Source organism: Aythya ferina, assembly GCF_964211825.1.
Source record: "Aythya ferina genome assembly, chromosome: 3".
NCBI classification, from domain to species: Eukaryota; Metazoa; Chordata; class Aves; order Anseriformes; family Anatidae; genus Aythya; species Aythya ferina.
This window is the reverse complement of record NC_140298.1, coordinates 60,126,830-60,271,008: the sequence shown is the minus strand read 5'-3', so window position 1 is coordinate 60,271,008 and position 144,179 is coordinate 60,126,830. Positions and strand designations below refer to the sequence as shown.

Here is a 144,179-nt window from a genome sequence, read left to right as displayed (position 1 = left end):
AGAAAACATTGAAATTGCTCCTTTCCTAAATTTTTACTTTACCGGGCATGCTAACACCTCAGTAGGAAGACGCTTCAGTGGAATAAATGGAATGCCTGTTTCTTTTTTTAAAAAAAAAAAAAAATTAATTAATTAATTAAAATAAATAAATGGCATTTACAAGAGAATGAAAAGTATTAAAGCAAGAATGAACTTTTGACTAATTTTCTTGTATTAAATAAATTAAAAAAATATATATATTCATTCCATATGTTGTCAGAACATAGAACACGCGCATTCTAGAAATAGAACTGAAAAACCAAAACATCTGACTCTTTATCTTGGCAAAATGAAGAATAAGTGTTGAAGGAACCTAATGATCTTTTGGGAGTGAGAAATATTTCTCTCACTGAAAATGGATGGAATTACTCCAGATTTACACTGATGTAAATCCAAGCTGAATGTGACCAAAGTGTTAGTCAGCAAGTAAATAACTGAGTCTGTTTACAACTATTATTTATCATAGACTTAAATTTAGTGAATAAGCCACTGTTTTTCCCTTTTACATTCTTGAGGCTAACTTTTAATGAGTTACAAGGCACCTCATGCTGAAACAACATGCAGCGCAGAAAAAGCGGGATGTCTTCAGATTTCCCATCTTTCTTGATTCCCGTGTCCCTCTCTTTCCTTGTCCTTCACATGGTCTGAGCCCTACCAGATTGTCCAAGCATCTACAAGGAGATAGAAGAAAAGTCAGACAAGGGCTATGTCTGTCCTCAGAAAGTGAGCTCTGCTTAAGATCCTTAAGCAAACACAGCTGATGCATTTGCAGCTTGTCTGCTTTTGCATTTCAGCATTCGATGCAGAAACCCAGCCAATGGAGATTGAGCACACTCCTTATATTGTAGTGTGTAATAAAAAGGTAAAAAGCAAGATGTATGTCCACAGGCCTAATGCCTCCAAACCCAAGGCACAGAAACAAAGTAACACCCCCCAAAAAAAGTCTTTGTGTGTGTGTGTGTGTGTGTGTGTGTGAGTGAGTCTATCATAGTATCTTTCAATCAGTTACTTAGAAGTTATTTGAGTTAAGTAGCTGCCTCTATATACTGGTAAATAGTAGGAGGAGGGACACAGACCAGTTTCATTGGATTATGATATTTTACTCAAAATTTCTGTTGTATGGAACTCAAGGACAAAGAAATTTTCTGCTTTCTACATATTGCTAAAAAGGAAGGAAATGTGAGGTTTCAACCCACTTTCTTCTGGAGAACACAAGAACAGTATGAGGGCTGTCTTTTCCTGGCCTCAGCCCCTGAGAACGGCCCATTTAATCTGCTAACATCAGCACAGTTGAGGAGGACACTACCTGCTGGCAACCAGCTCTGAGGAGGGCTTACAGGAAGGAGGGGGACAAGTATGAAGATGCTCTTGCCTGTTAACTCTTCATGCTGGAAGACAAGAAACTGAGTTCCTGCTTGTCCACTGTCAGGAACCATTACATGAGAAAAGGAGGCTCAGGGGCAACCTTATCGCTCTCTACAGGTACCTCAAAGGAGGCTGTAGCGAGGTGGGGGTTGGTCTGTTCTCCCACGTGCCTGGTGACAGGACGAGGGGGAATGGGCTTAAGTTGTGCCAGGGGAGTTTTAGGTTGGATCTTAGGAAGAACTTCTTTACCAAAAGGGTTGTTAGACATTGGAACAGGCTGCCCAGGGAAGTGGTGGAGTCACCATCCCTGGAAGTCTTCAAAAGACATTTAGATGTAGAGCTTAGGGATATGGTTTAGTGGGGACTGTTAGCGTTAGGTCAGAGGTTGGACTCGATGATCTTGAGGTCTCTTCCAACCTAGAAATTCTGTGATTCTGTGATTAATCACACACGTAGATGGTTGCTGGGTCCTTTCCTCCCCTAGCAAAATCCTTTCATTTCACACCAGACCAGTGTGGAGGAAAGCCTTTGCACAGGTGCCAAGTCTCTCCTTGTTCTCAGATATGCTGCCTGATGCGGCCAGCTGGCTTTCAGATGGTACATCAAAAACCTTTCAGAGATGCCTGCCAGATCTCTGGGCAAATTGGTACAAACCAACTCATGTCCCTGCTGCCACTCCAGGGAGTGAGGACCTTGGAAGGAACTGTCTTCTCCTGCATGCTTTGGATGCTCCTTGGAGGAAATGGCTTGGTTTGTACCAACACTGAGCCCCACAGCAAGCTACCAGTGATGCATCAGTCCTGGAGTCGAACAGGGTAGGTATAAAACTGATGGAGCCATCACTCCAGCTTTGCACTATACCAGCTGCTTAAACCCGTGCCCTGTTACTGCTTTACAACCCCTGGCAGAAGGGTTAGGCAGAGCTGTTTTTACTGGCAATGATGAGATATGGTTGTAAGGGAACATTACTGATGCACAAGGAAGAATAAAGATGGGCAGTTGCACTAAAAATACAGTGGTCACCACACAACTGCTAATAACCTCGGTAAATACGATCATGTTTCCCTCATAGAGCTGGCCCACAAGCTCTTGTCTCTTCCCCCTAGTGCCAGCGGTACACATCATGGGGATCAGCGTGCCCCCTCTGAGCAGCCAGGAATATTTGCTTTAAAAACATTAGTTTTCTACTGGAGTAAATGGTTTGTCAAGGTACTTGTTCCCATATCAAACTCACATCAGTTGGATGTCTTGGGCTGTCTTTGACCTGTGGCTCTGACTGCAGTGTCCCTCCAGCCCTCCAGGAAAGGCACAAGCAGAGGTAAACAGATGCCCTCCTTCTCCGCCTTGGGCTCCTCTGTGTGGCTGATGTTCCCACATCATTTCTAGTATTGAGTTCCCACATCTTTTTTTTAGTGCTGAGTTTTGGACCAAGGCCCCTAGTCTTCCTGCAGCTGTAACAACAGCAGCAATTTAGTGGTAACTTCTGTCAGAAGGATTATGAAATTCATTGACAAATGTTCCTGTGTAGTGTGTCAGATTTGAAGCATAACTGAATGGGAAAAGAGTCCTATTCCAAAAAGAGCTTTTAAAAAATGTGCAGTATGTTGCACAACTATTTACTTTTTTGTTGTTGTTGCTCAAGGAATCAGTCTTGGTTATATTCACATTTCTTTTGTTGTTGGTTTCCTGGTCTGGGTCTGGTGGTGGCTGATGGATCTATTTTTATGATATTGCCAAGGGAGTCCAGAGGTGTGAGGTAGGAGTTCTGGCACTGCAGTCTAATAAAAGGGGGGAAAAATGCATTCAGAAAAAATTAATGTAGAAGGACTATTAAGGGTTTGAGAGATGCAATGGGGGTACTTTCTTTTTTTTTAACCCCTAACTCCCATTTATCATGGCCTTTGGGATGGCAAGCAGCCCTGGCCATGTGATTATACTGTTTCATTATTAAGACTGTGGTGTTTTGCTGTATTTGTGACTAGTAACACATATTTAAAAAAAAAAAAAAAAAAAAAAAAAAAAGTCACTCTTTAATACATGGAATCTGTCTGTGCTTGCCACTAAAGTGGAGAGAAGGGATATAGGATATTTCTTCATGCATAGGAAATACAGAAGCTTTCACAGTGTGCTGTCAAAGTAGAAGGACCTACAGAAACTATCAAGTTCCACAGCACATTCAAGAAACTATTTATTTTTGCCTATCCATTTTAAGGTTCAGAAAATTTTAAAGTGCTCAGATTTGGCTTAACTCTGATCCCACTGACTTCAAAAAGAACAGAAATAATCCACCGCTGAGTTCTTCTGGAAGCCTCATGCTTAATTCTCATGCAGGAAGGAAAAATGCAGCCTAGGAGAGCAATGAGTTGTATAAAGGAGTTGAAATGGAGGATCTCAATGCTCCTAGTTTTTCATTTAGAAAGGACTCAGATGCAACAGGCCTTATAGCAGCAGAACCTGGTATTATGTATGTATGTATTATAGATGCCAGCTAATTCTCTTCCAAGGTAAACTGGGAATAGCTAAGATTTCTTATTTGGGAAGGAGAGATCAAGGACTCAGGAGCAGGTCGTATTTCACAGAATGGAATTACACACTTCTGGGAGCAGGCTACCTTTTTCTTACTGCAGGCAGCCAAACAACAAAGCTAAAATATATATATATATAAAAATATATATATATATAAAAGAAATAGGAGTGACCAACCTATGACTCCTGAAGCACGCGTAGCTCACAAGCAGCTGAAAGACAGACTGGAAGACTTAGCCAAGATGGATTGGAAGACTTAAACCCTGCAGTTATATGTTCTCCAATGCTTATAGGAGAGGTCTGCTATAGCAGGACACTTCAACTGCTCTTCAACTGCAAGGTAGACAAAGAAAATTGTGGAAGTGCTTGGAAGAAGCATTATACACATTAGATATTTCAACCTTATTTTGACCATAACTTACTCCTTCCCATCTCTGGTTCCTTACCTCTTAAACAAGTGTGGTCCAGATGAATAAAGTTTGGAATAGACATTTGGACAAATAGGAAATGGCAGAGTCAAGCAGACTGTCTCAGTTCTTGATACACTGGAATATATTTTGCATCTATAATTATCTTAGTATGGTGTTACCTAACCATGCATTTGTTGTCAATAAACAACAAAGTGAACAACATAGGAATTTATAAAGAACTGAAACCTATCTCCTTCAGAAAGGCATTCTTTTAGTAGTGTGTTATCTTGTCAATGTGAACTGTCACTGAAATCAATAGGGCTTTTGTTGGAAGGAAGAGATGCTCATAGACCCTGAATGGAAGCCAATCCAATACATCAACACAGAGAACAGAATTTCATCTGGTCCTCAGTATACCTGCTATATCTGGGGGCATTTCTTGGGATGTCCCCTGGATTAGCTGCTTTAGCTGCTTCTAATTTTATTGCTTCCACACAAGAGGTGCATCAGAAATGGTAAAAGATTCCTAGTCACTTATTCGTGAGACCTTTGGACCAAACTCCTGCTACTGTACGCTTCTTGCTTTACTTGTAAAGACCCCAAAAGAGAAATCAGGAGCACTTTGTCACCACCCCCAGGAGGAGTATTCCCACCCCATCCCAGTCAGCTGCTGCTGACTCCAGCACCTACCCCCATGTACAATGGGTGCTTTTTATGAATGTTGTCCAAGTCATCTTTTGATAGCTACAGCATTGCTTTGTCTACTGTAAATGCTTAAGTAAATATATTAACCTCAGATCTGTAACTTCACAAAGCCTCATTATGGTTTGTATGCTTCACTGAAACCTTACCCTGTAGTACTAAACATCTGTGATTCAGGGTGTCAAAGTGTTAATCGGCTGGCATGATCAAGATTAAACAAGTAGATTATTTTGATATTCTTCAGTAATATATTAAAAGTGAAACATGATCTGTTGGCCCTTGAGGTTCAGCCTCAGCACATGCAATTATACAAGGAGTTCCCTGTAAAAGTGATCTGGAGAGCTGAAAAAAGAGAGTCCTTCCCAGATGTGGTCTTAGCAGTGGTCCATAATACATGACATCAATGAGTTAAACTAAAGAAACTAGTGAAGGCCAACATCTCGGTTTTAAGTTTCAGATGAGGTTTTTGCTTATGCCCACCTCAGGAAATGAATATTGCATTCATAAATTGTTTTTCTTATCCAGGAGATGAACCTTAACATTTTCATTCAGCCCCAGAGTATTAGATTTCTTTAACACTTTGCCACATTAGAATATGTTTTCCATCTGAATGTGATGATGCAATATCTGAAGAAAAAGTTGGCTGAGTGGCATTCCATAACAAGCAATAAAAGTTTATGATGCACACAGTATGATAATTGGCACAATATGAATTGAATGCTTCCTTATGGATAATATTTGATAAGATATAGCATGTGTAGCTATCATAACATTTCAATCAACCCACGATTGCTACTTTAAACTGTATTTATTTTATTGTCTCCATAATGGATTTTACAGTGCCAAAAATTGGTCTGACTTCACTAGAAAGATGAAAAATCAGTGTGTTGTTTTCCCTGGTGCATTTATTTCCCACTGAAATCCTTCTCTCTTATTTTCTTTCTTCTCCTTTTTTTCAACCCACCTCCTTTCCATGAGCTGTTGACATACGATTTGTTGAAAGTTGAAGCTAGTGGACACCGATGTTTTATTTTTTCCCCCCACCATGGCATTATTTTTTGCATAGGGGCTTTTACAAGGTTAATTAAATCATAATGGGGAAATCATTCACGGACAATGTCCTTTCCCAGTTTCCAGATTTTATAAACCTCACACCTGTTTTTCTTAGGTTTTTGTGCTGCATCAGCTTATAAATCCTCCTGTATTTCCCAGTGTAGTTTCTTATGAAATAAAACTTTTTTCCCTCCATTTGCTCAACTGTTTTCAATACTTGCAGTCAAGCTTGAAGTTGTCAATCAAGGAACAGCTTATCAGTCTGAGCTTTTCCTTTTCAAGCTTATAGTCAGTGACTTTTGAAACCTGTCAACACCCAGTTGATTTTAGCCTTAACAATAAAGTCACACTCTATCTCCCACCTAGTAGCTTTAGATTAAATTCTGATGTCATATACGTCATATTTACATAGTTAAAACTCATAACAAAGCAACCCACAGGCAATAGGATGTAATAACCATGCAACAGAGCCATTTCCTGTCCCCTTTTTTCTCTCACACTATGTTTCGTGTAGTTTATTGGATGTGAATGTTTTGAAAATGAAAATCGTCTGGGAGAAAACTGCTAGCCAGGCGTGAGGTTTAGAAGAATTCAACTAAAAGAATATATAGAGTTGTAAATGCTTGGCCACCTCTGGTATTGTAAAATAGAAACTCTTTCAATATTTCTTTCATTTCCACAAGAAGAATAGATGGGAGGCCACAATTATGTGCTCCAACAGTCGATTTTTAATATCTTTAATTCTGCTCATATTAAAGGAAAACAATTAACTTGGAGTCAGAAAGCCTTAAACACCAAAAGTTTTACAGTTTTCATTTTAAAGCACAAAGGACCTACTTCAAATACAATGCAACGGGAACTTTAACCACGGGCTATGTTTAAAAGACAAATCCACCATGGTACTTTAAACAATCAATTAAGGCAAGTTTAACAATTTTTTTTTCAGCCTCACAAAATAGCCCCGTTAAACGAAGGAAAATAAAACCCGCTGTGTGCTTCTCTCTCCCACACACTCACACACGCACACACACACAGAGTACCCTTTAACCATAGTCATATCAAGAGATTCTTTTATCTAAAAACAGCTGTGAAAAGAGTAAGCCTTAACCAGTGACCTTTATGTAAAGCAGTGCAGTACCTTCTGCAAACTGGTTTTGCAAACTGAGGACGACCAAAATCCTCTCATTGATTTAGCTATTACTAAGATTCTTAGTGAAAAGTAAAAAAAATAAAAATAAAAAAAAAAAAAGCCTCAAATTATTTATTAAGGTGTTGTGTTTTTTTTTTGTTTTGTTTTGTTTTGTTTTCACTAGTATTGATTTAGTTTAAAATTTGAACCTAATGCCCAATCAAGAGAATATGAAGAGTGAGGGGAAAAGTCATCAGTGTCTGCTGGAAGGCCAAAGTGCACCTTTCTGATCGGCAGACCCTGTAACATTTCCCTTCTACCCTCACCATTCCTGTCTCCAGGATGTTCCAGCATGGAAATAAATGGTCCTTTAATGCTGAAGGGGCACTCCAGGGGATCCTCCAATTGCTAAAAGCTTATGAGTAGGCTGGGTTTAAACGCACATGTCTGTCTGCATTGAGCAGGGCTTGCATCACGGGTTGAGTGCAATGGGCTTGCCCAGATGTATGGCCAGCATCCAGTTCCTGCAAACCTCGCTGCTTCTGTTTTCCTTGCTGCCGTGGCTGCTACTATTGTTCCAGCAGCTTTCTTTTCTATGACGGCTGGGCCAGCAAAGGTTAAATCAAACTAGCCTTGGGGCCAGATGGCTCTCAATGGACTTGGGAGAACAGTTTTATTTGTACTGTGTTCTCCATTTCTTTGCTCAGTAAATAATGGTCCATTTCAAAATGAACCATGTGTCAGAGCACTAGCTTTCTAGTTTGTCCTGAGAGTGCCTTATTCCTCAACAACCAGCAGTATAAATTCCTCATGAGGAATTCCTCGTTACACACCAGGACCATGGAAAAAGGACCTGTGGGTGACCCTGGTTAAATGTCAGATGGGAGCCACCAGTGCTGCATGGGGAGCTGCAGGAAAGGTGAATGATGGGGGTATAAACAGGAGTGATGTTCATGAGATATCCTATGACTTGTTTGGAGGGCCTCTGCTGAAGTACTGAGTCTGGTCTTGGATGCTGCACTGAAGAGAACTGCTGTGAAGGGAGGGACTCTCAGGGTCATACAGAAAGACAATGAGAACAAAACAGAGATTGAAGAAACAAGGAAAGAAAAGAAATCTTGTACAGTTTAGTCTAGAGAAAAAGATGGAGATATGAAGTGGTAATAGACTTTGAAATCTTTGAATGATGTGTGCAGAAGGGGAAGGACCTCTTCTCATTCTTTTCACCTCCCTGTAGACGTGACAAGCAGTAATATGCTTGAATTGGAGCAGGGAAGAATAAAGTCAGAAATTAGGAAAACACTCCAGCCATAAAGATAACTAAACACCATCAGGTGTTTTGAAGTAGGCTTTTCAATTTCTAGTGCTGGCAGCCTTTGTAAGAAGAAACACATCTGTCAGAAACAGTTTCGGCACAACAGATCCTGTCCTGAGACAAGGGTAATGACCTCCTCACACCCCTGCTGTCTCTAAGCCTGTGCTTGGCCTTTGGCCCCCTTCCTGACTGCCTCCACACTGTCACCTGTCCCTCCACCTAAGCCATCCAGCTCAACCCCACAGACTCTCCTCAGGTGAATTTAATTGTCAGGAGCCCATAGCACTCATTGGAAGCAGCTCCCTCTATTCCCCCAGCACCTGGCAGTGTTTCTTGGCAAGGGCCTACAACTTCAGCAGGGGCACGGAATGGATGACACAGAGAAGCAAAGCCACCGAAGGTCAAGTTACCAGCGAGGGGCTCAGCAGTCTTCTTGGGCCTCCTCCGCCCACAGCTTTGTGAATCCGGTGGACCACGCTGCCTCTGTCAGTCAACCAGCCTTTAGTACCAGGTTTTGGCTATCTCTGCAAAAGGAAAAAATATATGGGTATAGTTAACATGTGTAACTCTAATGCATAACACATGTAGCCATGTATGTAGCCAGAAGGTGTTCATTGTGCTTGCTGGAGTGATGATTGCCTCAGCTTGCACCACATTTTTTTGTGCCACTGCTGCATTTCCCCCATCAATTGCCTGCTTGGCCACAAAGCATGAGTGCTTTTCTCTTCCAGCATACTGAAACAACCAATCTCATGCCAGCCTCAAACCCACTGTGGACCTCCCTGTACCATAGGAGACTTCAGGACGTCACGCAGCCAGTCTGACATTCACAGCTGCTGAGCTCTTGCTGAGCTCTTGCACCGTGTGCTGAAGACAGCAAGAACAGATGTTCATCAACTTTGGAAATCCAGCCAAGAGCCTTTGCTGGGATTGGGGTGATGGCAGAAGGGCCCTATTCTGTGTATGTGATATAAAACCCAAGCTGTGGGCTCCCTGCTCCTCAAATGGACATGTCATGTATGGTGTAAAATTGCACTCTTAGTCTTCTGTCTACTTCATTCCATGGCAAGGAGTTTATACAAAGCCCTCAGAGAGCCTGCATAGTAAAAGTCTTGTTTGAGTGGACATAGACCACTTAAGCCTGCAGCAGGCAAATTTTTAAGGGAGATGTGGCAGACTTGTTTTTTCTTTCCTAAATTAGAGACTGTGTACCACCAGAAGTGACATGAGGAGCTGTGCATTAGAGAAGCAGGGTGCTGCTGAGTAGCATGTCTCTGGACTCCTCCTCTGGAGCAGTGAAGGCAGGAGCCAGGAGCTGGTGCTCCCCATGGACACCCCTTTTATGATATTGTGATTCCTATCTTCATGCCTTGCTGCTTGTCAGTCACAGCATGCTGGGTGCCAGCCTGGAGGTTACTGGCTCAGAGCTAACAGTGTCCCAGATCTGCAAGGGCTGATGTCCAGCAGCTGGGATGCTGGCCACATCTCTGTAGCCCAGGCTCTCGGCTCTCACTGGCCTTTCATACTGTCTTCTCTGCTTACTAGCAAATCTTTGTCACAACATTCCAGAGAAAGTATATGCTCCTTCTTCACTTCCCTTACTTTTTTTTTTTTTTTTTTTTTTTTTTTAATTTAATCAGAACATTTCCTGGTCTCGTTTACCAAGGTTTTAATTTGTCTAGGATAGTGGTGCTTTCTTTTAACATCACTCACCTGGGCAGTGTCTGAGACAACGTGTCTCTGAACCACTACTATTCTCTAAATAATAATAGTTATGGTGATGATAAGAATAATAAATTAAGGCTTTCTAGCTCAGAGAAACATGAATTGGGAGCCACATGCTTGCAGGAAATGGTGGGAGAAGGAAGATAGAGGTGACTTGCTCGGTAAATATATTCATACCTTTTCTACTCTGGGTGTTTCATGATACATTAGGCTTTCTGATTCTTTGGTGAATGAAGCATGGTGCGTATAATATAGAAAGATGACATTGCACATGAGAGGTTTATGATGATTACAAAGGCAGAAGCCAAGGTGCAGCGTGAGTTTTCTTCAACTAGTCTTCTACCAGACAGTCTAACAAGGAGGAAATATTGGGGCAATAACAGGAGTCAGAGAAGTAACTGGATTTGTTGGAGGAATGAAGCAGGCTGACACTCAGGATAAACACTTTCAGCTTGCCCAGCTTGCCACTGTTAGCTGCGCAAGTGATAAAATAATCAGAACAACAGAATGGCCTCAGATACTGTGAACTGTTACACAAGTCAACTCTGTGTGTCACATTAATGAATATTTATGAAAATTAATATGAAACAATGGAAAAGTTCAGTCATTAAAATATGACCTGCCAACTGCTTCTACCATTGTTTTTGCTGCACCCCATGAAACAAAGAACATTTGGAGTCCAGGCCTCTGCTTCATTTTCAGCTTGTCCCAGGCTTGTGATTTGTAGTTGCAATTTTGTCAAGATGCGAGAAAACAGTGGCCGGTCCCACCACTAGCAACTTCCAGCGGCCTCTACAAGGATTTCACTACACGGCAACTGCCACATTGAAATGAACTGTCTCTTCTCAAACTCTGCATTGCATTTTCTTTGTGGAACTAAAGGCATTCTTCTGTCCCTGGTTATGCAGGGCAAATCCTGTTTTTTCCACTGGGAGCTGGGCCACAAGGCTGGGGCAGGCGCCCGTGTGATGAAATGGCAGAGCAGATGGTTGCAAGCCATTTCTGAATCACAGCTCAGGCACCACCTCTTTGCTGAAGCCCATCTGATCCAAGGACCTCACTCATCGGTGTATCATCATAGATCTAGAATTAACACCCAGGGATATCTGAGATTAATGTGGTTTTTCTTTACACTTTGGCTAGAAGATGTCTATGGTCACAGTGAGGTAATGACTGTCAGACACTGATTTTCCAGTGACCTGTGAGGATGCTTGCTCTTGATCTCAATTCAGCCCTCCTGCTGGTATGTTTTCTTACCCTTTTTTAACTTACAGTCTTGGACTGAATCCCATACATTGAGCCTTTAATACTCTCAAACTACACGTAACAAATACAAGACCCTTTTTTCTAAATTACTTTCTATTCTTCTACATGCTTTATTCCACTTTTTGTCCACTTCCTTTCTTCCTTTCACAAATTATCTTCCCTCCCCCCCCAAACTGGTGGGTCTCAGCTCTCTATACGTCTTTCACCTCCGCCTTGGGCTTTCCACACTCACTGTTGTCTGCCACCCTTGCCTTTGGCTCCAAGGCTCCTCTTGCCTTCACCTCATCCCAGCCAGTGCTCACATGTTTGTGAGCCATGGGAGGAAATCTTTGAGCAGAGCTGACTGCTCCACACTGTCTATTTTGTTCTCTCACATCCTCACCCTTCTCCTTTTCAGAGCAAAGGATTGAAAAACAAAGTAAGAAATCATTTTCTTGACTGAGGGTTTATACACTGATCCTCTTTAGTTCTGGCACCTTCGATTCTCCTTTAATCTTATCTGGAGCTCCTCTGTATGCCATTTCAGAATCATATAAAATATGCAGCATATAATGTATCTTTCCTTGCTTCCTGCTTTCACCAGCTTCCTTACTGTCAGAATCTGAAGTGGCAGAGATCTCTTTTCATGTCTGAATCTTGGTTTTCCCGGTTCCATTTTTGGCTTCACAATTTGTGAGTGTGCTGTCTCCTCTTTGTCTCGGCACTGTATCTTACAGATGCTGCCCACACCTCTGAGGATACTACCTAAAGTACAAATAAGAAGCAAACATCTGAGATAAAGGAATACCTGGGCAACCATGGTCAAGTAAGAAAATTAATTATTTGAGAAAAACTATACCACACACTTATAACAACATTGGAAAAAAGAAAAAAAAAAAAAAAAAAAAAAAAAAGCTTTGCATTTTTCATCTCTTTTTTTCCAAAGACAGCTGCAAAAGACAGCTGCAAAGAGAGGGGAGATTTTTGTTTGTTTCCTTGGCTCAAACTGTAGATTCATGTGGTAGCTTAAAAAAAAAAAAAAAAAAGATCATTTTGACTTTAAATACATTCAGTTGTCCCCTACTGTTTACTGTCCCCTACTGTTTACTGTCCAGTAACACAAGCACAGCTCTGAACACAGGTGGAGTTTGAACTTAAACCATCCTGTGCCCAACAGCCCCAACAACTTCTCTCCCCCATCCTGAGGTCCCATTGGCATACCCAGCACAGACAACGGATGGGCTTTAAACAAAACCAGGAGGGTTGGAGCCAGCCCTGGATATTTGAAGTACCTGCTCATATTGCCTTGTCCGAGCTCATTGTCTTTCGTAATTGCCATCATATGTTACTACGTGCAATGTGACTGAAAGATAGCTTTATTTCCGCTTTGCTGTTTGCCTATTCTGCACCACAGCATATACACCAGGAGTCTCTCACAGTTGTACAAAAGTTGGGATCAAAGTGTCCATAAACAAGCACAATCAGTAGCCTGGACTCATTTTCACTACGTAGAGACTATTTTAGTTATGTGTTCTTGTGATGGAAAGTAGCTAAAATCTGCTCTATTTCTAGTGATATTAAACACAGTTTTTTCCGTGCTGTAATTGCACTTCTTTCTTTAACTGTAACTTGGTTAAAGCAAAAGCATACTGTAGAACATTTTAAAAGCCATTTATTTCCTTTTTTTTTTTTTTTTTTTCTCAAAGATAGAAAGAATATTAATTTAATATGGCAGGAAAATAACATTTTTTAATTCTTAAAAAGTTTAACATGAAATCCAATCTATGTACATAATTTGTCTCAGATTGTTTCACAATTTGCTGCCAATACCACTTCACCATTTTCACGTTTGTTCATTTTGTTTTTAACAATCCCTAATCCCAAAATTGCCATGAGGAAAATTTCACAGTTCTATGTACTCAAGGAAATTTGACAATGTTAATTCACCAAAGACATTTCTGTTCAGAGGCCAAAATGGAGCAATTGTGAATGGATGCCAGGACTAAGTTATAAAATGAAAGACTGTTTTGAACTTCAAGGCACCATTGTAAATTGACATTTTTTCAGTCTTTGAGTCATGTGATCACCATGTTTTCCTATTTCATTAACAAATTAAGAATATTCATCGAACTAGAAATCTTTCCATTGATAGGGAAGATTGCCTACAGGCTGAGTAAATATGTATCCAGAAACACAATAGTATCAAGAACATCCTGTGCATTAACAGAGATTAAAAGTATCCTACAAAGTTTCATAATTTTACATAGCACCATGGAAGATTTACGTAGCATAACTCACAGAAGAACAGTTCATTTAGCTAGGAGATTTAGAATTTCATGGGCCATCAAAATGTTCACAGTGTCTGTGACCACATATATGGTTAATTATCACTAGAGCACTCTGTTACATAGAGATCTTCTCAGGTTAAACAATTCTGGTGGACCAGATCTGAGGGACTGGAGAAACACATCCATGCAAATCTCCATCTGCCTCTCCTGGTCACCACCTTCTAGATTTCAGCAGAACTGTGTTTTCTTTCTGCATCAAACCATCAAAGGAAGCCAAACATAGAAAGGGAATCCATTAGAAACCTCAAACTTTGGTCCAACCTGCTAAATATTTATTGAATTTGGAAAAAATGTGAGACAAATTTAGACTGACCTTGGGATGATTTATTGTGATTGGCAAAACATGGTTGTTTCGTATGATTATGACTGTCAAACCAGACAAAGCTAAGTGGTTTCATTTGAATGAAACCAAAGCTTAAATCAAAGTTGGAGAGGCATTACTGGAACAAAAGTTGTTGGGGTTTTTCTCTCTCTTTTTTTTTTTTTTCCTCAGGAACAAAAGTTGTTTTGGTTTGGTTCTTTTTTCATCTTGAGCCAAACTCCATAAAATATTTTATCTGTGCCTTCAGTCTGCCTGCATATATACAAATAGAAAATCATGTTCTTCCTGATCTTTATCTACCTATGTTAGCCAGAATGTAAGAAGTCTTCATAGTTTTATAAACTGGGTTTCTCCGCAACAAATAGATTCTTCCAGAATAAAGAACACTTTTTGCCTAAAATATGCAGAGACTGAACCAGAAGGAAAGAGAAACTCTCATGATTTCATTGGAAAGGTTAGAACAAATTACTATTCCAAATGTTAAATTACAGGCAATAGGCAAGTGAAAGCAACAATAAAATATCAACATTAAAAAAAATGCAAGTCTAGTTTTGCTATTCTGGCATTCCTGCACATTGCAAAATTTATGGCACTTCCTAATATCATCATAATCATTGTTATTACTTGGAATCATCAAGTGGAGTGGTATTTTTTCCAGCCACAAGAATTTTGGAGCATGTAAGTTGTAAACAGTTTCCTCATCGTTTCATTGATATTTTTAAGTAGACTTATTTTTTATCTATTGAAATAATCTATTTGAAAACATAGTAATATAATATAATCTTATGTTGAAGCTAATGCAGATACATAGCCTACTTCTTTAAAAAAAAAAAAAAAAAAAGAAAAAGAAAGAAAACATTAAATAGCAAGTTGAGAGAACTAGAAGAACTTGGGCAGGTAGTATTCCTTTTTTTTCTCATATGGTTATAAAAAACCATTTCCTTTCAGGTTTGAATTATACAATTCACCAAAACAAGCAAAATTTTTGCTTTGAATTGCAGATGTCTTCCTTGACAGAAGAATGCATTTAATTGAATTTGCAATGCAGTCGATACAGAAATAAACATAGTAACAGTTGTACTGCAATTTGTCTAAAAACAGAATTAAAATAAATGCAATAGTTTCATTCCTGGAGGCTAACGGAGAACATTTTGGTATCATTGTGGTCATGTAAAGGAGAATATGATGTAGCTATGAGTTCAGTTACACTGATACTCTGGCAACTGAAAGTAGAATCAGGGCACTTACTTTTGGGTGTCATTCAAGGAACTCTAGAGAAGGCATTCAAACTTCAACAAAATGCAAAATGAGGGCACAGAATACATTAGCACAGGATATGAGTTAAGATAGGAAAGTAAGGTTCAAAACTAAATCTTTTTTTAAATTATTATTATTTTTTTATTTTACACAGATAAGATACTGAAAAGTGCAAAGGGTAACTCTTAGGAAAGATGTGGTAAGAAACATGTACCTGGGAGCTTCATGTTGGGATGGTTTATCCTTTGAATGCTCAGTAAACAGAGCTCAGACCCTTGTAGGGCCATGCAAAAGCCAAAAAAAAGAAAAACTGCAGCATTTTCAGTGCTGCAGAAGTGAGCCACACTTCACAGCCTGGTCTTTTGGAGTGTTGCCCCCAATTCAGTGCTTGCATAAAATTCACCAGTAAGGTAAAGTGAAATTGTTTATGTTCTTCCACAAGCGCATCTAAAATAATACCCATTCCCACTGTGGCAGGAGGAAGAATCTAGCTTTCATTAAGCTGCTGAAGTATAGCAATTTCTTTCATTAAAAACAATTCTTTGCTTTAGCATGCAACACAAAACACCCACAGACCACAGGAAATCTCTGGACTAATTCTCCTGCCCTTTCACCTCTCACACATTCGAGCTTTCTGCTTTCTTCCTCCTGTCCATCTGCTTTAATCATTAGCAAAAGCCTTGTGCAACAGCTCTCACAAGTGAAGTCAGCTGTCATCGGAGCATATTTAAACTCTGACTGTTAGTTTCCACTAAATCAGCCCTATGCCCACAGGCCTCATTAAACACAGGGAAGAGCAGTGGTCCCAGAGAGCTCGAGGGGGAGCCAACCTTTCCCACATGAAATTGTGGTCAGAACAGTCCTCAGAGCAGGTTTATCCTTTCCTGAGTTTTCAGGTAGCTTTGAAATGGATAGGCACAGAAAGCTGTCACCGTGTGACCTGAGCACTGGGGGTGGATCTGAGAATGGCGGTTCTGCACCGTAGGCATCTGAGTGCCAAAATACACTAACACCGGAAGGGAAAAATAAGTGTAGCTCTTGACAGTGGTCTATATGGTGAATGCGGAGAGGACTGCAGTGCAGGACCTGGAGAGGGTTTGATTTTGCTTAGGAAATGAGCTCCCCTTTCAAAACATACTTGCCTTCCCACAGAGCGATGGCTGGAGGAGGAGAATGAAGGCAATGTTGGGGAAGTTCTTGATGGCCAGCCAGGAGAGACTCATGGTCAAAGAGGCCTTGCAAAGTCACAGTCCCCTGAAAGCATCAAGGGGATTCACAACAGAGCAAACAAAGTGGAGATCCAGTCTTGCATTGCAAAAAGCTTTACACTTGGATTACCTCTGCTGGAGAACAGCATATGAAATTCAGAGATGCAACTGAAAATAACAAGTTAAGCCAAAAAACAATTGGTAGTGGGTTACTCAGCTGTGCGCTTAAGTGTCTTTCATCGTTGTTGCCTTCATTGTTCATATACTATCTGCTTTGTATGTATGCTATCCACCAGAGTATTAAATCAATCATTAGGTAGGCCTAGAGACCAACACATCAATGGAATAAGTCAAGTGAAAAAATGAGGCTTTGGTCCTGCGTATTCATTTAAAATATACGGATAAGTACACATATTTGGATGAGATCCCCAACTGCTGTGAATTTGTGTGCTAGAATTACAGAAAATACAGACTACCAGGACAATCATACATACACATAGCAGCTCCCATTCATGAGGAAAATATTTAGGTTAAGTGTCCTCAGCTTGGAAAAACAGAAGCATAATTGGCACTACAGAACAATCAACTGTATTGTAAGTAACATGGCAAAGAAGAATAGGAAATCATTATTTATTGTTTGGGGGTGGATGCACTGTCTTTAGACCTGTGCCTGGCATTGTCCACCCCATGAAATACAAAGAAGCTTAAAATACCTGTGTGGAAGAACATTTTCACACAGCACGCAGCTAGGTTTTGCAAGCCAAAGAGAATCAGACAGATTTAAGGAAGGTAGGTCTATTTCAGGATATTAATCATGGCAGATGTCAGTCATCACTAAACCACCAATTTCTAGAGGCTGGGAAGATGAACAAAGCTCTACACACCTTGCTCTAGTACTCTGTCGCTACATGTCTGCTATCAACCACTGTTAGCAACAAGACACAGGGTGTGAGTAATCTCCAGCTTTCAAAAATCACAACATGTTTATATTCTCCAGAGTGTAACAACTCATAGGATGTCTTGCCGGGTATTTGGTTCAAATGATAAAGTCGCAGACTGAAACACTACAAAGCAAACAAATCAATAAGCAGGGAAGACTCATGTTTGCATCACAGCATTGCCAAATTATCACCTGGTATCTTGAACAGTGCTTTTAATCTCCATCGTACTTTACTCATTAGCTGGTGGAAGGGTGGCAAGCCTGCAGACCCTGATCTTCAGAAAATAAGGTATGTTTCCTGTAGGGTAGCAACAGATTTGGGTTACCCTGAGTGTACAGTCTATGGATGGGTGTATTTAATGAAGTAATTTTAAATGTTTCAACAAAGCTGAATCACTCGTATTAATACAAGCACAATTAAAGTTGTATCAGCACCTCTGCTTTGAAATTGCATCTCAGCAGGTCACTTTCAAAAGTGTGTTTTGGACACAAGTTTCAGCAAGTGAAAAACTTTGCCAAGGATGGTCCTGGTGAGGTATTTGCAGAGGCTGCAGCTACACTCAGAGCACCTGCTGCTGGGCTCCAGGCTCCTGTTCGCCCCCTCCCTCCAGGGGAGCCTGGAGCCCTGGGTGGTTGGAGAACAAGGGAGTGCCTTGGGCCAGCCCCCAAGCCAAGGCACCCTTCCACATGTCTGCTGAAATGAATCTGGCTGTTTTCCGCCTTCTTACACCTCTCTAAATGGCCACATTTTAAAATACACGCACACACAGCACACACGAGAACATTTCACATTTGTTTTTTTCAATGTAATGGTTTTGCTTGCTTTGTTATGGTTTCTTGCACCAGATGTAGGAATGCTGAGACATATGGAAAACAAAATCAGCTAGCAAGAATGCGCTACCAGTTGCTATTGCAGGTTCCTCGCAGATAGGTGAACAATATTAAAGGTAACATCAACCAACTGCCAGAATGGCTTAGAAAGCCACTGATGTTTCCACCTTGCTTATCAACGCTCTCAGCCCAAAACAGTGTAATGCTGGGCCATGCTTGCTCCATTCTTCAAAGGATGAAATTCCAGAAAAATCCTATGATGATAGTAATTAAATATCCCATTATGAATGCTGCAAGATGACAGCAATTAAAAAAAAGAAATTTAAGCTTCCCCACAACCTAGTTTGGGCCTGTTCATTGAACAATTATATTAAAATGAGGGCTCCTGGGAGCACTCCAGCCTTAGTGATGTTACACAGGACAAACATCACAGGAGAAAGATTTAAAATGTCTCCATACTAAGTGAAATATTGGACACTGGACAGGCAGGCTGGTGAGGATCTGCTTACTCCTGGTTTACAACCCAGCACAGTTTCCTCCACTCTCCCCCAGCTTTGCCATGTCATCTCTTCCCTGCCTGTCTGGGAGTTTCAGTGGGGACAACATGGACACACTTGAACTAGCTTAAATCTCACCAGCCTGCAGAGCCACAGCTAGAGACCCACATGGGCAAGGTAATGCTTGGAGACAACCATATACAGTGCAGAAAACGCACACAGCAAGGCGTGCTGCCTGCCTGCACCTGTAGCCAGCCTCTGCTGGGTCTCACTGGCCTCCTCCCAGTACCTCAACCACCTTGTTTAAAACCTGTGTGTGTCTCCACCACACCATCCCTACTGCACTGCAAGCAATCCTGGGTGCAGAGACAATCCCTTGCCTGGGTGGTTGTGCACAGCAAAACCTGCTTTGCAAAAGCAACTCTTCAAACCGGCTTTGGGATTGCTTGCAGAAGTATACAGCATACTTTGTTTGAGTGCTCAATGGCCTGTTTGTGTGTTTACCAACCAGAGGGGGGGTAGTAGCATGCAATTTTGCCAAGGCAAAAAAAGGTGTTCCAAGAAGAGCAGCAGCAGCTGTAAGCAAGCTCTGGGAATTAAATAATGGCATCTTATAAAACTTCACAAATTGAGCCAATAAGTACGCAATAAGTCAGTTTTGAAATTACTGTCTTATATCAAGTTTCTCTAATAAAAGTCAAATTTGTGCTTAGAAAAGCTTAAAGTCCATATGTAAGAAAACTTTATAACTCTAATGGGAGCCATGATAGAGCAGCATGTTAGTAAATACATGTGTAAGCAGCACAGTACAAAGAGAAAAGTAGCAATATGTTAATTATCTCCCTTCTGTATTATTTTTGGTTGTCACTGTGGATGCAGTTGCAGTGAAATACATGCATATTCCTGACAGCTGTTCTGCTCCACGAGGAATAAAACGGCAGGAAGACTGGCAATGGGAAAGAGAGAAAACAGAGGCTTTTCTTCTATAAAAACAAATTATTTGTCCATTCAAAGATAGAAATAACCTTTTTATGTTCTCAGTTACTGATTCAGAGGCAACTTTTCTAAAAGAGATATATGGGCTGGAAAAGAAAGCTGTCTGATGCTGGAGAGCTGTCTGTAGGGAAAGGCTCCTTATTAAGGTTCTCACTTACCTTGGAAGCATTGCAAACAACCATGCCAGCATTGACAGAGAGGTAGTCTCTCACATCCAGAAATCCTGTATGGCCTCTGGCAGTCACATGAAGCAAGTGTGAAGCCAGCCTGGAATCTAGTTCTCCACCAGACAAAAGGTGAGCAAGGCTGCTACCACTCTGCAGGTGTGAGAGTTGGACACTGTGCAGAAGACACATCCCATCGCTGGAGAGCTTTCATGGGTGAGTGCCCATGCATAGCACCATCAAATAATGACAAATCAGCCAACAGCTAACGGCCTGATTTGTTGCATACGCCAACAGAGCTAACTTTCCATTACCAAGGACAAAAACGGGCAAACTCTTTTTGCTTTCATTTGCCCTTAGCTGCAGTACAGGGCAGCACCATTCTGTCCTGTCCAGATGAGGTAACCACTGCTCAGTCCTTTGAGTTATTAGTAATAAAAGCTCAGCTGAAATGAGCCAGGCAAGATCTTCAAGGACATTGGTCATCAAATTTGAGTATTTTTTGTAAAGAAAAAAAAAAAAAAAAAAAAAAAGGTCTAGTAGAGCACCATAAATGAAGGTCACTACAGGCCTTTTTCCACTCTAAGAGCATACTTTTAAATACTTCTAAATGCTTAAATAGGACAAGTGAAAAGACAAAAAAGCAGGCAGCATGACAAAGTGGTTTTACACGTTGAGTAATCCAGTAGATTATGTGATAAAAAGAACACATTGTACATGCAGTCATCCCTGCATCCTCCAAACTTCACCTTGTCACCCAGAAGACATTAACCATAATGAGTTGAATAGAAATCCAGAGATTTCCAAAGGTATCAAAAACTACTTTAGTTAATCCACAAAGGTGTGATTAGGTATCTTACCAGTTGCTACAATCATTTATTTTTTTTTCTAACAAGAAAACAGAAGAGACACCTAAAGCTTTGAGTCTGCAGTGGAAATGAGTAAATATGATGGGTTTTTCCTTTGGGGACCATGGTTAATAAGCATGCATGAAGAACAAGCATGACTTAATAGCAATTACTTCTGAGGCAACGTATTGGATGTGATGGGAGCCAATCAGTGATGGGAGCCAATCTCAGCTCTGTCACAAGGGCAGTCAAATCTTCTAAGGCAGAGGAGAAAACTCAACTAGAGATGTTGCATAAAAAGGATTAAAAAGTATCTAACTCCACAGGGGCATTCAAGACCTCAGGTCTCTATGTCCTCAAAGTCCAGCATTAGTAACCTATATGCTTGTCTCTTCACCATTTCTTTTAGCTTAACTTATATGGCTCCAGTTTAGTCCATTGGGTTTTGTGGTTTGTATTCTTAGGCATTCAATATATGCACTGCCCTGTACAAGCACCAACCCTAATGTCTTTATTAGATAATGTTTAAAACTTGGGCATTACAATGCATACCTCTTTTTATGGAGCTACACTTGGGCTTAATGTAGCAAACCAGGTCACCTGTTTTGGGGGGAGGTGAGTTATTTTTATTTTTTTATCATTTTGAGTTATTAGACAAAGTCACATCAAACAGTTTCTTTTGTCTTTGAGAAGAAAAAAAAAGGTAGCTGCTGTAACCTTTCCTTATCACCAAGTCTCCCTCAGACCTACTGTTCCTTAGATTGATTCATGCTGCGCTGTTAGAAATAGACAAATTATATCCTCTTCCTGTGATATGGTGACTAAAACTGTATAAACAAGTGTTTCAGATAGTAATGTGTAAACAACAAGCCAGGTCATCCCTGTGTGCAAGTATGACAGGAACACAAACTTTCCTGGGCCACAGTTAGGGTGTGAGGAAATATGTAATGGCTCTGGACTTAGAGGCCAGAAAATGTGCTTTACCTATTGTACTCCACATAATTTTGATCATCATAAGAGTATGCAAGTACTTAAGTCTATTTTCTTAGTATGGTGTCTTCTATATATGGCTTGTTGCCTGAATAAGTCATGCATGTTGCAGAGGTTTTCTTTGTTTGGATTTTTCCTTTTGTGCTTTGCTTTTTGGGTTAACAGAGTTTTGTGTGTTGCAGAGGATGGGTCATGGATGCATGTCATGCCCGTCTGAGAGTTGTAGATGGTCATAGATGATCCCTGCCTTCACGGTGAAGCCAGGCAGCTATTAGTAGTCTTTACCTCACACATCTCTTAGCCAGTGTCTTAGAAAGCCTGAGCCCTGGTCATGGCTTGTTTTGAAAACAAGACTCAAGACCTTAAACTTGATTCATAATTCAGGGGAAATCCAGTTTTCCATCTTTAAGATCAAAGGGCTGCCTAGAGTTCCCAAGTCCATACTTCAGGCAGCCCAATTCCACTCAAATCCTTGTACTTAGAGTGTCCTGTGACTGGCTTGAGGCCTTCAGACATGCCTAGGGAATACAAAACACTTAACAAAGGGGTTTGGAGGGAAATGAGGATGACTGAGCCTGGGCCCATAAGTTTTCACTTCTAGAGGTTTTTTTTTTTTTCCCACATTTTATTCTGCAGCATGCCCAAGATTGGCAGGAATTGTCCCAGTTATGAGAAACTACATGACAACCTACTGCAAACAGCCTGAACTAATGTCCCTGACTTTCAATAGGGCTTTCAGCTCCAGCACTCTCAATCCAGTTTCCAGTCTTCAATTCTGAGAGGAGAATCCAGATATACTTTTTTCAGATGTTCTAAGAAGGGCTAAGGTAGCTAAACAGAAGACACAAATCCGGTATATGAAATAGCAGATCTCAGCTGCACAATCACAGCATTTTACCTCTGATATTGCAGAATATCATCTTTTTGCTTTGTTGTGCATATGCACGTATACTGCAAAAGGGGGAAAGTTCTGGAGCAAATAGTACAATGCAGTTTCATATAATTATTCTGACAAATCCATAATGCTGTAGTAGAATTTAAATAACATTCTGTTAGTATAAAAAAAAGTGTTTTTAAAAACATATGTGTTTTTCCATTAAAAGATTGCAATCTGTACCTAGCTTATGAAGCTCTTTTGCTTTTGAGATAAGACTGTGAATGTATAACCAAAAGGTTTAGCCATTGTTTTTTCCCAGAATGTCACAACATGCTCTGCTCTTAAATTGGAAAATATTGCTGTCTCCATATTTCGTGATATTCTGGGGAATACAAAGTGAGCTCTTTTATGGACTAGTACAGAGGGGCATTGGAACAGCATGTGCAGGAAGTCACAGTGCAACCACTGGGGATACAGAGAGATGCAAAAAAAATCACATTTCTACTTACAGTCCTATCTGGGAAGCAATTTCCCAATAATATAAGAAGATATATGGATAGTCTGACCTATTTTTTTTAGAGACTCACTGCAGCTGAGTATTTCCTGTACTGACCTGGATCCAATATCATAGAACCTAATAAATCAGTTAATATTTCAGGTAACTAAAATATTAAAAGATGCCTTAAAGATTTAAAATTTTTCCACACATCATACTCCAGTTTAACAAACAAAGGTAATGTAAAACATGTAAAAATTCTCCTCCTTTATTAATTTTTCTTTTTTTTTTTTTTTTCTTTTTCCTTGAAAGCTATCCAGCTAACGGAGGGGAAGCCATGACCTTAGAAGGCGCTTTTCTCTTTACCAGAGTGTTTGGAGACAATGTGTGTGGCACATTTAAGTGATACATAATCCCCAGTTCTTCCCCTCAGTCTCTGAGGAATACAGACAGAATCTCTTGTTGTGGGAAGAGCTATTCCCCAGAATGCAGACTTGATCTATTCAGTGCATCTAATGCTGTTCAGTTACTCAACAATTCTGTTCTGTTCTGATTTGTCCCCAAATATAGGATTTTCTTCTGTCATTTGACACAAGAATCCAAATCTTCATTTGTGTCACATAGGCCCCATGGCAATCACACAGTTCTTTGACAAACAGAGATTCTGTATCACTATGCCAGCAATCATTATACTCAGAATAGACCCAACTCCTTTCATTTTGCTGGGCTCTGCTGACAGTGATGTAACTGCACAGGCACAATCTGTTTAGCCCAGGAGAATCTTCCCATTAAAAAAAAAAAAAAAAAAAAAAAAAAAAAAAAAAAAAAAGGAAAAAAGAGAAAGGAAGAAAAAGGAAAATAAAAGAGAAAAAAGAAAGGAAGAGAAAGGAAGAGAAGAGAAAAGAGAAGAGAGGAGAGGAGAGGAGAGGAGAGGAGAGGAGAAGAGAAGAGAAGAGAAGAGAAGAGAAGAGAAGAGAAGAGAAGAGAAGAGAAGAGAAGAGAAGAGAAGAGAAGAGAAGAGAAGAGAAGAGAAGAGAAGAGAAGAGAAGAGAAGAGAAGAGAAGAGAAGAAAGAAAGAAAAGAAAAGAAAAGAAAAGAAAAGAAAAGAAAAGAAAAGAAAAGAAAAGAAAAGAAAAGAAAAGAAAAGAAAAGAAAAGAAAAGAAAAGAAAAGAAAAGAAAAGAAAAGAAAAGAGAAAAGAAGAGAAAAGAAGAGAAAAGAAGAGAAGAGAAAAGAAAAGAAAAGAAAAGAAAAGAAAAGAAAAGAAAAGAAAAGAAAAGAAAAGAAAAGAAAAGAAAAGAAAAGAAAAGAAAAGAAAAGAAAAGAAAAGATCTTAAAGTGTTTCTATTGTTTTCCTAAAACAAAAGAATTCTAGTTTCATAAAACCAAGGCTTTTATATTCATCAGAGAATCTGTTGATCTCTGCCAGCCAACACATTTCTTTGAAGCTTAAGGAGCTGAAACAGTTAATTCGCCATGATCTCTTAGAGAGACTCTAGTAGCAGTAAAGGGTTTGCTGAAGGCATTTTCCTGTACTCAGGGTTTTCGTTAATTTTATACACAACAACTAGGATGACACGCTATTATGGAAAAGGTCATAATTCATTCCAGTCCATTTGCAAGCCAGGAATTCTAGGATTTGTATAAGTCTTTTGTAAAATGGCCAATTTCATGTAGAGGCATGAAAACACTCAGAATTGCAACTGTCAGGAGACAAAATTCACTAACAGCCGAAAGGAATTGAACTCAAAAATACTTGGGTTACTGTCTTGTATACTAGATAAACGGTAAACTAAATTTTACCTAAAAAGAAATGGTTGTGACACTGAAATAATATTTTGCCATCAATCCATAGGTATCAATTCAACCTAAAATGCATAAAACTCAAGGTTTTGCATTTTTCACAAATTTCCCATGGTTTCCAAGCTATCCTGACTCTCCCAGGCCTATAGTGGAACACATGCACTGACGGTCCTTGGCATACCCATAGTTGACACCCTACACACTGATTTTAGTTGTTTTTCTTATTTGCATATATCCCATGGACAGTGTGTGATCTGGCTGCTTATTTCCTGAATTTGATGTAGTTTCATAGCTGTGCTATGTTATTTCATAATGTGCTTCAACTTACAGGCAGGACACACAGGATTCATTGAAAGTATCCAGCAAAATCCATCTAAGACTTGAGCTAAAATTTCAGATTGTCACTAGTAGACAAAGATAAATCTTTGTGTTTACATACTTAAATTTAACTACATAATGTCATTATGTTTATGTATATGGCTAATGCTAGAAGTTAAATATATAGTTAAGTTTGCTGCTGGATAAGGGACTTATTTCAGGAAGAACATTAAAGCTCTGTAGTATTCTGTTTTATTTTAGAATAAAGAATAAATGGGTTGATTTTTTTTCTTTATTTCCTTCTGTGATTCTTTTTTTAAAGTGTAATTGTGGACCTGAAAATATCAACATAGTTTATGAATACATTTGGCTTTTAAGAAATTGATTGTAGCTTGGAAAACGTTAAAAAAATAAATAAAAGACCGCAGAAACATTTTATAATAAATATTTTTTATTTTTCCTTGTTAAAATAGGACATTTCATCTTCAAATATCCTTTCTTTTTTTAAAAAAAAAAAAAAAAAAAAAAAAAAAAAAAACTGTTTTATGCTTGGGTTACTTGATTTTTGAACTGCAAGTAAATCATCCACCCCAGAAGAGCTTAACAGAAAGACAAAACAGTCACAAATTTCAGCCTGGGAGCAGTAGCAAGACAAAGCAGTTTCATGCGTATTTGGTGAAAGTGGCCCTTAAGCAGCTCCCCTGAGCATGGGAAAGCAGGAGCTCAGTCCCTTTCATCTCTCCTTACATTGGTCTGGCAATGGCTAAGGCATAGATTGAAATTAGGTAGCAGAAGCCAAGTGCCAGCAAGCCATCCTGTCCCAACACCTCTCCTGCAACCAAAGCACCTATTCCACACCATCGTTACAGGTTGACCAATAGTAAACCAGCCCAAAGCTCAGCCTGCCTTAGGGTGGACTGGGGCAGAAGCTGCCCACGTGCTGGTGGTGGCTCCATCCCATAGGGAGGCAGCCCCATCGGTCGGCCAGAGCACACGGCTGCTGGCAGGAACCATCTCAGCCATCCGATATTAATCCTCTGCTGCATGTGAGCCAGAGCCCGAAGAGTCCCCGGGGCAGAATTGCCATTTAATAGCAACCTTTCTCAGTACACTCTAAATTTGGCCAAGTCAAGCAGCTGCAGTCCTATGTTAGTCATTTGGCAGGCAGTTTGATCCTGCAATTTGTTGAGCACACATAGTAGTCCTTTAATGTAGTCCATTAAACAAGCCTCGGTGCATGCGAGTAGCCCTTGGATTCAGTGGGAATGCTTCAGCAACCAAGCGGTTTTAGTTTCAGGAGTCCCATCCTGTTGAGTACATGGGAATTTTGCCATTGAATTCCACGGGTGGGGGATTCTCCGGGATCAGAAGGACTCTGTAGCAAAGTGGGGGGAAAAAAAACACTTTTAGGCACCATGTGTGGTTAGCCTGGCATTGCTGTTCTGCTAAGGAAAAAGTTTCCGTGTGCAAAATCTGCATTTTCACTTTGCAATGTTGCAACTACAGTCTTTGCAAGTGTCTGTTTCTTGACAGATGCAGACAGATAGTAAAGGTACAAATGGCCCAGTGCTGTTTTGGCAGTGTAGTGATGAAGAAGCAGTTCTTCCCCATCGCTCTGTGACAAGCCTGTGGGGCACACCAGCTGCCATATGCCTTAACTGCCCTGACAATACTTCCAGAGCAAATCTAAAGCTGCTGTACACTAGGATCTACTGTGAAAGTGGCTCAATGGGGTAAAGTGGGAGTGACTTGAGCTAAATGTGTTGCATGCTTCCAAAGGCTTAAAATGCCTTTTTCTCCTAAGTCCATCCAACACACATCCTCCTGGTTAATCCCGGGAAGCCAGGGAACAAAAAGCCACTTCACACAATCTGGTTCATTTGGATAACAAAATATCCAGAGGAATTAGGTCTGGGGAAATGCTCTGACTTGCAGTTGTTTGAGGGCCAGACAAGTTAATAGTGTCACTGCTGAAGATAATCCAAGGAATTTCAGAAATAAACAGGAGCCGAAATGTTCCCTGTTTAATGGATATCTGATGTTACACCTTGTTATTTCTTTTGAGAAGTCTGCACTTATAAAGTCTGTCAACAGCAATGGATATGGTGGGCTTGAGGATCCTCATGACCACCAGACAACTCTGTTTTTACCAAACTACCACATATTCTTTGACTTGCAGCTACTTTTCCATCCACGCCGCCACATGTCAGTGCTGACCTACCCTAGCCTGGGTGCACGTGGCTATTGCCGCTCACACAGCACCGATAGCTGGCTGGAGGCTGTGCAGCCTAGCAGAAGGAAAGGTCACCACTGAAATAACTTTCAAGGGAGAAGTGCTGTCTGCAGCGGCAGATGCATGTTCTCACACACACTCCTGGGTCCCCCCCGAAGTCAGGGGGCTGCAGCAGGAGCAGACAGGCCTACCTGCAGGGAGCAGCAGAAAAAAGGTGCAGAAACACCCTGGATAGGAGAGAGGGTAGAGGGAAGAGGAAATAGAAGTGCAGCAGAATGAGCTTTGCTCATTTTAAGTTTTTGGAAGATGGTTCAGATGCCTTTTTTTTCCCCTCTGACCTGTAAACGCCTTTTGAAAAGACATATAAGCCATTTAGGATAAGCATATTTTAAGGATGTGGTTAAAATAGAAGAATATGAAGGCAGAGGAGACTGTATTTATCAAAGTTGTTTTAATACCAGAAAAAACATAACTATGCTTGTCAAGTAATTTCTTCCTGCTGAAGGCGGCAAAAATATTAATTGAACAACTTACTTGACAAAAAACTTTGGCTATTATTTAGTCAGCTGTACTTACAGACTAATTTATGTCTGTTTCCCCCCTCATTGTTATGAGAGCATCCCTTGAGAGCTAACAGTGTGAGATAGTAAAAAAAAATGCTTTTATTTTACATTATTTTATTACCTTCATCCAAATGCTTGATAATGGTACTAGGTTTTCTCTACACAACAAGAGGAGGACATGCTGAGTGAGAACTGTAATAGTAAAAAGTATTTAAGAAGCAAAAATCTTGTTTTCGTCAACTCCCAACCTCATGCACACCAGCATATAACTGAAGTTACGCAGAAAGAGGTATTTGTGATCTAGCCAGCACATGAACTGGCTTTAATGAGGTGATATAGTAACTAGTATTCAGCTTTCTAACACAAATCTTAAGGTCATTAAGGTGGGGTTACTTCCAAGCAGTCAAACTTGTCCCGTACCCACAGGACAGGCTCTAGGATCCACACTGCAGAGCATCGGTACAGCCCCCTCTTCATATGCGCACTCCAGGCACGCACTCCATTTTCACAATGCCCGGAAAAACAATCTCAGTGTGAAACGAAAAATGCAGCAAAACCAGCAGGTGTTTGGGGACACAGCAGCATTTCCTCCCTTTATTCTTTTGCTTTTTCCTTCTTTCATCCTCCCTCCCCTCCCAGTGCTCCCGCATTCATGGCTGCTCTTGGCTGTATCACCGTTCAATCACAGCCCTCCTCCCATCCCTGCACATCCCTGCACATCCCGGCAGTGCCAACAAAGATTCATGGGCTGGACGTGGCCTGCCCACCCAAAAGGAGAGCGAGCAACTGAAGTATTCCCTTCAGGGTTTGCAAACACCAGCTCTAAGAACCCAGGCTCTGTGCTGTAGCCCAAACACAACTTAGTGTAATCCCTTGCTGCCTTCTGTGCTTATACAGTACAGATCTTCTTGAGTTACAAGACACTTTGAAGATCTCACCTTCTCCCATTACTCGTCTTTTACATAAAATGTCCACAGATGTGAGTCTGCTGGTGTGTCAGAGGACTGCGGTTAATAATTTATAAACCAATACTTCCTATTGGGCATATTGTGTAACGCACTGGGGTACGGGAGCAGGCTGTCTTGCTGCAGGAGCACCCTCTGCTGACGGGCAGCAGCCCTGAGGTGGGGTGATGGCCACTCTGGAGGCCTGTGGGGGACCAGCCCCTGGCCACAGGGACACTGCGTCTCAGCTTCTTCAGGGTGGTGGCTGGGTCGTGACTATTAAACCCCTCGCTCTGCAGCAAACGGCTTCATGTCCCCAGCAAAGCACAAATGAACGGTACTCTGGTGGAAATATCCCTACGTGAGGTTCCTGGGAGCCCCATGCAATGCAAACCCAATTCGTGAAACATGGATCACAGGAAGCCCAGTGTTTCTGTGTGCATGCTCCAGCAATCACACTGAAAAGGCTCCTCTTGAGCCAAAGCCACAAGGAAATGGTCTAGACAGCTACACCTGAAAATAGGTCGTTGTGTGTGATGGCGTTTGCCCTGTACTTCTAATTCAGCCCAGGTCTGAGTGGAGCATGGGAGAGGATGTGGGCAGATAGATTTGCAGTGCAGAAGATAATTCCCTGCAGGTGGGACTGATGCTCTGGACCAGCAGTCCCAGCCTGGGAAGAAGGGTCCTCCCTAGGGGCGTGTACTGGATGGATCTTCTTCAACTCCCTTCCCGTCTGTGACAGCTCTGGAGCTTAAAATTCCAGTAACAATGGTGAGAACAGTCCTAGAGCATTGTCCTGCAGGGATGCGTGTACTGTGTCATCATAAATAAACAATTTGGCATAGCTAGCAATGGCTGCTCCATAAAGAACCATTGTGTAGCTCTAGAGCACTGACGGCAAGTGCTTGTCCTTCCTTCTCTTAGCACATCTGTCTTTATGACCGTTACATTTATTTATTTTTTCACTTTATTTTAAATCTTTTTACTGTTTATTAACACTTTTTAACTATTTAATTTATATATTTAAATACACAAAGCTCAACCACTAATTGATAGGCTAACAGTTCTTCACATAATCAGAGATCCTAGAGAGATTTTAAATCAATTATTAATTTCAGATTCCCAAAACACAGTAGGCAGTATAAAAGTTATAGAAAAGCTTTCCAGGGCACTGTGCAATTTCAGCTTGTTTTGAATTTTACTTGTGCCTTTGGCCATTTTTCTTACCGGAAAAGTGATTACAAAACCAAAACTTTCATGGCTCTCTAGGCATACCTTTACTGACCTGAGGAAGAGTTTGTGTGCCGAAAGCTTGTCTGCTTTTTCAGACTAGTGTAATAAAAGATATTGCCTTCCCTAACAAACCTTTCCTCGTTGACTGATCAAAATGTTGCAAATGTTATTTCCAGCAGTGCTTTATTATTCTGATCAGAAGGGCAGCTTTAAAAACCTGTGGTAGAGGGATGTCGTCATATAGCTGGAAACCAAAGTGACACTCTTTTTCTTGAACCTTTTGGCTGCTTATGTCCAGTCTATGGCCAGGGAGTCCATTTTTGCACCAGCTGGAAAGGCGGACAGCTCTGCTCTAGACACCCTTCATGCAGGATGGAAGCAGCTCCACATCCTTCCTCCTGCCCCAGCCAAAGACTCCAGCCATCCTCTCACCACATGTCAATGCTGCTCGCTCCTCACTGTCACCCAAGCCCATGTTGATGCTTGTGAGCCCCAGACCGCCCTTTCCTGCGTTCCTCATCAGGGGGGCTGCTGGTTGATGAATAGCAGGGGGCATCACTGGGCAGCCTGGACAAATGGCGGGATGCTGGAAGCTGCTATGCTGAGAGTCATGCATAGGAAGAGTCCATAGGAAGAGTCAGAGTCCTGCACATGCACAGCACACATCCTTGCCTGAGCTAACGACCACTCATCCTCACAGGCTGATGCACCTTCAGGAATGCCTCTGAAGACTGCCATTACCAACTGTCATTATACTCTTTCTCATCAGGCAACACAGAAATTGTCTTGCAAATCTGCTGTTAACAGGGCAGGAATAAAGGTTGAGTTGGCATAAGTTGATTGAGTTTTTGTTCACTCACCCAGGGGCAACAACCACCTCCGCAGAGGGCAGACATGAACCACCATGAGGACAGATGGCGAACCAAGACCAACTGCCATCAGAAATACCACACGTTATGCTGTCTTGGAGAAGCAATGTGTTGATCCCTGTTTCTGTGAATCAAGCCATTTCATATTTTTAAAGGAGGTCAAGAAATACAGATAGCCTCATTCTGCCAAAATGTACCTGTTAAGAGGCCTTGTGCTGTACTTAACTGGAACAATATCCTGATGGAACTGGCTTTTGGCTTGTACTGCCAATTCTTTTAGAGTTAGTGCATCAGTAATATGTGCACCATCTCTCTTCCACAGCCGTGTAAGCATCTCAGTTTCTTCTCAGTGATCTCCTTTTGTCTCTGTCTTCTGTCTTCTGTCATTCATAATGGAGTAAAGCTCCATTTTGACTCTGCAAAGTGCCAGCATAAAGCTAGTAGCTCTAATGTCACAGGATGAAATATGTTCCTATGAAAACACCAAGAGTTTGGGGTTCTAGTCAGACCTTCACTTGAATGTGACAACAGCAGAAAAAAATGACCATCAGTAGTGATCCTGGGCATCTTGAACGTTGCCCAGTTGCATGTGTCTGCACAAAACAACTTCCAGATCTTGTCTGCTTTCAACACAGCCATGGGCCAAGGCAATCCTTGAACAAAATCACTAGAAAATAAGTGTTTCTTCCTGGGAAATGCCATGTGCTTCTACCACGTATTGGGTTCAGTTTTGTCTTCTAGGTGCCTTCAACCTTAGGTGTTCATCTTCTGTATTTTTACCAAATTTTAGATCAGCAACAACTTCCTGTTCTTTGTGTGCTTGATGTTCATTGTCATTGTGGATAGTCAGTCATAACGTAGGGATAAAGTACAGTTTTAATCATCTATTCATTTCCTAGGGCTTGTTACAAAGTAGCATCTAAAAAGCTCCTCAGCTCAGTGGGTCAAGCATCCACAGAGAATAAGGTGTGTGCTGCCAGATAGAGCAATCCTTACAACAAGAGTAAGAGGATATGTTTTTTAAGGTCTTTTATTTAGGAAGAGGAGCAAAATGTTAAGAAGTGCCAAGATTTTTCTTTTGTGTATAAATCCACTCACTTTTATTTCTGGGGTCATGCACCACTGAGGTATGTGGTAAGGAAATAGCATCTTGAACTTGCCTTATATTGAAAAATGAAACAGATCTTCAATATTCCATTGAGAAGAGGGTGTGCATCGTTTCTTGAGAATAAGCCCTTTGTGTCTCTATTATTTTTACAATGCACTTTAATGACCTGAAAGCATGTGTGTGCCTTCTTAAATCATCACATACAAAACTACATTTTGACTGTAAAATATATTAATAATCTTATAGAGGAAGTTATGCCATGTGTGTGTGTGTTTTTTTTTTTTCTTTTTTTTTTCTCTGCTTTCAAAGATAGGATGAGTTTTGCCCATATTATAAGGACAAGCTCCAAAAAAATGAAAAAATAAGGTGGGAAGGGGAAAGGTTTTTTTTGAAAAAGAATAAATCCTAGCCCTAGACTTCAGTGTTAGAAAAGTCACCCTCACCAGATGGCTAATACAGACAAGGGAAAATAGCCAACTTGATTTCAAATGTGAGAGTGATTTTTAAAACGAATGATAGAAACTACTTCAGATTCATTATTTTAAGCAGGGAAACTCATGTGTTTAGCTTACAGGTCTGGTTTGAATAAAACTTTGTCTTTCTTGAATAGAAATCATATGTGATTCCAGGCAGTGGCCTGGACCATTTGCTAATACTAATTGTTGCTGGTTGAAAGTAGGGTAGAAGATTGTTAAAGTCTTCCCTGGCAGTAACTTGATCTGTGGAAATGTACTTTACAGGAACTGTGATGAGGTTTGCAGCTGGCAGACGCTTGTGATAGGATGGCCACATGACTTTACATCTTCCTTTTAATAACAGCATAAAAGCCTGTGTGACACAATTTTGGTAGGATGGCAGAGATTGTATGAACAGAAATAGGGTCATATATTTTTATAAACATTTCACATTTTGAATGATACTCGATGATGTGGCTATTTTGAAATAATATTATCACAATATGCTGAAGTAAATCTGGCAAGTTAGAAAACCACCAACGGAGGCCAGATGGGTTGTTGAAGTTCTCACATGAAGCATCAGTGGTAAATAAAAAAGTGTCAGGTTATAAGCATACCAGTTTATCCTCACCCAGCGTCAACAGAAACCTGGCCAATTGATAAATACTTCATTTGTTGATAACAAAGAGCTCTAACATTAGTTAAATATATAAAATGTGATTTTTCTGGATAATTTATATGTTAGCACCAGAATCCTGGTAAATTTCAGAGTGAAACCTTATCTTCTGTTTCTGAAACACCAAGGCTACCCTATTTTCTATGTTCAGCCATAAACCCCTGTACAGTGTAGCTGTTCGCATTCACATCCAAGTGGGCAGCATTTTCCTGGTGTGCAAGACACCCAGGGCATGACTCAGCTGCCTAAAAATAGGTCTCCATGCCCTTCAGAATGCCCTGATATGTCTGAGACATCCCTGAGGGGCTGGCAGATGTGGTGCAAGACCCACCATACCCCATAACCCAACCTATCTGGACATCCAAGCCCTCCAGAATAGCATTCAGCTGCCTGGGTAGACACCCCACAGCATAACTAAGAGTGGAAGGCACCAGAATTTGAGGTACCAAACAGACCTTTACAGTATAAACCTGCTAAAACACTTTGGGATCAGTCTCTCCAGACTCCTGTAGTTGTGGCTGTGGAACAGCTGTGGGTTTGATGCCACCTTTCTCCCAGGCTGCATGTCCATATCTTCTTCCCCATGTGGAGCTTTCCAGAAGTATGAGAAAAGCTCAAATCCAGTTGAAGGGATGAATGGCATTTGGATGGCATTAATAAAGATGACATGTCACTTGCAAGCTCATCCAGAAGAATTTCAGCGTGCAGTTCCAGTCCGAGCATCACACGTTTATTTTCATTGTGCATCCAATCAGTATCAATGTGTTTTCTGAAGATTTGTCATGCTCAGCTAGATGGAAAGTATTCTTTTCACTAATATTTGCATTGTTTCACATCTGTTTCATAATATTTCTCATGCTATTGTCAGTGGAATTGTTCTGCCATTTCCTTTCATGATGTGCTTGATGGCTGTTCTGGAAAATAGTTTTTTTACAGGTTCAAGAAGATGCCGTTGGGTATATTTTCCATTTGGCAAACTACAAAAGTAACATTTACAGTTATAAACACCTGTATAGACTAACATATGTTGTATAACTTTCTTTACAGAGAGGTATACAGCATAAATAACATGTAAACAGCTTTCTACAAGTTAAAATGAATGCAGGAGGAAAAAAAAAAAAAAAAAAAAAAACCTTTTTAAAAAACTTTTCAGTTCCATTCCTCCCCAGTCCCACACTTTATCCAATGACTCTCTTTTGAAAGTAGTGAATATTGTGTACTCATTTTACATTCTATTGAAAAATATAACAACTTCACAGCCACTGGCTCTTTTTATTTATGATTTTACTTCTCTACCCATTTGCAGAGTGGCAGCTGGCTGTGGAAGTGGTCTGTGTTGTGTCCTATTCTGTGTGGTCCTGTAAGAAATTTCAGTGTGATTTTCTCCAGGGAAACCTGAGCAATTTGGTTGGGTCACATTGGCAGCCAAGGCTGGCATTAAGTCCCTTCACCCCTTGCTGGTTCTCACCTGAGCATACTTTGGCATTTTTAGGCAGCACAATGTCCTTGCCTTAAACCCTTGGCTCAGCTGGAGAGCAGACATGTCATTCTTAGCATTCATATTCTCAACTCTAAAATGTGGACTTCAGTCATAATGTTGTCCAGTCTAGCTCCTGCTTTTCTCCGACTGTTTGGAGGTTTTTGGCAATCTCTTGTGACAATGAGGATAATCTTACAAGCATAACTCTAAAGCAAACTCTGCTAATTTCTTCACAGTTGGCAGTTTCAAATAAAAGTAGTAGGGTAGGTTGTACAAGAAAGTGAACCTTTGCATTGTGTTGTGTCTTGTTCTAAGCAATATGTTGCAGCTTCAGGGATGTCTTTCATAGACGAGCAAACAGCTTTACCCATATAAATATTGTATTTGTATTTGCAATGGTCATTTGTATATAAAGATTGCAGCTTCACTGACTATGGAGTTTCCAAAACAGTGTAAAACATCTGGGAGAAAGTCCAGCTCTTGCACTCACAAACCTGATACTTCAGGCTTAAATCTCCCTCTTGTCTTCATCTCTCTCAAGAGAAATGGAGATGGCTGTGGGACAGATCTTTGCTTCTTCGATTCAGAAAGCAATGCACTTCTCACCCACTTCCCTGGCACTCATATTCCCGATGGAATGTGTGCTTTTTTCTCCATGCTTCCTGTTATGCCCTTATGTTTTCTTCCAGTGGAGGACATGAGGGAAATGGACACAACAGGTGCAATAAAACTCACTTAGCTGCTTTGAGGGCATGCAGCCTTACACTGTAGTCCTCATCTGCCTCTGCTCCTGTGCACTTCTAGCAGGTGCAAAATGGTTCCAGTGATGTGGAGAAGCATATCAGAGGGCCAACAGTTCATAGCTGTTTGATAACATTCAAGGCCATAGAAGTTAAAATGCAGAAATGTATGAGAAACAACTGGCCTTCCCACTCCTGCTTGGACCTTGAGCAGGAGGAGCCAGAGAAACACCAAGCGACTCCAAAACCTTTAGGTGCACCCAGTGGAGACCATTTCCTCACACAGCCTGTGGGCCATACTCCAAGTGGCCCCTCACAAACTCTGAGCAGTGGGGGGGGGTGTCTGTGGGGAGCACTGTGGACAAGGCTGCAGCACGGACTCTGGACAGGCTCTTGGAAAGGGTTGCTGTAACTTAACAGGGTCTCCATGGCTGCCAAGATTATGTAGAAGACCACGGAGACCACCGAAAAAGGAGGAATGGGATAGATTAAAGCCACCTGAGACCCAAACTTTCTAAGCTATGCCTCTTAGAGTTTCTGCACGTGTCAGCCTTTCACAAACAGTTTGGTGAAAATGCTGATCAAATGCTGGCCTTTGCCAGGAGCATGCTTTCAAGAACTGTGTGGACAAAGCCTAAGAAAAGCCTTCACAAAAAGCCTACAAAATAGGAATTACTGGAATCCCTTCTCCAGCTGTAATTCACGTGTGTTTTAAATACTATTAACACAGACAAAAACAAATTCTCAGGTAGTTTCTGTAATAGCAAAAGTGGCTGCCGTTATAACAGGTTATGATTCAATGTTTCGTTTTCTTTCATGCATTATAACTTACATACAGCCATCTTTTAGCTGGCTCTGTCACCAAGCTCCCTGTTGAAGCCTCAGCCCCCGACACTCATAACTAAAGCAATGAGAACAAGTCCTTAAACTTATCCACTAAATGTGTTGTCTCTGAGAGCTTTTTCCAGAATTATGTCAACTCTCCACTTATCACTTATCTTCCTGGCTCCTGCAAATGCCCTATTCACAACACTCTGTACATGGCCTCAGACTTTCAGAGGCCATCATGAAACATATTAAAACCATTCTAATCTGCTGCTTCACACATAACCCCTCACTCGCAGCTCGTACTGATTCCAACCACCAGGCTCATAATCTTTGTAGCACATTAGCCAAAAGGAAAAAAAAAATCCATTTTCATTCTATCTTATCCATAACATGTGCAAATATTACCTCATCCATCCTTGAGCTGGCTCCAGAGATTAACCCAAAGCTGACATGATAGACGTCTAATTTAAAAAATAGTCCATTTCCTGGCAGTTGGTTTTATTGTCAGGTTTGTTTTAAACTTCAACTTTGGGTGTGACATTGCTACCAGAATTCCATATTTTTAAACACTATTTTGCCCTCAAAGGCTGTAGCCAAGGATGATGTCATATATTCTGGTAGCTTTACACATATCTGGAGTGGGAGCCTGAAGATTAAAAAGCAAGTTTTATTTGCTAAAATGACAGAGCAGGACACACAGGAAAAAAAAAAAAAATGTAAGAAACTGACACAACACCACATTTAACCTGCTGATTAGGTAAAGCATTACGTGAATCTTTTTAATTGAGGGAATGTTGCTTAGGCAGTTTACTAGGCAGGAAGTGGCCGCCGATGCCTAAAGCAAGCAGCCTCCATAAGGTTTGAAGCAGTGCCCTTTGAAGTGAATGGAAAGAGTTTTACTGAACTCAGCGGAGGTACTCTGCATTTGTACTAATGCAATTCCGAGCACAATTTGACCCACGGGGATGAAGGGCACCGGCTAAATGAAAAAATAGCATGAATCCTTTGTTTATTTTACAGAAAAGCTCGTATTGTATGCAATATTACTAAGAAATAAAATATCCTTTGCAGTGAAACAGTTTGTTCTTCCTAATCCAGTATTATTGTTACGCATGTGTTAAATCATAGGATACACATGGTTGTAAAAGCTGATTTATTAACTAACTAGAAATCAGAGGCATCCACCCAAGCGCCACCCAGCATCTGCTCAGACTAATGTCCCTCAAAAACGTCCCATATGTCAAAGGAGAGCATAGGCTCAGAAAAACACTAATCCCAGCTGGTCAAAAGGAGCAAAAGAAAAACAGGTTTTGCTTTATAGACTACAGTATTTTGTTTGTTTTCATTAAACACTCTTACTGATTTTAAACATCTGTATTTGTTAACTTGTTTAGTTCTTCCAAACTTAAGAGTACAAACAGTGCCATATGTGCTCACTGATGGCATTTCTGTTCCTCCTGCTAACATTTGCCCACAGGGCCAGGCTTATCTCTGACAACTCAGTAAACACAGCTCACTAGGAAACCTGAACCGCCTGAGGTAGGCCACTGCCTACAGGGCAGAGCAGGCAGCAGGGTCACGTGAAAATCTCTCTTCTACGGCTTCCAACACCCAGCACAGCAATGCCAGCCCAGCTGAGGCAAAGCTGGCATATGGGGGAACCACATGTGGCCAGCTATATTGTGCCCGGTCGTTCACTTTCTCATCTTTTGTGCATGCTAGTGGGAGTCAGAACACACAGGTGGGACTGCAAAGCCCAGCCACTTGCACATCCAGCTGTTAAATTATCTTAGGTGCTATTTTTAAATGCTGAACAGAAACAAGTAGCTTCCCATAGTTTTATGAAGCAAGCTTAACTCACTTTGAGTCACAACTGGTCAAAAATAAGATTAAGAAGTGGTTTGGCTTCAGCCTGTTAGTGCTTCCACAGAGACAAAGTGGAGAACACTCTGGGACTTTTTAATCTAGCAAGGGAAGGTCTAACAAGTTGGAGGCTCAAGCCAAACACATTTAAGTAATGAATTAGATGGGCTTTTAACAAAAGGATTAATCATTATTACTAATCGGAACCAGTTACTAGGGGAAGCAATGTCTTTGTGGCTGCTTTCCTAGAAGGCAGGTCATAGTCAAACCAGTTCCCAGTCCCAGTGCCACAATACTTCTGATTGACAGGGGATGAGACAACACAATGTGTTGTTCTTCACCCTGTGTGCTCGGGGAACCCACAGACCAGTGGGTACACCACTCCCACTCCACAGCAGTGCGGGAAGGTGATGGTGACGCTCGTTCCTTCATGACAGGATGCGAGGAGCTCCCACTCAGTTCTGTGAGGAGGAAGAGGAGTGCTTTTCCCGGCTGTTGAGTTACACGCTAGCACGAAACTTCAGCACTTCCCTGGTGTAAGTGTGGTGGAAAAATCTCTGGAGCACATTTGCAGAAGAGGATGGTAGAAATGCTTCACTTCTACAGTTACCAGATGAAAAAAAAATCTTAAGGTCTGTTAATTTCTGATAATTTGAGTGGCCATGCTCTAAAAAACTAGACCCATTTAAGGCACTTCTGATTGAGTGACCTAATTTTGAGTATTCTGACCACTTTTTACATCCATTAATGTAATTTCAAGCTGATCCCTCTTTCAGAGTGCTTTGACTTCAACTTTTTTTTTTGTTTGTTTCTCCTATGTTCCATTTGACATGTCTAATTCCAGGTTCTAGCATATGCCCCCTTGGTAGGCATATGACCGTGGCAACTGGTCTGTAATCATCCAACCTAATTTTTGGCACCCAGGTTTCCTACAGAACAGTTAATAAAAGTGGGCACCTCTTAAACCATGATTCTTTGCTTCTGTTTCTCAAGTAGTCTGCTCCGTCACACAGAGAAGGCAGATGCTGGCATACAATGCTGGCTGGTATTTAGAATTACAGAAGCATAAACCTCTTCTGTCCTCAAACCCACCCTCTCCAAGACCCATTCCCAGTCTTCTAACGCTTTCCACCCAAACCGTGCTCCACGCTACAGAGCTACAACTCAGAGCTCACCTCTCCAGGTTCTCTCTCCATGAACCAGTAAAGATGGCTACCAGTAAAGAGTTACTCCTCCAGACAAGGGTGCATCTGTACATGAGTTAATGTGACTGCATGGATGTACGGTCATGCTCATGCACTCACTTTTCAAATACACCAGCAGCTCTGCCTGCCTCTCTCCACCAGATAACATGGGAGATTCTGATACTATACAAAAGCTGGAGGAGTGCAGGCAGGGAGATGGTGTGGTAGGTGTATGTATTTCTTCACAGGAAAAGAGGAATGATTAATGGAACACACAAGTATGTTTAAATGGGAAACGAGGGGGCAGAAGCAAAGGAATGGCACAGTTTATTTGTTAAAGGCTACAGAAGGCGCAAGGCATGGACAAACTGGGTCTGTAGATGGTCTCATGTAGAAGAACTAGGGACAGCTTCTGCTGTTTATGTGCAAGTACAAATACACATTGGGGTAGGGGAGACTCATGTTGTGAATGGATGAAATTTTCTGATCGTCTCTGGGCACATCCTCTGTGAGCCTGACAGCAGCTGGGTGAGATAACCAACAGAAGATGAGGATGGGCAAGAACTACTATGCAGACTTGGTTCATTTAACACTTCCTGAAGGATAAATATATGAGAGTGTGCATTAGTGTCTTTCAAAAATCTAGTAAACAATTTGTCAGAGCCACTGCCTTTGCCACTGCTTCCAGAGACTTTCTGAAGAATGATAGGGGATCTCATTAACGTGTTTAAATACCTGAGGTGTGAGAGACAGAGGGATTTGGCCAACCTCTTTTCATTGGTTTGTGGGGCAGGACAGGAGTAATGGTCAAAAGATAGAGCACAGGAAGTTCCGCACCAACATGTGAAAGAATTTCTTCATGGTGAGGGTGACAGAGCATTGGAACAGGCTGCCCAGGGAGGTTGTGGAGTCTCCTCTGGAGATATTTAAGGCCCGTCTGGACACCTACCTGGGCAGCCTGCTCTAAGGAACCTGCTTTGGCAGGGAGGTTGGACCCGATGATCTTTTGAGGTCCCTTCCAACCCCTTCAATTCTGTGATTGTGTGATTCTGTGAAGCTTCTCTCAGTAAGTTGCTCATGGTACAGTTCTTGGCATTTCACTGACAAAAGTATGAAATTGTCACTTCTGTCTTTGTACACTTCCCCATAGGAGGAACTAGCAATATGAGCTCTTCAGAGAACACAAAAGTTTCTAAATGTGTGGCTTACACCTTTTGTTATACCTGCTTTCCCTGCAACATCACTTTCATTCCACTTAATTCTTTAATCTCTATCTTTTTTGGATTATTAACAATTGACCTCCAAGAGAGCTAACTCTTAGCACATCAGTAAGAATGTGTATGTTAATCTAATTAGACTCAAAGTCCCCTGGAAAGGCAAAGAAGCATCTGAGGGGATTATCAAAAGCTTCCAGGCAATGAAATATCTTAAGAAATCTGGCTTTACTCTTCTGGGTGTGTACTGTGGTTTGTATACATTGCTGAAATCAGCGGCAGGTGTCTTGGAATGCTACTGCAAAGAAAATACACAGTGGGGTCTAGTTCATATCACTTCACATCCCCTCCTGAATTTGCACCTCTTTCCATGTTCAAGCATTGGATGTTTTTTATAGCTTATTACATTTTGAACTCGACACTGCAAAGATCAAATAAGCAGCCAGTCATCAATTAACTTTCCAAAGAGAATACTTCAATATTCACAACACATATGCGTTGCAGGCATAAATGTTGGTGTGTGTGTGTGCGCATGCAGAAGAAACCAGGGGAATGGACTGCTCATTTAACACACAAGTTTCCAAACATGTGAATTATGCACTCTTCTTGTACCTCTTTTCCCCACAACATCTCTTTCACTCCAGGCACACGCAGATACATATACACACACATGCTCACCTTTGATATAAAATTGTGGCTGACTCTTGCTGTGAATGTGATTTTCTTCTGCTCAGTGGCTCTCATACAATCCTCTATAAGTGGTCCAAGGGGGCCACAAGGTAAGGAGAATTTTGGCCCACGATGTTTTAAACCTCATCACACATTAGGGCCAGGAGCAGCAATAGCTTCTCATTGTAAATTGTGCCTGTTATTGTAATTTATCAGGATCAAACAGTTGCTGGCAGCCCTTTCCATAAGATCCGGTTGCAGTGTCTATATCAGCATCAAGCAAAATTAAACATGGCTTGCGAACAGAGGTTTAGCGATAAATAAATCACTCAAGGAGCTTTAGAGAAACAAGTCTTCACACACACCAATGTTATGGTACTTGTCTTTATTTCTCTTCCAGCTTTCTTTTCTTTTCTTTCTTTTTTTTTTTTTTTTTTTTTTAATTTGATTCACAGTGTTCCTATGACATGTGTTTTGCCTTATTCAGCCATTTGGAATACAGGTGCATGACTGTGTTTTTGATGGAGTGTTGCTATTCTGGAGTGCTCCATCCAAAACACAATCCCACACATGTAATCCAAACTGCTGAAGATGAGTCAACCATCTTCCCGTTGCCATGATAATTAGACATATTTTCATTCAAAGTTGCATAGTCTTTATTATTAGTTGCAGATGCCAAGCTTCAACAGTATTGTTGAATCTTAAAAGCCTTTAGCACCGGGCTATTTCATCTCTCGGCGTGGAGGAAATGAACAAAAAGCCCAAGCTTATCTAAACTTAAATTAAATCAAATCAAATATTATTACACGGCAAGAAAGCAGTGACACCTAAATACTTTTATTATACATGTAAAAATTGTAGCTTAATACACTATTAAGTAAACATAGCAGCTGAACGGAGAGGGCTTGTCATAATTAAGGGATTCACGTAACAGCAGCTTCCAGTCTTACTAATCCATGCAGGCCACACATCTAAATTTCTTTACTTTGAAAACATTTCAGTTTCTTATCACATTAAGAAAATGACCACTTCCCAAAAGCCTGAAACAACAAAAAACTTCACTAGGTTTTAAATCCTTAAGCTAGGTATTACTTTCAAGACTAATGCTTGGAAAAGGCAGTTTTCACAGGTCTTAATATACACTGCCTGAACCTTGGGGCTGCTAGTGTTTATTTCTGGTACCTTAGGAGCTAATAGGTGATTAGTGGGATAGATATGGAGAGGAAGAGAAGACATGGGAAGGCAGGTGTCATGGGCCTTTGAGGCTAAGCTTTAAGGCCTATTTTAGATCGACAAGCTGATCTCTTGGTGGCATTTTTGGTACGAGGTGGGTGGCAGACAGACATCAGATGTTCAGCTGCTGAAAATCTCTAAGTAATGACAGGTCATATCCCTACCTAATGCCCTCTTTACAATAAATAAATAAATAAATAAATAAATAAAATACAATAAAAAATCTGCCTGGCTGCATTTAAGAGTTTCAGGGTACTGAGGCTTTCCTCTCAGTAGCAACTATTTGTCTGGATTCTGTTTTCTGTACACAGAAAATACACACAGAACATCAGTTTAGATTATCTTTATTTCCAGGTATGAAAAAAATAAACTGAAAAGGAGGGCAAATGCTGACTCCAGAGAGGTTTCTTGGCCTGTGGAGTGCCAGATCCCCCTGTAGAGCCCTTCCAGCACAGGGCGACAGGAGCAGTGGACTCTATGTTTGCTGTAGGCAAGGTGTCTACCTCCAAAGAAAACAACCCCAAGCAGTGCTGGGGATGCAATAGCAGCGGAGATGAACACGGGTCTCTTTGACTTCTCCATCCTTCGTATCCACGCTTGCAGCATCGCTACAAGCAGCGTGGGGCCAGGGTTGATGGCTTTGTGCACGAAGGGTTGACTAGTGAGACAGCTCCATTGAAATGACACACATGCTCACTCTGCACAGAGAACAGACTTGTAGCAGGCAACCCCTTTTCCTCCCCATAGATGCTGGTTAACACATTGCAGGGTTTCTGCCATGTGAATCTAATTTCAGGGAGGGGGTGGGTGTTACTCCTCCAGTGGCCAAAGGAAAAAGGGCCTCTTTCAGAAGCCCTCATTGGCCTTTACCATTTCTCAGGGGCAAAGAGCTCCCTACACATTCACTTTGGCTGCCCATGGACCAGGTGCTGGAGCAGAACTTTTTACTGGTAACGATTCCTTGCAAGGGTCTAACCTTGTCCCTTTAGCCTATAAGACCCAATACCAAATTCCCTGTGCAGGAATGGAAGACTAAGCTTCACAGCACAGCCTAAAGGAAAATAAAAAGGTGGAGCGGATTAATTTAGAATGCAATTATAATGAGAAAAAAGCTTGAGAAAGCAGGTAATTGGAATAAATTTTACACTCCATCTCTCCTCTCCAAAAGTACACTATAACTACTTCTAGCCTGCTGAAAACACCACAGAAACACCACTAAAAATCTCTTTGGTCCACAGGAATACTGTTTATAGCAGACACAAAGTCAGGAAAACTGTGGAATGCATTATTGGTTAAAAAGTTAAAACAAACTCCTGGCAAATAAATTAACTTTCATTCCAAATTTTCTTTCTAAAAATGTAGGGTAGTATACAGCAAAGCAAGTGATCAAATAACAAAGTCATGACCTTCCAAGACAGAAGAGAATCTTGTCCAGTAACTCGCTGCTTAATGAAGTTATTACCTCAGTAGCATAATTACAGCAAGCCTTTTGCCAAAAACCAAAGTCCTGTAGACCCACTAGATTCAATGGTAAATGCATCAAGCTGCAGTGCTTACAGTACAAAAAGCCACGCAAGCGTGCTGAAATCCTCAGCCCAGTGGTGTGAAAGGCACTGCATATCCCGAGCTCTGCTAACAGCGAAATTCAGCCTTTAAAATAAGATGTTTCCTTTGCAGTATTATGAGAATAGTAGGAAGAACAAACCCGATCCCAAGGGCAATGCAACCATGGCACCTGCTTTTTTTTGTGGCCAGGCACGGACCAGCTGCCACGCCATCAGTGCAGATTTGTCAGGGCAGAACCACCAGCATCAGATGAGCATTAATTATTGTGCACGTACACACCTGCTGCTATGCTCCACGTCTGTTGGGGAAAGACAGACCTGCAGTTATGGGAGACGTGCCAGAAGTTTTAGGAAGGTAAAGGACAGGCTGCAGCAAGCGTCCACAAATAACCATGCGCCTTGGTGCAGGCATTGCTGGTGCTGGCACACGTAGCTGCTGGTTTCAAGTAGGAAACGGTCCCGGCCTCTAATAGAGACAAATCTTACCATTGTGGTTGCACAAGGATTTCAAAAAAACTTTGAGTGATCTTCCTGAGAAGATGCAAAAAGCTTTCTTTCTGTCTGTTCATTTCAGCAGACTCTGGCCTGAAATAACCATCCTGCACTGAAAGCAAGAAAAATAAGTTCCTTGGCCAAGTGGGTGTTCCAGGTTCCCACCACTCTAACAACAGATCATTTCTAAATCGACCCCCAAAAACCTGAAGACCTCCCAGTGGCACTCAACATGACTGTTTGATCATTTTTCGGCCAGTAGGGTAAAATATAATGTTATTGCTAGCTGTGTGTTGGTGAGAAATCTACTCCTGTAATCGTAAGGCTGCCTTACTTTCAAAGGAAAATTAAATTGCAAACCTTTCTCTTAAGATTTTGTCCTATTTCCGTACTGACAGATGTAATTGCACTTGCCATGCTGAGACTTTTCGGACACTTATTTGCAGAGAAATGATGTTCCCCTAAATAAGCTCTTTAAGATAAACACATATGCATGTGCTGTTTATTATACTTTAAAAATACAAAAAAAAAAAAAAAAAAAAAAAAAAAAAAGATAAAGTTGAGCACAGACAAAACTTTTCAAACTGCATTTGGAGAGTGACCTAAGATGTGGGAAAGTTGTCTATTGCTTATGTTATTTTTTCACCCACTTTTGAGTGCTTTGAGGCTACATTTCCCCTGAGTTATGACAGATATTGCCACCCACCTTAGTTCTTCCTGCCTCTGCCCTAACAGAACCTCTTTGTTGTTTTATCTAATCAGATTCAGAGGCCCTGCTAGAGTTGGCTCTTTCAGACTGTTCAAAGCGGTTATATTTCTTATTTCCCAGGCTTCAGAAGAACTAAAATAACCAAGTGAAAACCTGAAATGCAAAGCTAATATTCTTGCCAGTGTGAAGAAGATATGTTGGCAGGATTAACAAGAGATTCTACAGGTCTGAATAATTTTAATAAATGAGCACACTTAATTTTTCCTTGCTGAGTTTTTGGAGCTTAATCTTTGCTAAGCCACTAAGAATTTTTTGTAAAAATATTTACCTTATTTTTTTTCTGAACCAAAGATATGTGGTGTGTCTTCACACAAAAAGAAAAATTTATTATAGCTTTCTGTATACAGAGCAGAATATTCAAGACAGATGAGGGTTTGCAGTTCAAATAACTTTGGGGTGAAAGTTTTGTTTCCCCAGCCCCGTGGAAAGTAAGTCTTCAATGTGCCAAGCACTGAGGACTCTCACTGGCAAAGAAGGATATGCAAAAGGCATAGGATGGGATTGTCAGGCTTGTTCAAATGCGCTAGGGTTGGTCAAATCTATCGTGTTTGTATCTGTCTTTACACAGTAATGTTCCTAGGATCTGTCAAAAGTGAAAGCTCTTAATAGGAGGGATCTTGCTCCATGGGCTGGATTACGTAGTGTAGCAACATTTCCCAAAAAGTTTAGAAAGGATCAGGAAATGTCAGAAAAAGCAGTGTTAGATGCTTAACTTCTAAGTTAAGAGAGTGAGAAGCAGCTGTAATTACTGACTGCAAACTTTCATCCTCTTGAAGGCACTTTTAACTGCTTCTATTTGCTGGCGGTAGCACAGTTTTCTCCATGATGGAGAAAGGTTTACTCCTGCAGCTAGTTATTACGGAAACTTTGTGCTCCCCCTGAGAAGCTGAGACATTGGCAGGACAGGGCGCAGCATTAAGGCTATTCAGCATTTACAAAAACGAGGCAAAGGGAGGATTCGTTTTCAAAAAAATCTGAGAAACAGTGCCGTAGACCATGTCTGCAAACTTGCAGAAACCTTGAAATGACCAGCAACGTGACAGCCTAGCTTCCAACTTGCAGCTCAGTTCGAGGGACGCACATACAAAGCAGAAATAAGGTTAGTGAATGGTTTAAGCTGCTGGAGCAATTTAAAACAATACACAGTTTATTTCTCAGCTTGTGGAGAAACTGCATGACGGAAAAGACCTGGGGGGTGAGATTCAAGCTAAGCTGAGTTCAGCCTAGCTACTGTAACACAGTCCACCGTAAATCTGGCCCTCGGGATTTGAGGACTATGGTTAATCAGCAATGGAGCAATGTCAGATCTGCAGTGACACAAAATAGAAAGCATTAAAATTATCTTTTAATATGAAATTTTATTTAGGTGAACTATTTTATAACTAATCCTAACTTAACAATGCTATTTATTGTTTTTTGTTTGTTTGTTTTTTGTTTTTCCTCACAAAAAATACAGTTCCACATAGGAGAACATAAGAATATAGAAGAACATAATTCTTCTGTTTTCTATGAAACTCTTGTTTTTAAGGACGGCTCCTTTTTTTATCTGATGCATATAGTGGAAAGGATTTTGATTGCATAGTCATGTAAGGAAGTATTATCACAGCGGGCATGAAAAGAGAATGTAGTTTAAAGAAACTTCTTAATTCACCACTGTTTGTTTGCTTTTCATTCAGTATGAAACTGTTAACCTTTAAAAAAACATAACCAAGAATATGGCTAAATATTTATTATCATAATCTCATATTTCACATATTTGCAAGTTCAGTACTGAAATACTATCTAATGCAATGCCTCAGCCAAAATGGATGTGGCAGACGTTTTGTTTCCTTTTTATTTGATGTCTTTTTCCTCATCGACATTTATGGATGATATTAATCTGAAATAAGACATGCAAAAACAAAAGTATGGATATTTTATCCCTTTTAATTTTACCATTAATAATTTGAAATCATTATACTAATATGCAAAGCCTTCCATTTTAGCAATCTGAAGTAAAAATGTCTAAGTGTACACATGCCACATTTAAAAGAGAAACCAGTGACTACAGTGGCAAAATCTGATTCCACACAAGTCAACATAAGCCTCCCACCAATGTCAGTAGAGCCAGAATTTTACCTTATAATTTGGGGCTCTATCCAGCAGGATCTATTTCAGAATTTGTGACCACACTTCAGCTTTATTAGCATCACCACGCTAATGGCCAAGTTCCTGAAATTCATGGCTATCCCTGCTCTCATTTTTTTTAAGCTTTGCTGTTAAGAGCTCTACAGAAAACTGTTCCAACTGGATGGCATTAGAAGGAAATGAAAATCTTTTAAGTGGCTATTGTGCATGTCACTTGAATGCACTGGATGACATTTCAACACTAGGCAATGCCTCCTCTCCACAACAGTCATCAAGAGTGGTTTGTTTTTTTTTTCCCCCCCATATGGGCACTGAGGTTTCCAACAGCATTGATCCCTCTGCACATTTTTCTATACTTTGTACAAGCCTCTTTGAACATACTTCTGCAAGCAAAAAGGCTTCAATGTGCAACAGTTTTTTAGCAGCTTGCAGGACGACTGAGCCCTTGATGTGATTATTTGATTATATATGAAGTAACTCTCATGATCGATGAATGATGTCGCGGCTATCACTTTGAAGTTAATAGCAAAATTTGCACTGGCTTAAATGTGAACAGGATCAAGGCGCGCAGCATCAGACTGACATATCTTAATTAATTTCCATATTTCTCTTTAAATGCTCATGCCTCACTCCATGCCTCTTCATGACATATGAGAGAAAAGAGCAAATGCTGGAAACTGATGTTTTCACCAGCATTAGGCTGTCATGCCTAACAAATCGTTCCAGTGTATTAGTTTATATGGGCATCCTGTCCTTGATCAGCTCCCACGTTTCCCATAGACAGCAGCAGAAGTTGCACACAAAGACAAAACAAATGACCCATACTTTGCAAATGGAAATACAATACTCCATCTGCAGACAAAAGGCCTGATTGAAAGAAGTGCTACAGCACCTTCAGCAGAGTAATTTCTACTGACTTCAATGGAAAAATGCACAGCCCATATTTCTTTGCTTCTTTGAATATAAACTGTAATTTATACTTGGATAAAACAATCTGGGACGTATAAAGGCCATATTGGAAGCACAGTCTTTATCTCTCAAACTAACAGGAAATGAGAGACAGTAATAGAATTTTAACTAGTTTCTCACTTACAATGAGTACCCAATGCCGGCTGAAGAAAACTTCCTTTCAAAATCTTTTCATTCCGAGTCTGCTCAGCAGAGGACCCAAATGCGAGTGTGTGTGTGTGAACAATGTTCATTTGTATTCTTAAGTGAGCTTGCTTTATTTTGCCATTTACTAAACGCTGGCGTAAAAAATTCCTGAAGCAACGTGACTCTCACAACAAACAGAACTGACAGACCCTGGCTGGAGAGCACATGCAGGCACAGACTGCAATTGTTCTGCGGTTATTTGAGAGACAGTGGTCAGGGGTGCGGGGGTCATTAATTCCTCTGCATATTTTAAACACTTCCAGAGATGTGCTAAAACGCATTAGAAGCGCGGCAGCCAACATCTAAGGCAGAAACACGGGAAAAACTTCACGAGGGGATGTTTGGGTAAGAGCAAGGAGAGATGCTTTGGGTTTGACCTTTTTGTTAGGGAAATAGATGTAATTTTTTACTCATTTTTTCTTGGTTTGGTGAGGCTGAAGGGGCACACCCCTCTGAAATTTTAGGGGATCAGCGAATGTGCAGACTTTGAAGGGCTCGTTTGCCCCGAGCCCTGGTGCGAGCAGGCACAACGCTGCTCCTCGCCAAGGACCCGCCAGGCGGAAAAACCCAATTCAGCTCTAATTTTGGGGAGAAAAAAGGAAAAAGAAAAAAAAAAAAAAAAAAAAAAAGGCAGAGGAGGGACAGCAGGCTGCCGGGACTGGGAACAGGAGGCGGCGGAGCGCAGGTGCGCGGGCAGCTCCTGCGCTATCCTGCCGTGACCCCTCATGGTGGAATCGGTCAGCGCCGCCCGCGCCTTCCTCCCCTCCCTCCCTCCTCCTCCTCCTCCTCCTCCTCCTCCTCCTCCTCCCTCTACCCCCGCACCCCGCCGCGCATCACGTGACCCGCGCCACACCCATAATGGCGGCCGGGCGCCGCCTCCCCTCCTCTCCCCGCCCTCACTCCTGGCGGGCGGTACGGTGGCCGGCACGGTTGCCAAGGCAACGGCGGCCAAGCGCGGGCGGCCTAGGCCTAGGCCTAGGCCTGGGCCTCGGCTGTGGTTGCCCTCCCGGGCCCTCCCCACGCCCTGGTGTCCCGGCACCTGCCCCAGCCCCAGCCCCAGCCAGGGGCTGCCCCGGCTTTTGCCTCAAAGTTTACGGTAAAGTTTATAATATTTAAAGTTGACGGTAAAGTTTATTCGCGAAGGGTTGCGGGCGTGTGCGTTCCGTTGTGCAAACCGCCTGCCTCGTTCTCCTTTTGAAAAATAAACCTGGGACGTCGCTAGCGTTCAGAGCTGCAATTTTATGGGTGACAGGAGTAGAGGTGTACGGGAAGAACCGATCTGCTTCTCTAGCAAAACAAATTAACCGTTCTCCACTCGTTTAAGTACGTGGCATTAACAGTTTAACAGTAAACTGTTATAGCATCCACTGTTTGCAGTGCCCTTTGATGTAAAAATATAAAAGGATAATGGATTATGTGTGTCGTGAGGGGTTACATTCTTAATCTCCTTACCATCTTTTCACAGATACTGTCCAAGTGCTTACATAAGGATATCTTATTTAAATCAAAGTCTGGGCAGCCTACTATAACTGGTTTGTGTTGATTTTGTTTTATATTATTTATTTTAATTTATTTAATTTATTTTATTTTATTTCTGTCAAAGCCAAAGTGTCGGGTGGTCTGCGGATGAATTAGGAGTGAAAGCAGGAAGGGGTTGTCACCACTCATCTGTCAGAATCCATTTAGTAGGTAGGTAACAGTCCTGTGTACTGAGAGGGCTCCATTTGAGAGAAGTTTTATTTAATGGTAAAAGCATTTCTGCGAGTGTTGAGCCCTTTCATGTTTATGCAGCGCTTCTCTGCCTGGAGGATGCTAAAGTAGTTTAATACTGCAATGTGTGTGCAGTTTTGACGGTAGCCATATGTGTTGAGCATTGTGATATGCAAAAGCTTTGTAGCATTTTGAGTGTGGGGCATATTTTATACCTGAGAAATCAACAAAGACTTTTGGGAATGAGAGGAGGGCAAGTGCTTTTGGTTTTGTGTTTTGGGGCAGATCAAACTGAATGTCATCCTCTAATTTTGAAGGGTTTTATGTATTTGTTATTTACTGAGTCCTAAACACAGCAGAGACTATGAAGCAAAAGTTACAATGCCAGATGTATCCGCTTTTAGGAATTAAAAGCCCTTAAAAGAGATGGGAAATATTAATGCTGTGGATTCTTGATTTATCATTGACAGAACTCTTAATTGTAGGTAGCAAAGAGAGATGTCCTTTAAAGAATAATTTAAAGGTGGTGAAGAGACTTGTCATTTCTTTATCCCTCACAATAAATGCTGTGTAAATGCTGTAGCTGTTGTTCTGGAAATTAGTATTCTTATTATATGGAAACTGAGTAATGCAAATCTGTTTGTGTTGATTGTCTCATTAAGTTAATAACGTAGATTTGGGTTAGGAGTGGAAAACTCTGACATCTATCTGGAGATTTTTTTGCTTATAGCCCTGTGAAAGCAGAAAATTTATAGGCTACCCCTAATTTTAGAATGCTTTTAATTAACTTTTTTCTTATTGTTTAGAAGGTAACATCCAGTTGCAGATAATGGCTCATCGATTTTCAAAAGAAGAACTAGATGAGCAGTTTGAAGAGTTTCTGAAAGAGGTATGTCTCAGAGCAAGGTCACATTCATTTTCTCCATTAAAACACAGAAGAAAAATTGAGTATGAAATAGAAGATGCAGCTGTGCTTCTGTCATATGATTCACATAGCTGTTTTATGAGTGGGTCCTTGCAATGTCATAGCTCCCTTGCTAAACTGAATTCATACTACTCTGCTGTACTGAAATCAAGAGAACAGTTTTGTGATTAAATATGATTATTTTGTCACTGCTAGGTTATTTCTTTAGAATAGAGCCAATGAGATCAAAACCCTCTGTATGTAGCTGCAAGGTACATTTGAAAGATGTCCTTATTTTTCCGTGTAACGCCTAATTTCATCAAACTATATTTAAACACTCATTTTAATTGTAACAAAATTAAATATGTTGTAGTGATTGGAAAAAAAATAATTTGAATCTTTTTTTTGCTCATCCTGCTTGATGTTTCTGCATGTAGGCAAAATCTTGCACATCTGTGGGTTATGACTTCAGCTAGCAATTATTGGACATGGTCAGAGTGTCATAATTTGGTGTACTTTTTCATTGGAATAAGCTTTGCAATTTCAGAGTTTGCTTTCTGGTATATCAGACACACTGTGGTAAGCCTAAGATAGAAATACCACACAAGTAAGGCCTTTACTGGATGCTACGACAGTATGTGTACAAGTGTAGCTAGCGATTGCAGAGAATTTTCTTGGGGTCTTTGCTGTAAGTAATGAATGCATAAAGTGTGTTTTTTGTACAATGTAATTACTTGTGAGAAGTTTTATAGAAGCTAGCACCTAAACTTTCACTTTCTACTGTGTAGTGGAAAACTGTAGTAATAGGAGGCTTCTTTTTCATGGAGATTTCAGCTTTTCCAAGTCCCTCTTTCTACGTTGAATATCATGCAGCTGCTTTTACAAACACAATATAGATGTTACTTAATTGAGCAATACAAAATTGAGAGAACAGAGAACTAATATGCTATCCGAATATTAAGATTCACAAAGATCTTGAAGGTAAATTTTGGCCTTTAATTTCATGATGTAACTGACTTTCTTGAATTCACTGGAGTTACTAATTGAAGTAAAAATAGCAAAGTAGGATTTGCATTTCTGTCAAAAATGCTTCTTCTATTGTTATGAAGGCAGTTGCTCTGGGGAGGATAAGAGATTTATTTTTTTTATTTATTTTGTGCATCTAACAAAAGCCTGTATATGACCATTTCTTGTATTTTATTCTTCATTTACATGTTCTTTTTACTCTTCAGTTATTGTCCATGTTGAGAACAGTTGAGTTAGAATAATTCAATACAGCTATTTTGTTTTGTTTTTTCTAAGTGGCATTTGGCATCGTTCAGAGAAAGCAACTTTTAACAGCTCATATCTTAAACTTTTTTTATCGTTTCAAACTAAAACTATTTTTAAGCAAGCTTAAACACTTTACACATATATACTGTCCATCCAGTCATTACAAGTATGTTTTATTTTATGTTTTGCTAGCTACAGACCCAAATAATGACATTATCTATGCTGTTACTTCATGTGCGTGCATCTTCCACTCTGTTCTTCCCTTTGCTATTGTTTTTTTCATAAAAAGTGGGCAGCCTTTTAGTGTTAGAAAGATGAGAAACTGATGTGCTCCATTGTTTGAAACACATGGCTGTGTAGGTGATGTTTGTGTTGAGAGTATTAAGCAGGAGGAAGGGGTTGGGAAAGTTTCTTAGTAGTTGGAGGAAGACTTGCTATTGTTTAAGCAAATGTTTTAGGAAAGAAAGGGAGCAGGATGTTTTCCCCTTTTAAGTAACTCTTGGTTGCACTTAGTGAAAGTACTTTTATTTGGGGAGGATTGTAGATTGTATGCGTGTCTGAGATGAAAACAAAAAGTTAAAAGGAACATTGTGGATACAATTGGATGATGCAGATCTAGTGAATTAAACTAAATGTGAATGTGAATTAAACTAAAGAAATCCTTTGACATACTCGGTGAACTTCAGAAACTGTCAATGAAGTGGATTTTCTCGGCTTCTGTCATTACATAGAAGGGAACAAACATATAGTAACAATTACTGCATGCGGAATTGGCCGTTTAAGAATTCCTCTGCCTGATGATACTTACTCCAATCTACTTATTTGTAGATATGTAGACTACGAAGGCTGAAGAGAATTATGGATTCAACAAGCTGTTGTCATCCATAATTCTTCTCTTGTTCCTGTGTTGTCTATGTACCAGTGATCCTTCCCCTCGACTTCCACCAGCTTCGGTGTACTTCCCCTACTGTCAGTTTGATTTTTTTTTAAGTATCACCTGTCATACTGGTACAGCTCGTGAGCTTTCTGAGTGTTGGCTGTGTAGTTCCCATGGGACATGCTATGCAAGTTCTTTCTTATACACAATGCTTCCATTATTTGCATTTTTTGGATGATATTTCAAGCAAAGCAATGTTAGAAAAAAGCTGTTATCTGCTTCTAGACTTCTAGGTTGTTTTTCGTTCTACATAATACTCATTTACAGCTGAGAAGGAAGACTGGAAAGGCTATGTCATCTTAATTAGCAAATCTGCGGAGTACCACAGAATAGTAATATTTCACACTAAACCACGTGAAATGTTTTGGAAAAGCATTTTTAATTTTTTATTAAAAGATCAAATATATTAAGGTATTATAATTTGGAGTAGTCTTATTTTCTTGAAAAAAGACTTTTTTCACAAAATAGTTAGGGCAGTTGTTCATGAAAGTGTTCTTGATCCAGTGCTGCATTTGCTTATCTACTTTCTTAAATTCCTTCTCTATAGGAGATGGTAAGCTGATTATGTGACATAGTGGTCCTAGGTCTTAAAAATGACTTTGCTTTTATTTAAATTGAGATTAAACAACTTTTTTTTTTTTTTTTTTTTTTTTGTGGTTATTGTCTCTGTAACTGAAAGGCTGAGAGGCTCTTTTGTAGGGGTTAGGAAGAATTTGGTACCACTTACTGGTACTGAAAATCCATTACCAGTCCAAAAAAATTTTTTTTTTCTTTTAGCAAACAAACAAGAAAAATCTAAGTTTCACTGTTGAGGCTGCTGACCTGTTGGAAAAACACTAGCATTTTTGTGTCAGTATTTCTTCTCCAGCTGCTGCAGCTTTACTGTCTGCAGTTGACAAGATGGCTGGACATAGAAAGTTTCCAGAACTTGAGAGCAACATCTGGGAGTTTCAGTTTCTTTAGTTACAATGCTCTAAGGAGTATGAGCATCACTGAAGCACTCTGTTTGCAGAGTAGACGATGCTGTTAGTCATAAAAGAAACAGCAAGTGACAACAAAGCCTGCATCGAGCACCTGTCAGTACTTGCAACCAAACCTTTGGGGACAATGGCACTAGTACTTGGTAGAGACTAGTGTAAGGAAGTTGTTATTTATAGGACATTTATTAAAAATGTAAGACACTTTTGCTCTATGTCGCTGAGCCAACATAAAGTAATTGTAGTACATCCTGTTGTCTAACAGTTCCATAACTTGCAAAAATTGTTTTTATTAAACTGCAAGACTTGGGGTACTTAAACTGTGACAGGCATTTAGTTTTTTAAGGTGCAATTGTAAACTCTGAAGACGTTATTGGTCAGAGATATTAGTAAGAATTATTTTTTTTTCTTAAATGGTGCTTTGGGATGATTGGTGTTTTATGAATGTTCCTGTTAGGCGCATATAAATTGAAGCGTTAGATATCAAGTAAAAGTAGCCTTTTATGGCAATGCTTTTTATACAATAGAAGTCAGGCAGTGGACTACAGAGGAACGTTTTAATAAAACATCCTGTTGCACTTTACATATTAAGCATGCGTGATCCCGTTGCTTCCAGTATTCTCTTTGGACTGTCACGTTTTTTTATTTGTGACAAGTATAAAAGTGAAGCTTTTGAAATCTTCCTGTATGATGCATTCCATATGTGAATTCTTTGCATCCTATGTTTTATGGCTTTTGCTAACACTATTACTGTGTTCTGTAAGTCACTTTAGGACAATTGATTTAAAAAACTAAGGCTAAAAAAAAAAGAAAAAATAAAAAGGATAAAAATAAACAGTATGCCACACCCCTTAACCCTCTGCTTACTGAATTTAAGCACAGGGACTACGTAACACATAAGCTTGCAGTGCACTTTCTTGCTTCTTTGAGCCTCTTTGGTGGTGTTAGTGTAGGTAGAGAACATGTGATTCTGCCAAGGAAGGAGAAAGACTGGAAATGTCAGGTTTCCTGTGTAGTTCTTAAGTTATATTTCCTACATTAATATATTTCCTTGTTCAGTGTCTGGACAGCTATCTAAGTGGGGCTCAGATACTGCCATAAGCCACAGAGAGCTGTACTAAAAGAGATTTTCCTTAGCAAGTTGTATTGCTTAAGAAAAGTGCTGTTGTCTTATGAAGGGTTTGTAGATCTTTTCCCATTACTATTTCATAACTAAATTCCTAGGATATTGTAGCCTTTTCTTCTCCACTGAATTAATCCATCAGTCAAATCAGTATAGATAACCAAAAAAAATATATATCAAAGCTTAATACGTGGAGTCGGATAGAAAGGGATTTGGTGTTTCTGTTCATTTCCATGAGTACAAAGTGAATTTCTGAATTCTGTTTTGCTGGGAGCTAGAAAGTTACTTGTGAAGGTTCACTTTTAGAATATTGATAATGTTTTTGTGTAAAAAGCCTGGCCAAGCAAAACAGTTTCTATGCTACTTTTTTCTTTTTCTTTAATCTTTAGGGATGTAGGCAGGATTTTGTCAGGTTGTTATATGTTGTAACTAATTGAAAAAGGAGCTGATGATACTGTTCTTTTGAACATAAACTCTACAAAGCAGTTAACTTTTAATACTTCAAATTCTGGCAGTGGTGTTACAATATAATCTCCAGTATTGCTCCACATGAATATAGTTATTGTCTGTTACTCATTCTTTTCATGCATATACAAAACAAAAACACCAAAAAAAAAAAAGCAGATGGGGGGAGTAAAGACAGGCATCTGAACGCAGTTCAAGAACTGAGTGGCTAAAATACAGTTAAACAATGTTACACAGTTAATGAGAAAAAGTAAAAGCTGTCTTTAATCTTGTATATGATTTGATCCAGTCTCTTTCAGATGATTCACTTGGAAATTCAAAAAAAAAGTCCAGCATTCTTGAGACGTTGGGACAGCCAAGGAAAAAGGAAACGAAGAAAAAGGATTCAGTGCCATGGTGGATAACTGAGGAAGATTCAGATGACGGTGGTAAATAATGTTGTTCTGCAGTTTTTTGGCCACAGGGTGTCAGGCTAGTTCTTTCCCTTCACGCAGGCTTGATTTCAAATGATGTCCATGCAACTCAAGTACTTTAGAACATTACAATGCAAGTTTGCAAAGGATAAAACTCAAATGTAATTGTATTTTTTAAGAGAGATCATATTCAAGCTGTAAGCAAGCTTTCTGCTATTTTGTTTGTGTTTTTTTTTGTGTAGTTTTCAAGTTACTAAAACTTGTAAAGAGTAAATACAAAGAGTGAGGTGATTAGAAAATGTAAGTTATGAATTCTGCTGAAATATTTATAGGTATGTTTTGTAACCAACCTGTTCTTATACTGATGGTTTAACAACAGCGGCTGATTCAAAAACATCTGTTGTCAGTATTCTCAATATTTCCCTTGCCATAAAGCATGGCTCAAGGAGATAAGGGTCGTGATAACGCTGCTATTAGTTCACTGTTTGGTCATGTAGTTATGGAAGCAAATATATTTCTTGCAAGCTTTACACCTCTAGACTAATATTCCTTCACTGTTTCCCTGTTTGGTAGCAAACCGTAGGAGTAGTTAGTTTCCACAGGGTGATTGTCTCTTGTTCTTTTAATAATCAGTGGCCTCTTCTTTTCAGGATTTGTGTAGCTTGTAACGGAGCTTAACAGAAAATCCCAGAAATCAGGTTTTCATATGATGAAGTTAAAATCAGAGACTACCAGCAATACTTTAAGAATAGCTCTGTCCTGTGAGTGTTATAGTTCAGGTCAAATCTTAGTCTGAAATTGTGCCATTTAGGCATAACCTTTAATGGATGTTGTCTGAACTTGTGATATGTCCTTGGCTTTTAAGATGTTGCTGGCGAACTCCAATGGATATGAGAAAACTCCTATCAGGCAGTGCAGCTGCCTGTTAGGTAGTTATGAGACATTGTGATTTCCTTACTGCTTTCCAAAAAAATCCTGACGAGCAGTGTGGGCATAGTACGAGAACTAAGCAGTTAGCATGACCTCATTTCTGTTTTTTTTTTTTTTCAATGAAAATTTGCTTTAGAAGTTCGTTATTCTTCCATGATTTTTCTGAGATGCTTGAGTCAACCCATAAAGGGCTTTGATATTTCTCATGCTACTTCAACCAGAAATACTGGAATAGGTACCTAAAGGGTAGGCTAATTAGAACTTTTGGAGAACAGTTCTTATACAGGTTAAGTGCAAAGCAGAACCAGAAGTGATGTGATGGTGTCAAGTTGTTCCTGTCCAGACCAATTCAATGGCTTATATTTTTTAAGCTAAGAATATCTTTTCAGCCGTGCAGTTTAACTAGAGGAAAAGCTACGAGAACTGAAACGTGCTTAATCTTCAGTTTGTTGACATATGAAATACAAATAAATTTCTAGTAAACTTGTTAAGGTCCTGTATTGGGTTCAAGTGGCAAGGTTTTGGTAGCAGAGAAGCTGCAGGGGTGGCATCTGTGAGAGGCACCCAGCAGCTGCCTCATGTCAGATCAGGGCCAGCTCCAAAACAGACCTGCCTCTGGCCAGAGGTGAGCCAGGGAATTACACTGGTTGGGCCTCTGGGAGAGCAGATTTAAGAAAGGGGAAAAAAAAAAAAAAAAAAAAAAAAAACGGCTGTGCAATAGCAGCTGGGAGAAAGGTGTGAGAAAGTGGGAGACAACCAGCCCTGCAGACCCCCAGGTGAGTGTAGCAGGAGGGCAGGAGGTGCTGCAGGCAGGCAGCAGCAGTTCCCCTGCAGCCTGTGCAGGGAGAGGCCTCTGGTGGAGCAGGCTGTCCCCCTGCAGCCCATGGGTCCCACATGGAGCAGATCTCCACGCTGCAGCCCCCCCATGGGTGGAGGAGCCCCCGGTGGAGCAGGTGGATGTGGCCTGGAGGAGGCTGCGGCCCATGGAGAGCCCCCGCAGGAGCAGGCCCCGGGCCGGAGCTGCAGCCCCTGGAGAGGAGCCCCCGCAGGAGCAGGGGTCTGGGGGGAGCTGCCGCCCAGCCGTGGGGGCCCCGTGCTGGAGCAGTTTGCTCCTGGGGGATGGACCCCGTGGGATGGAGCCGTGTGGGAGCAGTGCTTGAGGAGCTGCTGCCTGTGGGCAGCCCCCGCAGGCTCAGTTTAGGATGGGCATCCCGGAGCAGGGGCAGAGAGTGACTGTGAAGGAGCGGCAGAGACAGTGTCAGGGACTGACTGCAGCCCTTGTTCACTTTTCCCCTGTGCTGCTCGGGGGCAGGAGGTAGAAGAGGGTGGATGGGGAGAAGGTGTTTTTAGTTTGTTTTTATTTTCTCACTGCTATAGCTTGTTAGTAGTAGGGAGATTAATATAATTTATTGCCTATGCTGAGTCTGTTTTGCCTGTGACATGATTGCTGAGTGATCTCCTTGTCCTTATCTCAACCCCTGAGCTTTTTCCATCATACTTCCTCCCACTTCTCCTTGGAGGACGGGGAGTGAGAGTGGTTGTAGTGGAGCTTAGCTGCCCATCAGGGTAAAAGCATCATAGATACCTTAAAACAAACTTATCTTTTAATGTGAAAATATGTAGAAGGTAAATCTATCCAGTTTTGCAAGCATGGAATCAATTTACCCACGAAAGAAGCGAGACTGTTCATATTCATACTCTTCCTGAGTTACTGATATGGTTCTAGAACGGCTCGTTTTTTTTTCCTTTCTCTGTCTCTTTGTGTTGCACGCTTCTGTGCTTCCATCAAATACAATTTTGCTAGGTCTAATATTCTTCAGTAGATGTGTGTTATGTATTATGTTGCTCAGGTGTATTAATAATGGATGAAGGTACAGCAGCATTGCAACGTAAGTTACTGCAAATGAGGAGAAGGTGATCTAGTTCTTAGCTTTTTGTAAGGTTGTTAAATGTGCCGTACGTAGCAGAATAATTGTCCTGCTGAAGAAATAGTAATATTGCTCTGTTGAAAACTATGGAAATTAAGCTGAGCTTAACTTTTGAGAAGTGTAAATTTAGCATTTTTCAAAACTTTGTGCAGATCCTTGTGAATTCTCATAAGCTTGAACCTCCATGTTGGTTTGCAGATAAGACTCTTATTAACAGGCTGTCAGGTAGTATAATTATTATTCTCAAAGTGGTTTGTTATCGTGATTTAACATTATGTAAATGTATGAATCTCACCTCCACCCCCAGTGCAGCATTACAAATACGTGAGCTAGCTCCGTATGAGTTGATGTGTTTGAGTGGCACCGTGGAGAGAGATTGTGATATTAATGAAGTGCAGAGTCTGGCTAATTAGCTTGAGCTATGCACCAAGGTGATAAACGGTTTCCAGTCTGGGGTTTTCATTTTGAGTTGCTTTTGTTTCTGTACCATGCTTTCCTGAAAGATGTAAGAGGGGTGACTGGAGGACTCCATATTTATGCATGTATTTATTGTCTGATTGTTTTTTCCAAGGCGTCTCATTGCCAAAGTGTTGGGAAATAGGTAGCAATTTGCACTAATGACCTCTTTTCACTTGGTTTTGTAGGCTAATGGTAAACAGAGTAAACTACTTCTGTTCTTTTGGCTAAGCATAGTAAAGTACATTTTAAAATAACTCTGCTTATTATTCTAGGCACGTTTGAACTCTGTTCTTCAGCTTTAAGATGAAATGCGTAAATTATGATTCAAGATACAGTCTTACATATTTGACAGGTTAAAGACATATCTCTAACTAATATAATGTCTACTTGTTTTTTGCCATTTAAATGATAAAGAGAAATTGGGTAATAATAACTCCTGTCCTGTCTTGCTTGCCTATCTGTTCTTGCTGTTTGTCTTACTTTTCAAGATTTTCAAACAAGATTTGTTAAAGTGAGAAAAGAGAAGAAAGGGATGGAAAGCCATGCTGAAGTAGTGGAAAACAGTGAAAAACAGATTCCACATTCAGATTCCCAGTCTGGTATTTGATTAAATATGTTTTGTTCAGTTTATTCAATATCAGCCTTACATTAGTAGTACATTTCCTGTAGAAAATCCTTTGTAGCAGTCCATTTGACCATAGTTTTCTCATAAAAGCAAGCTGCCACTTAATTTGTTTGTCATTTCCAGAAGAAACTAACAAGTGTGTGAACTTTTGCTTAATTGTTGTTACATCATTGATCACTGTACCTAGCAATGTAGGCAGACAGTATTGAATGTAAGCAAGTGGGGGAGGAAAATAACCTTGAAAGTCATAACAAAGATCAGTATAGTTAGTAAACAGAAAATATATTTTCTGTATTTCCTACTCAAGAAATATTAATATTCAGTGTTCTATTTGTCAAAGCTGAAAAACTCCAGTCAGATAAGTATTATATTAATTTTATATTGATATTATTTTCCGTCTGCTGTGCATGCTGCCTCTGAAATGGAAACAGTGCAGTTGGTATCGTAATGACAAATTGGGTTATTTAATCTGCAGGTTTATTTTAGTCAATGTAATTTCAGATTCATCCGTTTATGTAAAGTAACTATTAGTGCTATCTGAGAAGAAACTCCAAAGAATAATTAAGAGCTATAATTGCTATTGTACTTTACACAAATGTGTTTCATAGAGCAACAATTAACTTGAGATATATATATAGATAGATAAATAGATAGATAGACTAGGTTAAATGTGGCATTGGTGTTGAATTCAAACAGATTCAATAATGTTTTGGAGAGCCATGACAAAGAAATATTTGGCAGTTGATCCTTTGTGACTACATAGTCTATAGATCATTTTCCTTAGAGTACGTTTCTAGAGTGTATGTCCTGTTTTCATAAGCCTCCTTTGCGCAAAATAGCTATAATGCATCTCGGTCTGGGTTATAAACAGTAAAATCGACTGTCTCAAATTAGGCTTAACATTTGAAATGCGAGCAACAGAAGTTTGACGGTTATGTCAAATTACTGTTTTAAAAGGCACAGGTGTTTGCATTATTTACAACTGAAGGTATGCTGTCACCATTTTTGGTGTTTCTATAGATGTGGGAGAATGAAGGTAGAGAAGTGATGCCTCATTAGTGGTCTTGGCCATCAGTCAGGGGAATAAAGGAACCATATATTGTATCGGGAAGGGTTTTAGAGCTTTTTCTTTTGACTTTAGCCTGCATCTGTCATATGTTTATCCATCTTTAGTCATCTTGCATATTTCTGAGTTCTACAAGCTTCTGGTCAGATCTCCCCATAGTCCTCCCATCTGTAGACAGGTCCTGGACACTTCACCAGGTCCCCTAGGCTGCCTTTGCTCTCTCATGTGTCAAGGTAAATTTGACCAATCTTTAACTAAGAATTGTCTCTGAATTAGCCAGTTTAGGATCACCCTACCACTCCTACAAAGCACATACACAAGCACACGTGCTTGATGGTTTGGACAAGTCTCATGCAGTGCATCTGTCTAGTCTAGGGTAATATAAAGAGTATAGTATGACTATCATCTAAGTCTCATGAGAGAGCACAGTTTTCAGCAGTGGTACTGTTATCTGAAACTTAATTAGTGGTAAAGTGAATAAGTGTTTGGTTTTATTGGCCACTAAGCAAGTCCTCACAGGGGTATAAACAGGCAATATGCAGTTCTTTTAACTACCAGTTATAGAAGCAGTAGTAATTCACATTTTACCTACCAATGTTTTTCTTCTTTTCTTTGAACTGATCTAGATGCTTTCTTTCAAAACTTATTGTACAAAACATCTTTTATTGTTGAAGTAGTCTTGTTATTTTTTTTTTGTTTTTTTTTTTCAGGTAATATATATTTTGAGCTCCTAGAACATTGTATTTGAATGCAAGATATATGTGGAGTAAGAACTAACTAGTAATTTGTCTTTTAAAAATGAAAGAGGACAAAAAATATTTTTAGTTTCAAAATTCATACGTACTAACTTATTAGTTTTTATTTATTTATAGCTGCAAAATTTTAGATAATTCAACAAGAAAATGAATTACATTACTTTTTCAGAATTGGCAATCTGAATACTCACACCTTATTTTTCTCTTTATCCCCTGTCCATTGTATATTAAAACTCATAAATGTTTGTGTACACCTAAAAGTAGTTCCCCCTAAACCTTCTTCCAGTGCATCTAGGAGCAAGGCTTTGTCTAAATTCAAAATGCTGGAAAAATTTCATAAGTACAAGAAAGATTCATATTTAAACAAAGAAGAAGAAAGCGTCGCTTCTGACAGTCCAGACAATTTGGAGGGTAACAAAATTACTGTATTTTACATGATATCAAAAAGAAAATTGCTCAATTCTGTAAGTCGTGGCCATATTACAAATAACAGAAGTAAGTGTTTGTCATCATATCTAGGTTTGAGCCCTGCGTATTTTTGTTCTTAAGGTTGAATTTTGTTCTTTAAGGTTTTCTGCAGCTGTGATAAAATATTTTTCTAAGTGAAATTCAGGTTCTTACTTTAATTTATTGTAAGGGGCAGTATACCTCGTATCATGAGTCTTGCAAAATACTGCAAGAATCAACAGTGCAAGGCTATGGGTAGTAAAATGAAACTGCTGCTCAAGAAATCATTTTCACAAGAAATAAAAGTGCCCTGCCATCACCCTTGCAAGTCCCTCAGAAATCAGTAGGACTATTCAAACTGTCAGAAAACACAGTGAAAATGTAAACTTTGAAAACCATCCAAGTTGATGTTGTTTTTTTTTGGTTTTTTTTGTTTTTTTTTTTCCAAGTTCAATAGGCTTCTCAGAGTTCAGATTGTGTAGGGCTACTAGATGTTCTTGCCTTCAGTAGCAACACTAGTATCCCCTTGTAATCTGGTGCACATATCTGGGAATTGGGAGCGGCTGAGTTATAAACCTCAGTGGCTGTAAAACAGTATTTGATTTTCAGATTATAGTTGGAAAGTGCTTTTTGAAAAGCTCAGGTCTAGTTTGAACTGGAAAATTACTTGAATATATCAGTTTACAAAAAACTCATGAAAACTTCAAGAGCAAAGTCTGTCAGTTTATTGAGCTTGAGATAATTAAAATAAAATTAAGGAAAATTTTTTTTAGTATTTTCTTTCATTAGAAGTTGAGATTGCAGCTAATCTAAAGCTGTGCAAAAAATTTGTGATCCAGCTGAAAGCAGACTCCTATTTGCTGTCTTGATAGCTAGAACAAAGTGCCCATCAGGGTAAATCACTTTAAATTACTGCATTTAGCTATCAGGGAAATGGACTGTTCATGTTTTTCTGTACAGCACAATGAGTTTTTCACTTTATAGTTTTCAATGTAGTAGCAAATAGGTTTTGTTTAGTAGTAACTGTACAGAGGTGGAGCTAGTCTCCAACATCTATTTGTAGCATGCAAAGTAAGTCAGAGCTCTGTATCAGAGAGGAAACCAAAGTTAGGTACAGGATTGGAAGTAATTTGCAAGATGTAAAATCACATGTATTAGCTTCCCAATAAAACATGTAAGGGGACTTTGTCATTGCAACTCAAGGAAAAATACTGTACTACTACTTAACAAGAAGGCTCTTAAAATTAGAACGCATGTGCTAAGGATCTGGAAGGCCCTTCCACCTTAGGGAAGGAAAAGGTGTTCAGACTTCTTTTTCCGCTCTTTTTCTCCCCTCTTTGTCTCACTCTGGTGTATTTTCATTATTGAAGAGAGGGGGTCCTCCATTGTCACAATATAGGCAAGTATGGCATTTCTTTAAAGGAACTTGGACTTGTATATTACAAGGACGTATTAACAGCCTAGTGCTGACGTGCTTGAACAGCACATGGGAGACAGGTTTAGCGTTCTCAATGTGCAGGGTTGTTGAGGTATGCATCTCCTGCAATCCCCTGCCGGCAGGAAATGAAGTTTTGTCAGTGTCTTCGCCCCTTCTGGTATGTTCAGTACAAGCACACAGCTACAACCTAAACATCCTTTGGCCAGACAGAATAATTTCTGAGTTTATTTTACTGACTGCAGATTCATGTTGGAAAAGACAGACGTGGTAACAATCCAAGCCTAAAAGTGGGATGTTATAAGGGGAGGCAGAAGGGACTTAGTACAGCTTATTTAAGTAATAATTTACTGTAATATTTGGCTTTTAGTTTTCAGTAAGGAAGTAGGTACAGCAGCGTTCTGTTTGAGAGCAGAATTCGCACATAAAGTTAGTGCAGTGATGTTGAATCCTTGCAACAATTAAGTTACAGTAAGGAGAGAAACTGCCTATTGCAGTTGCAAAAACACAGAATGGAAGAACTATGTGTTTGTCAACGACCTCCAAGTTTGGTTACTTTTTTTTTTTTCCCCCAAAGCGCTTAATTTGCAACAAATGAAATGTAGCTGTTAAGCCAATGTCTACAAATTTTAGAAGTCTCGTGCTTTCTCCAGGATAGTTAATCAAACATAATTAATAGACTTTCAACAAAGAAGTGCTAATTTCTCTGTTCTTTTAACAACAACAACAACAACAAAATAGTTAATTGTTCTCCAATTGTTCTTCATGAGTAGTGTTGCAGGAAGTCGATAGCAGTTGTTACATACTGAGGCTTGGGCACAAATGTGTAGAATGGGAAGAAAATGTGTATAATAGGCCAGTTAACTCTAATTAAACAAGGTTTATATATCATAACAGAAACAGAAGTTAGAAGAACACAATTTGTAAGACTGTAGATCTTTGCAGTTGCAACAAGATCAAAAAAAAAAAAAGGTGGTTCTGGAACACAACTGAAGTGTCATACAAACAGCTTCTAGGTGATAGTAATATTGCAACTTCCTTCCTAGGAATGCTTGTATCAAGTGGAAGCATTGTCAAGATACAGAACACTTTGCAGCTGATGGGAGGAACTGATGAGAATATGCACGCAGAAAAGATGCCTCTTCAGACGAGTAATGGGATCGCTGTCTCCTTAAGCAGAGACAGCCTGGAGACAAACGGTGAGAACTGAGAGTGCAACCACTTCATGAAGTTATCCAGATCTAAACTTAAATTATTATTACAAAATTTCCTCTAATTTATTGCAAGCTGGGATTCCTCGCTTGTCAGCTGAAGCTTAAGGATTGAAAGATCCTTATATTAATTTGTGATAATTTGATGCTGTTAATATTTTATGTCTGTCTACGGTTGTGGTTGACTGTTATGACTATTATGTGTAGTCATAGAGTGCCAACACAATTAGTTTGTTCTGTTTTCTCAAATTTAGATTCAGTGGTAGCTTCTGGGCCTAACCAAAGTATCACAGGAGTTGGATTGGATACCCTGGAAGAACAAGAAGAAAAAGAGATCTTTTTTGCCAAACTCGAACAGGAAGCTTCATCAACTATTGATTATTCAAGATTAAATAAAGAGCTGGATTCCAATGATTCCATAATACTAGCACCGTTTGTTCGGTAATTTAGAGGGAAGAAAAGTTGCAGACTATACTAGTGGGCACATATGACCTGGGCATCTGAATACCACATTTGGGTATCTGTGAGACAAGATCCTCTGTGTTTTTCTGGGTGTGGGTGGGTTTTGTTTTTGTTGTTGGTTTACTTTTTTTTTTTTTTTTTTTTTTTTTTTTTTTTTAAGACAAAGACAAGTGGGTTTAATAAATAAAGAAGTAATCTAAGAGCGTGGCTTGGTGATGACTGAGCATAGCTACACCATGTTTGTACTACGCAATAGTTATAAGTTGATTTAATGTTCTTAATTGTAAGGTGTAACTAAATGAAAAGAGTTAACAATTGATAATAACTAGGTAGTAGACCAAAAAATATCCTGTGTCCCCTGGGATGAATATGGAAGAAAGATAGACTAGGGAAATTCATTTGTAATCAGTAACGTGAAAACAAGTATCTGTGAGAATAATGGAAGAATGGGCAGTTCAGTCTGCGTTCATTACAAATGTTAAGTGTAAACATCCAATGTGAAAACAGATGGAGAGAGTTCTGGAGAGTTTTAAACGAACAAAAAGTACTGGGAAAGGGGAAAGAGATGTTTATTTTTGTTTTGTTAATGCGGAATGTAAAGGTCAGAACAGCAAGCAAACCTGATGATAAATTTTTGTATAAGAATCTGGTGTAGATGTTGGAGGAAATGCAGAAAGGAGGTGATTTTAAGAGTTAGACTGAGAATTTGAAGTACGGAGATATACAATATGATGGAAATGAATATGATAAACATACATATTTATTTTAATAACTACTGACATTTACATACCTTTCTTACCTATGATTTGATATGATGGAGAAATTCAGGTTTCTGGTACTTCTTACAATAAATGTGAATTTTTATGATTTAAAAAATATATTTATTTACTCTCCAAGAAGAGACAGTAAAATTTTCATTTTGTTTCTCAGAAATGAAGAAAGTAAAAAAGGAGAAGAGGAAGCTGCACATGAAGAGAAATCTGGTAATACTATCCAAGCTGTTAAGCTGTTCATTTGAAGATTTTTTTTTTTTTTTAAACAGTACGTATGCTATGAATTGCAACAACCTCATTAAGCAATAACAGAAATAAATTTGTGGATTAATACGCCTGTTCAAATGCAAAGACTTCATAGCAGGGCATCAGAGGATGTCTTGTGCTTTTTATTTTGAGTTGGATTTTTAATCTATTGTGACCAAAATGTATGAGAGAGGAGGAAAGAAAAAAAAAATGAAAGAAAAAGGAAGAGAAAAAAAGGGGAAAAGAACTCTGCCTATCAAAAACTGATAAAACAACAACAACAAAACCCGACCCTGATCTTGAAATACCTCTTAACATTTGAGTTACTCCAGTGTTTCAAGTGTCATTTTCAGTATTTTTGTTCTATCTTTTCCTGCCTGAGCTTCATCTCTGTAATTTGCAGTATTACTCTTACCTGATCTTTTTTTTCCTGAATTTCCATGCTATACTCCTTCCATACTTGTCTTTCATTATTTGTATTTCATTTGCCTTCTTTATTTCACTCTTCATTCCTAATATATGATAAAGATTTAGCTGAAGTTTTGAGCAATACTGAACTTGAATTTCCCAAGTATAAAGAGACCATATTTGTAAATCACAGGAAATCTCTTCAGAAATATGATTGATCAATAGATCGCAGGAGATCATGGTAGGTGTTGTAGAAATACTATAGCAACTTTGTAGCTTTGCATCATTTCACCCTAAAGTGAGAGAAAAGGATTGAATAAAAATGGTCAATTCAAGTAGGCCACGAGGTGAAAGAGTTAATTTACATCTGTCATACAACAAACTTCATTTGTACTTGGAGATATTATGTGTGAGTTTTACTGTAGTTTTTGTACTACACTTAGTATCAAAAACTTTCTGTTTTTGTGGAACAAGTAATAATGGCAGTAGCTGTTCCTAGCTGAGAAATTGGGACAGAGGAAATAGCTTTTCCTATGCTGCTTTATCGTTCCTGAATATTGCATTTGTCTGATGTCTATTTTACTCTTCAGGCAGCTACAGTGAAGATTTTGAAGAAGAAATGGATGCTAATCCTGGCTTTAAAACTGAAGCAAATCAGGTAAATCAAAATATGATGTCAGGAGTGTAAGTACTTGCGACAAATATAACTTAGCAAATGTTTATATTCTTTTCATGAACTGTAAAATCTCTGCAATGTGTAACTAAATATTGAATATACTAAACCCTTGTATTATATGTACTGTCTGAAAGAATATAATGATCCTAGGACTATATTGTTTTATTGAGGATATGCACTTCCCTGTGATGTATCACTAAACACTAAGCTCTTCACAGGGTTGCCTGCCTATTCCTCCTTTGAATTAAGAACTGTGGAAGAGTGCAGAAATCATGAGCTTTGCTTAAAGCCTCAGCCTCAGGACAGATAGTGATTAATTTCTCCCTTGGAGCTATTAAAGTGGTGTCTATGCTAGCAAGTGACACAGACCAAAAGAAGCAGATTTGTATGCAGAAACCGTTTGGACAGAGAAAGCAAAATCTACACAGCTTTGGGAATATTGCTATCAACCTGCTTTGTCAGGTCTTTTGAAGTGGAGGGTGTGTGGCTGGACCACACCGGCTGCATTCCTGGAGCATGCCTTTTGGTCTCAATTTTTGTGAAAGGAGTCTATAGAGCACTGTGTTCATCTATAGTAGAGAATTTGTAGTACTTTTTAAGTTTATTGGAGTAATATTTCTAAGAAATGTTTGAAAAGAACAAATAGAATGGAACTGTAATATACTTACTGCTACATTATTTTATATTCTGAAATTACAGTAGAAGACAACCAGAAAGGTGTAAATATCTTATTTCATTTATGCAGAGTATAATGTATATTATATTACTATATATATTATTATTATACTGCATATTATACTACTATACTACTATATATAGTAGTTCCCAGTCACTTACAAGAGAATTTTTAGAAGTGTTGAAAGAGGAGAGCTTTAGAAAAGTGCACATGCTTGGAACACTAAGAACTGCTTTAGTTCTTAGGTTTTGGTCCAGCTTTTAAAGTTTGTCTAGACTTTTTTTCATGAAATTCAAAAAGTAATATTTTTATTTGTTTATTCTTCACAGGAACCAAACACTGGCATGCTGGCTAAAGGTAAAATACAAAATTTCATCAGTAGAAGAATATTAAATGTACCTTTATGATCCTTTATGATAATTTTTCATCTGATTGTATTACTTTTTTTTTTTTTTTTTTTACTTAATTTGGTTGTATTCTACTGGAAGTCTGTTAGACTGAAATGATTAAAAATAAATCTATGTTAGCACTTCAAAGTAATTACTAATTTAATTTTTTATTTTACTAGACAGTATTTTTGATGGTTATATTTAGAGTTGCTAATATTAATGACATTATAATAATCCATATGTCTGCTTTTTTGGCACGTTTAGAGCATCAGGATAAGCTTTGGTGTACTCCTAATTCCGGCGTAGATGGACTATGAATAAGAGAACTGTGTTTTCTTTAACGCTTATCTTCTTGGTTTTAGTTGTATTACTTGATTCACAAGATTCAACTACAGAACTTCAAAAGGCTGTTGAAACATCAGATGTAGCACTAGGTGAACATTATCTGCCTCAAGAAGTTAGTGGAATGGAAATGAAAGAAACAGGTAAAGCTTTTATTTATTTTAAGCAAATGGATGGTTCTGGAGTCTTCATTTGTTCTTAAGTTGTCAGTGAACATGAAGCCCTTGGCTTTTATTAATGTATCTTGAGAGGAGAAGGAATTATCTCAGTAAAAAAGGTGTCTTTTTAGCATAAACACAACTTTTTACCCTTGGTTACTGTAAAGTTGGTTTTGACATTGCGGCCTGATTTAAATACAATCTCTCCTAGTGATAGCTAAAATTCTGCTTTGGCAGTGTTCAACAACAAAATACACTGTTATACTAAGCTCTGTAAGAGATTGTACCCTGCTGATAACCAGAGTATGGCTCTGAGGGCATCTATTAAAATTGTTTCACATATACTGTTAGCTTTAGTAATGAGACAATAGTGGAGGTAGGGCTGGGAAAGGTATGCAAACTGTAGATAAGGCTATTTAGCTCATACTAATTAACTTGGCAACTGTTTATTTTTGTAGCCGAAATGAGACATTTATTTTTTCAGTACTTGAAAACACTGTTCTCACCTGATAATAGTCCAAGCTTGTAACTGAAACATGGGTTGTGGTGATATGCTTCCCTCGCAGAAAGTCCTGTAGTGTCTCTTAAGAGCTTTTATTTTTCACAGGCACTTCCTATGGACAAACTAGCAGTGACATCGAAGCATTACAACAAGCATATCATCACATTGATCAGTCTTTGGAAGACACTGATGAGCAAAAAATACGTGATTCTGCAATGGCAATCTCAAAGTGCTTATTGGAAAGTGTTTCACAAAATAATGATATCTATTCAAAAAACGTGTCAACCACTGAGTCAGGTAAATACCTTAAAGGGGAAGGCGTGTGTTGTACAAGCATGTAAGTGAACTAGTAATATCTTTAATATTCAATTAATGAAATATTTTTAAATGTTGTCCTTTTTACAAATACATTTTCTATTCTTTTTAAAATACTTTTATTACTTTGCACCAATCAGACCTACCTACTGTGGAAGAATTAATGAGACCTATTAAAGGAGATTCGTATAATGCCAGAGGATTTGATTTGGAACCTGAAAGGTATTTATTTCAGAATGTGTTCTAAGAATTGTAATAACAAATCCATTAACTATTTCTGAAAATCAGCTTACAAATGACTCATCTGTCTTTTTCACTTTTTTCACTAAGACTGAAATTTTACAGCTTTGCATTGGCATTATGGCATATTGCTGTGAATTGTACCATGGTTATAGTTAGTTGGTTTAGACCAGGTTGCCCAGACTTTGTTTAAGTGATAAGCAGCAACATTTGCCATGTCATTTGGATGAGTCTTCCTCATGCTGACAACTACTATAAATAGAATCTCTGCTTTTTGGGACTTCTCCACAGGTCCTGAAGCTGTCAGAAATAGGTTTTGCTTAACAAATTAGTTTGAGGAGCTTAACACTTTGCAGAAATTATCATTTGTGATTTTATTAACACTGACTGCATGTTTGTGGGTGTTTGTCTTATAGCCCAGTTTGGTGCCTCCACAAAAGCAGTTACTGCCGGGAAATATCTCTTGTTTCACAGTGTGGGAGTCAATCTTCAGCCTTAACTTTTTTTTTTTTTTTTTAATAACTAAATCAGCAAGATTGTTCTTATAAAGAACCTAGTGACTCTTTCAAGTTCAAGCAGTCTTTACAGATGCTATATAAAGAAAAAATGTCCCACTTTTTCCAGAGTCACAGAAAGGTAAAGGGCAAAAATCTTATTATATCATGACTTTATTTCTTTTTCTTGTAGCCCTGTGAAACAGACAGGCAGCACAGGAAATGAACTTGTCAATCGCTTGCCCTTTAATGAGCACCAGAATAATACAGTTTGGGAGACAAACTTAATTGAAAAATCTAACAAAGACGAGAGCATCTTTCTGCAGATGGGTGCAAATAAAAGTAACCTTCAGAGGGTGACTGAACAAGAAATTGATACCAGTGAAGTTCAGCCTGATGTACTAAATGAAAAGATTGTAGAAGACTGTCTGCTTTCACGAGGCAACAGAACTAACCAGGTAAGTAGTGTCAAAAAGATTTTTATTACGTGCAAATACATTCAAAATGTGTATGTCTTTAGACTGCCTGTTATTTGATTATTCTCCGATGTCTAGAAACTAAGAGTGTTGCTGTTTTTCTGAAACATTAAACCTTCATGTTCTGATTGCTGTTGTTAGAAGGATCCACATCCATTAGACTTTGGGACTGGTAGGACAGGAAGAATCTTAGCCCAATACATTCAAGGCTGTTGCAGTTCCATATCCCTACCTCAAGCTAGTAGTGAGTTTGAGCATGTATTCCCATTGAGGGAATGTATGTGAACAACTGGAGAGTGCTCTTACAGAGTGGATAGTTAGAAATACAGCTAATTAAGAGCATAGATTAGGCTGATCAAATGTAGGGCATTTAATCAGACTAGCATGGTGACCAGCAAACCAGTCAGCTTCTCTAATCTTGTTTTCTATTTCCCACACTTGTTTCTACCTAATCTGTATGAATCCTTCCCTTCACCTAATTTGTCATAACAAGATTTAGACAATCTCCAAATTCTGTCATCCCTGAATCCCCTAAATTAACCCCACTCTTGCCTTTATGCAATCACTCCTTCAGTCTGCAAGGCACTGAGGAGGGAGGTTGTTTAGTTGATTCATTCTGGTGGGCTTCCCACAGGGCCAGTAAGCTAATCTTTCCCATTTCCTGTTCCTGGGAGTCATGTGCTCTGTTTTTAATTATGAGGTTTAGGAGATTTCTCTGCCTGCCTCTGTTTCGCTTCCTTACTTGGTTTCTTTGTTCACTGTGATTTAGCCTTTAGTCAAATAACCTGACAGCTACATGTTTAGGTAAGCTAAAGATCCTGTAATATAATACAACTTCCCAGAACAATGAAACAGAACCAGTGCAAATACTTGTTTTATATAAACTTATGAAGTAGGAAAGCATAATAAATTCTGCAGGATGTCGTGCTATTCACTTGGCTAAAATTAAATCTTAAAATTAATTCCCTTGTGTTTTTTTTCTTCCCCTCCCATTCAAGTAGTCTTATTGTTGTTTAATTCTTGTTGCTGATTCTATGGTTTTCTAGTAGCAAAAGTTGCCTTCAGATCACACTGAACCCTAAAACCCATTTTAAATAAATATGCTTTGTCATAGGCTATTCAGTCTCATTCCACGAAGAATGAAAGATCAGAGTCAATGACAACTAAGCAAATGTTGTACAAGAATAACAGAAGTGCAGCACCTTTACATAAAAAGAAGTCTTTGTATGGTCCTCAAGGAGTGGTTAGAAGTTCTGGGTATGGGAAATCCACTTCACACTCAAAACAGTCTTTTACAGCTACTGAAAGGAAAATGCCAAGAGAAACTTTCAAGAAAAACACTGTGAAAGCCAGAAGTCCTTCAGACAGAGCCAAATCTAAAGGTAATTCTGTCTTAAGAGGTCTGAATTTTACTTTTAAGAGCCAGAGCACTTTGCTGTTCATGCTTCACATCCTCTTTCTTCCCTAGCTCTGCCCTCCCCCCCCAAAAGAAGTTAACATTTCAAAATGGTGTAGAAGAAACCAAAACTAAATGCATTAAATGTGATTAAGTACTGATGGTTTTTTTCTATATTTTTCTGTATATAAATCACCACTTTATTTAGGATTTAGCTATTGTTCACCAGTAAGTCCAAAACAACCCAAAGTCCAAAACAGGTGCTGTTCAAAAATGAGTCTCTGTACATTACATTTTTAATTACAGTAAATGCAAAGATTTGATAATAGACTAGCTTCTGCACATGATACTGAATTTATATTCTCGGCTTCTTTTTTCATCTTTGTTTTTCTAGAAAACAAAACACTAAAATAAATAAATGAATGTCCTCTTTCCTGTTCATGTCTCCTGTTGTAGCACTAAGGAAAGGATAATACCTATGTAGTCTTGTAAACGCCGAGCTGCAAGTAGAGGAATTTTTTTTTTTTTTTTTTTTTTTTTTTTTTTTTTTTTTTTTTTTTATGACTGACCTCTTGCTGGAAGGATTTTCTGAGATAATTCAACTGGCCATCTTTTGCCAGACCACATTTGCAGTCTCAGAGGCATGGAAAGATAACTTTCTGGATGCCAAGGTTTTAGCACACTTCTACCACGTAATGCTTTTGAAAACCCTGCCAGTAGTGTTGGGAAAACCAGCTGAGGATTAAATTGCCTGCCTTAAGGAGATGCTTCAGTGGCAGCTGTCAGACTAAGGAACCTTGTTCCTTAGAGCATTGCTGTAGAGCTGGAGATGGTGCAAGTGTACAAACAGACAGAGGAGATAGAAGTGAAAGACAAGTCCTAAGAAAATGAGGACACTAGCCTCACTCAGGCATGCTTTTCTCTCTTTGTCTAAACAATTCTCCCACAGCAATTTCACATGTGTTCAGAAGTTGCTTTCAATAGAAAGAAAGCATTCTACCTCTGTATCTAGGAAGAGAAGGCATTGAAGCAAACAGTTCCCTAATCATCAGTGCACCTTTGTGAGAGGAGAGTGTGGAAAAACTGTAAAAAGTATTAAATTTGGAAAATTATAATTGCCTGTTTGTTTTTAGGTGTGATGTTCCTAAGGAGGAGCTCTTAGCTTAAATCATTAAAGGTAGAAATGAAGTGGCAATTGTAGTTAGTGCTTGTATTTCAGAAGACTAAGTTGTGCATAGTTCCATGTATGGTAGTTACTTTCTAGGGGGAGCTTCATTTTTTTTTTTTTTTTTTTTTTACTTTGTGGTCAGGTTGCTACTTGATGCAATAAATAAATATTGCATTTCTGTGTGTGCTACCTGCACTCCAAATTTTGAAAATCACCGTGTCTTACCTTCACCGTAGCTTTGAATACATTTTATTTCTCTATATATGTTTTATTGTTTTTATTGTTTTATATGTTTATTTCTGTAATATGTTTTATTTCTGTATGCACAAATAATTGGTCCCTTCTCGAGCAGAGAACTGAGATGAATCTTGTTTCATAAAGGATTTATTATCCAGCTATTTATCCTAGTTGATCTTGTGTTGTTTTTTTTTGTTTGTTTGTTTTTTACCTTAAGTACAGAACCGATGCCTGCTATGTTTTCTGTAGTGTCTCATTGCTCTGAAGGTTCTATATTTAATTCAAAGTACAGGTTGTAGAACGCTTCAGTTGCATGCTTACGGGCTGGATCACATGAATAGATTTTTTTTTTTTTTTTTTTCAAGGACTTCAAGTTCTAAATTTTAATTTTGTTCTGTTTTCCTTTCTGCCTGATGAAGAAGTCTTATTTGCTACAAGGGTAATAAGATCTGCAACAAATGAACTAGTTTCTAAGGAGGATATTAACAAGGTTATGTCTGGACAATCAGTTGTTCATAACGTTGGGCACCAGGCTCTGGATTCTTGCAAACAACATCAGCATGTAAGTAGTAATTAGTGATGCTCCTAATTATAGCATGTACAGCTTGGTTTGCAAACCTATTTTTAATATTATTTTTTTAATATTATTTTTAATATTATTTTTAATAATATTCACAAGATATTGAATAAATACTTTAATTTAGTCAAATGCTTGGTTTTGCTTTTAAAATCTGTAAGTATTCTGCTAAGGATCTTCAACAGTGCTTCTATTTGTTTTTCCACCCAAGTTACACTGTATATTTAGTATTATCTTTTGACTTCTCTAAGATGACTGAATTTGTAGTATCATGATGGATTTTCCTTCTTCCTTATAAACTGTATAAAAATGTATTTACTGAATGCCTAAATCATTACTGCTTTTCAAAAAAAATGTATAATGGAATAAATCCAGTGGGTGTGTAGTGGCTCTCATATGAAAGGTGTTTGCTTCTAGTTGTTCTTTTTTTTTTTTTTTTTTTTTTTCCCCATGCATTTTTAGGAAGTGAGAAAATAGCTCATTAAAGGAAAAATTTGTGGGATGTTTTGGTACTAGAATGGTGTTTTATTTTCTCTTCAAGTATCCTATGTGGTTGCCAAGAGCCAGAAAGCCAGTTAAATAAAATTGATTAGAGTAATTTTCTGTAAACAATCAATTCATTTTAATGGTTCCCTGGATTTCTCTCTTCAATAGCATTTGCCATTTTCTCCTGGCAAAAGTTGTGAGAGAGAACTGTATTTGCTAAGACGAGCACAAGTTGCTGAGGAGGACCTGAACAGAGCTCGTGATTTGATTCAACAGCTAACCAGCACAGTTTCACAAAAGGAGAAAGAAATGGAGACAAAGATACTAGAATTGAAAACACAGCATGAAAAAGAGCTTTCTCAGTGGGGTCAGGAAAACTATGTTCTTCAGAGCAAGGTACTTTATCACTTTGTATCCTGCTAGTATAGAAAATGAGAAACATTACTTCTGAAAGTTGTTATTCTGAAAGCATGTTATTTTAGATAAGTTGTTCATGAGCAGAAAATCCACACATACAAACCGGTAGTGTATGTGTTCCAGTGCAGTACATGTTTACCCAGTGCTTCATTTATTGCCTATAGCACATGATCTTTTTTTCTATAAACTATGTTGTCCTGAATTCACTTATTTTGCTATTTTGAGATCTCTGCAGCAGTTTTTGTTTGTTTGTTTGTTTTTCAAAGATTTAACTTGGTCTTACGTGTTTAAAAAATGGGTAAGAGTAACAGATACCACTTGTTGAAAAGCAGAAAAGTATATGTTGAAATACTGTTTGTTTATTTATTTCAATGTTGTGTTTTATCTTTAAGGCATATTTGCAGGGTTATTTCACTATAACTTCCAGTCTAGGTAAATAACAATAGAAAAGGGAGGGTATATTTAAAAAATAATAATAATTAAAAACTACCAAAATTTTTATACTTTGTTGCTGTTTTGTATTGCTTCTGTTAAACTCCAATTCATTGATCTACTTTTATATCTAAATGTGTAGTAACCTATGTATAATATAAAGTGTAGCATTGTAGAGGATTTCATATGGCTAAAAAATATGCATCAAATCACTTCTATTTCTTTCTGAAAGTTGAGAAGCATGGAAGAGCTGTCTAAAGAAAAGAGATGGATCCATCATGCAGCAACAGTTCCTGTCACTGAAGAAAAACTGTCACAAATACAAAAAGAAATTGAAGATCAAGAGGTCATTATTCAAGGTTATCAGCAGGTATACCACACAGCATTTCATGTTGTGTTCTGGCCAATTTCAGAAAGAAAACCATTTAATGGTTACTAATGTTCTGCTGAAAATAGTTACCTTTCTATCTAAAAAGTGGATGGAATTTAGACGTGAAGGGCAGAGATATATTGCACATTAAGTGTTTTATACATGTCTAGTTTAAACTACCTTTTTTGCCCCGAATGTAATAGAAAAATATACTTCTAAGTAATATTGGAAGTCTGTAGGATTCTGTTTTAAGATGTTTTTCACAGAATATGAGCAGCTGATTACAAGGAAACCTTTTAAGTGTGCCTGATTTATTACTTAGTCAAGCATATAAATAGATGATGCAAGCTTAATGATCCCTTTGAATATTTGCAGCTGTAAAATAAGTTAGTTTAACCAGCTTCCAGCTGGTGCTCAGCAGCATTTCTTAGTATATTTTGCATGCAATGTATTCCCATTGTGGCTGTAGGTATGGCAAATCAGCGACTGTTTTTGTTCAAGGAGTAGCAGCATAGGCAGGTTGAACTTTGACCAATCATCACTCACCCACGTATGTGCTTTTAGAATATAGTTGGGATAGCTTTGCGGCGGAGCTAACTCAGGAGGACTGGTACTCCAGAGTGAACAGACACTTGGGTGAGGTTTTAGAGGTCACTAAATACGACTTTAGTGTAAAGATAATGAAAGTAGATACCCCTTTTTGGAAATTTGTTAATAAACATTTGGTGTTTGCTTCTGCTGTTTCATTGTTTCAGGAGGGAAACTGCAGAAGTCATAGATAATTGTTTTTGAACTGGGTAGAATGGTAATTTATAAACATTCTTTATCAACTAACATTAACTTTGTTTGTGTCATCTTAGGAAAATGAGAAGTTATACAAACAAATGAAAGAGCTGCAAATCCAAAACAAAAAAAATGAAGAACAAATGTTTAAGGAAAATCAGTGTTTAATGTCTGAGTTAATAGCACTAAGGTAGGCTTAATCAAACATCTTACCTAATGTGTCTAGATTTCTCAGGTGATTTTATTATTTTTGTTTATGAAGAATCACTGCAAAGTTTGTTAGATTCATGTTTTATGGATTTTCTTGGATTTGTGATTTTGGTGTTTTTCTTTTTGAGAAAATTTAGATTTATACTGATCATGGGCTGATCGTGCTGACGTATGGGAAGAGGCTTCATTTGTGGAATATTTCAATTTTAAAATTTTAATATTGTTATTCAAATCACAATGTTTAACACATATACTGCACTTGTCCTGGCATTTCAGCTCTGCTCAAATCTGAAAATGTTTTGATATTGTTGTAAGATAGATCAGGAGTCATGAGGGATCCTGGTAGTGGAGGAAACAGATTCACTGCACTGTAGGCCCTCTAAGATTTGTGTCCTATGTAACTAACGAGGAGGAAACAAAAAAAAATAAAATAAAATAAAATAAAATAAAAAAATAGCAACTGTGTATATTCCTAATTTATAAGTCTTTGCCTGGGAGAGGCCCATAGGTGAGTTTCATTGATGCAAATAGGTTTTCTTTCCTCCTCCCATGTAGCAGATTTCCCCACATACAGGTGAATATTTTCGGTATAAGGATAAGCACTGTACAGTTGCATTTTAATTTTATTTTTGAGCCTGCATGAATTGATGTTATATAGTACCATTTGGAGTGTTCTGTGTTTTGCTTTCAGTATGCCAAGTCATCACATTGCAAAATTGGCTTTTTTTTATTTATTATTTTATTTGATTTTTTTAGAGAAAAGATAGAAAAAATTAATATCCAGTCACGAATTGTGCAGGATTCTGAACCAGCCAGGAATCAAAGTTTCACAGAATTGATTTCAGAGCTTCGAGCAGCACGGGTAGGTATATGCCAAGCCTGTTTGTCACATGGGGGGGGGGGAAAAAAATCAATATTGTAAACTAACAATATAAATGAAGAAGGTAGTTGAACCATGCTTCTCTTTTACACTGCTAATTATTTGCCATGCTTCTGAGAATTCATTTGATGATACATTTGTAATATACAAGTAATCCCTTTCTCATCAATGAACTCTCACAAGCAGTCCCTTAAAACACAGATTCACTGAAAGTGTGGTGTTTGTGTTTATTGACAGTCCTGAAATACCTTGTGTGAGATGTTGCAGAAAGTAGCAACTCTTCACTAGATTTCACCTGAGACAAATCCAGAACGCTGTTTATCACTGCTCTCTACCAAGAAGCTTAGAAAAGAACGTTGGAGAGAAAATAATCTGTTACAATTTGCTCACCTCACTCTTCTAGTACTCCACCTGCTTCTGTTTTTGAGGGAGAATGTTTTGTACACTTCACCCTAAAATGAAAGGCTTCCAAGAGCTTTTGTTGCTCTGCTTACTGCAAGACTGTTATAGTACATACTTGCTCTGATGATCAAGCAAGAAACTAAAAGGAGTTTTGTTTTGTTGTGTTGTTATAAAATGGTTAAGTCAGTGATAAGGAAAGCTGGATCTAAAGAGTTTCACAACCAGTGGAATTGTCCCTGGTCTGATACAGTTGATGTTGAGCTCCAGAGACTCCAAGGGCTCCTCTGGTTTCAATACAGCCATAGTGATTTAATCATTTTATGGTGAAAACCATGTTCATGTTGATGTGTGTTCAGTTTTCATGTCTTACCATTTTCTTTAAAACTCAGAAGGAAGAAAATAAATTACAAGAAGAGATAAAACGTCTTAAACAAGATAAACAAGCTCTTGAGGTAGACTTGGGGCAAGCAAAGAAAGAGAGAGATTTAGCAAAAGTCCAAATTGCATCCACATCAGGTAAAGCACCTTCATTTTATTGAGTAATTGTGCTTATTCTTTGCATGACTCCTAAAATATACAACTAAAATTTACTTCTTCATATAGTATGACTTTGAAAATGATCTGGATACATTTGACTAATATTGTCTAAACTTGCAATAAAAGTATACAGTGAAAGAGAGACCACTGTACCTTTGGCACTATTAGAAAGACTTTTACTGTATCCAGCTAAACTCTTTATTGCTTGTTAAGCTTGATTTCTTGCCTATCTCTCAGTGGACATGGAAAACATATGATTCCACTTTTATGACAACTCTATTCACAAGAAAAGATTGACCATGTTGCCTTAATCTAGTAGGTAGTGTAGAAGAGTAGATCCCATTGGGATTCTGTTTTCAATACCTTCTATGGCAAACTGTGAACTACTGACTACTACTATATATAAAATAACTATTATTGTATGGTTTGTTTTTTACTTTTTTTTTTTTTTAATATTGTTGCATTTAAAGACCTAATTTGCATCTGATTTTAAAACTTTACTGCAGCAACAGGATTGTCAAAATAGGAAATGTATGAAATGTGCTGAGAAGAATAGTATTGACTATCCAATACATTCAAATAACATTGAATTATGTATTCTTCAACACATAATTACTAATAAAACACTAATAAGGGTGTTTTATTCTTGTAGGCGAGAAGTCTTATGAATTTAAAGTTATGGAAGAATCATACAAACAGGAAATTCTTCATTTAAAAAAAAGACTTCAGTGGTATGCAGAAAATCAGGATCTTCTAGATAAAGATGCAGCCCGTCTTAAAGATGCAAGAGAAGAAATTGAGAAACTAAAACTAGAGGTGATAAATATTTAGCTTTATTTGAAGTGCTGAAACTTAAAACTATTTCTACAGATGCATACAATGTAACTTTGTCCTTCATAATGCTCCCACCTTTTTGAAGAAAAACCACGGGAAACCTTCATAACCTTTAAATCAAATGTGGATGTCTTTATATTCAAAATATGAATTACTGCACATGAAGTCAGAATTGCAAGTGAATATTGCTTAAAACTGTTTTTGCTTCTGTTTGACACACTAATGATACTGCTAGAAACAAAAGTAATGTGGCTTAAGATTAGCAAATTTATTGACTAAGAAAAACTGACCCTAAATTCATGTATTATAATGTAGTACATTATATTATTGCATATTAACCAAGCCTGCGTACTGTGAGGATGGGAGGAAAGAAAGCAGATTTACTGGTTTGCAGTCAAGAATTGTCCCTAGAAGAAAAGTTTTCTTCTAGATTTGTGTCTAGTTTCAGTTTTAGCTCCATGGATCTTAATTGTCTTCAAGAAGCTGTAACCTAGTTTAAAAACATAAAGGAACGATTAGTACAGAAATAACTACTAACAGTTCTTAAGTTGAATATTTCTATGATTGTTTTTATTTGAAATGCTTGCTTTTGTACTACAAGAAAACATCTCTGAATGTATATTTCAGTTTTTCTCATAAATTGGATAGGTTGAGAAGCTCAGAGCTGAAGCTGGAGACGTGTGTGTGCAACAGAAGAAACGTTTGAAAGACAGAGCAGCAGATGCTAAAAGAATTCAGGACCTTGAGCGACAAGTAAGCCATAATATAACTGTGTTTCACTTAACCTTTACTTTTGATAAGGTCACTTACAAGGCTTACTAGCCCTTTCATAAGGGTAAAGCACTGAATGAAGCCCTGTGACAAAGTAATTTTATACTGTAGAACACTCGACGCAAAAAGCTGCAATTATTTAGTTACAAAGGGCTCTCCTGCTACTGCGTTCTAAGCCATTTACTGACAACCATTTAAAATCGTTTAATGTTAAATTACTGTTCAGAGTTTCTTGGAAAAGAGCAAGACGGCAAAAGCACATGTAAGCTTCCTGTTTCTCTTCTGAGGCTCCCTCTGAATTTAGTAAATCCTTAATATTTCAACCAAGTTGTTTCAAGAGAAGACATTGAAATTCCATTGAGTTCCTACAAAAGCCATGAAAACTGGGAAAACAGGGAACTTAAAATCCATGTTTCTACTGAGGAAAAAGTCAGAAGGAACTGCACCTTCCTCAGTTTTTGGAGGTGGCAATTGGTTAGCATTTCACTCCAAAATTGTTCAATTTGCTGTGCTGCGGGAGAAGCAGGGATGTAGGAAAAATAGGAAAGAGCCTCTGCAGTATTCTAATGCAAAGAATTCAGAAAGCATCTTATCCATAGATTTAAAAAAAAAAAACAAAACAAAACAAAAAAAAACACCTTTTATATTAGTCTTCCACACAAGGTTTTAGTTTATTTTGAAGTTTGCAATGAAATAAAAAATGACATTACACCTGTTACTGAGAGAATTTCAATGCTGTTATGAAATCTCTCTGTAGCAGTTGGAAAAGTAGAGTAGAACATGAAATTGTGAATGTGAAATCCAAAAGAAAATCAACTATTTTAACGGCATTAAGAGCCTTATACAACTTAAGAGCTAACAAAGTAAATAAAAGGTCTGTCTGACATAAGGCCATCTGATGACCAGAGCTATTCTGTTTAAATCTGTGACGTTGTATAAGAAGTCAGTCACTAAGAGATGTTTACAGACAAGCAAGACTTATCAATAACAAACGTAAGCAATGCAAAAGAAATCATTATAACAAAAATTCTCAAAACACATCTTCTCGTTCTTATCCCAGCTTAAATGGATCATGTTTGTCAATATTCTGTCACTTATTTCAGTACATTTTTCACTAGAACTTTCTTCTTTTTAACTTCTGACTTAATTTTCTTTTGGTAGATCAGAGAAATGGAAGGCATTCTGAAAAGAAGATATCCAAATTCTTTGCCTGCTTTGATGTTCGCTGCTGCTGCTGCAGAGAAAACTAACGATCTTTCAGCTAAAACAAACACAATTGATTTTTTGGAGAGAAGAATAAAAAAGTTAGAAACGGAACTTGAGGGTAAAGATGATGAAGCTAAAAAAAGTCTCCGTGCCATGGAACAACAGTTTCAAAAAATAAAGGTAAAAGATGGAGGCTTGTTGAGTAGTCTGCTCCACAAGTTACAGTCATAAGGCTATTGGGGTCTACCACAGACTAGTGGTGAAAACTGAAGGCCAAGACCACACTGAAAAAAATATTAAAAGAATTTATTGCTAGAACTTCAGCAATTTGGGCATCTAAAATGTAAAGAGCATTTAAAATTGTTAGAATAGTACCAAAACTGAGAGGTCAAGTTTCTGGGGCATAATAACTTAGTCCTTACAAAGAGGGTGTGTGGATATCATTCTGTGTGTCAGAGCTGCTGCTCGCTAACTTCCTTGCTGTATACACAGCAGGTTGTGGTTTCCTTCTGCAGGGAACACTAAAAATTCTATCCAAAATCTATATGATAGCAACTTTTAAAGATTTGTGTTAGGAAACACCGAAATTTGGCATTTTACTTCACAGAAAAGTAAGTTTCATGGGTTCTTAATTAGCAGGAAAATTGTACTTCACATCTTAAAAATTGTGTTTGCAAGCATGGCAAACAATGGTAGATTTTAACAAAAATAATTTTTTTGATATATTGTGATATTAATTTGTTTGTCCAAGTTGTTTACATCTGAACAGAACAAAATTACATGAAAAATGGTTTCTTGTCCATCTAATTTTCTTTCTAATAGCAACTCTATTCACTGTGAGTAGATGAATTTGTAGTAAGTGTCTTGAGTAATTCTGTTCTACATCAGACTTAGCTTTGCTTCACATTTTTTTCACTGATTCCTGAACTGTTTGAGTAGTGTTGTTAGTAACAGCGATGTGTATCCTGTCTTAAAAATCTTGTGTCAGACACGAAACAACTTTAAAGAATAATAGAAAGAGGTATTCATAAATATACAGTTAAAGAAACTGCTTCCCCCCCTTCTCCCACTCCTACTCCAGATACAGTATGAGCAAAGACTTGCAGAGCTTGAGCAGCTGCTTGCCTACAAATTCATGAGTGAATTGCCAAAACCGAATGCTGATAAAGCCAATTCTACCGAACTTGAAGAGGAGCTTCAGAATCTGAAGAAGACCCATCAGATCACCGTTAAAAACCTCGAAACAGAAATTGAAAACCTCAAGACTCAAAATTCCCAATTAAAATTCAGAAATAAAAAGGATAACAAAGACTTAAAATTAATAGACTCTCAAATAAAAGAAAGTAACACAAAAGACAGACTGTTAAAACTAAATCAAGAACTGGTCACAAAAAATAAAGAAATAAGAGACCTTACAAAAACTGTAGAGAAACTTCAAAAAGAAAGGATGATGATGTTGTCTGATAATAATTTGAGAAATAAAACCGATAATAAGGAAAACTCTCAAGAGATCTTGAAAAAGCATACCTTAGCAACAGATAAAAGGAATTCCAGCAACAGTGAACCCTTTCTGGGCATTTTTCATGATGACAGAATATACCAACCTCATGCTTTTTCTGATCCTAATATCTCGGAAGTTCTGCAAGAAAATGCACAGTTGAAAGAGGAGCTAGAAAAATTGTCTCTAGAAATGAACCAGCAGAGGGTGAAGTCTCAAGCAACGCTGGCTTATTCTGAAAATAATATACGAAGGTAAATGCTCAGTATGTTCCTTTTAAAAAACTTGTTAATAATGGGTGATGCAGGATCAGAATGACACGTCAACCATGTGTGAAGCCAGGTTATACTTGACCATCATTCTCTGTAAATTTCATTTTTGCTGTTTGATTTTTCAGAGCGGTGTACAGATACAATTATTCCTGCAGGAAAACCTATCTCAATCCTTTTTCAGTACTACAATTTATCATGGTTCTGAGTAAAAAAGATCTCAGTATAAATCATTGTATCATAAATGCTTTGTGTTGCATAGTATTAATGTTTGGTACATATTTTGGCACTTTGATTCAAACTGAGGCATGCTTTCAGTTTTAACCAACAGTAGAAACTTTACACTTCGCATTGTTTCCCTTAGCTCCCTTCATATTCAACGTAAAGGTAGTAAGTACATTCAGATAGCAACCCATTTTATTCTAAAATAAATACCTGAAATAGCACAGCTAAATTGTGATTTAACAGCATCTATTTTCTCTACCTTGATTTTGATAAGAGGAGCCTAAAAAGGTGGTTTGGCTGAGTTTTCAGTATTCTAGCTGCCTCTCGTTAAATGGAACACATCTCCAACATTGTAGGATTCCCACCCACTCATTTCTCCAAAGTGGTGGAAGTACTGGTGGTCATGTCTCTTGCAAAGTATTATGAAATATCTAAGATGTGCTACCTCTAACACTTTTTTTCATATTTTGTGTTCAAATGAGAAAATTCACTGCATTTTTGAAGAACCGTCTTGCTGCTTTACTACATGTTATGTTCTTCTCCTGTCCAGGATACAGGAAGACACAGCAGAATACATTGCATCTCTGAAAGCTTCCCATCAGAGAGAAGTAGAGAACATCCTTTGCCAGTACGCAAAGGAACATTCTGCTTCCAAAGTAGCTGAACTTAACAGCAGAATTTCAACGCAAGAGGTGAGATACAGTAGATACATTCATAGACACATAGCAATCTGGAAACAAATGATTTCAACAAGTATCTGTAACTTTTATTTTCCTTTTAAGTAGGATGTATTGTTTCAGAGATGGGCCTGTGCTACTGTATTCAGAGAATCAAAATGGCAGAGGCTGGAAGGGACTTCTGGAAGTCATCTGGTCCAACCACCTGCTCAAGCAGGGACACCCAGGGCAGGTTGCCAAGGCTATGTCTAGGTGACTTTTGAAGATCTCCAAGGATGGAGATTCCACCACCTCTCTGGGCACCCTGTACCAGTGCTCGGTCACCTGCACACTAAAGAAGCCTTCCTTGACACTTAAAGGGAACCTCCTGTCTTTGAGGTTGTGGCCACTGCTTCTTGTCCTGCTACTGCACACTGTTGTGCCAGAGCCTGGCTCTCTCTTCTGCACACCTTCCCTTCAGGTGTTTATATACATTGATAAGATGCTCTGAACCTCCTCTTCTCCAGGCTGAACAGTCCCAGCAATCAGCTTTTCCTTATTACAAAAATGCTGCAGTTCCTTCATCATCTTTAGTTGCCCTTTGCAGGACTCTCTTTAGTCTGTCCAGGTCTCTCTTGCAGTGGGGAGCCCACAGCTGGATACAGCATTCCAGGTGTGGCTTTACCAGTGCTGAGCAGAGGAGAGAGGATCACCTCCATTGACTTACTCGCAACACTCCTCCTAATGCCCTCCAGGATATCATTAGTGTTTTATTTAACTTGGTGTCCACCAGGACCCCCATGTTTTGTTTTTTTTGAAAAGCTGCTTTCCAGCTGATCAGCCCCTAGCATGAACTGGTGCCTGGGGTTGTTCCTCTCCTGCAGACAGGACTGTGTATGGTCCTTCATGGAGGGTCCTCTTGGCCAGGTCACTCAATGACAGCATAGCCATCAGCCACTCCCAGTTCTATGTCCTATCAGAAATCATGTGGAAAATACACTCTGTTCCACCGTCCAGGTAATTGATGAAGATGTTGAGCAGGATTGGACCCACTATTGATCCCAGAGGTACTCCTTAGTTACTGGTCTCCAACTAGACTTGATTCCACTAATTACTGCCCTGAATGGGCCTAGCCATTCAGTCAGTTTTCAATCTACCTCACTGTCTGCTCATCCAGCCCTTATTTCATCAGCTTTTCTATGATAGTCTTATAGGAGGCAGTGTTGAAAGCCATACTGAAGTCAAGATAGACAATATCCGCAGTTCTCCCCTCAAGCTAGTTGTTTCATCATAGAGCATTATTGGGTTGGTCGAGCATGGCTTCCAATTTTTGAGTCCATGCTCACTACTAGCAACCACTTTCTTGTTTTTAATGTGCTTGCAAATGATTTGCAGGATTAGTTGCTCCGTCACCTTCCCAGGGATCAAGTTGTGAGGCTGACTGGCCTGTAGTTCCCTGAGACTTCCTTCTTGCTCTTTTGAAGGAAGGAGTGATGTTTACACTCAGCACTCATGGTAGCTACCCATCCGGGTCCATGGATTCCTGTATGTCCAGTTTGCGTATTCTCTAACCTGATCCTCTTCCACCAAGCGTACATCTTCCTTGCTTCAGACTTGTCCCCTGGTCTCTGGAGCCTTGCATTCTTGAAGGCTAGTCTCACTAGGAAAGACAAAGGCAAAAAGTCACTCAGTACCTCAGCCTTTCCCTGTTCTGTATCACTAGGGTGCCTGCCCTGTTCAGCAGCAGGAACGCACATTCGCTAGCCTTCTGTTTGCCGCTTACATACTTAGCGAAGCTCTTTGCCTTTGTTCCTCTCACCAGTTTCAATTCCAGGTGGGCTTAGACTGACTTGTTCACCTCTCTGCATACTTGGATAATGCCTCCGTATTCCTCCAAAGTCACCAATCCCTGCTTCCACCTCCTGTGTGCTTCCTTTTTGCATTGAGTTAGGCAAGGAGCTACTTGTTTGTCCATGCAGACCTTCTGGCATTTGACTTGCTGCTTGTTGGGGTAGACTGTCCTCAAGCCTGGAGGAGGATCCTTGACTATCAATCAGTTTTCTTGGGCCCCCCTTCCCTCCGTGGCCCAATCCTTTAGACTCATCCGAGCACATCCCTTCAGAGGCCAAAGCCTGCTCTCTTGAAGTCCAGGACTGTTACCTTGCTTTTTGCCATTCCCTGGTGGATTCTGAATTCCACCATCTCATGGCCATTGCAGCCAAGGTTGTATTTGACCTTCACATCCCCAGTGAGTCCTTCCTTGTGAGTTTGATGCTCAGCAGAGGATCTCTTCTAATTAGGTCCTCTCTCACCCGGGTCAAGAAGTTGTCACTGATGCTCTCCAGGCACCTTCTGGGTCACTTATGATGTGAAGCAGATAGCGGAGTGAGTATTGTCCAAGAGGATCTAGATCTCCAATTATATTTGTGCAATAAAATTTGGGGAGAAAATGCCTACAGTATGAAGGTAGGAAGCACTAAAGGATTCAGATTCTCTCTCGATATTTTAACTGAGGGAAGGAAACTGATGATGAAAGTTGTTTTTGCGTACTATATATGTACATGTGTGCTGTGTAACAATTTGGGTAATTTTAGAATCAGTAGTAGCTTTTAATATATGCATTGCTTGTAACTGCAGTACTACAACACTTATTATATTTCTGGTGTGTTTTTCCTGTATAGGTTTTCATATGTTGTCATAAGAATTTGTTAGTGATAACTATACTTAATCTTTTTTTTTGTAGATATTAATAAAACATCTCCAAGAACAAATCAGTGAACACCAGAGACATCAGGAAGCCCTTCTGGTTTCACAAATGCGAGAGGAACTCCTACAAAAAGAGGTATATGTAAATTTGGATTCCTTGTACCTTACAAAAATTTCTTTTTCATCCTTGTAATGAAATACCGCAAGTAATATATAGTCAAATAAGCCTTAGAAACAGTACTTTTATCAGTATCTCCTACATCAATTATATCTGAGAATATATATATTTTTTGAAGAGGGTTAGTGCTGGGATATTGGATAAGGGGACTTGAGGGTTGTGATAAAAGACTATGTAAAGCTTTCACTTTAATTTACTCATTAGACATTAAGAAAGTGAACAAAAAAACTTAGTATGTTAAAAGAAAAAATATCAAGTTGAAAGAGGAAAAAATGAGAATAAAGCAATAGAGCTTTATAAGAAAACATACCTAAATTTCTGGAGGCTTTGGAAAATCAATTGCAAGTCATCCGTTGAGCTGATTTGACCTGCCAGTTATTAGACCAAAGGGGTTTGATCATGTGTGTTAGCAGCATGTTTTTTCTTAATCTATTCCTGAGAAATGAGTTTAACTGATGCGTTTTATATGTGATCTTTATCCAGTGTGTATGAGGAGAACAGAGTGTGAGAAAGTTTTTAATCATATTATCTACTAATTTTTTAGTGTGCTTAGAAGTATAAAAATTGACTGTGAATAATCATTTTATGACTCATTACAAACAGGATTGGATTTATCAGAAAAGGACTAGACTTTCTTATCTTTAGGCCACTTCACACAAACAAAAGATAAAATCCCTGAGCCACTATTCAAGCTTTCAAATAAAGGAGATATTTCTCTTCTAAGTCTCCCCTTCTACAGCTTTTAAATAGTCATTAAACAACACAAATACACTTTGCAAGGCATCTGTTGTTATCAGTGTTAAGTACTGTATGAAATCTTCATCAGTTATCTGAAATTTTAGGTGGCTAAATTGTTGGAAGAACTTAGAGAGGCAAAGGAGAGCCAGAGTCCCGAAATGAAGCACTTCTTGTGTCTGGAAAAGAAAATCAAGCATATAGAGACCAGATATGCAGAAAGAGAACAAGAACTTCAAAAGGTACACCACAGCATATTCTGCATTTACTGCTCAAGGGCAATTTATTGTTAGAACTGTAACATTATGGTATGTGCACAGGCTCATTTACCCCATATTGGAGATGGGGGCAAATATTTTTTGATACAGCCATGGTTTGGCCTGCTGATACAATTAATGTGGTGCTAGTCAGCAATCCCTTGCTTCAATTACACCGTGAAAGCTGGCCATTGAACATGTGACAGGAGTTTGTAATTTAGTTTATTAAGCTGTGATATATTCCTCGACTAAACTCTTAATTTTACTTTCTAGTCCTAGAAGTCCCCTTCAGGAAAGCTGCATATAAAAGCAGGCAGAGAAACATCTTGCAGCTGTCGACTACATTTACTACCCTAAACAACAAAAAAAACCCTTTATCGTGTACACACTAAAAATTCTGTATAATTGCCTAATGTTTGTTTGACAGTTGGGTCTTTGACACAGCTCCTTGTGTCTGACATTTGTATCACCTGAATGGGCAAAACAGTTTTGCTTTTTGTTGTTGATTTTAGATTTTATATCATAGCCTCTAACCTGATCTCTCTATATGGGGAGCTGCTATCAGCTGGAGACTGTTTCCTAGTCCATACAAATTTTTCAACACTTCCATCGTTTCAATGTTTGAGTGTTTTATTTAATGTTTTAACTTTGACTTCATGTAATTAAGTAAAACCAAAGGACAGTTGGACTAGAAAACAATCAAACCTGTAGCAGTTCATAGCTTGTGGAGTTTGTTCTACAGTTTTGAACCAGATCTCAAGGAATTCCCAGTTAGGTACAGAATTGTTCATGGTAGAAGACTTTTCTCACACATTTCTACAACAGATCTTTAATTCCAAAAAAGAACTGTGCATAAAACAAGCCTGTAGATTAAAAACAAACTCTACCACCACTGATGACTCTTTTTGTTTGCATTCTGTCATACTAAGGCAACTGTAATGCAATTACTTTTTTACGCTATTCATTTGCTTTTGTATGCTGTGATAACTTCCTTTCATTTCTGTAAAATACCAGCTGCTGTCTAGTTTGTGATCCATCTCTTCTGAAATCCTTACATGACCCATAATATTTACTGAAATGTTTTTAAATGTATTATTTAAAAAAACAGAAACAACAACAAAACACAGAAATGATACTACGTAATAAGTAATTTCATCTTTTCTGCTGTTATTAGCTTTGCTATGCATGAAGCTTTAGGTTTTATTTGTTCTAGTTTTGTACCCTTAATCACATGCAGTGGGGAGCCAAACAGTCCTCAGAACAAACGATAACAAACCTGAACCGAACAATGTATGGAAAAACTGATTGCTGAACAAGGCAGTAACGGCTTGTCCTTGGTACCAAACTACAAATGTCCTTTAAGTGATAGAGATTTCTTTTAAGAATCTATTAGAGCTTAATAGTGGTGGTTACTTTCTGATTTCCTGTGACACTTTATGTTGGGTAATCCAATAGGATTATGCCATGGATTCATGTGAAAACTAATTCAACTGTGTATCTGCGGCAGCTTCAGACCCTAGTCAGTGATATTTGCTGATAATTCATATAACCGCTGGCTTTGAAAAGCACAGCAGTAGCACAGAATATGTAATTCAGATTTTGTTTGTTTCTGCTGCAGTGTTCTTTAATTAACACATTTAAATGGCAATTCAAAAAGCTCATTTTGATTACAAAGGGCTCTACATTATGTGATCAATTTTGTCTAATATATTCAAACTTTTAATTGCTGCTTTGGAGAGGCTAAGTCAAATTCTCCTGAGGCTCATTAGTCAGTGATGGCTTCTACCCTTCTGTCATCAGTGCAAATATCTAAAGGCAGTATATTGCCATGAGAACAATTTTTTGTAACGTTTGGAACAACTTGTTCCCACTTAACATCAGCACCGGGCTTTGAGACTGAGCATCAAATAAAATGAAGTGGTATATTTTTGCAAAGGAGCAGTGGTAACTGAATATTTGACTAGAAAATCACAATGCTGACTTGCTTGTAATTTGCAGGCAACACAACACATCACTGAAGCAAGGCAAACCCACGAAGCTGAGAAGTGGAGAAAACTTGCACAACAGAAGAATCAAGAACTGGAGAAATTTCGAGTGGAATTGGATTCAATTTTAGATGTTTTACGAGAACTGCAGAAACAAGGCGTTGTTATTCCAGCACCTAATTCCAGTGGATTCAGCATAACAGATAACTGTTGGAAGACATGATCAGATAGAATTCTGCTTGTGTAATCACCTTACAGTGTTCAGTTACATATATATGTAGGAAATGTTATGGGAAATCATTGATATAATGCTTGTGCATTTAATTACATTGATCTTACCTGAAATCTTGCTGCTTCAAAGGGAGAGCATTAAGCTACACTGCAGTCCAAGTGTATGTTATGTTTTGTTAGTAATAAAGGTCATGCACTATTTTTTTAAAATGTGAGGAACTTTGAGGTTATTCTATTGAAAAATTCCATGTAACCTTTTCAGATGCTATTGAACATTCCTGAATATCCTTAATGCCTGTATTTTTACTGTATAGTGTTACCAATAGCTACCATACAGTAGGGCATGGACTTCTCTTCCACCATTTTGCGTCTCCCTCTCTAACCTATAAAACTTTCTGATTTCTTTAAGATCCCTTTCAAGTTTTTAAATGCTTGAGGAGCAGGGCAGCCACTTTCCGTTGCCATTCTGCTGAAGTGGTGGACAACACAGCAGGTGAGAAGCTGAATGTTACAGATACCACCACACCTCCTATCCTGTTAACGTGCACGCACCTAAGTGTACTTACCCCTGTAAGATAGGGGCTAGCGTAGGAGGCCTTCCTTCTGCATCACTGTTATGTAACGTGGGCTGCCCTGCTCCAGAAGGAAATGGGAAGGGGGGAAGAAAACAGCTGTTACAGCTGTCATCTGGAAAAAAACAAACTCTTATCTTGGTAAGAGGGTAGAAAAAGTAGAAGGAAATGAAAACATAGTAAAGAAAATTGAAGGTAGATATTTAGTGGCTGGAAGAATAGGTTTTTGAACAATAAAATCAGTCAATTACTAGTCTGACAATGTGACAATTAACTCCTTAAGAATTATGTAGGCCATACTCTGAGGTTCTAGCTCAATCATTGATACTTAGAGCAAAGACAAGCTAAAAGCTAGAATGTACGCCTGAGGTCCTCTCCTGTAATTGTGTTCATTCTACACTGTATTTTGTTATTGATTTTGCCTTGTGAAGCTAAGCTTCAAATCAAAAATGATATTGTTCAGAGCTGTGTGTATGTATTTATATGTCACACTTCATTAGGGACCAGTGGTAAGCACGCATTTTGGCTTATACAAGCATGCAACAGTGCATAAAGCTCAAAATAGTACCACTTGCACCACGTAGGCACAGGCAGCTATTTACAAGTGTCAAGTAACAGTGCAAGATGTTTGAGTACACACAAATCTAAAACATATGCACATATATATTTAAAAAAAAAAAGTCAAGGATGAATATGAAACAACCAGAGTTAGTATATTAAGCTGTTTTTCAGCTTCAGTTTTCTCCCCAAATAATGAAGTACTGGTCTATATTCATAAGATGTGTAAATACAACACTACTTCTATATAAAATATCAGGTGTATATAGAATCATAGAATATCCTGAGTTGGAAGGGACCCACAACGATCATCAAGTCCAACTCCCAACACTGCACAGGTCTACCCAAAAGCTTAGACTATGTGACTAAGTGCTCGGTCCAATTGCTTTTTAAGTTCAGACAGTCTTGGAGCAGTGACTACTTCACTCCAGGCTGTAGAGAGAATTATCTTAAGCATTTGTGCAGTTCATTCATGTACCTTTTAAAATTCTTGTATTGGAATCCCAGCAAATGCTGTGTCTTTTAAACTGTTTGAACTAAATTTCACATTAAGTTCTCCTTCAGTCAATTTTTACCTTTACTGTAAGACAGAATATGATTTATACTCATACTATAAGTTCTCATAGGCATTTATGTATTTGTGCATTCACTAAAGCTTGTCTTTAAATTTGTAAGGCATTTACCATGAGGAAATCAAGCAGGCAGCTGGCTTTGGTGACTCAGTGACCTAGATTATAGATAAGACAGCTGGTTTGATAAAGGAGAACAGCATGTGCAGAAGAGTCACAGCAGAGGTGGCAGACACACAAGCACTGTTCTCTTTCAAGTTCTCTGAAACACACCAAAATTACTCATGTAACAAATTAAATAGGTTATTGTCATGGATGAAGACTTTATTTGATAGTACATAATACATTTTCAACTCTGCCCCTCTCTCATCTTTAACCTATACTGGAAAAAGAATAAAAACCAGACTCCCATTACCACTAAATATTCAAATTTTGCTTTACTCCAATTTTGCCTGGACTCTGAACAGCTGTCTGTTAAATGTGAATTGTAATGTTTAGCTTTACACACTGTTAACTGTATTCCTATTGTCCAAAATCAAGAGAGCACAGGCCTCCAACTCTTGCTGGAATAATGCATGGTGAAAGGCTCTGTGCTGTCCTTGGCTGTCAGTCCCTGAGGCTATAGCATGACTTCAGGGATCACCATGGCTCCAGGTGACCTGGCTTTATCATCTGTCATTGCCAGAAGGACAGGAGTGAGTATAAGAAGACCACAGTTTAATTCCTTCTTTGCCACAGGCTTGTAAATGGTTGTATGGGGTTCTTTTCCTCACAGAATGACAAAAGCGTCAGTATTAAAGAGTTCAGGAGCTGCAGCTCAGATGTATAAATGCTAAATATTTTAAATGATGTTCACATCACTTACTTTGCCTTTTAGCCTCGCAGACAGTACATCATTAGATTTCAGTAGAGAAATTCATGGTTTTACCTTCCTCTTTCTTTTCTCTATCAGCAGATGTCTCCTGATTTCACTGTTATTTTTTTTAAAGGTACATAACTAAAACTTGTTTATACACAGAAAAAAATATTTACTTTTGAAAACTGGAATACATAACTTGCCCTAGTAAGAGTTGTTACACAATACATACTTAGGCTAACAAACATATGCAATTATCCCTGTGAAGTTAAGTCTATCACAGGCGCTGTACTTACAGTAAATTTTGAGAATAGGCTATAAAATGGTCAGCCCAAGCAGTTAGAAAGCTTTCAATAATTCCATTTTCAGACAGGAAGATGGGAAGACCATTAAGTTCCAAGTATTCCATTTGAACAATTACCCTGGTCAAAACACTTTTCATTTACTTTGCCTGATGCTGGCTTTCTGGGGAAGAATGCACTTTTCTTTAAAAAAAAAAAAAAAAAAAAAAAAAAAAACACATATAAAGTTGATTATTATACCAGTCCCTTTTCTCATGAGACAAATCATCATGTCTATTAGTTCTTAAGAAAGAAAAAGAAAATAAGACCAGTTTTAAAATAATTGCTTTTGAAGACTACAAAAAGTTTCTGTATTTGCCTTTGACTGTTCTAATGCACAAGCAGAGCACAAGGCTGAACCACATGGTTGCCACAGTGTTTCTCAAGCCACATCAGAGCTGCGCAAAGTGCAGGCTGTATGGTTGTTTACCTGTCAAAAGGAGCTTGAAGGGCATGGTTAAAACAGAAAGGAGACACGATGAAGAACAGAAGCAGGATCAAAATGTTTAATTACTCTTACAGGATTAATACATGCTTCCAAAGGACACTAAGAATGCAATTCAAATGTGTAGCATGCCCAGTTGGTATTAGCCCTTGGTCATTTTATTAAATGCCTGTCATCTAGGAATTAAGTGTCACCATCTTCAATACACATGAACACTTTTCCCGTCTCCCCAAAAGCAACAATTATGCTCCTAAACAAAAAGCTTGAAGATTTAAGGTGGGGGAAGAAAAGCTTAGACCACAGTGAATAGCGAGCTTTTATTTTTCTAGAGCCCAGCCTTCATGATTTTGGTATCTAGCTTTCAAAATAAGCTTCGTTTCTCAATAGCAGAAGAAATGGATAATTTCTTTTGCACAGGTTTTCCCCACTTAAGCAGCAATTTGTTTTCAAGATTGGCAAAGGGGGGAAGAAAAGATCAAATTTCACTGCAAGCAGCTCACTCGTCCAGAAAAAAGTTATAAAAGCCACATTTAGAAGCAGCAGACCTTGCTAGCAGGACCACTATTCTATCACATTTGAGCTTGAGCTCAGACAAAAACTTCCCATTAGACAGGTGAGATGCCTGAGCTCCCTCAGCAGGAAGCAGCTACCACATTCACAGCACAGCCCTTTTCCACTCAGCTTGAACAGTTGAGCAAAGAGGAATTACACTCTGGAACCACCTAGGTTTTTTCTGCAGAGCAAGATGGTTGATTGCCCTAGCTAAGGTGATTTTGGCAAGGCACGTTTACATGTATACAGGCTACAATGAAAGTTTTAGACAATTCCAAAACTGTATTTTAAAACGTGGGATTGAAAGAACTATACTCTGCAAACTTTCTGACATCACTGGAGAACACTTATTTAAGAACAGCTGTGAGAGACAGCTATATAGATTTTTGTCTATTTGTGCTGTCAAAAAAATCTATTGACAGAGACACTTCCAGTTCCTGGTGCTTTCTGGACATATGCAGTACCAACGCTAAGGAAAGGGACAGGAACTAATCTGGGAAGGAAAAAAAAGAAATGGAAGCCCACAAAAGCTACAGCCTCTGTACTCATGGTTAAGTACTCACAGTGACAGGAGGCCGCTCCTGCACTGTAAGATACGAGACACGTCTGTGGCAATCTACACAGCTGTACTCGTTTAATACAGACTTCACTTCAGGCTTTTCTTGGGAAGTATTTTCAACAATAATCTGCCAGTTTGAAATAGCCCATACTTTTAACCCCTACTTAATGTGCAAGGAAAAGGTGCAAGAAATTACATTTGAAATCAGGAAATGTAGGTGTCAGTGGTTTGCAATAAAGGCAAGGGAGATGAAGAGAGAGGTTTCTTCCTCTTCCTATATTCTTTAAATGCATAACCCATTCGTTGCTTTTTTCCCCTATTTGTCATTTGAAAGGAAAAGTATGAATTCATCAGAATTTGCATCTCAGAAGATTATATCAGCAGGCCACTGCTACATGTTCATTTGGACAAAACCATGTTGTATACAAAGCAGGTTACTTTCAAAAGAAAAAATAATCCAGTTAAGCTGGGATCTTGAGCCCCCTACTTTGATACACATGAAGAGCTTCCTACAAAGCACTGTTAACTCAAAATCCAGCAAACCTGGTTCTTCTGCCCTCCACACGCTTGCTCTAAAACCATTCAGCCACTAGCTAACCATCTCTTCAAGAAAGCTGACAAAAAAAAAAAAAAAAAAAAAAAAACAACTAAGGTTCAGAACCTTAATTCTTCTCTAAAAATGAAACAAAGATTGAAATTACATCTACTTGTTTTCTTAAAAAACCCTTACCTGGGGAATAGTTGTGGTTACACCACCATCCCAACCAAGTACAGAAAGATGGAGCAAGTACAGCTCAGCTATGCTTCTGGAGCTGGCTGCTTCAGAACAACTCAAAGCCTCCTAAGCCCTTCACTGGCTGTCTGGTCCAAAAAGGGCAGTTTCTAGAGCTGGAAAGCACAGGAAGGTTCAGCTGATAAGCAAAGCATGAATTACATACAAAGTGGTAGTGGCACGTTAATTCTGTTGGCAAAAGAAGAATATTTTTCATCTGGTTTCCTGTGATCTAGCTACTGAATTCTGCATTACCCAACTGGCAGTTCACATCAACAACAAAAAACAAATTAATGTGTGTTGGATACTAATTCCAAGGCCAACAGAACGTGGCTCTGAAGTACCATAACGACAGGCACCAATTTGCTTCTACCAGGCAGCAGGTGGTGGCAGCAGTTTGTAAACACAGTAACAGAACCATTTAATATACAAGGTATTCCCTCTGGAAGCTTGTAAAATGGGTCTCACCTGCACCTAAAAGCAGTTAGGCATTAGAAGTACAAATTAATTCCACGCAGGTATCCATTGTGCTGCTGTTTCAGAAGTCCTTTTGGGGAGCGGCAGAAGCTGCAGAATCTCCCCAGCGGCTGCCTGCTTATTCCTTGCTTCAGCTGTAGTTTGAGTTCACACTTCCCTTGGCTGAGGAGTTCTCATACACCTCCCAAAGCCAGGTTCTGGCCTTCACAGTCCCCGCAAGTCATGGTATCTTCAGAAGTTGGACATAAACAGTCATTTAAAACCAAAATGAACAAAAATAACAAACAAAACCAACAGGGAGCAAACCCAATACTGGACAAAAGGCCTAGATGACAGAAGGCATTGGAGTAAGGCATTCAGTGTTTTACTTCTCATCTAAACTGTTCTGTAAGCACAGCCATTCCTACATACAATTTTAAAAAGAAAAAAAAAAAAAAAGCAGGGGCCTGAAATACCTTCTACCAAAAAAAAACAAACAGAAGGATGAGAAGGGCTTCCAACTGGACAACACCAGGATTTTTTTATTTTTTTTTTTTTACCTTAAAGTAAAAATTTTCAGTCAAGGATCCGATGGGAAGATTGCATGACGGATTTGCTTTCTAAAATGATAGGCGGCTCTGAGATAAGGAGATCATCCTCACCTAGGGAAGAGTTCTGCTCAGTGTTCACAAAGTTAGGAATATTAAATTTTGTAAGACAATTCAGGTCCTCCTCAAATGTTCCACTGCTCCTGGGAACTTCCTGAAAGTGGATATTACTTTCCAGACCTGGACCTTTCTGATTTGGTTTTGCTTTGTCTAAGCGTTCCACTTCATTAATGCAGAAATGGAAAAGTGACCGGGATTCTTCAGCTATCTGACGAGAAAAGACTCTCTCCGATTCTAAAGGTCTTCCAAAATCTGCCACAAAGCTATTCATCCGGAATCTTTTTTCAGAAGGTTCTGCATTGCTAGGGAAAATAAGAAAAAAAACAAGTGAGAGCACGAAAGTAGAATTATTGGTATTCTCACCATCAAATCAAGATTCAGCAGCCATTACGATCAGGAAGAAAGGAAACCCTATAGCTTATCTACAAGGGACTTAAAAGGCCAGCACTATTTATTTTCTGCTGAAGCTATTTCAAGTCTCAATTTGTAGTGGTAATTTTCCATGGGAGTAAGTTATCAACACCCATGTTCTTTAATGGCACTTATAGCAAGCAGTATATTTTAATAACCAGTTCAGCTCACTGAATGAGCCTACAGAATTTCCTCTTAGGTAGCTAACAAGCAGTAGCAAGTTCAAAAAAAAAAAAAAAAGTTTCACAGAATGCTTTGAGAAAAATCTTCAATAGTGAAAACCTTTGAGAGACATTAGGTAACACTGCTGTCACTAAAGGAGTAATTGGGTGGTTGGTTGTCCAGACATCAAACCGTCATTTGTACTGACCTCGGTCAATGTCATTCGGATTTCCAAATTTAAACAGACTACTATAAAGACTGGAAGGCTTAAAGAATCAGAAACATAGCCCAGGAAGGAAAGACGTCTTGACATTTCTCTTGGAGCTTTCTGTAAGTGTTAGCTCAGAACAGCTCCAGTCTACACAGATCTGTGCAGGAGCCACAAACAGCTGAAGGTGAGAAGAGCTCGACCCAGACAACAGTTAATCCTAGAAATCCCCGATTTTCAAGTGCTAATTTACTTTTATGACATTATACAAGAATTAGAGCCTAACAAAGTCAGTTACACTGGCCTTCAAATCAAACCAGTCCTCTAGTTTGTCAAAACAATATTGGCTCATTCTGCATTTCAAAGTGAAGCATGCAGAAGTTTAATGTTTAAACCGATGCAAGACACAGGATTAGCTAAATGATGATCTACTGGATACACAGCAGGAGGCAAACACCCAATCACCAAATATCCTGAGTCAGAAGGGACCCACAAGGATCATCGATCGAAACAGACTGGAATAATGCCACGATAACCTTCAGAACAGGTGACTGACATTAACATATTTGTAATGCAGCTGAAAGCACCCACTGAGCTGCGTATAGGGTTTTGCAAAATGAGTTCCTGTATGGTTTTGTTGCACAGAGTGGAGCTGGCAAGCACATTAAGAATAAACATTGTAAGCCTAGGAATCAAGTTTTAAATGGAGAAATAGAAGATGCAGAGAAATTTTACAACAGCCAAGTTTTTGAGGACTTATTACAGAGAACGATCCTGTCTGAACAGGGAGCACATGATCTAGCATACACTCATATTGTCAGATTCTGAAATTCATGAACACTACCTTGCTGTATTTTGGGGAAGACTTAAACTAGACTAAAAACTTTTATAGTCTTGCCCGCTACAGTACCCAAGCATGCCTCAGTGTACATCTTTCCAGAAGACTGATAAAACAAGACAAGCAGTTTCAGAAATCCCAGTTCTTTATTTGGAGAGCCACGGCAGAGACTACAACCTACTCCTATTGCTGTATTTGGGCCAAGAGGATTCCAAGTCCCAGAAGCTGCCATTAAGAGCAGGATAGAGAACACGAGACACCTCGAGCATCACACTTAAAGAAAATCACTCAAACAAGTAGTCACCAGGGAATTAATGCAGGGAAACTAGGCTCCCTTCTGGGATTTTTCTGGCCAGTGGTACTGGGTTCTGGTTGCAGCACTGAGCTCTGGCCTCTGCCCAACAAATTCAAGTGTATCGTCAGGGTACAGACTGGTTTGCAGTATACCCTTCCACTGACTTAGGACTGTCACTTCAGATTCCTCTGTAGCTTAAGCAACCCTGCCTCGATACCTCCATTAAGCCTTGTAATCACAAGGGCCAGACTGGTTACATGAGCAGACTTGCACATTTGTTAGATAAACATGTTTTAAGGACTTTTTTTTTAAAAAGCATGAAGAAACACAGGGTAATGTCTTCTGAGTGACAAAGAAGAGTAAGACAAATTTCAGAAAATTTCAGGCAGAAATATGGAAAAAATAATTGACCTCTTTTTGGACAAGCTAATGTTCTACACCTACTAATACAAGTGAACAAAAGAAAAGTGCAAGAGGTATTTCCTTTACTAATTGCATTTCTGCCTCCTCATCCATGTCCTGAACCTCTCCTCTTGGGCTGAGGATGTACCCAAACCTGAACATCTTGTACAGTTTTAAAAAGAACATGCTATCATACCCCTTTATATTGAGCCAAGAAAAGCGTATTACTAGAAAAATCAGAGCATTCTACTTTGGATCCATCCATCTGAACCCAGTTACACTTCTCTCTCGCGTTAATGGTACTTTAAAGAACAGCCAGAATGACTTCCTGAAGTCAGAGACACGTCCATCAACCAGGATGGCTTTCTCCCAAGACCTAGGGATCCCATTAACATCTATTTCTAAAGGACGGCTGCAAGACAGCCCACTAATGAAACTATGAGTCATGAAGAATCCAGTGAGCTGTAAAGACAAAATGCAGGCAAAATAAATCCACAGTCTACACTGTTTTTGCAAGTAGGTGTTTATGTTCTCCAGTTTTTATATATACGCAGCAAAAATAAGATACATCAATAGTATTTGCTGCCCTTAGCGTATCTCTGGATGTTGTTTTTCCAGTACTGTACACATTAAGTTATCAGATCTCAAAAAACAAGTGTAGATTTGTTAAAGGCACCAACTCAGCATATGAAATAAGTGGACAAATATACAAGCATACAGCTCTCACAGCTGCCAAGGAATTTTAAAGTAGGTACAGAAAGGAAATGTCTAGGCTGTGTTCAACAACTGAAGAAAAAACTATATTTAGATTTAGGATGGAAGGGACCCTTGGAGGTCCCTAGTCCAATGCCCTGATCAAGGCAAGACCAGCTGTGAATTCAGGTCAGGTTGCTCGAGGCCTTATCTGGACATGGAAGTTGACCAAAGACGGAGGTTTCACAAACTCTCTAGACAGCCTGTTCCAAGAATATTGATGAAGAAAGCAGAAATGCAGTGAGATATATCAAGCAGCCCTCTGCTACTTCAATGTACACTTTTACAAGCACACAAACATTTTGACAAATATCCATGTAAAATTCTCATTGTCACGTATTTGACTTCATCACTTCCTCCCCCACCTTGTATTACTCACATATGTACAGACCTGGATGCTAAGCAAAGAGAAAAGATCCCCAGGGAAAAGAGACAGCACACCAGTATTTGCAAAGATTTTAAATATATTTGGGAGCAGAGCATGGCTTTTCTGTTTGTTTTGTGTTGACAATACGTAAGGGAGGCAAAAATCCCAGCTATGAAATTCAGCAAGTCAGTTCCGGGAAGCTGAATTCTTCTGCCTGCCTGCTTCCATCTCAAAGAAGCAAAAACGCAGGAGCAGAGCCAGGAGCTCACGGTACCCGCAGGTCCTCCCTAACACGCGCCTGCCTCTGGAGAGAAGCTATTACAAGCTGTCAGATGCAGCCTTCATAGGAGTAACCAGCACAGGGCCCTTGGAGGCAGAGACAGGCAGGCTGCGTCAGGAAGCGTTAACGGCAGACAATTGCCTTTCACAATCAGCTCCTCATCACTGCTACCTGCCTGCGAGCCTTCTCACCCTCCAGAGAGCCTTTTGATTTCTTCTTGATGACAAGCAAACGTGGGAGGAGATGCGGGCTCAGACTTTCTCAGAGGGACACTGATAGCCTGCGTGCTGCACAACTGCGTTAAGTGTCAGACTTGCAGATAAGTGGTTGAGCCAAGGCATGGTGTGCACATACAGATCAGCCAGAAGGAGGTGGAGAAAGGCTTTGTTTGTGATTAAGAGGACTCTAGTGCTAAGAAGTAAGGAGCTGATTGGGACTTCCCCATCTACTGCAATTTTTCAGCAGAAACTAAGACACCTGGAGGCTCGGTGAGCTACAGTGTTAAGAGAAGATCTTGCAAATATTACCAACATCTACGGTTTGGACTTAGATGCAAACATGTAAAACCCTCCATGCTTCAACATTCTTAAGTCAGTACCTGCATTGTATTTAATTTGTATCTACCCTGTCAATACTTGTGTCTTTTTCAAACACTTGGAACAAAAGAAATATTTTAAAGACACCCAACAGCCTTTCCTAAGAATGGAGTACAAAAAAAAAATAATAATATTCTGAGCCAGTGCAACATCAGCACTGTCACTGGTCATTTGTGGGCTGCAGGACACCACACAGGGCACCAAGGCTGCATTTGTTATTCCAGTTTTTGGACTCACTCTTGATGTGGCGCTCCAGTCTTCGTCAGCAGAGTCAGGACAAAGAACATGAAGATGACAAAAACTGCAAGACCAACCCAAAATCCAATCACAATGGAATCTGGTGAAAAAGAGAAAATAATATGATCAGTATTTCACCTGCATTTGCAGAAAGTTCCCTTCCACATACAGTATGAGACTACAGATCCCCAAAAACTTTGCATCTTATTCCTGGTTGGCAAAATGGGAAGAATTATAAGATTTATTTCTGAATGGAAAGCTGACACTGAACCTCTCATTTCTAGCCCAAATTTTACTCACATCCAGACAAACCAGAAACAAGCTGAAAGCGGGAAGGGACTGAATTCTCTGCTATTGAACTAAAAGCAGCTTCTTTTGTTATGCCTGGCCCACATCCAAGCACTGCTTTGGAAATAATTCAACACTAGAATTCGGATAACAGGATTATTTGATTTTCAGAAAAAAAACTCTGTCCCTATATAGCACAGAATTCCTGCTACTTTGAATGATTTCTGCCTGACACCACTGGGGTTCCAGGTTTTGACAGATCTCTTTGGCACAACAGGCTTAGGAAGATTTAGCTGTCTTTCAGTGGTACAAGTGGGACAAGCAGTTCCAAACAATTGGTAACCACAGCCCAGAACTACAGAGCACCAAGCCAAAACATGACTTGGGCCAGGACCTGCAGTGTGCAGGTGGTTTTTCACCTGTCCTTGCAGTTGTTTATTTTTAGTTTATGCAAATATTCAACACATGCACTGTAAAAGTTCAATAAAATTAACACACAGACAAGCCAAAGGAAAGTCTCAGGCAGGACAAGCTCTTGTCCCACAGCTACCTCCAAACCTCAGCGATCCCCAGTGAACGCAGAGCTCCTCGACAAGCCATCTGAGCCAATCCAGCTGGAACAGTGCAAAACATTTACCAGTACCTCAAACACTCAGTCTCCTATGGGACTGACTAAGGACACCAGAAAACAAGGAACCGGCCCTCCTGCCTGGTACTTGGCCCCAGTGGTTCATCACACTCCCACTGTGAAACATCTTCCACGTTAAAGGCAGATCTGGAAACTAGAAATCAATCGTAACCATTTGCTCTTTCTGTGTGAAGAAAAAGTGCCTGCTGCAACTCGACATTTTCTCCCTGTAAAAATACTCGATCATAATCAAGTCACTCCTTAATCCCATTTTCTGGTAAACTAAGGAGGTTAAGTTTCAAGTCTCTCACTGCCAGTTTTTTCCATCTCTCCTCAACATCCTTTAAAATAACCAAAGGTAGATCAAGTATAGGTCTTCATGATGAGTAGAAAATGGGGGAAAAAATCACCCCTTACTGACGCTCTGTACACTTTCCAAAGCTTGGAATAGTCCTTTTAGCTTCAAGCGTACTGGTAAGAGTTTATTTTTGCAATTCTGTGCGTTGTGAGCCCTAAATTATTTTCAGAATCATTCTGTATGTATAGCCTGTACTCGGTGTTTCAAGATTCATCAGGCATTTCACCTTATTAATACAAGATAGTTCATGGTTATTTATCATCTTAGACTTTGCAGTACCTGCAAATTTGATCTGAAAAGAAATATCCCCATTAAGCAATTCACCACTTAACCAACTGCATTGGTGAGCAGAACAAAATATGATCAAATAGGATGCTTTAGAAATACATGCATAGATCATATTGATCAAGTTGAAAAAATGAATATATCAGACAATCTTGACTTTTCTTTATTGACAAATTACTACTTCCCACAAAAATCACATCTGCTGGTATTGTGTGCTCCCATAATTCATGATTAGCAAGCCTTCCTCAGGGTTTGTTTGGTGTTTTGCCCCCTGGAAGAGAACTCCTACGCCTACTAAGCATAAAGCTACATCTTGCTTCACTGTGGCTGTTGACACTTCTAACCCTCTGCTGCATCAATGACGTTCTTTGGGTTTCTTTAAAATTAAAGCAGCAGGCCAGAAATCTCTTTAGTATTTCATTTCAGTCTCACTCATTTAAGTGCAAATTATCCAAACCTATTAATTTCTAAACATTTATTCAACATAAATGGCACGTCAAACTACTTGCATTCAAAATAAATGCTAAGACTACATTTACAATACCAGCCAAGTTCCAAATAGATTAGGAAAGCATCCCATCACCTTTCTAACTTTTAGTATCAGCCTTCCTAACACTAATTCATAATCCTCTTAACAGTCCTACCTATTTTACTTCTCTCTGATGTTACCAAGGCTTCTTCTGTTCCAAATGCACAAAAAATTGTTTGTATCTCTGCCAGTCACAGATAACTCCTGGTTATCTTTGTCTATTTACTTTAGAAACTTTTAATTTATAAAACATCTGGTGCCTACTTTTCTGGATTTTCTGATTTCTAGTTTCTGCCTTCACTTCTGCTCAGGCAGAACGTGCTTTCAGCTTTTGAAACAGATTTTTTCATATTTGAAAGATCATTTGGCATTTAAACAGCCCCTCTTCTCACCAACACCCTTTTTTTGTTTGTTTGTTTGTTTTTGTTTGGGTTTACTATTTTTTAATTAAATAATTTCTGTGAATTAGATTGTTTTTTAAGCATTTTTCTCTACAAATCACTTTACGTAACTTTTTCTCTACTTTCAGAGAACAGGCTTCTGAATTTCTTTTTCTGGTATGCTGAATTGTTAGGAATCTCCATTTGACTGTAACTAAATCAACACTAAATCCAAATCGGCCTCTGACTTTCTCTTGTAGAATTCATCTTACCTTATAGTCCAACACAGCGCTCCCTCACATTGGGTGAAATACCTTGGTACATCAGAAATTCGAAGAAATCACCTCTAAGTTTAAGAGGGGACAGATGTTTTACAGCTGGCAGTGTGCTGCTGCCAGCCTGCATCACCTGAACTGGAATCCACTCTAAGTTTTTAACATAAGTTAAAATACAGACGTACATGCCCTCTCCAGTTGGGCTGGATTCTTCTCTTGTAGACTCATTTCTGGACTTTGGTGGAATTTATATACATTTATCTACCAGCATTCCGAGACTGTTGTACCATAAAGGTCCTTCCTGTTCTCAGTGCAGAGTAATAAGATGGACCCTTCTCAGCCACTTCTGTTTTTCAGTACTCTAACCATATGAGCAGGTGTTTTCCACACGGAGTGGCACCACAGACACTTTCTCCCTGCACCTCACACCTCCCCATCAACAGTTCAGGATGTTTATTCCTTTGCTTTCCTTACAGCTCCCTGTACAACATACAGACAAGCCAACAGCACCATTTTAACTTTACATTGTAAACCAGATCACCAAAGCAGAGCCTCATTGCTTTCACATCAGTTCTTTTATCACTGATTTTGATTCTATCTTTACTACAAAAATCTTCGAATAGCAAAGCTGAGGAAGATGGAGTACTTCCAAGTGGGAGCACATCTACAAAGCCCCAACCTCCCCGTTTATGATGCTTGCCTCTACAGAATTTAAAATTCTTTGTTAGCAAAAGCTGAAAATCAGTCTGCATACATCTGTGCAAAAAAAAAAAAAAAAAAAAAAAAAAAAAAAAAAAAAAAAAAAAAGGTTTAACATTTCTTACATGGCTAAAAAAAAAAAAAAAAAAAGAAAGAGAGCCAGCAAATAAAATGAGGACTTGTCAAGTATTCAAGGTCTCCATGACAATGTAGCCCTAACATAACCTTCTCTCACACATTCAGATTGCAGTGACTAAACGTTTGACCATGTTGCCTCCACAATCCTCAATAGGCCCAACTCAGCTGGAGTTACCTAGAACAAGGTATTTATTGAAATATCATCGCATATGCAAAAGACATAGACTGTTCCTTTACTAGATTAAAATCAACCCACTGAAAATGCAGTAACACTATAGTAAAGAGAGGCAACTCCAATCTATCAGTTAAAAAGTGGGATAAAACACAAAAGGAGAAGGGACTTCCTAAGTAACTGATTCAATACTGCTATTAGCCCCTCTCTTTCACAGATAGAGCAAGCTCCACCTGAGAGGTGGTGTTTCCTCTGTCCCGTTCACTAACAAGTGTCATCCTGAGCCCTCCTGCTCTACGAGCAGCACAGCCAGACAGCAAAGCCAAGCTGCCATACCCAGCACGGCAAGCAGCTCAACGGCAATCTGAGATTCGTTTTACCACTAGACCTCCAGCAGTTCAGAGGTAACTATCATTTATATTTGTTCTCCCATCACACTGACACACAGAGCTAAGAAGATGGTGAGTACACACACGGCAGTTCATCTTCCTAATCAGTGATCTCTGTAATCAGGTTTGGTCTCTGATTAAGTGGAAAAAAGGAATATAAATTGGAAACATGATAAAAACTAACCTACATTTTTCAAGTACCTAACATTTGTAAAAACACAGAGAATAATCAGCAGACTTCTGTTAAAAAAAAATAAATAAATAAAGGAAAAGTACAATTCAGGCCAAACAGTAGCTTCTGGTCTAGCTTTTGTCTTTTAGAAGTTGTAAGAACGTCTGTGAGTTCTTCTGATTCTCCCAGTGCCTCCCCAAAGCCTCCCGAAGCAAGAAGCAAAGCAGATCAGCTTCCCTGGGCTACTGATTGCCACTGCAAGCCTCCTCCTTCCCAGTCCAAATCCTTATCACAATGAATGAGGAAGGAAGCATGGATCCCACCCTGGACCAACACCCCAGTACTGGATGGGGACCCTGTCCCGCTACTTCAAAGACTGGTGCTTAAACATTTGCACAGAATATTAAGCTGTAAAACAGTGGGATGAGACGACTTGCTTCTCTTTGGAAAAATGCTTGCAGAACACATCCCAGAGTTTTGAGTTCATTTGTTCCTTTTTTTTTTTTTTTAAAAGGAAAAAAAGGAGCTTAAAGGGAAAAAAAAAAAAAAAAAAAAAACTTCCCCTGTCTCTCCTTCACCCTCCTCCTCCCCCCCCCAAAAAAAAAAAAAAATCTAGAAGTCAAAGTTACTGTAACCAAACTTATTGTCCAATAAATATTGGCCTGGTTGCACTAGTTTGTCCTAGCTAAATCTCCTCTTGGAGATAATTTTCATCTCTCTGATCTCTATCCTCCACTTTCTACTTCTACTGTAATTAAACAGCTCCAGCATTATTACAATACTACATTAACACAAGCATTCTAGGAAGAAAATCCTAATGATAAAAGTTTCTTCAAAAAAGAAAATTCTTCTTTCAAGTCTCTTGAAAGCTTTACACGTTTTTATGAAAGAAAAACAACAGCAGTAAGGCTGCCCACCAATGCCCTTTTCACATTACCGGGAACAAGAACAGAACATGGATTGCAGCAGGTAGGCACCAGAAGCAGCAGGGGCTGCACCTGCTGTTATAAACAGTTCTTAGTAGTCTGCTATTCCTTAGTACTGAGAAATTCCTACTACACTCAAGAAATCCATGGTGCTCCTACACATAATGAAAACAGCCGACAAAAAGACAGAAAAAGAAACAATTATAATAATTCAGTAAAGAGGCTAATAACTAATTGTTGAGAAATCAGAAAGTTCAGAGAGACTTCTGTACAATAATCAGCTATAAGTGAAGGGCAGTGAATAAGATGGGGAAGCTCAGCTGAAATAAAATACGTCTGTAGTGAACTTACATTTATGGGCCTTCAGGCCTTCAAACGACACCGGCCCGTACTCGTAGTACTCGTACTCCCAGGTGTAATCAGAGTTAGACATGGCCTGCTGGGAGGTTCTGTTAGAAATCAACCTCAGGGCAGACATCTTGCACTACAATAAATATGTCCCTGTGGATACAAAATGCGTTAGTACAGAATACATTTTTCTGTGTATCTTTTGATTTCACCCTGCATCTTTTCTTACTTAGGGGATTCTCTCATCATTGTTCCCAAGATGAACCACTCACGCTTACAAAGATGCTCCCACCATTAAATCCAGTATCACTGCCCACCAGGCGAGGCCATCACAAGCCCTCTCACCCTTTCCTCAGTCTTTGCTGGCCGATCCTGCTATTCAGGACCGTGACAAGCTGGAGAATTCAGCTGATAGGAACCCAGCTGACTGCTCGGCAGGAAAGGACCTGAGGGTGCCCCCACCAACATGAGTCACCAGCATGCCCTTGGGGTAAAGAAAACCAACCATGCAGTGGCCTGAATTAACAGGAGTGTAGCTTGCATATCAAGAGAAGCATTTCTTCTCTATTCAGTGCTGGTGAGATGGTGTCTGTGGTACCACATCTGAGTTTGGTGTCCTCACAAGAGGCTGAACATTTGGCAACAGACACAAGTTGAGACATGGGAAATTTCAATTAGACAGACAAAAATACTTACCTGATCTAGCTGAACATGCTTTGAGGAGGAGGTTAGAGCAGATGACCACCAGAGGTCTCTTCCAACCTAGATTTTTCTGTGCTAAAAGTTTCAATATGCCACTGCAGGAGGAAAATAAGACAGCAGTGATTTTCCCCGCAGATCAACAAAACCTGCAGGGCAACATTACTGAGTATTAAAGTTAGCCTGATAGATATTCTGTCATTCCAACACTGCTAGGGATTTGTGTTTTGCAGAGTAATTTTTCAGGATTAGACAACTCTACACACACTGAAAGAGAGCACATCTCTGCACAAAACATCTGCTGCAGCAACTGGAATCAGAACATCTAACCTGAGGTTTATTACGAAATAGCATTCCATAAGAAACTGTTCAGTGCTTTTCAAAAAGTAAATTGAGCTTGGGTAATTCCACATTCAATTCAAACCCAGCAGGGTGAAGACTTCATGTGGTTTGCAAAACTATTGCAATTAACTGTTCTTTGGACAATGAAACTTCTCATAGTACAAAGTCAAATCCAGGTAAAACTTATTAGCAGGAGGGGGGAAAGTAGCCTGTCACTCAAAATAGCTGAAACTTCAGTCTTCTGTTAGATTCAATAAGACCATATGCAAGTATAGGACACTCCAAATGCTAGGATGGCCATGCATAAAGACCAGGAAATCAAGCAAAGTGAGAAACACAAATTCACTCCAGAAGTACAACCAGCCTTTCAAGTTCATAAAAAAACATTATATTTCTGTAAAAAGTGATAAATCATTTAGAACAAGAAATGGATCTATTTTTCAAACTCAAACCAGCTTCATTTTCAGGATTAGCCATTCACCCATGGTGGAGTGGGAGGCTGGAGAGGACGAGATTTGCTTGAGTAAGGATAAGGTGCTTCATTACCCTCACCCTTCTTCAGCCACTCACAAAGCTCCTAATTAGACTAAATAGCCTAAAGCACAGAAGGTGAGGAAAAAGATGATTTAGGGGCTGCAGTGTACAATTCATTTCACAGCTCAGGATGTTTCCCATCCTCTATTTCCTTAAGGGTAAGAAGGAACATAACAGAAAAATTTTTTAATTTTTAAAGTGCTTGTGTTAACAGGAAATTTCCTCTTCTGCTTTCTCAGTGACTTGAAAACTTTCCTTATTTCCTGGAATAAGAGAGAATGTCTAATTGAGCTTTAGACAGTTTTTCTTGTTTTCTAAAATCAACTGAGGTTAACTCCTACCTTCTGGAAAAAGCAAATGGCACAGAGGAAAAACTATGATTCTCGTCCTAGCTTGCTCCTACCAGCACAGCTCTGTCAGCTGTCTCTTACAAGCTTCTGCATTTCATTTTTGTGACTGACCCCTGAGGGTTCCCATCATCTTTTTCCCTTCTCCTCAGTGTTTACTTGATGATGCATCTCCTGTCAGATTTTATCAGCATGTTCCTGTCTAATCCTGCTTTTCTCTTTTGCAGCCTTCTAGAGGAGTCTCTTAAATATTTCTTGTATGGATTTAGTGTTCATTGTCACTGCCTCTTTTAGCATTATCATAAATCCACAGGCAGAAAACTTCTGAATAAGATATATGAACAGTCCAAAAAGTGTTTCTTCATCTACCTCAAATGCGAGGAGATAGAATCATAGAATATCCTGAGTTGGAAGGAACATACAAGGATCACGGAGTCCAACTCCTGGTTCTGCACAGGACCACATTAAAAAAAAAAAATAATAATAAATAAATAAATAAAACCGTGTCCGAGAGCATTGTCCACAGGCTCAGTGCTGTGAACACTGCCCTGGGGAGCCTGTCCCAGTGCCCAACCATGCTCTCAGCGAAGAACCTTTTCCTAACAACCAGCCTGACCCTCCCGTTTCAGATGCATGCTGTTAACTGGGTGTCATGCAGATCCCTCCCCGCAGCCTACTCACTAGTGTCTACTTGTGACTCTTCTCCTCATAGGTCATAAGAGAATTTGTCCTGGTTTAGGTGTAGGTTCAGACTCAAAATTCCAGGCTATCACCACTGGCTATAAGCATTTCTACACTTACTTCAGTTGTGGATCAGTCACTGTCAGAGCAACAGGTGCTTACTGAAACTTTGGCCACTGGCTCCTTGCCTGATCCGTTACTCAGGCTTTGCAGGACATAAAGCACGCCTTTACGTGATGCAGTAGAGCTAAGCATAAGCATTGTCCCAACCCAGCATACACCTCACTTATAAGCTGTCTGCCCAAATGTCTCTAAAACCTTGGCCTGAAATACATTAAAACAAGCCTTCTATTCTACATGCCTACCTGTTGACTCTGATGTATACGGCTCACACTGGCTCTTTTTCTTTCAGAAACAAGTAAATGAGCAGTAAAAAGCTTTATTTTGCTCATATTTATTATGCTCATATTATCATAAAGTAAAAAGCTTTATTTTGCAGTCAAGGAGACTCGACTGCAACTCCTGGAGCTGAATTACACCTTCATGAGAACTCATTCTTAACCTTTGTGAAAGTCTGTAGGGTCACAGCTGCCTGCCAGTGGTACCTGTGCAAGGCAGTTTGACTGCAGCACTGAGTCTGCACAAAATCCATGTCTCTGAATTGCAGCAGTGGGGTGCAGACACCACTGAGGTTCGACTATTTGAAACACTCTGGATGTCATCAGCACATTTGCTCTGCACAGCCACTTACCTCTCAGACTGACACCCAGTTGCTCTAAGGGCAAAGCTGGGCACACGCCATATCTGAAGCACAGCTCTGTGGTTCACACTGCCACTGGAGCCAACAGGGCAAATCCGTTTTTGTGTGCATCTGGAACTGGTCTTGGATGTCACCAGCAACAGCCACCTCCAAATCTGATCTGCATGCACAAGAGTAAATCCATGTGGACTGGTCAAGGTAGTGGTCATTTCTGGAGCAAGATAAACTACCAATACTGTAGATGCAAGCAAGGAGGTAAGTTTTCAATCAAAAACTACATTAATTTTCCACTTTACCATTCTGCTTACTTCTGCAGAGATCAAACATTTTACAGACCTCATAGACTAAGCAAATTGTTGGTCCCTTGCAAACGGTGAAGATCCCAAAAGCCAGGCAGGAACAGAAATCAGCAGCATTTCAAACTGTGGTAAGTCTGAGAAAGCTTAGCACTGCATCCTGATGCATCAGCTCCACCGGTTATGCAGTACAATTAAACCAGAAGCACTGGCTACAAGAAGGTAACAAACTCAGGCTGTTTCTGTGCCCCCCTCAGTCCCCATCCTACCAACAATATTCTGCTTGCTGGGGGCAAGGGAAGCAGCCATCACACCACTGCATTGTTTTTTACTCCATCCTGAGGCAGTCACAGAGGAAGAAGTGAATGAGGAAAGCAAGCACAAATCTGTTTACTCTGCACTGCAGGAGCTGAAACGTAATAGAGATCTCATCTTTCTACAACCTTACCACACAGTTATTGCTTCGAACAAGCTGTGCCACTTCTGAGTACTGATGAGAAAGGAGTCTGCAGCAGATACTTAGCCAAATGGTCCTTGCTTCTTTCCAGTTCTCAAGATCCTAGACGTACGGGGTTTGAGATCCAGCTTGAGGTCTTGTACAGGGTATACCCAATCTTCTCACCTGCAATAATAGAGGAAATCAAGCAATATAAAAGCAAAATTTAGCAGGAAAAATAGCAAGATAATTGAAAACTGACCATACAATTAGAATCAATCATACATGCTAACTTTGAGTACATAGCACCTGGGACTTTTCTTGGAAAGAAAAGAAAGTACCAATATTAGCAACTCAGAACAGCATCATCTGCATGAGCTATTGCACTACAACAAGAAGAATAATTTTAGACTCATCACAAAAGGGCTTTATAACAATGGTACGGAAAAAACACTAAATTAGTCTAAGGGAACTAAGGACAAGAAATGAAAAATCACAGGCAGCTGTGCAGCATGCTCCTGTATTATACATCACGTAACATACATTTTAATATCCTTGCAAATGTAAACTAGACTCTAGCACCTGCTTATCCAACATGCATATGAATTCTCACGAAAACGTCTTATTTTCCACGAACTAGCACTTAATGTCTTATGCTGTTTTGCTGCAGTGTAGGTCTCCACACCATTATGTATAATTTTGCATGCTAATCGTATGGCTACTGCTTGTGCCTAGTTTAAAAGCAATAACTTCATGAATTTAAAGTCAAAATTAACAAGTAAAAGACCAAAACAATTTGCCAAGTACTTTCCTAAAATGTCAATCATATACACAAACACTGATGCCCGCTTAGTAGTTCAACTCAGATGGGGCCACCTGAAGCTTGGCAGAAACTAATAGGAAATCACATTGTACTATGAGTTCGCAGACAACTACATGGATTTGAAAAAAGACAAAGAAACACTGTGTATGCTCGCTTTTAAGTCTTGTCTAAGAAGAAGGCTGAATTATACCCAATGGGACATCACAAAAGTTATATACTCCTTCTATTCTGAAGGAGTTTCAAACCTGAGCTGACAATAAAGGGACAGGGAACTGTCAGTTAGTACAAAGCTACTGGAACTAGCTCCCAAAACACACACTGAAGCAACAAGCTTAGTTCAACTCCAGTATCAAAAGCCTTTAAAATTACAGGCAAAATATGCAGTCCTAAGACAGTATTAACTACAAACAATAGAGAGATACTAGACTTAATTCCATTTGTTTTCTGCAGCTACAACAAAATTATGCAATCAATCTTCAGAGCTCAACTTCGAATCCTGAAAACACATCAGATTTTGCCATCTCAAAAGTCCAAATGGAGTATTATGAGCATTCACACTTCCACCCAAATAATAAGTCTCTATAAAAAACACTCAATTTGACAGCTGATGTAGTCATTGGAGAGAACAAGACCAAACCTCCTCCTAAGCAAAGAGGAAATAAATGGAGAAAACTATATCTGAATAACAGGTTCTCATCTCTGAGCAGCTTTAAAGTGCAAAAGCTACCCTTTACTAGATGTTTTTTTACTAGCTCTATTACCACAACAAGCTCAGTGCTGAAATGGAGATCTTTTGGATGCCTTGCTAACCCCGAAATCTGTTACTCCAATGCCTTATTCTGAGTAGGGAGAAAGGAAAGATTCCCCACTTTCCATATTCATACTGATCAGCCCACCTCAGGTCAGCTGCAAGGAGCTAGAAAACGCATTTTAAAAACAACTCTTACAGCTGTGTGTTATTATTCAATAACTGATAAGAATAAATGATAATAAGAAGGCAACTTCAGTAGTAGGGCTAGAACAAGTGTTTTAATTTTTATAACCCAAAGATGACATTACTTTTAATAGAAAAAAAAAATCTCTCTGTGAAGAGAATTTCTGTCAATGCACATAACCCTATTCATAGGGTTACTAGACTACAGATTTACTCTAATGGGCTAGTTTGCAAATCACAAGGAAACTGCAAACCTGGTGCTGAGTGTGGCCAAAGGAGCAACTGAATCCAAGAATAGAGGCATCAGGGAGGATTTCAAACAACCACATCTACCCTGACTGTTCTTAGCAGGGGTGAGGCTAAAAGAACTAACCATTTTCGCATCACTGCATCAGGGAACTCAGCGCTAATTAAGGGACTCGGCCCCTTTGCTGAGACACAGCACTGCTGCATGTAGGGCTGCACATCTAAGGAAGCAGAGAAGTGTGCTCACCCCTCATTTTGCAGCTCTCTGTCAGCTTTGCAGCAATGACAAAGCCAGGATACTGCAGCTAAGAAGCAGAGTGGAAACTGAGGCCATCTCCCCTCCTCCGTAACAAAACAAGCCCCTGACCTTCACACAGCACCCGTCGGGTGTGAAGCACAGCCACGCACTTCACTGCTCAGCTATTCTATCCACAGAAACAGATTTCCCCTGCGCAGCTCCTGTCTGCCTTCAAGGCAGCAGAAGATAAACTGGCAGAGCCGAACCAAACAGGTATGATAAACCACTCGCTCAGAGTTGCAACCACTCTTGGATATCTCACAGCAGCGGTTTGGCCGCACTGAGGTGGAAAAATGCCTACGGGTTAAGATCACACCCACAGGGTCTGTAAAATCATAATCTCCCTCAGATGCGAAGTAATTCTTGAGCTTTTCAGTTTGAAGAGTCAGCTGTGTATTATGTTTTCTCAATAAAAAAATAAAAAATACAGCTTTTCCTGAAAACTTCCACACTGCATGGATAAAGGATTTCTGAGCTCTTGCAGTTCATGTACAACACAATCAGTTCAGCAAAAAACTTTGAATAGCTACTGAAATGGATCTTTACTAAAAAGCAAACTGGTTTAGGAGTTTTCCAAAACAGAACTGTTTTTTTTTTCTTGCCTTTCTAATTCTCTCTACTGCTGTGAAAGAAGCAAACAATTTATTTCAAATTTCTTCCCAGCAATACAATCGGACAGCAATACACTACTCATAAATGCACATCCACTCTCATCCTTAATCCCTACCATGTCTCTGTGCTACACCAGGCAATAAACATGCAACAAGGGACCAAGGAAGCAGCGTTAACAACAGCACAACTGAACCGAAGCTCATTGGAGCAAGCACACAGAATAAAGCCTCGAATGTACTAAAATTTTGCTCACACTATTGGCTTTAAGATTGGAAATTTGATTTAAACAGTTTAACAAGCTGCATGAGCATGATCTGGGCTTCACCTTATAACCTTTTCCACCACAATGTGTACACAAGCTGTGAAAGAATAAGCACAGCAATAAACAACTTTGACAGCTCTTAACACTCTGGATTTTATTTCTTCAGAAAATGAATTCTCTGGCAACAGCTTGATTCTAAACATCTTTTCTCATGATTGATGCAGCCAGAATGTTTCATTATTTTAGGCAAGAAGGGAGCCAGACTGCCCTCAGTCAACAGGGAGTTACCATCTCACTGGCATCTCGCCAGGTATTTACTCCTATAGCAAGAACTTACCTTAACTCTCTGATTAAGAACCTGAATAGGAAATAGGCAAATGGACAAGAAAAACAAGCAGCATTTGAGACAATTGCCTGATTATCTGAGAGTGGAAGCCAAAACATCTATTTATTTCCACACCGGTTATGCAAATCTGCATCTCTGAGGAGCTCAAATGAGGAGAAACAGAAAAGCGCAGAGAGAAAAGCGGCAGGTTGGAGAACACAACTGGAAACAGAAGTGCCCTCATGTTGTGCCAAACGAGCCCTGCCCAGCCTTGCTGGGGCAGCATAGGCCAGCATCGCCACCGCTGCCCCATCCCTGTACCAGCCGTGGCTGACACAGGAGCAGTGCCAAACTATGGGTTTGCCACACACCCTGTCACCCACACACCCAGTCACCACCCGGCACTGCAAACACCTACTGATGTGGACACGCCAGGACGAGCAAGGCAACCATGGGGGATCGGAGGGAAGCTCTGCCTGCTGGTCTCGGAGGGGATCAGCTCCAGCCAAGGGAAGGGCAGGCAGCTGAGCACAGGGACCTGATCCTGCCACCGCCAGCAGCCGCTGCTTGCTGGAGGGGCCACTGAGGGATGCTGAGGGATAGTGGAATAAAGCACCAGGCTCCTCTGGGGAAGGACAAGGGAAAGGCTGAGAATGGGTAAAGCCATCCACTGCAGAGAGCCACACGTCACCTGGACAAAAAAAGAACAAGAAATATATTCTTTTTTTTTTTTTTTTTTTTTTTTTTTTATTTGCAAGTGTTTTTAGGTTGGATTTTAAAGTTCGCTCAAACGCACAGCAGCCAGGGCAGAGCCGAACATCCAACCCTGGGGAGGGAATAAAAACTTTTAACGCCTTCCCGATGTGCCACAGCGGGGTGGTTAAGGGCTGGCTGGGCTGCTTTGGGAGACGCGTGCTCCGGAGCACCAGAGGGAACCCCTCAGCTAAACACCGAGACGAGACACAAGCCCCCTTTTCGCAGGCACCACCTCCCCCAGCACCTCAGCCCCGTTCATGAACAGCCCACACGAGCCCCGCAGCCCCTCAGGGCGGGGCGGGGCAGCGCCAAGGTCCAACCGCCACAACCGCCCCAACCGCCGCCGCCCTTACCTGGCCGGGCGCCGCCCCGCCCGGCACGGCACGGCACGGCACAGCACAGCACAGCCCGGCAGGGCAGGGCAGGGCGCAGCGCAGCCAATGAATCAGCAGCAGCCGCGGCGCCCCGGCGGCATGGCACGGCACGGCACGGCACGGCTACCCGCACGTGATGCCGCCGCCCGGGCCAATGGGCGGTGCGGGCGGGAGCGGCGGCGCCTGGCGGTGCTGCTGGTACTGCTGCTACTGCTACTGGTGGTACTGCTGCTACTGCTGCTGCTGCTGCTACTGCTACTGCTGCTGCTGGGGAGGCTCCGGCGCCGCGTGGGCGGCCGCGGGCAACGGCCTCGGCGGGCGCTGAGGGGGCGGCGGCCATTTGCTGTTAGCCCAAGGGGGAGACCTCTGAGAAATCAGCGTGAACTCGATGCCGCGCTCAGCTGCTTGTAGTTATCGGAGCAGTTTGTGCCCCTTCCCTCATACCACAGAATCATCTAGGTTGGAAGAGACCTCCAAGATCACAGAGTCCAACCTCTGACCTAACGCCAACCAGACCTCCACTAAACCATATCACTAACCTCTACATCTAGAGTTCTTTTGAAGACCCTGTCAGTGGATACCACTGAGGGGAAAGAGCTCCCTAATTCTTCTACCAAGTATTTAGACACATGGGTGAGAAGCCTCTGAGCCTTCTCTAGGCTAAGCAGCCCCAGCCTCTCCTCATACAACAGGTGCTGCAGTTCCTTCTCCATCTTTGTGGCTTTTATTCATCATCATGGCAACCAGGCAGTGTCCTTGAGCTGCCTCACACACCGATCCAACAAAGCCATTGGCCTGCTGTGCTACCTGCCCTCAAGTGTTACAGTGAGTCCTTGGTAGGACTCACTGGCGTTTACCCTTTAGCATCGGATTTTCCATATGGTTCACATCCATTTGTCTTCTTCCACCTGAATACAGCTCATGTGCAAGTAAGGGCATCAGTGAAACCACTCTATTTCATCTGTCTCTCTTCAGGTGGGACTGTGATCTTGGACAGGGCTGTTTCTCTCCGTAAACAGTTGTAAAAGCTCTCAATATTGTCATCTTCATCTCAAAAGTATTAAACTGATGCTTATGTATCATCATAACTAGAAAATTCAATAAACACAATGGAAAGTCAGGAACCTGCCTTCTCTTATTAATCCATTGATGTTGAAAGGGCAGCGTGACTCGGACTTTTTGTTTTTATTTATTAGGCTTAAATAAAATTTAGTGCTCAAATTCCCTCTTAAAGAAGGAAACCTCATGTAGCTTCTACTCATCTCCTGTGCTTTTGTCCTTTAAGGAAAGATTAGAGCTGTCTTTGATACCATATGCAGCAGAGACCAAACAAAACTACACCACAGCTAGACTAGTGAATCAGAATTGTATTTTCTCAAGACTCTTAATATCAGTTTCTAACATTTACTGGTGAAAATGTAGAATTGGTGATTATGCAGTGCTCTTTCCAGGTAAGCTGTGGATCTCTGCAGGTGCACAAACTCCCAGTGAGGGTAAAGGTGTTTAATATTTTTTTTAAGGGTCTTTTCCCCATTGCTCCTGTCATTTCATTCTGTCTCTTCATGCAAATCATTAGTGTGTCTTCCTGCTTACAGAGCTAGCAGTGGGAATTTGTAAAAGGTAAAGGAATTCAGCTGAGGGTAGTCATGAGCAGCATACATTTGCATTGCAGCTGACCACAGTGAGAATGGAGCTTTATCTGCAGCATCTGCTCTCTTCTGGCTCAGCAGCTGTGGTGTCAGCCCAGGATTTAGTGAAACACAGCTAGAGACTACATTTACAATTAAAGCACAAATTCTGCAGAGAGTCATTCTACCAGTCCTTCTTACTTGCCATATCTTTAAATTTATGTAGTCAGTAGCTGCCTGGGTTTTAGCAGCCAAATCAAAGCAACTGCAAACAAACAAAAAAAAAAAAACAACAACTCTTCACTGTAGCTTAGTCATAATAGACCACCCTCCCACACACCCCAAAAAAATACAATTTTGAAAAGGAATATTATTACAGAGTTAAGAACCTTGCAGTTCTTACATATCTCAGGTGGTTTAAATGGAAGGCAACAGAGGGACTTGCCTGCACCTATTATGACAAGTAGGACTATGTTGCAAGAATAAAATTGTTGGGTTGCATTTGTACCTTAGTAAAAATGTTATAAAGAAACAAACTGAACGTATTTACCATTTTTCTGTACTACATTCTCAAACTTCTCAAAGTTGCAGATCTGTAAAAAGGCTGCCCTAGTGGGCTTTCCAGTGCTGTTGATGGACAAGTGTAATAACAAATTCAGGGTTCAATTTCACTAAAAAATAATTTTGTTTTTTCTCTCAAACAATGCTGAGCTCCACAATCTGTCATGTTTTAAAAGAAACGGTATTATAGGGGAAAACATATTTTATCCACCTTACAACATGAAACTAAAGGTAAAATTTAAACATTCAAGAATAGAGAGTAAAGGCTTGACATAAGCCACCCATGCATGTTTGATTTCATTCATATTAGTAGAAATCAGATGTAAATCTACAGATAAATGTAACAATAAAAAGTGGTTGAGTAATGAACTATATTTGTACCTTTTTTAAAAAATATTTTCTTATTTGATTATTTTTTAAATGAAATTAGTATTAAGTTGAGGTTGCAGGAAACTATAGGGAAGCAAGTGGAATAGCTTTCTGAGAGATACTTCTTGTCCACAGTTGCATTAGGAGAATCCACTTCCTCCATTGTAGCATGTTTCAGCACTCTTCTGCTCTACTGTTACTGAAAATGTTATCTCCCTTCCAGTTTGAGTTTGATGCTTAGTACCATTCCTCTGTTAGAATAAATAAATAAATACATTTCATGGTATATTCTATTACAGTTATGTATTTACAATTAATATTATTTGGATAAGTTTTATTGTCTTGAACATTGCATCTGTTAGTGATGTTTTTCTTTTGGTAAAGGAAATTTCCTTCTTTTTAAAGGTAGATCAGAATTTAAGCATTATTCCAGCATCAACTACATAAAAGTTAAATGTCACATATCAACTGATCCTGAGTATTTCCCTTTTAAGGAAGGCACAGAACTGATATCGCTCTTTCGTAACATCAGTTATGTCCTTTACTGATAGTTTTGCCCTTTAAAACTTCTTGAAAATGACTAATTTCTAGCATATAGTCCTGTTTTCTTTGTGTGACCTTCACTCTGTGATCTTCTCTCTACAGCCTGAATCCTGAATGTTCTGAATTACCTTTTAATAATTAAAAAAAAATAAAAAATCAAGAAAGATCATGCCTATGCCAGTTTACTACCCATGGCTGTTTAAAATCTGAACTAGCTCAGGCCCCATCTAAATGCTTGTTGGCTTTTTAACATATTTTTCTTCACTGAACACAGTATAGATACTACATGTAACTTGCTGTCATTTTTATTCACCAAACTTATAATCTAATTCTAAAAATTCATTACAGTTGTTAGACATGCCCTTACTCCCTTAAAAATACATTGTGATATTTAAGCTTGGAATACACCAATGCTTTTTTTTTTTTTTTTTTTTTTTTTTTTACTGTGAGCAGTTAGAACATACAGCTCTCTTTGCAGCCATCAAATATCCGTAATCAAATTCTTAAACAGTTGTCCCGCCTCCAACACTTGCAGTTACCTCTCAGTCAATTTTAAATTCTGAAAAGAATAAATTGCCTCCAATACTTACAGTCTGTCCTTTAATTTGGTACCGGATTAATCTTGTGACAGCCTTTATGGTCTTTTGCACAGCTGTGGCAAGCTATGTAGCCTAGATTTTCTCATCTTGTCCTCTTGCTAATGTGATAGCACAGCATTGCTCTTCCTTGGTGTGTTGATCACAGAATAAAATCTTAACATCTGGCATGTTTCACCCTAATTTATGGAGCATCTTTCCTTGTTCCCAGCACAGTCCCTGTTTCCCAGAGGAGCAGAGTTGCAGAGTTATATAAATAAATAAATAAATAAATAAATAAAGCAAAACAAAACTCAAAGATTTGCAGTTTATTATTCTATGCAAAACAAGGAAGGGAGGGACAAGAAGACTTCATTCCAATAAATTCTGGGTATTGTTTTCTAAGTATGTTAGTTATGAGGCATCTTTATTCCAGCAAAACTATTCATCAATCACAGGCATTATATCCTAGTTTATTCTACAGATTACGATTCTATCATTTTTAGCAAAATACTCTGCAGCACTTGAATAGCACAGCATCCATAAGTAACAACACAGAAATGTGCTCCATATCACTGAAATTTGATAAGCTACAGCATGTAGCTCAAAGCTTATCAGAACGTCATGTTCATCCCCTATACTTGATATGCCACAGCAACTGCTAGAAATCACAAGTATGACTAACTGCTCTAAGTAGCAGCTCTTCCAGCTTATGTATTGTTTATTTTGCAGATTAAGAAACAGATAAACATAGATATAATTTACTCTGACTGCACTGAATCTGCTATAATGTGCAGAGGACCAGTGTAGTGGAATTTGAGGCAGTTGTATCTTTCTGGGAATTCCATACTGAAAAGGAACCAGGAACCCTAACTTCAATTCTGCCTTTGGATGTCTACTCAGGCTCACAAGTGCTCACACACCCTGCCACTGAAATTCAAGTATCCCTGAAGTTGTCCATAAGGAACTGACTGGTGAAGCTGGAGGAAGGGTAATATTTCCACTGGAGGCATCACCACATGTCCAAAGGCAGTTCTCTTCTCCCTTCACAGATACTCTTCACTTTGATGGGAAGAGCTGCCTAGCATATTAATATTGGCATGCCTTGCAGGTATTAACACAGAGGCTTAGATAGTCTTTACTTCACCCAGTTCAGTCCATGTTCTGTCTCTTGGAACTGAAGTCATAGTTCAAGCAGGTCTGAGAGCAGTGCATTCTCTTCTGGGAAGATAAATGGGAATGTGATCAGATGTGGATCACTGCAAAGACAGGAGATGAAAATAATTCTTCAGTCTCAGACACTGCAGAGATGATGTTCAGTCATTCTTTTTTTGGTCTTATTAAGAAGCTGTCATCTTCTGATCGCTCTTAGAGTAGGTCGTGAAGCTTCACTCAAGCCTAGAATTTGTAGTATTCCCCTTCCTGTTGGCTCCTCCTTAGTAGAGGAGAACACATAACCTACAGCAGATATCACTCTGCCAGAAACGTGTTTGCTCATAGAAGATTCACAATAACATGATCACCGCTGTACAGAGGATCTTTATGAACCAGGGCTGCACCTCCTGAGAAACAGTATCATTTAACTGCTACACAGTTCACCATACAAAATTATTACAATACTTTCTGTGAGGCATCTTAAGCTGCACGAGAATTTCTTTTGTTAGATAAGCTGATATAATCAGAACAGGCAAAGTAACATGCACAAAGCATTTCTTCTGGTCTGAAATAGATAGAGGCTACATCAAAGCTAACTACAGGCAGAATGAGATTTTACCTTGATTGACATTAATCAGTTAAATGGTTTGGAAGAAAACGTGGCTGATACCTGTGACATAGAGATGGATACTAGAAAGAGATAAAGTTGTAAGGTTGGTAGTTCTGAAAAAGCAATAGTAGTCAGTTTCTGGTAGATCTATAAGCGATAAGCCAGGGGCAGGATATAGGCAGAAACAGTATATACCACAAAACCAGTGTTCTTTTGAGTCAGTGGTATTCAGTGTGCAGTAGAGTTATGAACTATACTCACCAGACTCATCTGGTTAAGGTAAATACCTTGAAAGTCGTGAAAGAGGTAAAAGGAGCACTTCTTTGTGAAAATATTGATGGGATGAAAATAACCAGGTATTGTTCTGTACTGATTGCACGGTAGCAATTTGGTCCCTTTAAATTTCATACACAAACACAACCACTTCCATAAAAACAGCAACTGGCCAACATAACCAGTACAAAACAGTCATTGTAAAGACAACATTAATTTAAGAAGGAAATGCATCACATTTTGGGGAGTCCCTTAAATACAGTTTTCTATACTGCAAAAACAGACCCTGTTTATAATACCTGTGCAATTGTCATCTAGAACTCTACTGGCAGGTGTGTGGAAAATGATGCATTCAGAAGTGAATCACCATCTCTAGTGAAAGAAAAGATCCTTGAGGGGGAGAAATTGCCTACCTACCTCCAGGTGATTCATGTTTAGGACTCCTAAAATGTTAAGGGTTTCCATTTGTTTTAGACACTTAAAGTACCAAATATAATTTTAGAACTCATATCTCATTTAACCTCCAATGAAAATGTTGCTTTTTAACGGGCTTGCTGTTTTTAAAAACATCATTTTAAATCCCCAGTCAGTATAATACCACAGCTCACTGAATTCTGAATGTAACATTTTGGCTTTTAGCCACCTTCAGCTTTGAAGAAGTTTTCTTTGATAGAACTTTAGATACACTTCCACAACGATAGCTTTTTTTTTAGCTTTAATCCTTCTGAGTCATGTCTCTTCAAAGAAATAGTCTTTCAGTTTGGACTACGATGCTTCTCAGAAATAGCTTTTAATATTTAAGTGCTATTTGAATAGCCAAGTACCTTTCATTTGAAAACTCAAACTTTCGGCCAGCTTCAAATCTGACTCTTGATTTCAGCAAAGTGTTTTTAAGCTGCTTACCATGCCAGTGAGAAGACCACACTGTTTTATCTTCTGCATGATGAGAACCAGAGTGCCCCAGAGGCCAAACAATTTCAGCAGATGGAGAGCATGGAGAATAGGGATGATCAACGCAGGAATCCTGCTGGCCAGTAGAAGGGCAGGAAGTCAGAACGTTTTACCAGTAACTAAGTGATAAGTATTCATTCCTGCTCCTGTGAAAAAGGCTGCTCCCATCATAGAGGGCTTGTTTCTAAATTGAAAATGCTGAATGTGCTAACCTGCAGGTCTTTCTCCACTGAGGTTTTGGCACTGGGATCATCCAACCGTACAAATACGATGTAAGAAAAAGTTCTGCCCTGCAGCACTGAAAACTTTGCTGTGCAACAGGTAGCATGATGCCTTATTTCAGTTAAAGTATCTTTTAGGACAGAGACTCTGCAAGTACTGAATTTGTAAGTCTGTACTCAATAAGATTTTGTGTCCATCCAACATCTTCCTTTGGTAGGGAAAGAAAGTTCATTTAGGTCAAAAACTCAGTCCACCGACTTTGCTGGAGCTAATAAAAGCAACACTTTTATGTTCCCAAGTCAGTAGTGTTTCTGAAGTGCTCACTGGCCACTTGTTCTAAACTGGAACTTAAATGGAACAGAAGAAAATGGACAGAAGGGGATGCTGCAAGGTTCAAGAACAATTCAGCCCTATATATATTCCAGACAAACACATCCATAACCCTTCCCAAGAAAGAGTAAAACAAAAACAACCACCACCACAAGAACATACTACAGTCAAGTGTATGGTTTAGAAAACAAAGCTAAAATGTGAATACCAGGTATGTTTAAACTGTTAAATATTAAAAAGCCCTCCTGTGAGAATAGGCTAATTCTCATGCTGGGTTGGTCTGCAAAAAGGGAGTGAAGTTCGAACTGCTTAAGTAATATAAATAATAGGAAGCTTTATGGAATCATACTATACACCTTATTAATCAAAAGAAAATCAGGTTTCAGTACTTAAAGAGACATTATTGTCCTAAATTGGCATCAACTTGACAGGGATACCATTGTGAAACAATTCACAGTGCTGGTTTTATGATTAGTGTGGGTGGAAATGATACGCCTGAATTCTCCTTGTGAGAGACACGATTAATGTTGAGGTGCTTCTCACCAGCAAGACCTTATTATTAACTTCTTCTCCCTTTTGCTTATCTTCAGGAAGAATAGTTTTTGAATTACACAAGAGGAATTGAAAACAAAACTGTTAACAGCGCTAAGTCATTCTTACAACTCAAGTTCCTGGCATATGTAAAAAGGTAGTAAGTAATTACCTTTTTAATAAGTCTGTTATGACGATAATCAAAAGTGGTGCATGTCCTCTGAGCTTGTAGAATACAACATTCAGGAAAAAGCTCGACATCCAAGAAAAGAAAGCCAAGGAACTCCAAAAATAAGTTGAAGAACTTCTGTTCTTTATTTTCTTGTTTGGTTTTCCGTTTGCTTGTTTGTTTATTTTAATATAAGCCTTGGCAGTAGTTCCAGATTTTGAAGTTTCATTGTGTGAATGTACTACGAGTCCAAGCAATGGGGCATACCCTGTCCTGAAGTATGTAGAGATTAAATGGGGCAGGGGAAAAGTTATAGCATGATGCCCAAATAGAGAATGAGAAGGCCGAAGTTGAAAAATATAGTCACGTTTTGTGTTCAGGGAAAGACAGACAGACACCCCAGCTATAAATCACAAAGGAGAAGTATGAAAATGTACTAAAAAGCCTGTTCCTAAACCTTACTTTGTGAGTATGATTAAGCTATCCATCATTAACAGTGAGAAAGTAAATTGATAGATGTATCCTGTCACAGATTAGTTTAAACTGAAGATACCAGCACAATCCCATGGTTAAGAACACCTCCCAGATTTTAGGGACAGATAGACTACCCTTTCTTTCTCTGTCATCTAAACCATGATATAGCTGCCTTTGCTGCAAGCAAAGCCTGATGTTGAGGAAGCATAACTACCTCAAACCTGAAGTCACAGACATTTACACCCCATGTCTGAAGCATCGCTTCAAGCTCACTGAAGAGTCTCTGCACTATGAAAACTTTGGCTAGTCTGTAAAATGCTGACTTGAAATTTCACTACCAACATTATTGGATTGAAATGGCAGCTTCCCCTTCAAATCAAGCTGTGTGAGTTTCTGAAGCACTGGCTGTACATGACAGATAAGTGGAGCAACTAGAAATAAAACAGAAGCTAACAATGTTGATCCCAAGTTATAAGCCCTCCATCACTATGCTTACACTGCTCATAATATTTCAGCTAGCACCACCTGAGCTGGTAAGTATACACAACACTAGTTTCTATCCCCAAAGCTGTGTCTGTGTGGCATTGAAGCTGATTCATTAGCCCTGTCTCTTATGTGGCTCATTATTCCTAACACAGAGCCATACAAGCATGGCTGCAACGTTTTACTGTCACAGAGGTTACTCATTCCACACATACCTGTCAATATTCTCTGCAACATCTGATGGTACACTAATCCCTAGCATGTATAAATAGTGCAGCAAATCATAAAACCTGCCAATGACTCATCTAGGATTGGATCTTACCAGTACAGGGATGGTACAAAGCATCTGTCTTCAATAAAAATCATGGAGCTCATGAAAATAAACAGGCATGGGCACATATGCAGAGGTTTGGATTCTAAACACAGCTGTAAACAGTGACCCTCAAAGCCCTGGTCTTCAAGTGCTAGCTGCTTTGGGATGATCAGTCTAGGGATGCCAACATGTAGGTCAGAGTCATACAGGAAAGAATGTTTTCAAGTGCTGTTTTCGGTCTGTTTTCTGGCTTAGCCATGGACTACTTGGGCAAAGCACTTCAAATCTGCACCTCAGTTCCACATCACCCAGTGCTATGGTGGTGGAAGAGCTCCACAGGGAGGCTTAATATCGGGATCAAATAACTGTACAGATTGTAACTACAAATCATTTTCTGCTGTGCTTTGAAGATGACTTGCCCAAATTGCATGCTGAAAGAGGGAGGATAGCAAGATCTCTATCTTTTTTCCCAAGTCCAATGATAAATTTTCCCCCTATGGTTTCATTTTTAAATTAAGGCAATTTTAATCTATCAATTTCTCTCTTTCTATTTCATTTCCAGCCTCTTGGCATTTTCCTTTCATCCTTTTCTATTTTCTTCCAAATTTGTTATGGTTTTTACTGTCTGATTAAATTTATTTAGGGCTCCACCTATCACTTGTTTATTGTCTGACTCACTTGCTCTCTTCACTCTCCTATTACTTGATGCTTAGGTACACATTGTACTTCCCAGCTCCAACAATCTTTTCTCCATCTTTCGTGGCTATTGTCCAGTATTTTGTGTATGAATAGTTTTCATTCCATAAATTTTCCCAGAGTCATCCATTAGTGCTGGAAACATTTCAGTATGCTAAACTGGATAGGAAAACTGAATAGTCATCATAGGATGGCTGATCAGATTGTCAGCCAAGAAAGGCTTTGTACCACTATTCCCCCAACTTTCGGTATGCCAGTTCAGCCACTACATTTGATTTTTTTTCTGATACCAAATACAAGATTTGAAGAGACTTTTCCCAAATATATATGCGTATCTCAAAAAATGCAAGGAAAATAGGAATAGGTTCAAATCAGGTCTCAGTGCAAGAGGATTTTAGTGGATTATGTAACTGGCTGTATCTTTGTGTGGTGGTTTTACCCAGCTGGGGAGCTGAGCTCCACCACAACCACTCTCTCACTTCCCCTCCTCAAAGGGAAAAGGGGACAAAATATCCCCTTGGACTGGGGGCTCAAGGGTTGAGATAAGGACAGTGAAATCACTCAGCAATAATCATCACAGGCAAAACAGACTCAGCGTAGGAAGATTAATATAATTTATTACCTACTACTAACAAGCTAGATAAGTGAGAAATAAACAAACAAACAAAGAACACCTTCCCCCCATCCACCCTCTTCCACCTCTTCCCCCCGAGTGGTGCAGGGGAACAGGGAACAGGGACTGCGGTCAGTCTATAGCACTTCATCTCCGTTGCTCCCTCACGGTCCCTCTCTGCCCCTGCTCCCTGTGGGGTCCCTCCCATGGGATGCCATCCTTCCCCAGCTGAGCCTGCGGGGGCTGCCCACAGGCAGCAGCTCCTCAAGCACTGCTCCCACACGGCTCCATCCCACGGGGTCCATCCCCCAGGAGCAAACTGCTCCAGCACGGGGCCCCCACGGCTGGGCAGTAGCTCCCCCCAGATCCCCTGCTCCTGCGTGGGCTCCTCTCCACGGGCTGCAGCTCCGGACCTGGGCCTGCTCTCCATGGGCCGCAGCCTCCTCCAGGCCACATCCATCTGCTCCCCCTGGGGCTCCTCCACCCATGGGGGGGCTGCAGCGTGGAGATCTGCTCCGTGTGGGACCCATGGGCTGCAGGGGGACAGCCTGCTCCACCAGGGGCCTCTCCCTGCACAGGCCGCAGGGGAACTACTGCTGTGTGCCTGGAGCAGCTCCTGCCCTCCGGCTGCACTCACCTGGGGGCTGCAGGGCTGCTTCTCACATTTCCTCACTTCTCTCTCCCAGCTGCTGCCACACAGCTATATTTTCCCTTCTACTCTCCCAGAGGTCCACCCAGTGTCACTCTGTGGCTCAGCTCGGGCCTTTTGGAGCCAGCTGGAGCTGGCTCTGATCTGACAGCGGGCTGTTGCTGGGCTCTGCTCACAGAGGCCACCTCTGCAGCCCCCCTGCTACCAAAACCCTGCCATGCAAACCCAATACACGTTGGTGAATACAGGTGTCTTTAGAACTATGAGAAGTGGTTTCCTCTGCAGGGAAAGGGGAGGGAAACATGGGATTTAATACCTAGTGGAGATGTGTCTGTCTGCAATTGGGTGAAACATGCTCTGCAGGCACAGCTTCCTATCCCTTGTCCTTTGACTCTAAGCCAAGATTACCCGAACACCCTGGAATTGGTTTCTAGATAGTTAAGGAAGATGAATCATGCCTCTCACCTTTCTGTCACCCCAGCTACCTATAAAGATGGAACACCTTTCCGTTCCTCGGTGATTTACTCTGAAGGCAGAGCAACAATGGCAATCTACTGAAGAAGAAAAAAAAAAGGATGCATGGGTGTGGAGAAATTCCCTTTCCTACATAGCTTAACTACGGGCATAGTCCTAGTTTTGGGGCACTCTTAATTAGAGTTTGAATAAAAAACTCAAGCTCACAAAACATGTGATAGCAAGCAGACTACATTGCTACACAACAGATGAAGTGTTTCAGTTCATACTTTCCTTTTAATTTTTCTTAGCCAGAAGGGAAGAGTAGTATTAGATTTACTTGTGGATGAGGTGGGATTTTTTGGTTTGGTTGGTTGGTTGGCTTTTCCCCTTTGCTGTTAGGGATATCATAACACTCATAAAGGAACAGGGAATGTTGTACAGCTCACAGTTTTCCCCTCCCAGTGTGAGGGGAAAAAAAAAAAATCTTGAGATATAAGCTAAGAGAAGCTGCAGTTCTGTTAAATTACTGCTTTCTTAACAGCAAGAGCATCCTTTTTGCCTACCTACTGATGCCAAGTTTAACTCACAGGTACTTAAATTTTATACTCTGGGCTTTTCAGTTACTGGACTCATACACAAAGATATTCTGTCTAATTTAACAACAGATAGCTGTCATCCACTCATCTGCTTATTGAATATGTTTGTTTTTTTTTTATTTATCAGCCAGGTTAATGGGTACTGGTGTAACCCAAGTGTCTGAGTACTGACTAACATATAGCAATGGCAGATTTGTAAGTGTTAGTTTTTAGAAATAACTACAACATACAATTTATAATTAGTCAGAAAAGTCTTGAAGTCAAAATCAGCTGATGAAAAGGTTGTGTGTGTCCTGGCGCTTAGCACATGTGCACTATTTCAGCCTTTCCTTGCCATCACCCCATCTCTTTGTCCAGACTCCTTTGCTGTGACCATTTTCACTCTGGAGAAGGTTGTTTCAATTACGGATGGGAAGGAAACATAGAAATAAAAACTGATAGCAGTAAATCCCAGGAAAACACTGACAGCTGAGTATCTACCCCAAACTAAGGGTCACCTCATCACTGAAAGCTCTGTGGGGAACAGTATTCAAGAACAGTTAGCTCCAGTTTGGCAAGACTTAATAAACACAATTTCAATAGTCTGCACTACAGGAAATGATCACTTTGGAAAAAAAAATCTCATCTTGAAAGAGGACAGCTAAAAGGAAAACTTCTTGCAGATTTCTTCAGCAGCAACCTACCACAGTTTGATTTACAGGAGTATCACACACTGCACAGCAGATGATAGCGATTTAAATATAAATATCAAGCTGTTGTTTCCTGAACAGCAATAATAGCAATTCCAGCCAAATAGTTTTATTTACCAGATGCTTCAGAAAGTGTCTTGCACATCTAGGGAATAAAACCTACTATAAGATGGTGAGAAGAGGTGCATAGTATCAGTGATAAAGCTGTGACAGTAGAAGCAAAGAGCAACAATAAGCAGAGTCTTAACACATTCGATCTGTTAAGTACCTTACTGAGAGAAAGGAATGAAACAGAGTCATGTAGAGTAGTGGGAATAAATATAATACAGCTTTCTGGGAGGTGTGACTGCACCTCAGAAGAAAGACATTTGAAACCTAGCCTCTTGCAGAGGCACGAAGACTATTAAATGAGAAAAAGAATGACTGTAGATGGACAGGTTTTACAACATACACACCTTAAACTTCCAGGCCTTTTAATAGATCAGAGTTTCTTGACAGTCACTTTAAAACAGGATGTCGAAGAATAGATGAAAAGGTAAGGTAGAACCATACTACAGGAAGAAATCGTCCATCTCTGCCCAAGCATGCCTTAGCAATGGCTGTGCCTCTAGGTTGCTTACTGCCTTCTCCAGCTGAACTTAGTTTACTATGATCTCAGTGCAATAGCAGAGACTGTTTTAGAAGGTGATGTACACAGAAACTGCTTTCTGCATGTACTGCATATACAGCTCAGATTGTTGCACCTACCTGCACCAAAGCTGAAACAAAGGTCCCATGCCAACTGCTCCCTGAGGTTCATGCAGATGGTTGTGTGTATGCTTGGAAATGCTTCTTGGGGTGAGAGAATTCACTTGCCACCAAAGAGCTGAATTCATTTAAGACATCCATGCTTCCTAGGTGATGGGAATGCTTTTAATCATTTCTTCCTTTTCTTCCATGTGAAAAAGGATTTAAATTATACCATTCAAAGAGCATCTGTGGTAATTATATTTCTGCAATACAGAACAGATTATTTTCATAGACAAGGTAGTTTTTATTAAAAACAGTTCTAATATTTGTCTTCAAGAACAACCTGGACTTGAAAAAACACCACACTTAAAGAAGAAACAAGGAAGGTTTCAAACAAATTAGTAATTTTATTTAGTTCTTTCATGCCATTTCTTTTTCCCCAATGGGGAAAAGGGGAGAAGAAGACATGCATTTATTGTGTAGGTTCATCAAAACAGTCCTTTGCAGGCCCAGATGACAGCAAGAGAATGTGCATTCATGGCCTGACATCAGGATTATAGAAGCTGAAGGAGAAAAGAAGCTAACATTTAGCACCTTGACATCACCCCTGGATCTGTGCAGGCGCATTATGGAATTACACGCCAATTTCATTTTGTTTTAAAAGCACTTCTTAGGGTATCACATTCCTATATTTAAACACCCTTGTGAATATGTCAGCAAAATAATACCCACTAGTCAACACATTTGCATTCATTTCAGCTCTTTTCTCTGGTTATCAAGCTTGGCATTTTTTTTCAAGAAATGCTCTGAGGCTCTGATTTCTGTTTTCAGACAGATACTGAAGAGCCTTAGTGAACTTCAGGTAAGTGCACTGAAGCGCTCTTTGTTGTATCAGGCTAGTTTTAACTACCAGCCAGGCTGGTAAGTACATTCAGTGCCAGCACAAACATATATACAGTCAATAGTGTTTCTTCAAAAAGGATTTGCCAAGATTGGTGTGCTCAGCAGATGAGCTAGCTGATAATGCTTTAGGTGCACATGAAGCCAGGCCCTCTCTAAAGGCACTACAGGAGGGAACACCACGTCCCCTGGGAGTCACAGCCATGATGCTTCACCTGAATTTAGTTCTCCGTGTCTATGCCAGCACAGTCCCAGGACAGAAGCCCTACTTGCACTGCTTTAAGTTCATGGGCTAGTCACTGCTGCTCTACAGCTCAGGGGTCACAAATGCTTTGCGAAACAGGATATTCCAACCCTGCTGCTCCACAAGCAGAAGAGACTGAAGATGTCCTGCATTTAAGGATGGTGCCCTACTCACTAGTGGCTAATAGGTTTCTTACCCCATAGGAGTAACATTTTCAGACTGAGCAGTGGCACAAGTACTAGGACAGACACTAACATATGGCCAGCCAGAAGTAGTTTTCACCAGTGTCTAAGAGCTGACACTCTAGTTGCCTGTGTTGCCACAGCCATTTTCACTGGCTTGCCTCACACAAACCTGGGTTAGAAAGAAGAGTTCTCTCACTGAACCCTACTGCCAGGAGCATCCTTTTCAGTTTTGAAGGGATAGATGACTAGCGGACATAGAACTAGGCTAAGGCAATTATTACTCTATTTATTCTTCCAAAAGTCTGAAACCAAAGCATCTGCTGAGGTACAAGAAACATAGGTTGCATTCTTATTTGGTCAGGGTAATCCCTTTCTGAACACACTTCCAAAGGACTGTGGGCCAGCCTTATCTGCCCTCACATAGAGCAATGAGTTCAACAGCTGCTCTACAGAAGTCTTGATTAACATTTATCTACACTTATTTACTTATTAAGACAGGGCTGTCCACTTTGCTGAGCAACAACTATCTTCTTTGGGATAATAAAAAACAATCCTTAAACCATGGGGAATGAACACCTCTAAAACACAGCTGTCTTTGAGGACCTTCTTCCCCAGAGACTAGCCTCTCTTCTTTCTACTGAAGTCTTTGCCTGGCTCCAGGTTCCTAGGATGTTTGTGTAAGTTCACTGACAGGATAGCAAGTCCCACCCTGCATACTGTCAAAGGGCTCTCACATGCCAACTTATTCTTGGCATCCTGGCAAAGTCCCCCAGTGCCTGCTACACAATTTTACATTGGATGATGAAGCAAGGTTGTGGAGGCTGAGACATCTTCATTAAAAAAAAATCTCAGCCTAGCTTTAGGCTGAGTGTTGAATCTGTCCTTCATGTATCAAGCAGCACAATACAAGATACTCCCAGATAACCCCTCTTTTATGGGTCTAGTTCCAACAACCCATTTCTTGTAGTGTTTATATTGTGCTCATGTCCCTGTGCACAATTCACAAGTATTGCTGCCATGCTTAGAATTAGATTAGCTCATTATGGCTTGTCCAAGAGGAGATTGCACTACATTCAAATACGTATACAATATGTATACAATATTTATTAAATTTTCACTCTGTGGGCTTCACTGTACACAACTTCAAAGAATAAAAATTCTGAATTTACCTTTCATGCATACTCCCTTGAGTAAATAAAATTTACTTGCACACATTGCCGCAATACCAGCCTACGTGGAAGAGAAAACAAAAGCAAACAAGCTTTTACTTAGGAAGTTGCTCAGACTGCCAAGAACACTGCATGTCATTAGCAATACAACTTTGGCCAGAATACAGACAAAAATTGCACTGTGTGCCTCTTTCTGTAGGAGTCTGCCTACCTGAGACATACTCTGGTCTTGGCAGTGTCCTGTTCTATTGAGCACAACACACTTCTTATTCACAGCAAGAAGTATCTATCTAAAGCAAGTGTTGTTCTGGGTGGCAAACAAACCACTCCTGGCACATTCCAGCTATATTTTCTCCTAAGGTGCCTTAAAACACCTTAAAACCTAAAACCTCTGGTTTGTACAGTCTGTCAGATCAGGACACCTCACCACCATGCCCTGACACACCATTTGGCCTTCTAACAGATCAACTGTTTTAGTGTGATCAAACCTGCCCAACGGCCTCAGATTATGGTGTAACAACCGCAGCTCAGAAAATCTCAACAAGGCTTTGTAGTAGTCAGTATTCATCAACAGCTTGATAACCAATGGAAAATTGAGTATTTCAAGCAGTTCAGTTATTTTTAACGATGCTTAGTTTACAGTGTAAAAATTTCACTTTTTTTTTTTTTTTTTTTTTTCCCCATCTGCCTTGAAGAATGAACAAAATTAGAGTTTCTAATTGAAAAACAAGCAGCCATGCACAGGATTCGTGAGCTTTATTCACTTCCAACAACGAATGAAAAAGGAAAGGAGATGCACTCAATTCTTTGCAGTTAATCTGAGCTACTCATAACAAGAAAGAGACTACATAAAAATTTGGTCTCCAGTTACAAGTTTTGCTACCAAATCTTCATTAGTTATGAAAGTCTAAGAAGTCATTTTTGAAAGAAACAACATTGGCAAGAAGAGAAGAGCTCTTCTGTAGCCATAGATACACACTGACATTTTATTACAATGTTTTTCTTATTTAACTGAGAGAATGCTACATGGATTTAAGTGCTTACCAAGATGTTTTATTTTCATTACAAGGTGCTACCAAGATAGAGATTGCCAAATATCTTCCTTATGCAGACAAGACACCACATTCTTGTTTTCAACATGTAATAAAGGGATGTTGTTTTTTTGTTGTTGTTTTGTTGGCTTGGTTTGTTTTTGTTTTTTTAAATCTTAACAAGGCGTGGTTTGCTGGGAGATTGCAGATATTTGACTGCCAGACAAGGCCATCACTTGCCCTTACACTACTGACCACCCTGCAGTAAACACAAGAGGAGGTGCAAACATTTGGCAGGGTCCATCTTTATTGTATTCATCAAGTCCAGAGGTGGGTAGGCACCACTGCAGTAGCACCAGCATCCCTCATGCTGAGAACTCAAACAGGGCCAAAGCAACCCCCACAGAGCTGCATGGTTTCCAGAATGCACGATTGGGATGGCTGACAAAATCCCTGGCTGTTACTGAAGAGGACACAGCAGTAGCTTGCCAAATACTGTTTTTAACATGTAAACTCTGAAGCACTGATGGCAAGGTTTCTACAGCTTGTGAAAAGAACAACAGGGAAGATACTAAATTATTAAGCTTGCTTCACTGGTTTCAAAATATGTAGAGGAATTTCTGCATATAAGTCCTACTACCCAGGAAATCTATTATTCAAGGCTTCAGTATTCAATGTTCTCTACAGGAAAATAATTTCCTAGGACTGTCTGCATAGAAAAAGAACACTGTTCATTTAGCAAGTGTACTGGAGACATCCTATTAATAGACATATTTGCCCTAAGAGAAATGGCATAGAATCTTGATAGGATTGTAGATTGATTTAAAATGTTATTTAAACACTTTTTTTTTCCTACTTTAACATGCTACCTTGTAGGATCTATTCTCTGTTTTTACTCATTCATCTTGCTGAAGAGCCAAAGGTGGTGGGTAGGGAAAGACCACCTTACATAAAACTACTGGTGGCTGTGGCATTTAGGAGAAAACCCCTCTCCTCCAAACAGTCTGAGCTACCAGAGGCATTAGACGCACTTCTGTCAAGTAGTTGAGCCTGCTATGGATGTAGGACATAGCTGTTCCTTTAGGCACAAATGGCAATTATGCAAGCCACTAGGCACTGAGGTGGGCACAGCTGCTCCTTGTTCCTCATGGAGTTAGTTTTTATGCCCTCCATACTGAGACTGAGGCAACTACCTTCAGGTTCCTAATTTTTAGAAATCTTGACCCCAAAATATAAAGCACAGTTACATTTTAGGTATCACTGTCCTACCAGTGATCTAAGGGCATCTGTGGAGGCCTTTAATCATTTACAGCATTAAAAAAATGCATGAAGTGTTCAATGTAAAGGCTTTTTTCCGTTTTGAAGTTCACATAAGTCCCTAATATTTTTTTTCTTTTCATCTCCCCAACATTTTACATTTAGAGCTGTTACTCTTATATCCCTCATTGCCAACTCGGAGTATGTATCTGAGCAGCCCCGTCTTGGCTTTTACTTGCAGTGGTCACCATTTGGGGTATAATTATCACAACTTGAACTGAAGCAGATGACTCCTTTCTAAAACGTTTTGTCTCTGCTTCATCTTTCTTGGGGCTGATGCTTGAAATTGCACTCTGTGTTCTCCCGTACTGCCCTGCAAGTCACGATGACAGAGCTAAAAGCAGGGGAAGCAGGACTGCTCCCCTCCTTCTGCCAGCCGTGAGCCGTGCAGTCAGTGTAGCAACTTTTTTGCCTCTTTAGAGGGAACAAGACAGGCACTTCTTCCGACTCCATGAGGAAAATGCTTTCATCATGCTGTGCTCCCAAAAATGTACCTGGTTTTAAATATACATTACCAAAATCTTCTCTTGCATGACTAAGAGTCTAGTCACTTTGCATAACAGAATAACAGAAGTCACTTTGCAGAGAAATAACTGCATAACAGCATGCAGTTATTTCTCTGCTACAATTTGGACTGTCATTCCCCTCCCTCCTCCTTGCCTTTTCTCCCAGGTGTACATATACATCTCTCTACATTTTCCCACAGCTGAGTCAATCTTCTCATTTTACTTGCTTTTAAACTCCCTATGACTCTCAGCACATCTTATATTTCTTTGCTTCAAGGAGGAGAAAGCACCTCCAAAAGGACCTGGTTTTCAGCCTGCAGATACGGACAGGATTGACAGCACATATTTCAATTAGAAACATTTGCAAGTTGACTTCAAAAAAAAAATAAAGAAAAAAAGAAAATTAAATCAAAATAAAATTTCCTCTTTAACTTCTACAAGCCCAATCATCAATAACAGAATCAAGAGGTCTACTGAGTTGTTACAAAAGAGGACAGACAGAGCTCTTTATGATTAAAAGCATAAGGATATGAAGCTGGAGCTTGGATGAATATTCATCCCTTTTAAAGCTCAATACCAGCATCTGGATCCCAGGAAACTCTTCACTCCCTTCTGGGGCATCTGGCACTGGCTCCTATCAGAAGCAAGGCGGCAACTTCCCAGCCCTGCCAGCTCAGCACTTTTCTGCACCTACCTTAAATTCTTACCTGTGTTTCCACAGCAACTCAGCATGCCCGATTTGTTTGGAGACAGTGATCTGTTTCCATAGGAACAAAGCATCCAGGCCTGCGTTGAAACTTCAGCTTGTTAAAACAGGAAATTCTGCTAATAAGAGGAAAACCAGAGAAAAAACTCTAAGGTGATGCATCCAGACTACAGCTGCACTTGCAAATATCTCTGCTTCAGTTCACACACTTCTAATCAGATATTTTTATTTTACATTGCTAGTGATTAAAGACCTAAATAACGAGACAGGTTTTTTAATGATGTTGGAAATTTCACTTCCACACACGGAGGATGGCCATACATCCAATTGTTTGTAGGTCTGGCAACAACTTACGAATATTTTTGAAAAATTCTTCTGTCAATGATAACAGAATATGGTGTGGAGACTGGTAGTCCCCCCCATAGAAGGGGGCTACCACATCCCTCCCTCACTAATGCTTAATCCTATTCAAACAAAGAGCAAAACCAAACCAAACCCCCAAGAAGCCAACCCACAACCCAGAACTGCTCGCGTTAGACTAAACACTATGGAACTAAGAGTTGGTTATCTCAGAAATGTGAGTGAATAGCTCAGATTAGTAATCCAGTTATTCACAAATCCTGCATCACTGAATTACAATACTAATCAATCTCTGATAACTGTTTGCATTCCCCATACAGAAGGGCTTTTACACACACGCAGAGGAAAATGAAAGAGTTCTGGGGCAGCCAACTGAGCTTTAGATGTATAGAAAATGTTGTCTGACAAGCATGACCTGAATAAAAAAGAAAAAAACATTACAAAGCTTCCACTCCCTCAGCAAAAGCATCATGTATTAGATTAACGCTTAGGCTGGCAGCACAACTGTTTGACACTGAGGGAGCTCCAGAATAAGTCACCAAAATTTGGGTGTCTACGTTCCCACCATCATCCACAGAGCAACCCAACCGATTCTGAAGACAACCCCTGCACAGCACAGGTGATGCTCGGTGCCTTTGTAGGCACCTGAAATACACCCCTGGCCTCCTGCAACCACCCCGACAGGCTGGAGGCCTTCCAGCTGCCCTGCAAGGTATTTGTCTGTCCTGTATGCAGAACTGGGGCACCACACAGCATCCCAAGTAGCACTGGGGCTTCCGATCCCACACTCAACAGCTTCTGCTCTGAAACACAGACTGCATCGATTTGAGCTCCACTGGCTTCAGAAGCAGTTCAGAAACTTCGCTCAACAACTGCGGACACGTCAGTTTAGGCATCTCAGTTTCAAGTCAAATCTTGCCCCATGGCAATTCCTGAAATACACAGCCAAAACCTCTGAAGCATAGGGTATTTAAATTTTTTATTTTTTTTTCTTGCTTTTTTTTTTTTTTTTTTTTTTTTTTTTTGTTACTTTTCTTGCTGTCTTTGGAATTAAAATGCCTGGGCTCATGCTGGATCAGCCAGAATTTGACTGCAGAATCTATGGCTGGGAAGACCTCAGATGAGCTGGGCATCTTCCCTAAAAATCAGCTTGCAAGATAAAAGGTTCAATGTGAGTACAGGGTAACAAGAGCTACAAAGCTTCAGTTCTGAGTTGTAAGCATGAGAATCAAGTTCATTTTAGTTTGAGTTGTGGCACAGCAGGGTGTGAGGGCTGTACCTAGGTGCACGCCCAGCATGCTAGGACTGTGTAATTGAACATTCACAATTAACTAATTGCCACAGGAACTCAGCAGCTGGGAATTTGGGACAGGTTTTGAAATTCTCCCAAGCAATTGCGCTGTATTTCATCCAATTTGTGCTCATTAAGGTGTTAACACCCACTGTGGTCCCTGCTACAGAACTGATCGAATTGTACATAGGTAAGGTTTTGTCAATAGCTAATAGAAATTGTTCCTGCAGGAACAGTGACATGAGACCGAGGAACAATATTTTCTGCACAGGTAGAATATTGAAGAGATGTTTTGTATGTACTGGAAACATTCAATAGCAATGCACTGTGCATGTTGTGAAGCACTCACACAGCACCGAGGGCCAGCTGGACTACCTAACAGAGCAGAAACGCTTTCCAGGGTCTCACTTGGTCCAGCTGACACCAGTACTGCAAAGTTCACTGCAGTGCAGGCTCCCATCACCACCCAGTCAGCGACTGACTGTCCTGGTCAGGAGATCTGATGCTACACGCAAGCATTACTGTGGGCCGAGATGCTACTGTCCAGGAGCATCTGAGCTACAATCCCAGCTACAAACTCAGCCCTTCCCTTGCATCAGCCCTGGTATTCTGCTCACTCCTCTTGGCAAGTTCCATCAACTCAATCTGATGGAGAACTTATTTAGCTGGAGGAACAGATGAGAAAGCATCTGTTTGAGGCAAATGACCTGAAGGTGCTTCAGAGAGCAGCATACCGCATTTTCCAGAAGACATAGCGGACAGCACCACCCGTTTCCACAGCACCCAGCTCAGCCACTTGACTAAAAGGGGGCAGTTCAGCTGTTGCAGCTAATTGTCATGGGTTCCTGCTAATGATCATCTTTAGTTTGACCTACTCATTAAATGTGCACACAATTTACCCTTCACTGCTTTATCAGAGGAAAACTGTTGATTCCTGGGCCTTCACTAACTTGACTTTTCCCCCCTTATTTGTAACACATGAATAGAGTTTCACGCAAACTAAAACATCTCTTTCCAGCTGTATTATGTTTACTATTGGCTCTGTAGCTTTCCCCTGTAATCTCTAATCACACAGTTCTAGTCTACTAGGATTTCCTTTTATAAACCCTTTCAGCAGTGTTTTGTAGTTTTCATGTATTCATATACCTACACTCTGTGACTTTCAACACAGAGAAAAATACTTACATTGTGAATTAAGAAAAAAAAAATAATGAAGGATACCTCATACTTCGCCTTCTATTAACTTTTCATTCAAAACGTGATGGGCAGGTTACCATAATCTTTAATAACAGAATCTGCATGAAACTGAAATACAGACTAATAGGAATTGCTATCAAGGAAAAAGTAAGGTTTTGGAAACATTCACAGAATTAAAGATTAGTTTCGGTGTGAAGCAACCTGAGGCAGTCTCTGTCCAACCTGCTGCTAATAGCAGCATCAATTGAGATTAAACCAGGCTGCTCAGAGCTGTATGCAGACAGGTCTTGAAAGCCCCCAGGAGTATAGACTGCATGACGGGCTCTCCCATCCAAGATATTGGCAAAATCCTATTCAAGAACAGTGCTTGAAGCATTCACCTGAAGACAAGTGCTTTATTTCTCCAGCTTCTTTTCTAAAAGTCACAGAAGCCACTTGGCAATACACTCAGTGAACAGGAGCTCGCACAGCAAAGCAGAACAGTTTCAGGAATGTGTCTGTTGGATCATATAACCAGCAATAAGGAAGTCTGATTACAGCAGCAAACCAGGCTGTAAGGAGCACCATTTTAACAGCCACGTAAGGCTGTGATGCTACCTAGATACAAACAGGTAGACCATGAGCATCTCTGCCTTCAAAAAAAAAAAAATAAATCATTTGTTAAGACAAATTAATCTTGATTGTAGACATTCAGACCAATGTTCATCGCTTCAGAAAGTTATAAAATTTATAATCTGCAACAACACTTTCAGGTATTTGAATGACAAAAGTAAAACTTAAATTTCAGCCACTTCCAGCACTGTATCATGCCTAGATTAGAAAGCTAAGATAATGTCAAATTGCCAAGTGTTGCTAAGCTACTCTGTGCAAAACACATTGTGAGTAATGTGAGCTCTATTCAGAACTACAAAGGAAATCAGAAGATTTTAGAAGTATGACGATTCATCCTAAATTACATCTTAAAAACCTTTAAAGTGCTTGAAGTCTTGAGTGCCCACCTTGGGTGGAACAAGCAACTCTGCTTATCTGACCAGGAAGTCCACTGGCAAATGAATGTCCTTCCACTTAACTCCAGTAAAGATATTCAATTATGACTGTTCTCAACTGTATGCTAGGTTGTAATCTGGATTTCAATTGTTGCAGAAAGATGCTTAAATAGGTATTTTCCTAATTGGAAATTCAGATTGCCATGCATAAAGAGGCCCTCCTAGAAGGGCTACCATCACCGTAGGGATATCATCCTTGACATGACCAGAGCAATGAAGACTGTAGGTGAAACAAACATCTGTAGATTGCTCTCCTTTTCCCTTTTCACAAACTACCCAGCTCAAAGGACCACACATTACAGACCCACCTGCCAAGAGAAGCACGAGAGCAGAAAATAGTGTTCTTCTACAATGCTATTTTATGAAGTAGTGGGTTCGTAAAGAATAGTTTCTGAAAACTCCCATTCAAATTCTGATCTAGTATGCAGCCTTTATGTCTGTACCTTCCACAAATTACTATTTTGTTGTTGTTTTTCAAAAGCTACAAAACCAGAATATAGTATTCTGATGTAAAGGGCAGATATATTTCCAGGATACTGGTGATATGCCTTCTAGAGTAGGAGAACCTATCCAATTTAGAACAAACTGTTCATTTTAACATCTTGTAATGTGAGCCAGTGATGTTAAAAGGTCACTGATACAAAATACAAAATGCGTGTCTATCTTAAAATAAGGCAATTGCTGCACAATTTTATAATGCAGGAATTTCTCAAGAAAAGCAGCTAAGGGTTATTATGACAAAAGGTATACTTACGCAGAGGCTTCTGTGGCTCCTCCAAAAAAATCAATTTTGCTCAGAAAAAAATGCATGGGAGGAGAAAACAGCAAATTTTTCTGCCTTACCAGAACCTGCTCCAGAACAGTAGGAACTACTGATGCTCTGAAATAAGCAGAATATTAATATTGTGTTTGTGCAGAATGTGCTTTTTTGTTGTTGTTAATGAAGAGCTACTGAATGATTGCATTCTTCAAATCCCTTATATTTTACTGGATGGTTTTTTAAGTATTTTTTTATTATCTTTTTTTTTTTTTTATAAACACTTCTCTCCTAATGAACATACAAACATTTCTTTTAGCAGCAGCACAGAAATAATCAACTATGCCACTTCATATTGGTTCTTCTGAGCCTGCTTTAATCAGCCCTAAAATATGGAAGTATTCCAGAACTAGAACTGGTTTATACGCAAATCAGGTTTTCCTATAAAAACTAAACAACGGTCTTCCTCACATGTATTAAATGCAACAAAAACCAAGCAGTTCAGTTTAAAATACAACTGACAAACAAATTATTGTTACAGTTTGTCCTTTTCACTATCAAGAGTATACAGCAGCTAACTATAAAACACAAGTATTAATGAATTCAACTGTGTAATTGGAATTTCAATCAATATCTTCAACAACAAAATATGCTGTAAACTTCTTTCACACCTTCTTACACACCTTCTAGTGGGAGGTGTCCCTGCCCATTGCAGGGACACGTGCAGACACATAGTATGAAAAATACTATTGTATTTTTCATGTTTCATGTGCAGATGATCAAGTATTTTAAGTACAGTCTCTTGGCAGACTACTAATATATTACACTAGAGTATTTATTTCTTCAAGCTACTATTCTAATTAGGCAAAACATATTTACACCTGTAAATGCAACAAGAATTACATGAAGAGTCTAACCAAGAACGTGTTCCAAACAAAGAGGTGGGAGACTGCAGAGGTCTATTTTTCCCCGTAAAAGATTTTCCAGATGAGTTCCTTTTTTGAGACTGACCACATAGTGACTAAGTGTATGCCTTTTGATAAATGTTTCAAAGTTCCTCTTGGTAAACTAAAACAAGTTTGTTTCTTGGTGAACTACCAACCAGAGATGGCACTGAACAACATCAATTTCAGAGACTGTTTCTCTGACATTAACCAGGTCATTGATATAAAAACAGTATAGGAAAATACTTTTCTGATGTCACCCTCCATTTCTAGTCTTGTTTCCTAGGAAAATGTAGCTCTTCTCATCACTCTCTGTGAAGTACACAAGAGCCTCTTCCCATCCAGTAATTCTGAATCTGCAGGTCAGCTTCAACAGAAGCCGGGTAGTGTTATTTTGCTGAGCACAAACTTACTGTAAAAGTCAATTTAACTAACTGAAAGTTTGAAGTCTATTCTATGTCACAGCAAGTCATTTAAATCATGCTAAAGGACTGAAAATCCTATCAGTGTTGGACAAACAAAAAAAAATCCACCTTTCAGGAAATAAGCCTGTTGCAGTCCCAGAGATGTACAAATTCTTAAAATTATGCCATACAGTGATGATCTAGCTAAGGAAATATTAGTTACAAATACTGTGTGTATTTATTTTATATACTGTGATAATTTATTTTTGAACTTACAGAAAATATCAAAGTACTGATCTCTTCCTCTGTAACACTCAGCCACAGAATACAACCATCTGAAGTTGCGAGATGGTACTTCAGGCGCTTTTTGAGAACTAGATGCCACCATAACACAACTGTAGTGCAGATGTTTGAAAAGCAAACAAAAAAACAACACTTCAAACAGATGAGAATAAATCAAGTTACCCACAATAGCTCAGTGACAGTAACTTGCAACAATTAAAATGCCAAAGTATGAAACTTTGCATAAGAATACTAGTTTTGTACTACTTAAAGAAAGTAATTTGACAGGTCTATTCATTCATCACAAAAGAAAGCAGGAACACTCTCACTATTTGATGCTCAACATGTCACACCTCGCAGGATCATCAGCCTTTTTCTCTTCTGCAGTGAAATGCGATCCCCTTACTGCATTTGTCCAAACAATAAAACCAATAACTTGATGTTTATTCATGATCTCACACAGGAATCTCCAGCCTCTCCCCTTCACTAGACCAGCTTTTGATATTCCATTCTTATCATGAACAGAAACACTTCTGAATTCAGAGCTTGACAGTGACTGCCAATGAATGAAGCATCAACTAACTACTGAAGGCAACTGTTCAAATGTTTCCCAAGGTAACAAGTTTGCATATTGAAACCTCCAAGGATGTCACAATATTTTTTGCTCCTCATTAGTAACAGCAGCCTCTGAATATTACTCAGCTTTGATTGATATTTCCAGGAAAAATACACTCTCAACAAGCCCTAGAATTAGACTCTTCTTTTTCATGTGGACAGAGGCAGCCCACGATCCAGGAAATTTACCCCAGCCCCATGATCCGAGAGCCACCACAGCAGAGTAATTCTGCACTCAACCCCTTGGTGGATATGCAAGAGTAGCTACCAATTTGGTTCCTTTCCCTGATTAATTATTACTGCAGCATTCAGATCCTATAAGCCAAGGGTAAATGCATGATAGCTCATTTCTTCGCATACAGCTGCTAAATGTGCGCAACAGCCCTCAGCAACAGGCTTTAAGCTTGCAAAGAAACCAGTTCTAGACAGTTTCCTAACACACACTGTACTAGGGCATAGTAACACTGGGACTTACATGTTCCCAAAGTCTCTTTAGAAGCTTCCATATTCTAGCACTGACCTCTTCAGAATCTACTTCCTCATCCTTTCTGACAGCAGTGAAGTCTCCAAGAGCACAATTTCCTTCAAGAGGCAACTGTAAACAGCAATTCCCACTGGTACACCAGACTGGAAACAAGCTTTCAGAAACCACATACGGTAACTGCAGACTTCACAAGCTTCTAGACCTGCTCCGAAGTAGTTCCACATCTATGAACACTAGATGGACTGCATGAAGCCTTTGGGAAGTCATAGCCTGTGTACAAATACAGGTCCTAAGTCAAAGGATAGAAATCACTGAAGCACCAAGTCATGACAGCTACTTATCCAAAATATTTTGCCCATTTGGATTAATGTGGATGCAGTCAGTGAGAGCAGAAAAGGCATCTTTTTGGCAAAGTAACCTGTTACAACCAGAAAGCCCAACAGAGAGGGAATTAATGAAGTCCTTTTACACAGGTGACAGAAAAGCTTCCTTTAGCACAGCGATCCCATCAGCTCTTGAGTGATGGGAACATTAGAAATCCTCAGCATGCTATGGAAGATGTAATTTTTAGTCATTAACACCAAAACGTAACTTCTGAAGTCACCACAGTAATCTTGTATCTGTGACAGAAAAAAAAACCACACACCTATACAATTCAATGTTATGAGCATTTTGTTTTTCCAACGTTGCACTGATGTTTCTGCTCAGAGGACAAGAAAACTGTTCAGAGCACTCGGGCTTTGTAATACAAATCTCCACAAATGCAAAACTATAGCTGAAAACTTTTAGATCCTTCTAGATGACAAAATAATGACGCTACTACTGACATAAGCTGAGACCTCTGGGCAATGACT

The 144,179-nt window shown here is 39.6% G+C and overlaps 2 protein-coding genes across 7 annotated transcripts; one reads left to right on the top strand and one right to left on the bottom strand.

Moving 5' to 3' along the window:
• Nucleotides 1-49,852: 49,852 nt before the first annotated feature.
• On the top strand, nucleotides 49,853-92,096 carry CEP162 (centrosomal protein 162). 3 transcript variants are annotated; one of them, XM_084515624.1, is made up of 28 exons: nucleotides 49,853-49,899; nucleotides 50,407-50,492; nucleotides 51,320-51,402; nucleotides 56,481-56,619; nucleotides 65,296-65,448; nucleotides 65,715-65,901; nucleotides 66,853-66,905; nucleotides 67,940-68,007; nucleotides 69,031-69,058; nucleotides 69,453-69,575; nucleotides 70,198-70,389; nucleotides 70,548-70,629; nucleotides 71,335-71,599; nucleotides 72,732-72,999; nucleotides 74,838-74,980; nucleotides 75,650-75,877; nucleotides 76,563-76,700; nucleotides 77,561-77,673; nucleotides 78,450-78,555; nucleotides 79,365-79,491; nucleotides 80,165-80,328; nucleotides 80,995-81,099; nucleotides 82,279-82,503; nucleotides 83,405-84,075; nucleotides 84,866-85,007; nucleotides 87,715-87,813; nucleotides 88,698-88,832; nucleotides 90,846-92,096. In XM_084515624.1, exons 3-28 carry the CDS (start codon nucleotides 51,343-51,345, stop codon nucleotides 91,053-91,055), a joined length of 4,224 nt encoding a protein of 1,407 aa, XP_084371750.1. In that variant the 5' UTR covers nucleotides 49,853-49,899; nucleotides 50,407-50,492; nucleotides 51,320-51,342; the 3' UTR covers nucleotides 91,056-92,096. The 3 variants fall into 3 exon arrangements, with proteins under 3 accessions (XP_084371750.1, XP_084371751.1, XP_084371752.1); XM_084515625.1 differs by lacking the exon at nucleotides 49,853-49,899 and adding an exon at nucleotides 49,942-50,126; XM_084515626.1 differs by lacking the exons at nucleotides 49,853-49,899; nucleotides 50,407-50,492; nucleotides 51,320-51,402; nucleotides 56,481-56,619 and adding an exon at nucleotides 62,628-62,778.
• A 5,162-nt stretch (nucleotides 92,097-97,258) lies between these two features.
• Nucleotides 97,259-116,948, bottom strand: MRAP2 (melanocortin 2 receptor accessory protein 2). Of its 4 annotated transcripts, none has more exons than XM_084515629.1 (8): nucleotides 116,252-116,274; nucleotides 115,561-115,833; nucleotides 111,655-111,828; nucleotides 110,902-111,070; nucleotides 108,244-108,344; nucleotides 107,551-107,700; nucleotides 101,961-102,060; nucleotides 97,259-97,713 (listed from the first exon to the last, which is right to left on the bottom strand). In XM_084515629.1, the coding sequence occupies exons 6-8, from the start codon at nucleotides 107,675-107,677 to the stop codon at nucleotides 97,320-97,322; spliced, it is 621 nt and encodes a 206-aa protein (XP_084371755.1). In that variant the 5' UTR covers nucleotides 107,678-107,700; nucleotides 108,244-108,344; nucleotides 110,902-111,070; nucleotides 111,655-111,828; nucleotides 115,561-115,833; nucleotides 116,252-116,274; the 3' UTR covers nucleotides 97,259-97,319. The 4 variants fall into 4 exon arrangements, with proteins under 4 accessions (XP_084371755.1, XP_084371756.1, XP_084371754.1 ...); XM_084515630.1 differs by lacking the exon at nucleotides 116,252-116,274 and adding an exon at nucleotides 115,939-116,102; XM_084515628.1 differs by lacking the exons at nucleotides 115,561-115,833; nucleotides 116,252-116,274 and adding an exon at nucleotides 116,812-116,948.
• Between the last annotated feature and the right edge of the window lie 27,231 nt (nucleotides 116,949-144,179).

Coding starts and splice junctions, on each gene's coding strand:
- CEP162 (XM_084515624.1), top strand. CDS start 51,343: ATGGCTCATCGATTTTCAAAAGAAGAACTAGATGAGCAGTTTGAAGAG. Junction 65,449..65,714: donor AGACAGCCTGGAGACAAACG/GTGAGAACTGAG, acceptor TCTCAAATTTAG/ATTCAGTGGTAGCTTCTGGG. Junction 88,833..90,845: donor GAGAACAAGAACTTCAAAAG/GTACACCACAGC, acceptor TGTAATTTGCAG/GCAACACAACACATCACTGA.
- MRAP2 (XM_084515628.1), bottom strand. CDS start 107,677: ATGTCTGCCCTGAGGTTGATTTCTAACAGAACCTCCCAGCAGGCCATG. Junction 102,061..107,550: donor AGGCCTGAAGGCCCATAAAT/GTAAGTTCACTA, acceptor CTTTTTCACCAG/ATTCCATTGTGATTGGATTT. Junction 97,714..101,960: donor ACTGGAGCGCCACATCAAGA/GTGAGTCCAAAA, acceptor TATTTTCCCTAG/CAATGCAGAACCTTCTGAAA.